At 47.4% G+C, this 103,057-nt stretch overlaps 1 protein-coding gene across 1 annotated transcript; it reads right to left on the reverse strand.

The window, feature by feature from the left end:
• Positions 1–32,814: 32,814 nt before the first annotated feature.
• LOC141155150 (complement factor B-like) lies at positions 32,815–100,574 on the reverse strand. Its single transcript, XM_073641835.1, has 18 exons — positions 100,420–100,574; positions 78,736–78,939; positions 78,176–78,361; positions 71,109–71,282; positions 69,837–69,932; positions 61,243–61,376; positions 58,834–58,972; positions 55,716–55,847; positions 54,416–54,511; positions 53,601–53,738; positions 52,948–53,051; positions 50,609–50,726; positions 47,588–47,732; positions 46,747–46,826; positions 46,407–46,510; positions 37,998–38,130; positions 37,266–37,315; positions 32,815–33,425 (listed from the first exon to the last, which is right to left on the reverse strand). The coding sequence occupies exons 1-18, from the start codon at positions 100,451–100,453 to the stop codon at positions 33,267–33,269; spliced, it is 2,226 nt and encodes a 741-aa protein (XP_073497936.1). The 5' UTR covers positions 100,454–100,574; the 3' UTR covers positions 32,815–33,266.
• Positions 100,575–103,057: the final 2,483 nt, after the last annotated feature.

A 103,057-nucleotide genomic window follows, 5' to 3' on the forward strand; every position in this document is an offset into this window, starting at 1 on the left:
ACTTCTGCACTACATCCTCACCAATCACACATTAACAGTTCCCATCGAACACCATATCACAAATATAGCCAGCAGCTTTTGTTTTGACCAAAGGATTTTTTAAAGCCGCCACCACCACGACAAGGTAGACTCTTTTGGCTGAGTCCTACTCTACTCTAACCTATTAAACATTTCTTAAAATATCCAATACTCTGTTTAGGTATATTTTTCTTTATTTTCCTTTAAGGGAATGAGTCACATATATTTTTTAAAACGACCAATAATATCACATACAAGGGACAAATTCCGTCACACCATGACCAGACAACATATTACCATCACATAGTGACCGAATAATAGCACATATGTGACACCCCAGGGGTCTGGTTGCCACAGTGATAGAGATATTATGTCTGAGAGCAGGTGGGAGGTCCTTTGGTCAGGGATCCTGTGCATGCCACACCTCCTGCCCAGTCTTGGGAGGGGAAGAACTTCCCCTATATAAACCCGGGGCTGAAGCAGGGTTAGTAGTCAAGGAGAGTAGAGACAAGAAACAGTCACAGGAAGAAACAGCAGAAGCTCAGTGGGAGCAATACTACTACAAGTCAGGGGCTGGCAGCTGCAGAGCTCGCCCTGACTGAGAAGCTTTCTTACCGGACCCGGCGTCCGAGGCTGTGGGGACTAACTCTTACCCAGCAGCAGAAGCCGACCGGCAGGGGATTTCAGGTCCTCAGGCCCAGAAACCCGAAGGCACGGTCACACGCGTGGGACCAGCACCGCCATCGTGGAGCGGAAGCCATTAGAAGGCCCCGAGTCACCGGCCATACGGGTGAGCACCACACGGTACACTCAGGGACGTGGGCTACTTATGTAGCACCCTGAGGATTCGGCTGCTACAGGGGTATTGCACCTCAACCCAGAGGTGTGATATTCCACTCCCGGGTAAGGATGGAGTGTGGAACTGAGCTCAGAAAGCTGCATGCACTACACACATCCCATTTCCGAGGAGCAGACCAACGGTACTCCCACTTAGAAATGTGCAGGTACGACCGAGTCTGTTCCTGGCTGGAGTGGGAGGGGGGTGGTACATCCCAGTAGTGTAGGGGCAGATAGGGGGAGCAGCCTGGGTAAAGTTAGGAGCTCATTGGGTGCTGGTCACCTGAGCTCACACATAGAGGGAGTATTTAAGGTGGGCACCATCTAAGATCAGGGTCAGTCTGTGAGAGGTCAGTCAGTCAGCCAGTCTTTGCAGAGAAGTCAGAGGAAGAGGAGCAGAGCAGCCCCAGAGAGAGTGAGAGTGGAGCAAGAAAGACCCAGAGGGGGAGAAAGAAGGAACTCTGAGAACCCAAGTACAACCCTAGGGTGAAGAGTTGGCAATAGGGTACCGGATGCCAAACTGGTGGGGGCTAAAGCATACCTCAGCCAGAGACCGGAGGCCGTGGGCAGGATCTGCCACGGCCACCCACCACATCCACCCTGAAGGCAAACCACGTGTAGGGTCAGGGAACCCAAGGCCAAGGGTCTCCTAACAGAAGGCCCGAGGGAGCTGGACCTAGGTGGATCCCTGGTGGGGACGGCCAGAAGAAAGGACAAGAAGGAGGGCTCAGGGACACGCTCCGGACTTGCTTGGGGGTTGGCTGAATCCAGGACCTGGTGGACGCAGCACGGCTCGGGTGGTCACTCAAGGCCGGAGTGACCGGAATATCTGCAGTAAGTAAACACCCTGAACTGCACAACCCGACTCTGTCTTTAATTATCATCTACGCTGCACCACCACAACCCCCATCCTCTGCACCTGACCCCCTGAGGCCATACCCCTCCCGTTGGGGGTTATACTATCTAAAGCTGCACCAACACCATCAGCCTCAGCGGACCCTGCTGCAGCGGCGGCCGTAGTGACCGCAATCCAACGGGTGGCGTAGTCGACATAAAGAACTTTGTAACATCTGTAGGACTGCCACATACTCTGAGCTTGACACCCTGGGCACGGACCGGGTCACAGCCACTCGGAGACTACAACCCCCATCTGATCCGGCTCCGGGTATTCCCCTAAAGAATATGGCCCAGGGGGTGCGTCAACTTTGGCGTAGTCGGCAGGATAACGTGCCCGCAACACCCGGGTACTGCGTGCCTGAAGAAAAGAACGAGTTTACCTCAAAAAGAAGTCTCCTGCCGGTTCCGGAGGGTCCCCGCCATCGGACTCCATCACAGGTCGATTCCCGCCGGTTGTCCGCCATTAACAGCTTTTTCCCGCCATCTGCAGAGTTTCCCGCCACTGGGAGACGATTCCCGCCATTTCCGAAGATTTCCCGCCTTGGAAGAGCGGACGCCATTATGGGCGTGCCAGAGGGTGGCAAGAGGCCACCTCCCATCGTGGGCCAGGACCGAAAATGGCGCCAAAAGTGGAAACCGCCCCCACCAACAGAGACTGTGATGCTAGAGGTGTCTGTCAGCGTGAAAGAACTGCCCCTGGAGCTGACAATCACCAAGTGGCCCCGGGACCGCCCTCGAAGTGGGAGGACTGAGAAGAAGAGAACAAAGATGGGTGTCGCCTGGAGCAGTCTGGAGAGAGCGCACCCGGAGACAAGAAGCCTGGAGCAGAGTCCAGAAAGAGCTTACCCGGAGATGGAAGAAGAGCAGAGCAGCACCGGCCCGCTGGCCAGGAGCCTGCTGGAGACAACGGAAGGAGAGCAGAGCAGCACCGACCCGTTGGTCAGGAGCCTGCTAGAAGCAACGACCCCACTAGGCTTAGTGGAGGTCCTGGCACAGCTCCCCCGAGATCGGGAGTGTGCACAGACTGCGCTGGAGGGCCTCGCACGGAGGATGGCCCGGGTGCAGCGAGAGACGTTGGCGGAGTGGAGCCGTGAGATGGCCCAGCAGACAAGAACCCGACAGCGGAGCACGCCACCCGAGACGAGGAGACAGACCGCCTCTGAGGATGACGCAGGAGGACTGAAGGCCGGAGACGGCGCCGAGAAGGGAGCCGAACGAAAGGAGGCAGGTAAAGGGGACGTCTCTACCCCAAACCGGGAAACCGCGTACCTGCCCCAGCTCCCCGTCGCAGAGCCTGAAGTACCCCCTGCCGTGCCCGTAACCGCAACGTCACCGCCGCCGACTAGGCCTCAAATGGGAGCCGCGACCCCTGTGACGTCACACGCCTCGACCCCGAGCGTGACCAAGCAGGAAGTACCACCAGCCTGGTCGCAAGGCCTAGTACCCCCGGGCGCCGCAATACCAACAGCGCCCCCTACCTCCGCGGAGCCACCGGCCTGGTCGCAGGGCCAAGTAGCCCAGGGCGCCGCCGTCCTTACGGTGCCCTTCACTTTCCAGGTGCCCCAGGCCTGGCCGCAAGGCCTGGGCAACCCGGGCGCCACCACCACCGCGCCCATAAAACCAAGAGTGCCGCATCTGGGAGAAGATCTGTTCGCCCAACATACGTGCCCGGATGGGCAGCCCTTTATATGGCCACCGGAGTTTCACCATCCCCGACTCCGGAAGGAGAGACCCCTAGACGAACCCCTGATCCCGGCTCCAAAGCCCGTAAAGAGGACCTCGCCCCCGCTAGCAGAAGCGCAGTTTGAGTGGGACCCCACCGGAGAAGATCTCATGGGGTTCACTCAGGAGACCCGGGCAGCTGCAGCGGAGCGTGCAGAGTGCTGCCGGCAACAGCTCGAGGTCTTTGAGAGGGAGCGGAGAGAGAGGCGGGTCCGGGAACAACGAGCCCAAATAAAGAGCGCGGAGCAGAAGAGCCGGGCCAGGAGGAGTCCCCGTGCAGCTCATGGTCCCCCTTCCACCGGGACTGTGATCAAGTTTAATATGCAGCACGGGTGGGGCCTCATCCGAGATCACCGCACCCCAGGCGACGTCTTCGTGACAAGAAGAGACGTTGAGTCCCACCTACCGGAGGGACACAGAGGACGTGACCTGTATATAGGGGACGAGGTCACCTTCACCCGGCACAAGTGTGCCAAAGGACCCTACGCCCTCCATGTGCATCGCCTGACGGAGGAGGAGCTGCGGTGTGAGGAGGAGCAAGAGGACCCGGACGGGTCTGAAGCTAAAGTTAATCACAAAGAAAGAGCAGGAGGACGTCGTCGTTGAGTACAGCAGAGTAGAAGCTGTATATAGTTGCCCGTCGGGGCACAGTGAACTGTTGCTATTATAGTCCCCGTTGGGACCAGAGAACTGAACTGTTACCCGTATTTCCCTTTCCTAAATACCTGGCCGAGGACTGAGAGCGGCCATATCCCTTGTATATAGTTGCGCTTCCTAAAGCGCCCCCTACCGGTTTTATAGGAAAACCATTTTTCTAGAGAAACTGTTGCACTTTTCCCGGGCACACGTTGCACAGTGTCCGGAGGAGGAGCTAGAAGCAAGAAACGACTACGAGAAAGTTTTATATGAAAAGTTTTATGATGTTTTATATATGTTTTATATGTTTTTATTAGGTTGTTTATGCAAAAATTGTATGTTTTGGTGTTGTTTTATATCTTACAGCCCGAGGACGTGCTGTGATTTACCAGGGGGGAATGTAGCACCCTGAGGATTCGGCTGCTACAGGGGTATTGCACCTCAACCCAGAGGTGTGATATTCCACTCCCGGGTAAGGATGGAGTGTGGAACTGAGCTCAGAAAGCTGCATGCACTACACACATCCCATTTCCGAGGAGCAGACCAACGGTACTCCCACTTAGAAATGTGCAGGTACGACCGAGTCTGTTCCTGGCTGGAGTGGGAGGGGGGTGGTACATCCCAGTAGTGTAGGGGCAGATAGGGGGAGCAGCCTGGGTAAAGTTAGGAGCTCATTGGGTGCTGGTCACCTGAGCTCACACATAGAGGGAGTATTTAAGGTGGGCACCATCTAAGATCAGGGTCAGTCTGTGAGAGGTCAGTCAGTCAGCCAGTCTTTGCAGAGAAGTCAGAGGAAGAGGAGCAGAGCAGCCCCAGAGAGAGTGAGAGTGGAGCAAGAAAGACCCAGAGGGGGAGAAAGAAGGAACTCTGAGAACCCAAGTACAACCCTAGGGTGAAGAGTTGGCAATAGGGTACCGGATCCCAAACTGGTGGGGGCTAAAGCATACCTCAGCCAGAGACCGGAGGCCGTGGGCAGGATCTGCCACGGCCACCCACCACATCCACCCTGAAGGCAAACCACGTGTAGGGTCAGGGAACCCAAGGCCAAGGGTCTCCTAACAGAAGGCCCGAGGGAGCTGGACCTAGGTGGATCCCTGGTGGGGACGGCCAGAAGAAAGGACAAGAAGGAGGGCTCAGGGACACGCTCCGGACTTGCTTGGGGGTTGGCTGAATCCAGGACCTGGTGGACGCAGCACGGCTCGGGTGGTCACTCAAGGCCGGAGTGACCGGAATATCTGCAGTAAGTAAACACCCTGAACTGCACAACCCGACTCTGTCTTTAATTATCATCTACGCTGCACCACCACAACCCCCATCCTCTGCACCTGACCCCCTGAGGCCATACCCCTCCCGTTGGGGGTTATACTATCTAAAGCTGCACCAACACCATCAGCCTCAGCGGACCCTGCTGCAGCGGCGGCCGTAGTGACCGCAATCCAACGGGTGGCGTAGTCGACATAAAGAACTTTGTAACATCTGTAGGACTGCCACATACTCTGAGCTTGACACCCTGGGCACGGACCGGGTCACAGCCACTCGGAGACTACAACCCCCATCTGATCCGGCTCCGGGTATTCCCCTAAAGAATATGGCCCAGGGGGTGCGTCAACTTTGGCGTAGTCGGCAGGATAACGTGCCCGCAACACCCGGGTACTGCGTGCCTGAAGAAAAGAACGAGTTTACCTCAAAAAGAAGTCTCCTGCCGGTTCCGGAGGGTCCCCGCCATCGGACTCCATCACAGGTCGATTCCCGCCGGTTGTCCGCCATTAACAGCTTTTTCCCGCCATCTGCAGAGTTTCCCGCCACTGGGAGACGATTCCCGCCATTTCCGAAGATTTCCCGCCTTGGAAGAGCGGACGCCATTATGGGCGTGCCAGAGGGTGGCAAGAGGCCACCTCCCATCGTGGGCCAGGACCGAAAATGGCGCCAAAAGTGGAAACCGCCCCCACCAACAGAGACTGTGATGCTAGAGGTGTCTGTCAGCGTGAAAGAACTGCCCCTGGAGCTGACAATCACCAAGTGGCCCCGGGACCGCCCTCGAAGTGGGAGGACTGAGAAGAAGAGAACAAAGATGGGTGTCGCCTGGAGCAGTCTGGAGAGAGCGCACCCGGAGACAAGAAGCCTGGAGCAGAGTCCAGAAAGAGCTTACCCGGAGATGGAAGAAGAGCAGAGCAGCACCGGCCCGCTGGCCAGGAGCCTGCTGGAGACAACGGAAGGAGAGCAGAGCAGCACCGACCCGTTGGTCAGGAGCCTGCTAGAAGCAACGACCCCACTAGGCTTAGTGGAGGTCCTGGCACAGCTCCCCCGAGATCGGGAGTGTGCACAGACTGCGCTGGAGGGCCTCGCACGGAGGATGGCCCGGGTGCAGCGAGAGACGTTGGCGGAGTGGAGCCGTGAGATGGCCCAGCAGACAAGAACCCGACAGCGGAGCACGCCACCCGAGACGAGGAGACAGACCGCCTCTGAGGATGACGCAGGAGGACTGAAGGCCGGAGACGGCGCCGAGAAGGGAGCCGAACGAAAGGAGGCAGGTAAAGGGGACGTCTCTACCCCAAACCGGGAAACCGCGTACCTGCCCCAGCTCCCCGTCGCAGAGCCTGAAGTACCCCCTGCCGTGCCCGTAACCGCAACGTCACCGCCGCCGACTAGGCCTCAAATGGGAGCCGCGACCCCTGTGACGTCACACGCCTCGACCCCGAGCGTGACCAAGCAGGAAGTACCACCAGCCTGGTCGCAAGGCCTAGTACCCCCGGGCGCCGCAATACCAACAGCGCCCCCTACCTCCGCGGAGCCACCGGCCTGGTCGCAGGGCCAAGTAGCCCAGGGCGCCGCCGTCCTTACGGTGCCCTTCACTTTCCAGGTGCCCCAGGCCTGGCCGCAAGGCCTGGGCAACCCGGGCGCCACCACCACCGCGCCCATAAAACCAAGAGTGCCGCATCTGGGAGAAGATCTGTTCGCCCAACATACGTGCCCGGATGGGCAGCCCTTTATATGGCCACCGGAGTTTCACCATCCCCGACTCCAGAAGGAGAGACCCCTAGACGAACCCCTGATCCCGGCTCCAAAGCCCGTAAAGAGGACCTCGCCCCCGCTAGCAGAAGCGCAGTTTGAGTGGGACCCCACCGGAGAAGATCTCATGGGGTTCACTCAGGAGACCCGGGCAGCTGCAGCGGAGCGTGCAGAGTGCTGCCGGCAACAGCTCGAGGTCTTTGAGAGGGAGCGGAGAGAGAGGCGGGTCCGGGAACAACGAGCCCAAATAAAGAGCGCGGAGCAGAAGAGCCGGGCCAGGAGGAGTCCCCGTGCAGCTCATGGTCCCCCTTCCACCGGGACTGTGATCAAGTTTAATATGCAGCACGGGTGGGGCCTCATCCGAGATCACCGCACCCCAGGCGACGTCTTCGTGACAAGAAGAGACGTTGAGTCCCACCTACCGGAGGGACACAGAGGACGTGACCTGTATATAGGGGACGAGGTCACCTTCACCCGGCACAAGTGTGCCAAAAGACCCTACGCCCTCCATGTGCATCGCCTGACGGAGGAGGAGCTGCGGTGTGAGGAGGAGCAAGAGGACCCGGACGGGTCTGAAGCTAAAGTTAATCACAAAGAAAGAGCAGGAGGACGTCGTCGTTGAGTACAGCAGAGTAGAAGCTGTATATAGTTGCCCGTCGGGGCACAGTGAACTGTTGCTATTATAGTCCCCGTTGGGACCAGAGAACTGAACTGTTACCCGTATTTCCCTTTCCTAAATACCTGGCCGAGGACTGAGAGCGGCCATATCCCTTGTATATAGTTGCGCTTCCTAAAGCGCCCCCTACCGGTTTTATAGGAAAACCATTTTTCTAGAGAAACTGTTGCACTTTTCCCGGGCACACGTTGCACAGTGTCCGGAGGAGGAGCTAGAAGCAAGAAACGACTACGAGAAAGTTTTATATGAAAAGTTTTATGATGTTTTATATATGTTTTATATGTTTTTATTAGGTTGTTTATGCAAAAATTGTATGTTTTGGTGTTGTTTTATATCTTACAGCCCGAGGACGTGCTGTGATTTACCAGGGGGGAATGTAGCACCCTGAGGATTCGGCTGCTACAGGGGTATTGCACCTCAACCCAGAGGTGTGATATTCCACTCCCGGGTAAGGATGGAGTGTGGAACTGAGCTCAGAAAGCTGCATGCACTACACACATCCCATTTCCGAGGAGCAGACCAACGGTACTCCCACTTAGAAATGTGCAGGTACGACCGAGTCTGTTCCTGGCTGGAGTGGGAGGGGGGTGGTACATCCCAGTAGTGTAGGGGCAGATAGGGGGAGCAGCCTGGGTAAAGTTAGGAGCTCATTGGGTGCTGGTCACCTGAGCTCACACATAGAGGGAGTATTTAAGGTGGGCACCATCTAAGATCAGGGTCAGTCTGTGAGAGGTCAGTCAGTCAGCCAGTCTTTGCAGAGAAGTCAGAGGAAGAGGAGCAGAGCAGCCCCAGAGAGAGTGAGAGTGGAGCAAGAAAGACCCAGAGGGGGAGAAAGAAGGAACTCTGAGAACCCAAGTACAACCCTAGGGTGAAGAGTTGGCAATAGGGTACCGGATCCCAAACTGGTGGGGGCTAAAGCATACCTCAGCCAGAGACCGGAGGCCGTGGGCAGGATCTGCCACGGCCACCCACCACATCCACCCTGAAGGCAAACCACGTGTAGGGTCAGGGAACCCAAGGCCAAGGGTCTCCTAACAGAAGGCCCGAGGGAGCTGGACCTAGGTGGATCCCTGGTGGGGACGGCCAGAAGAAAGGACAAGAAGGAGGGCTCAGGGACACGCTCCGGACTTGCTTGGGGGTTGGCTGAATCCAGGACCTGGTGGACGCAGCACGGCTCGGGTGGTCACTCAAGGCCGGAGTGACCGGAATATCTGCAGTAAGTAAACACCCTGAACTGCACAACCCGACTCTGTCTTTAATTATCATCTACGCTGCACCACCACAACCCCCATCCTCTGCACCTGACCCCCTGAGGCCATACCCCTCCCGTTGGGGGTTATACTATCTAAAGCTGCACCAACACCATCAGCCTCAGCGGACCCTGCTGCAGCGGCGGCCGTAGTGACCGCAATCCAACGGGTGGCGTAGTCGACATAAAGAACTTTGTAACATCTGTAGGACTGCCACATACTCTGAGCTTGACACCCTGGGCACGGACCGGGTCACAGCCACTCGGAGACTACAACCCCCATCTGATCCGGCTCCGGGTATTCCCCTAAAGAATATGGCCCAGGGGGTGCGTCACTTATACCCGCTTCTAGCAAGGTAGCCAGAAGAGTACAGTCAGTTTGGGAGGCCTACAACTCCGCCTGGCCAGGGGAGATCCCATCTGCTCAAGGACTGACCAGGCCCCGTTCACTAGCAAGTACTCCGGGAGGGTCTATCGTTGTTACCAGTAAAGACCCTGAATTACACCGCACCGTCTCTGAGTGGTTCCTGCTACCCCCATCATCCACACCTGCTGCCCTGAGGCCATACCCCTCCCGTTGGGGGTTATACCATCTACGCTGCACCATCCATCCACCGGCCTCAGCGGACTGTCCTGCAGCGGCAGCTCCATAGCTGCATTCAACGGGTGGCGTAGTCGTCCTACATCTACCGCTGTTACATCGCCGCTCAGTTTGACTCCCTGGGCACGGACCGGGTCACCGCCACGAGACTACAACCCTCAAGAGATCCGGCTCCGGGTAAGCTCCCGCGTGCGCAACGCAGCGCGACACAGGCCCAGGGGCGCGTCAACTTTGGCGTAGTCGGCAGGATTTCGTGCCCGCAACCACCGGGTACTGCGTGCCTGAAAAAGAGACTTTTAAAACTTACCATCCGTGAAGTTTTCCCGCCATCTGTGAAGATTCCCGCCATCCGGCGCCATCTTCAGCCTTCTTCCCGCCATCCGTGGAGTTTTCCCGCCGTTGGACGCCATCTTGAGGACGCCGCGCGGGAAGAAGAGGGGCGTGGACTCCGAAAGCGCGCGAGAACTGAAGCCCCGCCTCACGTCCGGACGTTGCGTAAGGTCCTGGAAGGAGCCCAGCAGACGCCGACGTCACAGGAGCGCGACGGAAGGTCCTCATCCCTGACGATCCACTGCGGAGCCGCGGCCTACGGAACAGGATCATCGCAAGGTAGGCCACGGTCCACTAGGGGGGAGGAAGATGTCGGATACGGAGGAGAGCTTCACTGCCTCAACCACCGCCAGCGCTACCGCTGCTGCAGTTATGCCCTTCACCATGCCCTATATCCCGGGAGCAGCTTGGCTACCCCAGTACTCAGGGGAGTCACATACCCTGCATGACTTTAGAGAAAAGCTGGATAGCCTCTTCCAGGTGTACCCCCTCACAGAAGAGCAAAAAGTGAGCATCCTGGTGGCCCAACTAACCGGGGCAGCCAAAAGGGAAGTAAAATCCTGGCCACCTGGGAGGAAGACTGTCGCAGGGATACTAACCCGGCTGAAGGACACCTTTGATACCCGCACCTCAGCCGAGATTAAGCTTAGATTCTACGGGTGCAAGCAGCGAGCGCATGAGAGTATAAGGGACTATGCACTAAACCTACAAGAGGCCCTGAGGGCCATTAAGCAGACCAACCCTGATGGAGTGGGAAACGAGGACAGGCTCTTGACCGAACAATTTATAGAGGGACTATATTGTAATGCCCACCGAACCCAGTTGCGGGCGATGGCCTTACAGGATCCCCATCTGGGCTTTGCACAGTTCAAGGACAGAGCCATCCGGGTGCTCCGAGAACCGGCACCGGGTGGCATTGTGACCCACAGGCGCCCAGCTATCACTTACCACCAGGAGGCGGCGCCCTTGTCGGCAGGGCCTGTGGGAGCTGATGCGCAGGCTTTGGACAATGACCCGGCTCCAGACCTACACCATCAGGTCCAAGAGCTAGCTAAGAGCGTTGCTGCGCTAACCCGAACTGTGCAGTCTTTACAGGTTTCCACCCCAGGGAAGATCCAGCTGGCATCCGGACCGGAGGACATCCCGTGGCGTCGACCAAGGAGGACCCCACCGGCCAGAGGAAGACCCAGTGACCGATACAGCGAAGACGGACGACCCATCTGCCGCCGCTGCAATCAACCCGGACATATGGCAAGGTACTGTTCTTTAAACGGGCACAACCTGGGGTAGAGGGCCAACCCCCAGGAAAAAGATCACCAGGCCCATCGAACTGGCGCGACAGATATGTGGGAGGACGTCCAGTCTTGCCTGTGGTACTGGATGGCATTCCCATGAGTGCCCTACTGGACACCGGGTCACAGGTCACCACCATCCCGTACGTGCTCTTTAAGCAGTACTGGAATGACTCGGATATTACCCGCTACCCTGACGACGACTTGAGTATCATCGCCAGCAATGGCCAGCCCGTGCCACAGATCGGATTTAAAGAGGTGACCATCAAAATCGGTAGAGTCGAACTGGCAGCACAGGGACTGATCATTGTAGATATTGACAAACATGAGAGTCACCCAAAAATAACTCTAGGAACTAATGTAATTGAAAATTGTCTTGCAGAGGTGATTTTCCTTTTACAGCAGGTTGCCAAGAACGCCAGCTCCGGCGAGCAGCGGGTGCTCCAGAAAGAGATCCGGGCACTGATGCGACGGCAACAGGTGGAACTCTCCGGCGGTGAGATTGGTAGCGTAAGAATGTGTGACCCTTTTCCTATTGCCATGCCCCCAAAAAGTGAAATGATGATTTGGTGCCGGGCAGCTATTGGTCTGAGAGGTAGAGATTACCAGGCAATGGTAGAACCAGTTTACTCAGACAGTAGGCCCACCATCTTGACAGCACGGGGGGTGGTTAATGTACGCCATGGGAGGGTGCCCGTTCGCATAATCAATATCGGGAAGAGGGAAGTGTACCTGCCCCGGTATGCCACGCTAGCCAAATTATATACCATTAACCAAAATGCTATACAATCTGTGGAACCCTTGCCTCCATCTCACCCGGAGGAAGGTAATGGCTCTAAGAAAACAAAGGAGGACTGGTGTCAGCAACTACATTTGGGTACTGACTCCACTCCCTCACATCAGAAACAGGGAGTCTATCGGGTGGTTCAAGAGTACGAGAGAGTGTTTAGTAAACACCCGTTAGACTTCGGGCGAGTCAAGGGGGTAGAACACCACATCCCCACGGGAGACCATCCTCCCATAAAAGAGAGGTATCGACCCGTACCCCCTGCACACTACCAACATGCCAAGGGGATGCTTAGAGACATGAAGGAGGCTGGGGTGATCAGGGATAGCTGTAGCCCCTGGGCAGCTCCACTAGTCTTAGTCAGAAAAAAAGACAACACCATGAGGATGTGTGTAGATTACCGGAAAATCAACCGTATCACACACAAGGATGCGTACCCCTTACCAAGGATAGAGGAGTCATTGGCTGCTTTAAGATCTGCTAACTTCTTCTCTACCTTGGATCTCACTAGCGGGTACTGGCAGGTTCCTGTAGCAGAGGCGGACCGGGAGAAGACCGCATTCACCACCCCGATGGGACTTAGCGAGTTCACCTGCATGCCGTTCGGACTCTGCAACGCACCAGGAACCTTCCAACGACTAATGGAGTGTTGTCTGGGCCACAGAAACTTCGAGACGGTCCTGTTGTACCTGGACGATGTCATCGTATATTCCAAGACGTATGAGGACCACCTGAAACACCTGGCGGAAGTGTTCGAAGCTCTGGCGAGTTACGGCCTAAAGGTGAAACCCTCCAAGTGTCACCTCCTGAAGCCAAAGGTGCAGTACCTGGGACACGTGGTGAGCGCTGACGGAGTGGCTCCCGACCCTGATAAGATCACCGCAATTAAGGAATGGCCAAGCCCCTCCAGCGTAAAAGAAGTGCGGCAGTTCTTCGGCTTGGTAGGCTACTACCGAAGGTTTATTCCCGGTTTCACCAAAAAGGCAGCACCTATGCAGGACCTCCTGATAGGCCAGTCCCGGAAGGCCAAGAACCAGAAGCCGCCCTTCAAATGGGAGGAGCTGGAAGAAGAGTCCTTCCGCCAGCTGAAGATGGCCCTCACGGGGGACGAAATCCTGGCGTACCCGGATTATAGCCAGCCCTTTATCCTCTACACCGACGCCAGTAACATCGGGCTAGGAGCCGTACTGTCCCAGATCCAGCAGGGGAAGGAACGAGTAATCGCCTACGCCAGCCGAAAGCTGCGACCCACCGAAAGGAATCCCGAGAATTACAGCTCATTTAAGCTAGAGTTCCTGGCCGTAGTATGGGCAGTCACCGAGCGCTTTAAGCATTACCTCGCTTCTTCCCGGTTCACCGTGTACACGGATAACAACCTGTTGACACACCTGGACACGGCAAGACTCGGTGCCCTGGAGCAGAGGTGGATGGCCCGTCTGTCCAACTACGAGTTCACAATCAAATACCGGGCCGGACGCTCCAATACCAACGCGGACGCCCTGTCCAGGATGCCCAACCTGCCGGACGAAGGAGAAGATCCGGAGGGACTGGAAGAAGTTGAACTCCCTGCGTTCCACCGTCATGGGACTATCCAGTACTCCCACCGGGTAAGGAGTAAGCAGGCTGCTACGTTGAACCCCTTACCTCACTACAACTGGGCGGAAACGCAAGACAGCGACCCTGCCGTCCGACTGGTGAAGGAGATGCTGACTCGCCCGGAGGCTTGCCTTGAACCAGACGCTCCGGAGGAAGCCAAACAACTATGGGCGGAGAGGAGTCGACTGTTCCTTTACAAGGGGAAGTTGTGCCGCAGAATGGTTAACTCCCGGACGCATGAACTACTCTGGCAAGTAGTGGTGCCACGAAGAGACGCAGCCATGGTGATGGAGGCATACCACGACGGAGCTGGACACTTCGGGTGGAAGAAGCTGGAGTTCCTGCTGCGCGAGCGATTCCACTGGGTAGGCATGAGGGGAACCATTGAGAAGTGGTGCAGAGACTGTGGCCCGTGCAACCTAAGAAGGAAGGATCGTGCCAGCCAGAAGACTCCCCTGCAGTCCATCGTCACCCGGCAGCCGTTGGAACTGGTAGCCTTGGATCATGTAAAACTGACCCCAAGCAGAAGTGGCTACGTCTACGCACTAACCATCGTGGATCACTACTCCCGGTTCTTGGTTGTCGTCCCCGTCAAGGACTTAACAGCTCGAACAGCAGCGAGAGCCTTCCAGCAGCATTTCTGCCGTCCACACGGGTACCCGGACCAAGTGTTGACAGACCAGGGACCTGCCTTTGAAGCGGAGGTCTTCCAAGAATTCTGCACTCTGTATGGCTGCCGGAAGATAAGGACGACACCCTATCATCCGCAAACTAATGGACTTTGTGAGAAAATGAACCAGGTGGTAATTGATCTTCTGAAAACGTTGCCCCTGGAAGAACGCAGTCTGTGGCCTGAGAAGCTGCCCGATCTGGTGGACCTATACAACCACATCCCGGTAGGTTCCACCAACTGTACCCCGGCTTACCTAATGAGGGCAAGACCTGGTAAGTTACCTGTTGACCTGGAAATGCGAGTCCTGACACCCGAGGACACTTCACCAGAAGCAGACTGGGACACAGAGAGGCAGCAGCAGTACCGGAGAGTACAGGAGAGCGTGGAGCGAAGTCTCTGTCAGGCTAGGGAAAGACAAGAGAAAACTTACAACCAGTATGCTCCCGCTGTTCCCCTGGTACCCGGAGAGCAGGTCTTGAAGAGGAAGAGACGGCTCCACAAGTTGGACGACCAGTGGGAGAAGGACCCGTACACCGTACTGCCCTCAAGCCACGAGAACCCGAAGGTTTGTACCATCAGTAAAGACGGAGGGGAAACTACAGCCATTGTATCCCGGGACCACCTGAAGAAGTGTCCCGAACAACTGAGGAACCCTGAAGAGGAACAAGAAGACCATCGACCCGTAGAGGAAAGGGAAGATATGGTTAGTACTGTGCTCGGGGACTTCCCTCGGTCTTGGACTCAAGTCAATGGTGCAGTTGTGGTACCCGTACTCACCTTCCTCCAACCAGCATCCCAAGCACCTACGGAGCAACAGGTAGAGCTGGAAGAACAGCCGGTCCAGGAGGCAGAAGACTCCACACAAGCAGAACAGGAGAATCAACCCTCTGCTTATAGTGAGCCTGCCGTACCCCTAGTGAGACAAAGAGCCGGTAGACAGCTGCCCAGTTTACCCTTGACAGCTCCTACACCCTGTAGTTCAGGGCCAGACAGTCAGCTCCGTAGGTCCACTAGGGCCACTAGGGGCCAGTTACCCGCACGCTGGAGGATTTGAAGTGTATAAATTGTTTTATTTATGTTTATCTGTGTATTGTTGCTTGTGTATAATTTTGTGTTTCCAGTTATTTTTAGGAATCCTTGGTGGATTTACCGGGAATCCTTGTACATAGTTGGAGCGTAACCCAGGATGGACTAGAGACTGTTAAGGACTCAGGGTAGGACAAACCCCTACCTGGATACGTCTCCCTGTTTTGGTGAAATGGACACCTTGCTTTCTTCAAAGACTGCACCCGGTTACGGACATGCCGTGACCACCTTTATGTGTTTCTTTATTGTATTGTTATTGTTATATCTTGTTATGTTTTTCTAAAATATGTTTAGTCCCGGAGTACTAAATTTCACTAGGGGGGAATGTGACACCCCAGGGGTCTGGTTGCCACAGTGATAGAGATATTATGTCTGAGAGCAGGTGGGAGGTCCTTTGGTCAGGGATCCTGTGCATGCCACACCTCCTGCCCAGTCTTGGGAGGGGAAGAACTTCCCCTATATAAACCCGGGGCTGAAGCAGGGTGAGCAGTCAAGGAGAGTAGAGACAAGAAACAGCAGAAGCAATACTACTACGAGTCAGGGGCTGGCAGCTGCAGAGCTCGCCCTGACTGAGAAGCTTTCTTACCAGACCCGGCGTCCGAGGCTGTGGGGACTAACTCTTACCCAGCAGCAGAAGCCGACCGGCAGGGGATTTCAGGTCCTCAGGCCCAGAAACCCGAAGGCACAGTCACACGCGTGGGACCAGCACCGCCATCGTGGAGCGGAAGCCATTAGAAGGCCCCGAGTCACCGGCCATACGGGTGAGCACCACACGGTACACTCAGGGACGTGGGCTACTTATACCCGCTTCTAGCAAGGTAGCCAGAAGAGTACAGTCAGTTTGGGAGGCCTACAACTCCGCCTGGCCAGGGGAGATCCCATCTGCTCAAGGACTGACCAGGCCCCGTTCACTAGCAAGTACTCCGGGAGGGTCTATCGTTGTTACCAGTAAAGACCCTGAATTACACCGCACCGTCTCTGAGTGGTTCCTGCTACCCCCATCATCCACACCTGCTGCCCTGAGGCCATACCCCTCCCGTTGGGGGTTATACCATCTACGCTGCACCATCCATCCACCGGCCTCAGCGGACTGTCCTGCAGCGGCAGCTCCATAGCTGCATTCAACGGGTGGCGTAGTCGTCCTACATCTACCGCTGTTACATCGCCGCTCAGTTTGACTCCCTGGGCACGGACCGGGTCACCGCCACGAGACTACAACCCTCAAGAGATCCGGCTCCGGGTAAGCTCCCGCGTGCGCAACGCAGCGCGACACAGGCCCAGGGGCGCGTCACATACAAGCAACAAATACCACCACACCATGACCAGACCACATATTACCATCACATAGTGACCGAATAATACCACATACAAGGGAGAAATACTGCCACACCATCACCAAACCACATATTACCAACACATAGTAACTGAATATTACAATACTGATCACGAATTAAACAAAACACAATACTAAGTGCCATTATATACAGGAGCTCTGTATATAGTGTCAGTGCACAGGTAATGTCGCCGGTGATAGAATAAACTTCCTTTGTTCAGGTCTGGTGTACTAGCAGTCAGCTAGATTTGTCTTGGCGTTCCTTTGAGGATCGTAGTTGTGATCTTTCTGATGTCTTCGTACAGCTAAGTGTTTCCCCTTGCATATTTCCCTTGTTTTGTCTTTAGTTGCAGTGGGGCTGACTAGTGCTCACTAGTGATGAGTGAGCACTAAAATGCTCGAGTGCTCGTTGCTCGGGTCGAGCAAGTTGGAATGCTTGAGTGCTCGACCCAAGCAACAAGCTCAGTGTAAGTCTATGGGAAACTCGAGCATTTTTCCAGCGCCCCCCATCCCCCGGAGGTCTGCAGGGGGCCTAAAAATTGCAGAAATCGATGGGAACAGTGCTAAAATGACATGGGAACAGCATGGGGAATACCCCTGGAAGCATCTCTGACTCCCAGGTCACTGCTGTGAACAATGTTGTCAGAGTATTACGACACTTTTACGGGCTCACAATAAAACATACAAAACTAAACCAAAATGGATTTTCCTGGGAAAAATGTTAAGGAACATCCTTTTACAGGGTAATGACTTGTACAGTATATAAGGCAAAATAACAAAAAACAAAAATGATCCTCCATACCTTGGCCTATGTTCACACATAGCGTTTTTGATGCGTTTTATCACTTTTGCATTGCTTTTAACGGTGAAAAAAACATTTACCAGTAAATGGTCAGGAGAAAATGAAAGGAGAAAATGAAGGTCAGTCAGACCTAAGAGGTCGATACGCTATGCCACAAGCTACATCAAAGGTGAGCAAATTAGCTTCTGAAAAATAGCTGAACCTAATAATCTGCACTTAGATCTGCGCCTGTGTTTTCTGTTTTTTCCCCTCTCCTAGACCCTATAGCCTTGGGGTCATATACCTCTGATTTACCAGTAAATGTCATTTTAACATTTTACTGCCTTATATGGCCATGTGGTGTTTGAGACATAATCAGACACATCCTGTTTCATTTATGAAGGAGGGACTCTGAAAGTAACAAAGCCTACTTTTATATGGCCATCAAGAGGCCCTTACTATTCTTAAAGGGCCAGCAGTCGGCCCTCACTATTGTTAGAGGGCCATCAGCAGGCTATGCTTTGTTGTTCCCATTATTAAGGAGCGGGTCTGCTATACTGTTATAGTGTATGCAGTGACTGCAATGGCTGACTTAATTTAGGAATAACACCAATACCAATTTAAAGACACATAGAGGAGGGTGTCCGTGACAACATGTTCCCATATAAAGGAGCGGTTCAGCTATACTGTTATTTCGTATGCAGTGACTGCAAAGGCTGCCTAAATTTAGGAATAACCTCATTACCAATTTAAAGTCACATACAGGAGGGCCTCTGTAGCAAAATATTCCCATTATAAAGGAGCTGTTATGCTATATAGTTATTGCGTATGCAGTGACTGCAACGGCTGCCTAAATTTACGAAAAACCTCAATACCAATTTGAAAAGGAGGTGCAGGAGCTGTAGAATGTGGAGACATCCCTGATTGAACCAAGGCCCGCAATCCTCGGCGTCAGTAGGGCGTATTCCGTCCCAAGGTCCGACTAGGTCCCAGCTTCCAATATATTAACTCAGTGTGCTGTCAGCGAGATGTACTGTCCCTGCCCACAAGCAGTTGTCCACGTGTCCGTGGTTAGGTGGACCTTCCCAGTAACTGCGTTGTTGAGGGCATGGCTAATGTTCTGGGACACGTGCTTGTGTAATGCGGGACAACACACTGGGAGAAATAGTGGCGGCTGGGGACCAAGTACCGAGGGACGGCCGTCGCCATCAGGTTGCGGAAAGCTTCAATCTCCACGAGCCTAAAAGGCAAGATTTCAAGCGCAAGCATTCACAAAATGTGTGAGTTTAGCAGTGTGGCCTGTGGGGCGTTGGCTGCGTATTTGCGCTTGCGTTCCAAGGACTGGGGTAGGAACAACTGAAAGCTGCGCTGGGACAAGGACGTAGACGTGGTTGCTGATGGTGGTAGTTGCGAGTGCGCAACGACAGGTGCAGGACGGGAGGCATCTTCACATGCGCCATGGACAGGGGATTGGCGTCAAGACCGGCGTCAGCACCTGGTGCACCCGGGCAAGTGCCGATGGCCTTGGACCATCAGAGGGACCCACTCGCCGTCAGGGCCCAGGTAGCTCCCCAAGCAACTGTGCAGGGTCGCTGGCGCTGTGTGATTGCCATCACTTTACCAGACATGGCAGCCCGCAGTACGCTGTGTGTCTGTGTCTGCTAGTAATGAAGTGGCTGGGTCGGCACTGCGCCTTTAATTTTGCTTGTGTGTCGGCCCGGCTGCGCCATTACAAACAGACACAGCCGCACAGCGCACTGCACGCGACCATGTCAGGTGAGTGAGGTTTGTTGCCAGCTTCCCCAATCCCCATATATAAATATTTCTAATGTGTGTGTGTCTGTCTGTGTGTGCATGTATGATGTGAATGTCTGTGTATGTCAGTGTGTATGACTGTGTGTATATATATATATATATATATATATATATATATATATATATATATATATATATATATATATACAGTACAGACCAAAAGTTTGGACACACCTTCTCATTTAAAGGTTTTTCTATATTTTTATGACAATGAAAATTGTACATTCACATTGAAGGCATCAAAACTATGAATTAACACATGTGGAATTATATACTTAACAAAAAAGTGTGAAACTGTTATGATCTGCTACAAGCACTAAGGAAAGACAGGAGATCTGTCCCTACAATAGAACTAAACTGGATCCCTACGATGTAACGGGGAACCTGATCCTGCGATCAGACCCGCTAAAGTCCTCGGCTAGTCTGTACGAAGACCTATAGATGCAAGGGAGGGATCCCTACAAGAACTAGGGACTGGGATAAAGTTGGACACCTCCTAGCAGAAATTGTAGCAGTCAAAGACAAACACACAACAAAGAACATAGAGGTCCGAAGACCTAGCAAAACTAACAGAGAACGGTAACAGAGCACCAAGCTAGCTCAAGAGTAGTAAATACAATGAAGTCCAGCAAGGCCAGGAGGGCGGAGCTGGATTAAATAGGCAAAAATGATCATGTGACCAGCAAACTAGAAAAAACCTAACAGGAGAGTTCTAACAAAGGCAGCTCGATCGTGTAGCTCCCCACAGGTGGAGCTAGGCCTCAGGGCAGCGTACGGAAAGGGGAAATGCAGGACAGGCGAGATCCAGCTGGGTCAGAGCAAGAACAGGGACAGTCACGATAGTCACTTCAGTACCTTTTACTGATGGAAATTCAGGCACGTTCCGGAGCACTGTAGGGTGAAGGGTGCATATCAGGATCCTCCCCAATGAGCGGGTGTAGGGCCTCCTGTTTCTTGCTTCTGCGTAGTAAGTTTCTGACCTGCCTGGAGCTAGGCCTAACTTTGTCTCTGTCCTGCGCTGGCTGACCTTGTGGTAGGGCCTTTTCTTGGAGTACACGCTCCTCAGCTTGCGGGGCCTATATGTCTCCCGACTCTGTTACGTATCAGCACTTTAGCGATCCTGGGACTTGTAGTTCTCCAGGGATTCCGGTTATGCCTTACTGGGTCATAGAGATCCCGGTAAGCTTCGGACCCTGTGTCCGGTAGATTCTTCGGGGTGAGCTAGTTAAGCTCCTTTGCCCCCTATATACTAATTCTCCACTCGCCTTCGGCCTACTCGGGCCCTCACTAGGCTATACACACTAACGGCAGCTTGCCGCGCTTCACCGATCTTATGGCGCCGGCACACCTAAAGCTCACTATTCTGAGCTACAACTCAACTGAGCTCAACTCTGCATTCAGACCTGTACTTGCTGAACTCTCCAGAGGAACAGCTGAATCACTGAGCTCCACTGCAGACTGACCTCTCTTTGGCTCATCTTTTGCAGGAACTGAACTGCCTGGCTCCACCTTCCCTATTTATCTCCCTAACGGGCACCCTCTGATGGTCTGAGGTGGAAGGTGGAGATGTGTGAATATTTATGGGGGCCTCTTGTGGAGGAATCCATCAATGCACACTTCTAGGATCTGTGATACCAAGCGCAGCTGGGTGTCACATTCCCCCCTAGCAAAGCTCAGCACTCCCGGGCTGAAGTACATTTTATAAAACAACAATGATAACTTGAACAATCTTCCCTTTATGGGAGGCACCAAGCTTAAACGTTGCATAACAATATAAACAAATACAAAGTGTCCTCAGAATTCAAGTCTCTTATGGTGAGGTTCCCAGACAGGATGTCCATCTCACAGGGTAGAGTACTTGGTGGTTTGAGGGACCTGTCCCAAACCCTCAATGTAGGCCCTGGGGTGGCTGCAGGGCATGAAGATCCCGAGTTGGACCTCCAAGAGAGCCACTCCAGACAGGTTCTCCTTCCGAGGTCACCTAAAAGGGGCACTCAGGGAATGCAATTATATACAAAAAGCAGTTTTTTGGCTGCACACAGTCCTCAGCCACAGAGTTCTTAGGTAAACCATAAAGGAATTAATAAGGTAATGTGTCCATGTCACTTGAACTGTTCAATATTAAAGCAAAGCACAAATTAATAAAGACATACATATAAGAAAGTACACAATTAATACAGTACATTATATTTTAATATACAATACTCCAGGGGTAACTATCTACATTCCAGAATTTTGACAATTTTACTGCTTGTACCTGACAGGGGTTTTACCTCTTGTGCTACGTGTTGATCTGCGTAGTACCGGGATGCGTGATGTACTAGTTGGTGCACTACCTCCCAATGTGTCAGGACTAGGTGTGGAGGGGCTACATAACTGTATTGACCTCTCTACTGGAGTAGCAAGCATACCATTGGCTGGACCTTCTTGCTCTGTTCCAACCGGGGATCCTTCGTCCGGGGATTCTTCTTGAGCAGGCTCTTCTGCAGCACTTATAGGTTCTTCTTGCTGTGGTTAGAAGGTAATTACAGGGATGACTACTGCTCCTCCTATTTGAGGCCAATCTGCTGGGAAATCTCCTAAGTCAGTGTGGATCACTGCTTCTTTAGGCTCCTCCGGTACAGTGAGAGGCACTTCTTCTTGAGGTTTCAGTAAGTCTGGACACAACGTTAGGTGGTCCCTGGACACTGTTGTAGATGTCCTTCCTCCATCTCGACTGATTAAGCAAGTCTTATTGTCAAACCTTGAATTCAATACAGTGTAGGGTTCTTTTTCCCAATGGTCATCAAGTTTGTGGTTGCGTCTTTTCCTTTTCAATACTGTTTCACTAGGTGTGAAGGGTTCTGCGGGCGCGTTTTTGTTGTAGTGCGCCTCCTGCTTTTCTCTCACCCGAGTGAGACTGTCCTCGACACAGGCCTGTACTCTCCGGTACTGCTCTTGTCTGGTTGAGTCTCAGTCCTCAGTGCTCATATCAGCTTCAGGCTCAACAACACCAAGCTCCAGGTCCATGGGCAGCTTTCCTGGCCTTGCCCGCATAAGATATGCCGGAGTGCAATTGGTGGAACTTACTGGTATATGACTGTACAGATCTACTAGATCAGGCAGTAGGTCTGGCCACTGGTTTCTCTCCTCAAGTGGTATGGTCTTTAGCAGGTCGATGATGATGTTATTCATCTTCTCATAGAGACCATTGGTTTGTGGGTGGTACGGTGTAGTTCTTATCTTCTTACACCCGTAGAGATGGAGAACTCCTTGAACAGCTCAGCCTCAAAGGCCGGGCCTTGGTCCGTCAGCGCCTGGTCAGGATAGCCATGGGGTCTACAGAAATACGCTTGGAACGTCTTTGCTGCTGTCTCAGCCGTCAGGTCTTTGACGGGGGCGACCACCAGGAAACGTGAGTAGTGATCCACCTTGGTCAGAGCATAAGAGTACCCTGACCTGCTGGGTGACAATTTGACATGGTCCAGGGCCACGATCTCCAGCGGCCGAGTCATCTTGATGGGTTGCAGGGGTGCCTTCTGGCTGCTGTAGTCTTTTCTTCTGAGGCTACAGGGTCCACAGTCTCGGCACCACCTCTCAATGGAGCTGCGCATTCCTACCCAGTAGAATCGACACTTCAGCAGGGTCTCTAGCTTTTTCTAGCCAAAGTGCCCCGCCTGATCGTGGTAAGCTTCTAATACCATCTGGATGTCTGTCTTCGGGACCTCTATCTGCCATACCATCTCATGGGTTTTTGGATTAACGTACCTCCGGCACAGCTTCTCACGGTAAATAAACAGCCGGCTTCTCTCGTTCCACAGCTGATTTGCTTGGAGAGACGCTTCCTTTTTCAGGGAGGCACCTTCTTGGGTTATCAGCTCCTTGATGCGGCTGACAACCGGGTCACTGTCCTGGGTCTCTTTCCAGCTGTGGTGAGGCAGGGGGTTTAGCGTCTTTTCACGCTGCCTCCTGGAGGCTCGTTGCTCGTGGATCATCCCATTCTGATGAAAGGCAGGTAGCTCTATCTCTTCCAGGTCATCCACTTCTTCTTCTGTGTCTAACTGCGTGCGTATGCAATCACTTTCTCTTGGCCATTCTGCTTCTGACTTAGAACAGCGTCCAGCCCTTCATTGCTAGCATCTGTATACAGCAGGAACGGTTGGCTGTAGTCAGGGTAGGCTAGGATCTCATCGCCCGTCAGGATCTCCTTCATCTCCTGAAATGACTCGGCTTGCTCCTTACCCCAGTGGAATGGGGGATTTCTGCCTTTGGGGGACTGCCCTACCAGGAGGTCTTGCAGAGGAGCTGCTTTCTTGGTGTAATCTTTTACAAACCTCCGGTAGTATCCTACTAGTCCCAAGAACTGACGCACCTCCTTGAGGTTCTTCGGCTCCGGCCACTTCTGGATGGCAGTGACCTTCTCCGGTTCTGGTGCTACCCCTTCCGGACTGACAATGTGCCCCAAGTATTGTACCTTTCTCTTGAGCAGGTGGCACTTTGAGGGTTTCCATTTCATCCCGTACCGGGACAGTGACTCAAATACCTCTGCCAGGTGTTTCAAGTGGTCCTCGTACGTTCTGGAGTACACTATTACATCGTCCAGGTAAAGTAACACAGTCTCGAAGTTTCGGTGTCCCAGGCAGCACTCCATCAATCTCTGGAACGTCCCAGGGGCATTGCAGAGTCCAAACGGCATACTGTTGAACTCGCAGAGTCCCATCGGGGTGGTGAAGGCCGTCTTCTCCCAATCCTCCTCAGCCACAGCTACTTGCCAGTACCCACTAGTGAGGTCAAGGGTGGAAAAGTAATTTGCAGACTTTAAGGCAGCTAGGGACTCCTCTATGCGTGGTAAAGGGTATGCATTTTTATTTGTAATGCGATTTACTTGTCGGTAATCTACACACATTCTCATGCTCCCGTCCTTTTTCCTAACTAGCACTAGGGGAGCTGCCCAGGGACTACAACTATCCCTTATTACCCCCGCCTTTCTCATGTCGTGAAGCATTTCCTTAGCCTTCTGGTAGTGTGCTGGTGGTATAGGCCTGTAACGTTCTTTGATTGGGGGATGGTCGCCTGTGGGGATATGATGTTGAACCCCCTTAATTCTCCCGAAGTCAAGTGGATGTTTACTGAACACCTGTGAGTATTCTTGAACCACCCGGTGTACACCCTGTTTTTGATGGGCAGGAGTGGTGTCTGTCCCACCATGGAGCTGTTGACACCAATCCTCCACCTGAGTTGCAGGGTCATTATCCTCCACTTCGTCTGGTGAGGTTAAGGACTCCGCCTTGTGAATGCAGCTGTTATTTACAGCATGTAATTTGGCAACAGTGGCATAACGTGGCAATCTGACCTCGTCTTCCCCACAATTGAGAAGACGGACGGACACCCTCCCATTGCGTACATCTACCACTCCTCTGGCGGTTAAGAGCGTGGGTCTGTGCTCGGAGCAAAGGGGTTCTACTACCGCCTGGTAGCTCTGTCCTCTAAGACCTATAGTAGCTCTACACCAGATGAGCATTTCACTCATTGGGGGGATGACAATGGGTATGGGGTCCGTCACCCGCACATTACCGATTTCACCGTCTGTTAACCTTACTTGCTGTTGGTACATCAGGACTCGGATCTCCTTCTGCAGCGCCCTCCTCTGTCTTGGTCTGGCAGTGTCAGCTATCTGTTGGAGAAAGAACACAACTTCTCCCAAACAGTTACCAACAATGTTAGTGCCTAGCACCATATACGGATTGGTATCATCAGGATTAGTCTCTACTACAATTAGTCCCTGGTCCTTCAGCTCCACTCTCCCCACCTTTACAGTCACATTCTTAACCCTGATTAGGTTAAGGGGGAGTCCGTTTGAGGCATAAACAGAAAGATTTGGAGCTGGCGGACGTAGGTCGTCCATGGACCAGAACCTCTTGTAGAGGACGTCAGGCATGATGGTTACCTGAGATCCTGTGTCCAGCAGAGCGTGCGTCGGGATCCCGTCCAACACAATGGACAGGAAAGGTCTTCCTCCGACGAACCTGTTGTACCAGTCTGATGGGCCTGGGGAGTTTACTCCTGGGTGTCGGCCCTCGGCCCCAGGGTTTTCTCGTTTAAAGGACAATTCTGGGCAGTGTGTCCGGTCTTACGGCAGCGGTAGCAGGTAGGGTCCTTCTGTGGACAGCGTTGGTCACTGATCCTCGTAGAGGGTGGTGTTGGCCTCCTCCTCCTTCGCATCCAGGGGACATCCTCAGGGCTATCGGTTAACAGGATTTTCCCTCCTTCCTCGGGCTCCGTCCGCAGCTGCAGAGCACTCAGCACAGTGGTCAGGGTTTTGCTCAACTGGCACACTTCAGAGCGCAGACTGTCCAGCTCTCTAGGGGACGTTGCTGGAACCTTAGCTTCAGCAGCCACTGGGGAAAACGTGGGTGTAGCAGGCACTGGGGTAGCCTCACCCTGGTAACATTGGATGGCATTTGTTTTCAGGGGCTGCAGTCCTTTTATAGCCATGTCCTTAAGATTGTCAAAGGTGGCATCTGGATGATCCAAGGACCACCAACGTACAGTCCTGCTCTCCTCTGGAGACCTCAGTCCCCGGACAAACTGTTCCTTCAGCATTTTGCTTTCATTTTCGATGCTGGGCGGACTAACCTGTTTCAGAGCCCGCAGGGCCCCCTATAGACGCCAGGAGTAGTCCCGAACATTGTCCTCCGGCTGTTGAGAACAGTTGTAAAACCTCATCCGGAGGTCCGCCTCAGTAAGATCCTCAAAGACAGTCTGTAGCTTTTGAAAGATTGCAGACACTGATTCCAGGTCTGCAGCCGACCATGTTTCACTTCCCGTTCCGCAGCACCACTCAGTTGTCCTAATACAACAGCGGCTCTTTGCTTGCCTGTCATAGAGTACATGTCAAAGATACCGCATATCTTCCGTTTGAATCCAGACAGGGTATCTGGTTTGCCGTTGTACTGGGGGAGCCACTTTGCTCCAGGAATGTACGGTAGAGTTATGGGAATGACAGGGGTTACAGGCGCTGCTGGTGGAGCGGCCGCCTTGGCCTTCCCGGCGTCGGGCGCGGGTTGAACATCAGGGCCGTTGACCGGTATTCCGGCGTTGTGCTGTTCGTCGAACATTCTGGCGCCCCCCTAGCTAACCGTGGCCTAAGTTCGTAGTTTTTCTTACGGTAGGCCGCAGCTCCGCAGGTGACGGTTGTCTTAGGACCTTGCGTCGCTTGCGTCCTACGTCAGGGCGTTCAGCGACGCTCCTTACAGGACCCGGCGCTTCTCGATTTGACGTCGAGGCATGGGGCGTGTCCGGGGTTTGGCGCTCTTTTGCAGGTACGCCCCTTAGTTTCCCGTGGTTATGCCCTTCTTCTCGCTCGGCGGCCCAGCAATGGCGGCTATCTTCATCACAGTCAAATATACAGTTCACTTCAATAAAGGCGCACAGTACCCGGTGGCAACGGGCACAGCACTGCGTCGCTGCAGTGGGCACGCGTATCCTGTTCGTGATGCCAGGAGGAGATGACCAGCCCAGGGGATGGGGATGACTCGGTACCCGGGCCTTTGCCTGGCCTTGGGGATGTCGCGGTGGTCGGCCCCCGGGCCTGTACCCTGGAGTCACTCTTTGAAAGGTGCTAATAGGTTTCTTAGTTTTATGAAAGCTCGTGACGCCACCTGTGGCTTCTGGTGAGAATCACCAGCGCTGCGCAGTCCACTGAGGCCGATGATAAGGCAGCTCGATGATATAGCTCCCCACATGTGGAGCTAGGCCTCAGGGCAGCGTACGGAAAGGGGAAATGCAGTACAGGAGAGACCCAGCCGGGTCAGAGCAAGAACAGGGACAGACACGATAGTCACTTCAGTATCTTTTACTGATGGAAATTCAGGCACGTTCCGGAGCACTGTAGGGTGAAGGGTGCATATCAGGATCCTCCCCAATGAGCGGGTGTAGGGCCTCCTGTTTCTTGCTTCTGCGTAGTAAGTTTCTGACCTGCCTGGAGCTAGGCCTAACTTTGTCTCTGTCCTGCGCAGGCTGACCTTGTGGTAGGGATTTTTCTTGGAGTACACGCTCCTCAGCTATGTGTCTCCCGGCTCTGTTACGTACCAGCACTTTAGCGATCCTGGGACTTGTAGTTCTCCAGGGATTCCGGTTATGCCTTACTGGGTCATAGAGATCCCGGTAAGCTTCGGACCCGGTGTCCCTTAGATTCTTTGGGGTGAGCTAGTTAAGCTCCTCTGCCCCCTATATACTAATTCTCCACTCGCCTTCGGCCTACTCGGGCCCTCACTAGGCTATAAACACTAACGGCAGCTTGCGCGCTTCACCGATCTTATGGCGCCGGCACACCTAAAGCTCACTATTCTGAGCTACAACTCAACTGAGCTCAACTCTGCATTCAGACCTGTACTTGCTGAACTCTCCAGAGGAACAGCTGAATCACTGAGCTCCACTGCAGACTGACCTCTCTTTGGCTCATCTTTTGCAGGAACTGAACTGCCTGGCTCCACCTTCCCTATTTATCTCCCCAACGGGCACCCTCTGATGGTCTGAGGTGGAAGGTGGAGATGTGTGAATATTTATGGGGGCCTCTTGTGGAGGAATCCATCAATGCACACTTCTAGGATCTGTGATACCAAGCGCAGCATGGCGTCACAATCACCCCTCCCTCCCCCAGCTAATTATGTCTTAGTGGAGATATTTTCTCAGGTGGAACCCATCCCCTGGGTTTGCATGTGAGACCACCTGTGGTGATGGAGAGAACAATGGCCCAAGGTCTCGGAGATATGGACACTGAATGGAATAGATACCTGAGGTTGAACTGATGAGCAAATTTGGCGCCCCTGAGGGTTCAGTCACCACAGAGGTACTGCACCTCACCCAGTGGCATCTCCTTCTCTCAGGTAAGGATGGAGTACTGCCCGGGACCCTAACACCCGCACTCAACACTATACTACTCCAGACCGGCTGGAAGGGCAATATGCACTGCTTTCTGCTGCCCCGTCCCTGGCTGGAGTGGGGGGAACCAAAGTGAGGGGGAACCATGTAGTGGGTGTGGGTGGAGGACGCAGAACAGGGGAGCACTTGAAGAAGATACATATATATATAGGGAAACCATCTTCGAAACAGTGTTGAGTCGTACGGAGAGAGAGACAGAGAGAGAGTGAGGATGAAGGGAGCAGAGGCTCTTCAGGAGCTCTGCTCGGGAGGCAGGCTCGGCCTTTCATGCCCAAGACTGAGAGAGGAGTGGGAACAAGGGAGGAAGGCTCCAGCAACTGAAGGGATCCCAGGGGGTACGGTGAATGCAGGACGGCACCCGTACGCCCGAATCTGCCAGGCGTTAGAGGGATCAGGCCGCAGGAAGGGAACCGGTCCCTGGACTAGCCGAGTTACTTTAGGTCTCAGCTAGAAAACTGGAGGCTTCTGCACTTCCAAGGTGCAGTTGCCACAAACCGCACCTAAGCCGCTGAAAAGGGCACCAAGCAAGGTCCGGGAACTCCAAGTTGCCCAGAGGGATCTCAAGGTACCTGATCGGGACTTTGTGTAGCGGGGCGCAGGGCAGGAGGGAGAGACCCAGCGCGGGAAGTCGGTTAAGGAAGGAACATAAAGAGAGGGGTCCCGTTAACTGCTCTTGAGATACTTGAGGGAGTGCTGAACCCCTGCCTGGTAGATGCAGCGTGAAGTGGGAGACTGTCACCTGTATGGTGCCACCTAAAGAACCTAAATAACTGTGAGTAAACTCGGATGACTGCACCCCACTGTTTCTGTCAGTTATTTCTACCACATTATAGCTCCTGCACTACAACGCCCAGCATCACCATCTGCACCTACACTGCCCTGGGGCTGTGCTCTGCCTGTGGAGAGCCGCACCAACCCAGCTGCCCTAACATCTGCTCCAGAGGTCTGCAGCAGCGCCGGTACCCATTACCGGGAACCACAGGTGGCGTCACGAGACAAAACTGTTATTCATCCCTTCAAGTAACAAGCCCCTTTTAAAGAGTGACCCCAGAGTACGGGCCCGGGAGCCGACTGCCGTGACCTCCCAAGAAGGTAAAGGCCCGGGTACCGAGTCCCACATATCCCCCTGGGCGAGTCACAAACAAATCACTAACAAAACACAGCAAGCAAATTTCTAACAAAACACAAAATTAAGATTGACGAAAAGGGGTGCTCAGTGCTGGAAAAGTATTTAGAAAGTGGCCAGGTCCTCACAGTATGGAATAATAATAAAAAAAAAAGCAAAAGACATCAGAAAAGATGCTTCAGGGACTTTTGCCAATAATTGAGAACTGTATATTGGCCTATTTAAACAGGTTGTCAATCACCCGATGTGCGAGCAAATTATTCATCCATTGGGTGAAATTATTTTTAAGCTTGCTTAAATATTATTGTTCATGGCAGTAGATCGTCCTGGGTACACATGTGCTGCCAAGAACAATGTTATTCTATGTGCACAGAACAGTCTGTATAAACAGGCTGTTAAATGATTCCCGATCTGCTTCACATATCCAGTTGGCGGTCATTTAAAGGCTGTGATTCTCCAATGTAAGTACACCCTTAGATTCAGGTACTCTACAAGTGACGTCTTCTCTAAGTGGAGTTGAGCCCATCCCTTTCTTCTTCATCTGGTCTGGATGCCACAATGACTTTTCGCAGCCAGACCTCATCTTTGTAGACTTTTCTCTTCTCTTGTCTTCTCAAGCACATCCGGACAAGGTGCCCTAAAATAGCAGTGTCATTATGATGCTCCTTAATAAAATATGTCTGCCATACGCTGTGCCCTAAATAAGCACACTACCCCTCTCATGGCCTCCACACTATCCTCTCCTGTAAAATATTTCCACCACACCATCCCCCGTTATATAGTATGACCACCACCCCTCCTCCATCTCCCTTTCTCCATACTGAGTCCCCCCATGCTGCCACTTCTGCATACTGAGCCTCCTACACTGTACCTTCTACATACTGAGCCCCATATGCTGCCCCTTCTGTATAGTAAGCCCCCACACTGTCCCTTCTCCATACTGAGCCGCCCACACTGTCCTTTCACCATGGCGAGCCACCCATATTGCCATATTGTCCTTTCTCCATACTGAACACCCAACAATGTCCCTTCTCCATACTGAGCCCCCCATGCTGCTCCTTCTGCATGCTGAACCCCCCCACACTATCCTCTTCCCTACTGTCCATCGCACTATTCCTCATTCTGTAAGCCACTAAACCCCAGCCTACAGTAAAAGTTGTCCTGTATCTTCAGTTCTATGAGTGCTTACCTGCTCCTGGCTCTGTCTTCTTCACCTCTGTTGTGTTCTGTAACAACATCTGCAGCATGATGAGGTGACCTTATCGTGCCATAGTAATATCAGCAGTGTGAGCTTGTTGCTGCACGCTGATTGGAGCTCCTCTGGCCCCAGAAGTGCCGGCGCACTTGGAAGTTTATTTGTATTTGTATCCTAAAGACGTAACTACAAATTAATACACTACCCTCCGCAAAGACAGATAGAAAACATTTTTTATATTTTTTATCCTGGTGCTGCTCCCTGCAATCCACCACCCTAGGCACTGGTCCTCCTCTGGCTCATAGCAAATATGGGTCTGGTTGCAGAAAGCTCCATGTGAGTTAAGAGAAGCTCTACTGTAACATTGGTTGTTCGGAGACCTGTAGTTTGCCCCCTGGTTGGTTCAGTCCTAAACATTGATGATCTAATATTGATGCCATGTCCTAAGGGCAAGCCTTCTATTTTGAAAAGCTGGAAATCACCTTTAAACTGTCCCTAAATTACAGTACATGTGAGGGCATTCAAGCATTACTTAGAATGAACTGCACCCAATATCCAAGAGTACCCTATCAGAGAGACTGTAACCACTAAAAGGTATTATGCCACTTGGCGTGAAAAAAAAAGAAGTAAAATAATCCATTCAACTATTACTGTAGTTTTTTAATTTAAGTCCTATACTCTAATTCCCCATGACTTTCAGGCACTTCACATAAAATAGATTATGGGTTTTGTCAGATTATTGAGTGCCTCACAATGAAGGAAATACTGGTATTTCTATATTTTATGACAGTATGTTAGTATATTTACAATATATTAGTAGGTGAATTCCTTTAAGGACGTCCTTCAGGAATAACAGTTTACTTTGCTCTGTCATCTTTGCATTCCAAATGTCCTAATATTTTTATTTTTCTGTTGTCGCAGTCGTATGAAGGATTGTTTTCTTTTTTTGCAGGATGAGGTGGTATTTAGATCCGTTTTGGAGTAAATTTAACTTTTTAACTTTTATTAATTTGGGGAGAATAGGAAAAATCAGCAAAAAGTTCTTTTTTTCATAAATATAAACTCTGAGCCATACATAATGTGGCTTAAATACTGTATTATCTTTATTTTGCAGATCAGTTTGATTATGACAATTCCAAATTTTATATATAAATATATTTACATATATTTTATTTTTTACTGCCAATAAAACTACACGTGACCTCTTCTTCTCTAGAATTCTGGTGCTGAGGAGGTAAAGACTTCTTTCGCATGGGTTGTAGCTCTCCATTCTAACGAGTATAAAAATGTCTCGTCAGGGACAAAAATTCCACATTCTGCCTATCGGTGCAGGTCCTAGCGGTCCTACCCCCTCAATAAAGGAGTTGACCACCCCTTCTCATTCCCCATGTTTGGCCCTGTTAAAATAAAAAAGCCTATACTCACCTTTTGTGCCGGTGCTGTTCCAGTGGTGTCGGCACCCGCTCTCCAAGGGCTCACGTGATGTTGTTACGTCATATGAGCCTTGCGCCAAATCAGCGATGGCGTCACTGTCCTTGCCTTCAGACGTATAAGTAATTAACAGGAAGTGAGAGGCCAGCCACAACTCTTACTTCCTGTTAATTATTTATACGTCCGAAGGCGGGGACAGTGATGCCAGTGCTGATTTGGTGCAGGGTTCACATGACGTATCAACATCACATGAGTCCCAGAAGAGCAAGTACCAACACCACGGGAATGGCGTCGGCACAGGAGGTGAATATAAGACTTTTTATTTTAATGGGGCCAAATGGGAATGAGAATGGGTTGTCCTAGTAGTGGACAACTCTGTAAGTTATCATTAGAGATGGGTGGATCGATTCACAGGACTCTGATCCATCGACCAGGTCAAGTAGTCTCTGGCCGCTGGACGGGAAGCTTGCGGCTTTCTTATCTTCTGGAATCCCCAACTCTCCATTCGATTAGCCAAGGCTGGCCAATGAAAAGCTACGTTAGGGATCTCAGAAGGTAAGAGTTTGGCAAGCCTTCCGTCCAGTGGCCAAAAACTGTTGACCTGGTTGATGGAATGGAATTCCGCAAATTGATCTTCCCATTTCTAGTTATCAACTTGTTTTCACTGGACAACCCCTTTAAAAGGAGATTTTCCTCAAGTCAGTTAAATATGTAAAAATTTGGGATAGAGGGTTCCTCTGGCCAAAATGAAACTTTTTAAATTATTTTTTTTTGTGTCAAGAATAATCTTTTCACAATGTAAGAAAAAGGAATAACATGCATTATATTGAGTAAAACAGATTAAACAGGATTCCATGCATTAATATTAGTTCAGACAATAAGCGGGGGTGTAACTCACAAAAGCCAATCAGATTACAGTCTTTATGTATCTAATTAAAACTACCAGAAGCAGATAACATTGTCACCTACTCTCTGCACTACTGATCTTACACAAGGCTAAAATATACAATATTCTTCATATTCAGGAAGTCAAGCGGTCAGTGGCGTTAATTCTAGAAGTAATGTTTATATAATTCCAGAAATTAGATTTATTGCATTTGCGCAGTGGATCCTATGCCGCTTTGTAAAATATAATGCCGGCGGTGCTCTGTATTACCATCACTTCTGAATACTTTTCTTGAAACGCGTTCAACCATAGCTTGTGTCATTAACGTGGCCCAATCGTTACGCCTATAGCTCCACCGCCTGGAAGCTTTAGTTCAGGAATGTCAAATCCTCCTTCAACTTGTCCTTTAGCCAAGGCAACATCTTAAAGACATCAGCATGGAAGTCACGAGACAGCGCCGGCACCGGCCCAGGATTTCTTTTAGGTCCTTTACAGCTGATGACTGTCCCCCAGCTAATAATGCCCACCTAAACGGCCAAAGACAAGTGAAATCAGTACAAAACTTATAAAAACAAAACATTGAAATCTTACAAAAAATCTGCAAAAGTTGCAAAGATTTCGGTGTAAACCCCTTTAGACTAGAGCATGTAAAATTTTCATTTTTGAGTTTTCATTTTATGTTCCCCTTTTTCCAAGATCCATAACTTTTTTTGTGAGATGAGTTGTAGTTTATTATATAATGTATTGAAAACCAATGATATAGAAGGGTTAATATTTTTCTAAGTTGCACAACACCAGGAAAAAAAATTAAGTGAGTTGAAATGGTGAAAAAAAAGCTAAATAAAAAAAAAAAAAAACCCATTATTTTTATGGGTTTAATTTTGATGCCATTAATAGCGCAATAAAAATGACCTGGCAAAACAATTTCCAGGTTAGGATGATTATAGCGATACAAAATATTAATAATTAATATTTTTTTTACTGTTTTAGTGGCTTAAAGAAATTCAGAATTTGTTAAAAAAAAAAATGAAAATTTGGCTTGTGTTTCCATTTTCTAACACGGATACCTGTTTTATTTTTCCATTAGGCTGCGTGCCCACTATGCGTTTTTCAAGCGTTTTTGCCGCGGAATTTCCGCAGCGAAAACGCTTAAAAAGCGCTTTTTTAATACGTGCCCATGGTCCCCAATGATAATCCGCATGTGCAGTGCACATGCTGCGGAAATTTCCGCTGCGGATTATCATTGCGGAAAAATCCGCAGCATGTCCATTAATTTTGCGGACACGCAGCGTAATCGCCGCCATTTACTTGCATTGGACCGTGTGACATTCGCATCACTGCATCTGCACAAGCGGATATCACACAGTTCAATGTGTGGATGGTACCCAGGCCTGGAGGAGAGGAGACTCTCATCCAGACACAGGTACCATAGAACCTGTAAAAAAAGAATTTAAAATAAAAAATAAAGATTATACTCACCTTCTGATGGCCCCCGGTGTTTTCTCCCCTCCGTCTGGTCTGCTGTATGGGTCGCGGAGTTGTGAAGGACCTGCCATGACGTAATTGAGTCATGTGACCTGTCACATGACTCAATGACATCACCGCAGGTCCTTCACACCACCGCGAACAGTGCAAGAGACCAGACGGAGGGGAGAAAACACCGGGGGCCATCAGAAGGTGAGTATAATCTTTATTTTTTATTTTTTACCATTCTAATTCTTTTGTTTTAACTATTACTTGGTCACTCAATATAAATCCATGCCGGTTGCATGGATTCAAGAGGTAGTCACCGGAAATGGTCTTCCAACAATCTTGAAGGAGTTCCCAGAGATGCTTAGCACTTGTTGACCCTTTTGCCTTCACTCTGCAGTCCAGCTCACACCAAACCATCTCGATTGGGTTCAGGTCTGGTGACTGTGGAGGCCAGGTGATCTGGCGTAGCACCCCATGCTGGTTCAGTATGCCTTCAATTTTGAATAAATCCCCAACAGTGTCACCAGCAAAGCACCCCCACACCATCACACCTCCTCCGCCATGCTTCACGGTGGGAACCAGGCATGTAGAGTACATCCGTTCACCTTTTCTGCGTCGCACAAAGACACGGTGGTTGGAACCAAAGATTTCAAATTTGGACTCATCAGACCAAAGCACAGATTTTGACTGGTCTAATGTTCATTCTTTGTGTTATTTAGCCCAAACAAGTCTCTTCTGCTTGTTGCCTGTCCTTAGCAGTGGTTTCCTAGCAGCTATTTTACCATGAATGCCTGCTGCACAAAGTCTCCTCTTAACAGTTGTTGTAGAGATGTGTCTGCTGCTAGAACTCTGTGTGGCATTGACCTGGTCTCTAATCTGAGCTGCTGTTAACCTGCGATTTCTGAGGCTGGTGACTCGGATAAACTTATCCTCAGAAGCAGAGGTGACTCTTGGTCTTCCTTTCCTGGGGCGGTCCTCATGTGAGCCAGTTTCTTTGTAGCGCTTGATGGTTTTTGCAACTGCACTTGGGGACACTTTCAAAGTTTTCCCAATTTTTCAGACTGACTCGCCTTCATTTCTTAAAGTAATAATGGCCACTCGTTTTTCTTTACTTAGCTGCTTTTTTCTTGCCATAATACAAATTCTAACAGTCTATTCAGTAGGATTATCAGCTGTGTATCCACCAGACTTCTGAACAACACAACTGATGGTCTCAATCCCATTTATAAGGTAAGAAATCCCACTTATTAAACCTGACAGGGCACACCTGTGAAGTGAAAACCATTTCCGGTGACTACCTCTTGAAGCTCATCAAGAGAATGCCAAGAGTGTGCAAAGCAGTCATCAAAGCAAAAGATGTCTACTTTGAAGAACCTAGAATATAAGACATATTTTCAGTTGTTTCACACTTTTTTGTTAAGTATATAATTCCACATGTGTTAATTCATAGTTTTGATGCCTTCAGTGTGAATGTACAATTTTCAAAGTCATGAAAATACAGAAAAATCTTTAAATGAGAAGGTGTGTCCAAATTTTTGGTCTGTACTGTGTGTATATATATATATATATATATATATATATATATATATATATATATATATATATATATACACACACATATATATATGTATATATATTTTTTTTTATATTATTTTAAAGCTTTTTCTACTTTACTCTGTATTGCTTAATCCCAATAAGGGACTTGAACCTGCAGTTCAGGACCAATCGGTTCCTAAACATTGGACTGGGCAGGACTTTTAAGGCACTACATGCATCAATCAAAGTTAGCTCCGGTTGCTGCAGTTAGAGACATGTACTCTCTGCATAACACCACCGGCCCTGTGTGGAGCTCCACACTCCCTTGTCTATTTCATGACATAAACATCTGTCATTGCATTGAATGTGAAGGGTTTAATAACCTTTTAGTGTACAGTACTGTGCTAAAGTGTCAGGCAGGTGTGGAAAATGCTGCAAAGTAAGAAGCTTTCAAAAATAGAAATGTTCAGTGTCATTTCTTCTAGATACGCTTGCACAAAATCAGGGATTTTGTAGAATTATAGTCAGGTGTATGAGTAACCAATTATACCAAACAGTTGATAATGGTTATAATTTTCATATGTACACAGTTATTAACTTGAAACAGAAACAGCTGCGTAGGAGGTTTAAAACTGGGTGAGGAACAGACAAACTCTAAGGTTGTGGAAAACAGTATCATATCAGAGGTCATACATTATGGCAAAACTGAGCACAGCAACAAGACTCAAGGTAGTTATACTGCATAAGCAAGGTGAACAAGGTTGTTATACTGCATCAGCAAGGTGGACAAGGTAGTTATACTGCATCAGCAAGGTGAACAAGGTTATTATACTGCATCGTGAACAGCTGATCGTCGGAGTACCATGGTGTCGCACCCCCACCAATCAGAAGAAGAGGTCATCAGTGTTAAAGTACACCAAAGCCAACCAATGACTGAATGTTATCTCTCTTTTTTTGTGTGGCAACGATGACTTTCATTTTTATATTGGGGAAAATGCGGGAAAATGCACTTTTTAAAAAAAATAATATATGTACTTTTTCCATTTTTAATTTTAACATTATTTGGAATAGACAAATATAGGTCACAGGATACTGGATAGATGCTCGACCTACATCACCCATCATCTTCCTTAAAACAAATGTCACCATGATGTGTCCTCTCAGCATCTCTCTGTACGGCTATCACTTTACGGCTGATCTGCTCACAGAGGATTGCTGGAGGGACGCTCCCTCCTCTCTATATGATGCACAATTACAGATATTTCCATTAGGGCACCACTGCGTATTACTGGAGCAAAGTATCACAATATGAAGCAGAAAGAGAATATGCAGTGATCTTCTATGTGGCGGTCACTTACCTGGATGAAGCGTTGTTTGTAGGGCACAATAACAGGACCACCAGAGTCACCTGGAATCAGAAGAACAGGAGACGTAGATGTATTTCACAGCTGGTCATATAGTTCTACTAGGGACTTGAATCTATCCATTCACAGCTAAAATCTAGAAACCTTATGGGAGAGGCCGATGGAGTTTTTTACTAAGTGGTCAAAAAGAATGAGTTTTCTATTGGAAATATTCTTTGGGAAATTTATTTTGGTTTTCTGAAGAGGTTTTGAAGAGTTTTTGAAGCATTTTGTACAAAACATTTTTCAAAACCTGAAGCTCAAAATACTGAACATACGAACAGCAAAGTGCTTTTACAATAGAAATGAATTGAAACGTTTCAGGCAGTTTTTGAAGCAGATGCACTCCGAATAACTCCTATAGGAAATATATCCAAAGTATAAAAATTATTTCTATGGAAAGGGGAACACAATTTAAAATGTGTTTTTTTTTAGTAGTTCTTTGTGATAGTAAAATTTTTTTTTTGAAATATAGACATGTATTTCATATTTTGATACAAAAGTGACCCAAAAATGGAGCTCCATGTATCGAGGAAAAAAATATACAAGAATTACTTGAACATCCTTTTTTTTTAGAGTTGTTAAAAAGCTCATGTTCGATAAAATGTATTGTAAGTAGTGACAACGATGAAGATATAAAAAAATAGTGACACTTCTAGCACTTTATGACACCTGCACTTGATTTACCTTTGCAGGTTTGTGGATCCACCTGAGGATCTATTCCCCCTGTACATAAGAAATTGTCAGACACTGCATCTTTAATGTCTGGAACATCCTTGAATTTGTCGATCTTTTTGGTATCCTCTAGACAGGCGAGCCTCTGTGGAGGAGAAGGGGGGTTGTCATTACAAAAGTAAAACGGAACTCTTGGTTGTAGTAAATTGCCACCTGAAAGTGGATCTTCGACCTTTACCATCATGTGATTTTCAAGTCAAAAGTTCTGTTCTGATTAATTTTATCATATATCTTTATTCCAGTCGTCTAGATCAGTTTCTGTGATAGAGAGCTTCAAATCCCCTAGAGAGATATAGACTTAGGCGATAAAACTCTGCCACTACTCTCCGAAGTCGGAGGGTTATGACTGTGTCAGTTTACGACTATGAAGGTGAATTGGAGCGTTATATTGGAAAAGCTGAGCTCTGACTAATATACAGCATCAGACTGGCCACATCTATAATATAACGGGGGATGCGTGTCTCTGTCTGAAGCCTTTATAGACTGCGCATGCGTGACGTGCAGTCTGGCTCCAGACAGAACACCGCATCCAGCCGTTACAGGTAAGAGGAGTGTATGGCTCCGGAGACTGCGGTATGCGTAGGCACTGAACGCATACCGCGATCTCCGGCGCCATACTTACATACTTACCTGACCAGGAGGAGCGCTGCCGCAGTGCCTCTCTTCGCCGGAGACCGGGGCAGGAGTGAGGCGTCAGATCGGTGTATAGCGCTATCCGGAGCCATTTTACTGAAGACACATTTGCAGTGTGTCTTCAGCAAAATGGCGCTGGATAGCGCGGTGCTCCGGCGCCGCACTCCTCCCCCGGCCTCCGGCAGAACAGGACGCAGCAGCGGTGGAGGACAGGGAAGAAAGGTGAGTATAAGTGTTTACTTTTTTGTATGTGTGTACAGCGTGAAAGGGATGAGGGGGCCACACATACCAGGAATGGGGGGATGAGGGGTACCACACATACCAGGATTGGGGGTGAGGGGTGCAATGCATACCAGGATTGGGGATGAGGGATGCCATGCATACCAGGATTGAGGATAAGGGGTGCCATGCATACAAGGATTAGGGGTGAGGGGTGTAATGCATACCGGGATTGGGGGTGAGGGGTACCAGGCATACCAGGATTGGGGATAAGGGAGCCATGCATACCAGGATTGGGGGTGAAGGGTGCCATGTATACCAGGATTGGGGGTGAGGGGCCCATGCATAACAGGATTGGGGATGAGGGGTGCCATGCATACCAGGATTGGGGGTGAGGGGTACCATGCATAGTAGGATTGGGGGTGAGGGGCCCATGCATACCAGGATTGGGGATGAGGGGTGCCATGCATACCAGGATTGGGGGTGAGGGGTACCATGCATACCAGGATTGGGGGTGAGGGGCTCATGCATACCAGGATTGGGGGTGAGGGGTGCCATGCATACCAGGATAAGATGATGGGGACAGGAGGGCAGCAGCACATACCAGCATGGGAGACCATATACCAATAAAAATGCTCGCCACCCGGGTGTAGAACGGGTTCAATAGCTAGTATTGTATATAGGGGAGTTATGGGAGGCCCATCCTGGAAGACCGGAGATTCCTCCAATGGGCCCTGGCCTCCCCTTCAAGGGCGTCCATAGGGCAGGCAGCCAGTATGGGCCCCCTGAGTCAGGGAGAACCCAGTGCCACATCTCTCAGCCCCCTACTGTCTGGATTTCAACGTTATCTGCATCCTAAGGATAAAGATACTGTTGAATACAATATACAAAGGTGGAGGAGAGAACCAATGTCTCCCTCCTCCGACATTCAGCCTGTGCGTCTGAGATAGCTCTAAATCATGCCTCAAATCACATGATGCAGCATCAAGCAGAGGGAACGTGTCTAGGTGAGTATTTTTGCATTATTATTTAATCAGTTATTTCTTGTGGAGGTCCCACACTCTATTAAGAAGAGCTATGGGGGCCCTGTATTGTATATAGGGAGCTGTGGGGGCCATCATACTGTACATCAGAGAGCTATTGAACCATCATACTGTATATAGGGAGCTGCGGGGTCCCCATACCATTTTTATGGAGCTGTGGGGCCATCATACTGCATAAATGGGGCTATGGAGATATCATACTGTATATAGGGAGCTGTGGGGACATTACACTGTACATAGGGAAGCTGTGGGGGCCATCATACTGTATATGGGGAGCTGTGGGGACATAATACTGTATAAAGGCAGCTGTGGAAGACACTATTATGTGTATAGGGAGCTGTTGTGGGACATCATACTGTATATACGGGGCTGTGGGGCCACATTATTCTATATAGGGAGCATTATACTGTATATAGGGAGCTTTGTGTCATCAAACTGTATATAGGGAGATTTGGTTCATCATATTGTGTGTGGGGCGTTGTCGGGGCCATCATATTGCATATAGGGTGGTGTGGGGACATCATAAAGTATATAGAGGAGCTGTGGGGACATCATGCTGTATATAGAGAGCTGTGAGGACATCATACTGTTTATAGGGGCTGTGAGGACATCATACTTTATATAATGGGCTCTAGGGCCATCATATTGTATATAGGGAGGCTGTATAGGCCATCATACTGTATATAGAGAACTGTGGACCATCATACTGTATATTAGGAGCTGTGGGGCCATTATACTGCATATTGGGGAGTTGTGGGGACCATCATACTATAAAATAAGGGAACAGTGGGAGCTATCATACAGTATTTAGGGAACTATGGGTACATCATACTGTGTATAGTGAGTAGTAGGTGCTCTTATACTGTGTATAGGGGGCTGTCGGGACATGATAATATGTTATTTCAGCATTAAACTTTCTTGACGTCCCTCTGGGATCATCACCCTGTACTTGTATGAGGGAAATCACTGTGTAGGGGAACTCATACTCAAAGACAGTAATGAAAGGGGTACTGTAGCAGATGAAAACACTAAGGGGCTTCCCTGAGCTGATGACATTGATGATCTAACCCTCAGATATATGGGGGCCCGACGTCCAGCATCCCCGCCGATCAGCTGTACTAGCTTCCGTAGTGGCCAGATGGAAACATTTATGGAGCTACACTGCACAACTGTCTGCCATGGGTCATTTTGCAGTACCATTAAAGAGTTTTTTTCCAGGCCAGGGCTAATTTTCTTCAGACATTGTATCATGCCGAATTCTCACAGTGTGTAATATACTTTCTGTTAGGACTTGGCTGATTGCCCTTTTGATCGGTTATCACCTGATATGCGATTAGCATTCTTGTGGTCATGTGCCGACTCTAACTTCTCTGGTCCGATAAACCCCTTTAATGATAATGCATTGGTTTTATATAGATGAAAGGTGGGCCTTCAGAATAAAGTCCTCTGGTGGACCCAATGTTCTCCAGTCTAACACTGCTAATATAACAATATATTTTTAAATAAATGAAGGCAGAATTTGAATAAATTAGATTAAGTTTTTTTTTCCAATAATAGGAAGGAACAGAAAGGCAAAAAAGGGAGAATGGAGAAGGGAAGGCGAAGAAAGGGAAAGAAAATGTCACTAGGAATACATTTCTAAATACCTGTAATTATCAAATCACAATTGTATTATCTAGGGAGCTAATCGGTATTGTACAATGGCCGCTGTCCTGTTACACTGACAGAAACCTGTCCTAGAATGTTAATAGGAGAAATGACTGTGAGTATGTGCAGTAGGAAGCTCCCCTGATGTGACCTGGAGAGAACCTATACCATGTACTGTCAAGATATGTCTGAGTCACAGAAGTAGCTCAACAAGCAATGTGAGCAGCCTCTTCTTACCTCAGCACCTCTGGTATCTCCAGTATTAGATTAGACAGACAGGGTGGACAGCAGTGTGAGCAGCCTCTTCTTACCACAGCACCCCTGGTATCTCCAGTATTAAATCAGATAGACGGGGTGGACAGCAGTGTGAGAAGCCTCTTCTTACCTCAGTGCTCCTGGTATCTCCAGTATTAAATCAGATAGACGGGGTGGACAGCAGTGTGAGCAGCCTCTTCTTACCTCAGCACTCCTGGTATCTCCAGTATTAGATCAGATAGACAGGGTGGACAGCAATGTGAGCAGCCTCTTCTTACCTCAGCACTCCTAGTATCTCCACTATTAGATCAGATAGACAGGGTGGACAGCAGTGTGAGCAGCCTCTTCTGACCTCAGCACTCCTGGTATCTCCAGTATTATATCAAATAGACAGGGTGGACCGCGGTTTTAGCAGCCTTTTCTTACCTCATCACCCTTTGTAACTCCAGCATTATATCAGATAGACAGGGTGAACAGCAGTGTGAAAAGCCTCTTCTTACCTCAGCACTCCTGGTATTTCCAGTATTACAACAGATAGGGTGGACAGCAGTGTGAGCAGCTTCTTCTTACCTCATCAGCCGGGTATCTCCAGAATTAGATCAGATAGGCAGGGTGGACAGCAGTGTGAGCAGCCTCTTTTTACCTTGCCACCTCTAGTATATCCAGTATTAAATTAGATAGACAGGGTGGACAGCAGTGTGAGCAGCCTCTTCTTACCTCAGCACTCCTGGTATCTCCAGTATTAGATCAGATAGACAGGGTGGACAGCAATGTGAGCAGCCTCTTCTTACCTCAGCACTCCTAGTATCTCCACTATTAGATCAGATAGACAGGGTGGACAGCAGTGTGAGCAGCCTCTTCTGACCTCAGCACTCCTGGTATCTCCAGTATTATATCAAATAGACAGGGTGGACCGCGGTTTTAGCAGCCTTTTCTTACCTCATCACCCTTTGTAACTCCAGCATTATATCAGATAGACAGGGTGAACAGCAGTGTGAAAAGCCTCTTCTTACCTCAGCACTCCTGGTATTTCCAGTATTACAACAGATAGGGTGGACAGCAGTGTGAGCAGCTTCTTCTTACCTCATCAGCCGGGTATCTCCAGAATTAGATCAGATAGGCAGGGTGGACAGCAGTGTGAGCAGCCTCTTTTTACCTTGCCACCTCTAGTATATCCAGTATTAAATTAGATAGACAGGGTGGACAGCAGTGTGAAAAGCCTCTTCTTACCTCAGCACTCCTGGTATTTCCAGTATTACAACAGATAGGGTGGACAGCAGTGTGAGCAGCCTCTTCTTACCTCAACAGCTTTTGTATTACTAGTATAAGATTAGATAGACAGGGTGGACAGCAGTGTGAGCGGCCTCTTTTTACCTCAGCGCTCATGGTATCTCCAGTATTAGATCAGATAGTGTCACGAGTGTGTCAGAGGTGACAGACAGTCGTCCTGCAGTTGGTTGCAGGAGATCTCTACGTTTGGCATTACAGACATCTTCTTAGAGGCTGCTGTCTCTAGGACCCAGCGGCTACCTCCCTCTGGCTAATTTGCTCCCTGGCCTGAGTGTATAAATACCTGGTGTGTCTAAGAGGGAGGTGCTGGCGATATTCATTACTACTTGTGAGGCTTTAGCAAGAACAGTACTTCATCCTCTCTGGAGCTTGAGGCCATGTGCGCATTTGTCTGGAGTCGTCTAAAGCTAAGCAATCCCCCTTGTTTGTCCCCCCTTGTTGTCTATGGAGTTTAGTGGAGATCGACTAGTGCTCATCTCCTCCCTTCCCTAGCCTTAGCCATACGCCAGGGAAAGTCAGGGCGAGGCACGCGTGCGGCGATTGAAGAGCTAATATAGGGACGGTAGTTGAGGCAGGGTGACACTAGACCAGACTATGAGGTCTCCACTCCCCCCTTTCCCTAGTGTCTGGGCTCCCTTACCCTCTTCTCTCTGTGTTGTGCTAAGTCTTTCCCACACCCTGCGACATTATCATAGACCGAGCATGTTTTGAAAAGGAAAAAAAAAACTGCCATTTTTTTTTTCTCTTTGTGTGTTTTTGGGGGTGGACCTTTTTTTTCCCTTTCTCCCTTGCTATGGGTTAAGTTGCAGAGCTCGCAGAGCAGTTCCACCGTCTGTCTCTGGAGGTGAATGACCTCCGCTGTGAGGTTCAGCAGCAGCATCAGCTGTTACAGGTCACCAATGTGGGGGTCTCTGTAGGTAGGTCTGTCCAGCCTGGACCCAAGGTTGCCCTCCCGGACAGGTTTTCAGGAGGTAGGGACAAGTTTTTGTATTTAAGGAGGCATGCAAATTGTATTTCAAACTTCGTCCTTACTCCTCCGGTAATGAGGAGCAACAGGTTGGTATTGTGATCTCTCTATTGCAGGGAGATCCTCAGTCATGGGCATTTTCGTTAACGCAAGGCTCAGTTTGTCTCCAGTCTGTGGAGGGGTTTTTTGGGGCCCTGGTCCTCATCTATGATAACCCTGACTGAGTCGCCTTGGCTGAGTCTAGGCTACGTCGCCTTCAGCAGGGAATTGGTCAGTGGAAAAGTACAGTTCGGAATTCCGTAGATGGGCAATGGATTCCAAATGGAATGACTCAGGCCCTTAAAGTCCACAATGTGTTCCATAGGCCCTTACTTAAAAAATATGTGGAACCTCTTGAGCCCTCACCTCTACCACTGCACACAGTAATGGTTGATGGTAATCTGGAGTTTCAGATTTCGAGGATTGTAGATTTTCATCTCCAACCTCATTCTCTACAGTACTCGCACTGGAAAGGCTATGGTCCAGAGGAGAGGATGTAGGTTTCAGCATCAGAGGTGAATGCTCCCAGATTGGTTCGCTCATTCCACACCGCTTTTCCTGAGAAACCCGGTCCTGAGTGTTCGGAGGCCACTCGTAGAGGGGGGGGTGGTACTGTCACGGGTGTGTCAGAGGTGACAGACAGTCGCCCTGCAGTTGGTTGCAGGAGATCTCTACGTTTGGCATTACAGACATCTTCTTAGAGGCTGGCTGTCTCTAGGACCCAGCGGCTACCTCCCTCTGGCTAATTAGCTCCCTGGCCTGAATGTATAAATACCTAGTGTGTCTGAGAGGGAGGTGCCGGAGATATTCATTACTACTTGTGAGGCTTTAGCAAGAGCAGTACTTCATCTTCTCTGGAGCTTGAGGCCGTGTGTGCATTTGTTTCGAGTCGTCTAAAGCTAAGCAATCCCCCCTGTTTGTCTACCCTTGTTGTCTATAGAGTTTAGTGGAGATCGACTAGTGCTCATCTCCTCCCTTCCCTAGCCTTAGCCATATGCCAGGGAAAGTCAGGGCGAGGCACGCGTGCGGCGATTGGTGAAGAGTCAATATAGGGACCCTAGATCCCTATATTGACAGGGTGGACAGCAGTGTAAGTGGCCTCTTCTTACCTCAGCACCCCTGGTATCTCTAGTATTAGATCGGATAGATGGGGTGGAAAGCAGTGGGAGCAGCCGCTTCTTACCTCAGCACCCCTGGTATCTCCAGTATTAGATCAGATAGACAGGGGGGACAGCAGTGTTAGCAGCCTCTTCTTACATCAGCACCCCTGATATTTCCAGTATTAGATCAAATAGACTGGGGGGGGACAGCAGTGTGAGCAGCTTCTTCTTACCTCAGCACCCCTGGTATCTCCAGTATTAGATCAGATAGACAGGGGGGACAGCAGTGTTAGCAGCCTCTTCTTACATCAGCACCCCTGATATTTCCAGTATTAGATCAAATAGACTGGGGAGGGACAGCAGTGTGAGCAGCTTCTTCTTACCTCAGCACCACTGGTATCTCCAGTATTAGATCAGATAGACAGGGAGGACAGCAGTGTGAGCAGCCTTTTCTTACATCAGCACCCCTGATATTTCCAGTATTAGATCAAATAGACTGGGGTGAGGGGGACAGCAGTGTGAGCAGCCTCTTCTTACCTGAGCACCCCTGGTATCTCTAGTATTAGATCAGATAGACGGGGTGGACAGCAGTGTGAGTGGCCTCTTCTTACCTCAGCACCCTGGTATCTCTAGTATTAGATCAGATAGACAGGGTGGACAGCAGTGTGAGCAGCTTCTTCTTACCTCAGCACCCCTGGTATCTCCAGTATTAGATCAGATAGATATAGTGGACAGGAGTGTTAGCAACCTCTTCTTACCTCAGCACCCCTGGTATTCCCAGTATTAGATCAGAATAATATTCATATTGCACAAGCCCGCAGGTATCTGTCTAACTTTTCTAAGATTCTAGGACAGGTTTCTGTTAGTGTAAGAGAATGGCGGGCCATTTTCATGTACTAATGTGATTACCTTTTTAGACAAAAAAAATGTCATTTGCTAATAAAAGGTATTTAAGAATTTATATATAATGACTTTTTTATTTTTACATTTCCAGAAAACTGTTAGACAAAAACATAAAAGCGCCACTATATAAAGCATTCACTATAAGGCCAGTCTCACATGGCGACAGAAGCACACATACACATGTCAGTTCTACTGAGCCAAACAATGTGGCAGAACGACGGTGTTACAGCCATTTAATCTGCCTGATAAATCGTTCTCTCATTACCTTACTCCCTCGCTTTATGATCACATCTTTCCGCTCAAGTGCTTTATCAGTTTCCTCTGCCACAAACATGGCCTTCACCAATTCTGACGAGAGCAGTGTCTTCTCTGGGAAATATAAAATGGTATTGGTTAACATTTAGTTTTACATTTTTAGACTGTACAGCTGGATTATACAGCAGAGGATTTTGAGCTTTGTATCACAAAGAATAATCTCAGATCCCTATGAAGCCATATTCTAACATGAGTTAGAAAAGAATAGCATGATAAAAAACAAAGCAAAATTAAGTTTATAGTTGGAAGTCCATAAACTCATCACATCAAAACCTTCCCCCGACACTCACCATGGTCGCTGCACGTTACAGATTTCCCTCTCTGCTTTAAAGCCCAGGTCGCTCCAGTTGTACATGGAAGACAGATAGGTCTGCGGGAAGAGCGAGCGAGGTTATTCCTGCTGTCTAAATAAAAACGTTCTGTTTCACTCTCTCCAAATAAACTCCAGCTCCAACAAGAAAAATCTAAATTCTTAGGTTTTGTGCAGAAGAATAGACCTAAAGGAAGTCTTGTAACTTCAGAGTTGTCAAGAATGTGGTAGGACAACCTACTATTTCATTCATTATTAGGTCATAGATGCAACAAAATTTAATGGTTTAGGCTGATCCAGTCTACACTGACTTTACAACAAGAAGATATGGCTTTTTGGCAGCTTATTGACACTGTTTACCAGCATCTTTCCGGCTTTCCAGCATCTTATTAAGTTGTGCAACCATACAGAGCCACCAAAGAATTTGTCTCACACCACAGCCAATAACACATCCAGTAGTATATTTGAGCAAAAAGATTTGCAGGACCTTGGTCCACCAGCCACTTTAGTAGCCCATGATGTCCGGATACCTAGCGCCTCTTCTGATTAGGTGGCCCAGCACAACGTCATGCCACAACTATAATTTTGTTTCACACAGGACTTGTGAACATTTTTGCTCATCTCTAACCCACTAGCCATGATACCAGGACAACGTAGGTCATGATGTCCCCATAACAGATATGACCACAGTGCCACCATAGTAATTCCACTTCCAGTGAGTGTGACCCATAACAAAGTTAGTCATGGTGCCTCAAGATGTAGTGATCGTGCCACCATCGCTTAGCATGTTCATGTTCAAAATAAATCTTCACTTATTCTACCTGATTTTACTGGAAAACTCAAGTTGCTTATCCAGTTCAATGAGAGCCATATCGTAATCATAGGATTTCTCCACACCCTTGTCCTTTTTGCTAGTTGGGTCATAGTCACTATGACGGTGGATGTCCTTCACTTTGTATACCTTACCTACAATAGATGAAAGCAAAAACATACGTAGTCCTCACATTTGTAGAATCTGCTCCGAGGTGCTCATGTCTCTGCTAGAGAGCACGTTGGAGGTTGTATATCAAGGGAGGGAAACCTTTTTTCTGCCAAAGGATATTTATACCATCAAAATTATCAACTTAAAAATGATTCTGCCATATTTGGTCAAATATCTAATTAGCTGTTCCCTAATGTGATGGCTGGAGCTGCTTCTCTTTGGTGAGATGTATGATGTTAGGTGGTATGGGGGATGCTGTTACTCAGAACTGCTTTTCCAGGTTTGTAGCGGTCTGGAGCGCAGGTGACTATTTGCGATGATAAGTTTTGTAAAGAACTCGCAGCAGTAAGTTGTTCTGAACACACATGTATGTTATACTATAGGTCTCCACGCAGAGAGGAATTCATCACTGCTCATGTAATATTTATAGAACAGCAGTGGGAGGTCTGCAGTATAGTGTCTACATCACACAGGAGACACAGAGACTGCTGTATACATCACATAGGAGACACCAAGACTGCTGTATACACATCACATAGGAGACATCCTTCCTTTATCCATGTTTACACTACTTGTGCCTACATCCAAACTGTAGCCGACACTGAACATCATATCTCATTATATTGACTTCTTACATCATAAGACACAGTGTATATGAGAAGCATATATTTGTACATACCGTATATGTATATAATCTGTTTGACTCTGTACATAATGTTATATAGATAATGTTGCTTCACAATGTTTATTTGAACCATACTTGGGACATTTAATATATACACAGTACAGACCAAAAGTTTGGACGCACCTTCTCATTTAAAGATTTTTCTGTATTTTCATGACTTTGAACATTGTACATTCACACTGAAGGCATCAAAACTATGAATTAAAACATGTGGAATTATATACTTAACAAAAAAGTGTGAAACAACTGAAAATATGTCTTATATTCTAGGTTCTCCAAAGTAGCCACCTTTTGCTTTGATGACTGCTTTGCACACTCTTGGCATTCTCTTGATGAGCTTCAAGAGGTAGTCACCGGAAATGGTCTTCCAACAATCTTGAAGGAGTTCCCAGAGATGCTTAGCACTTGTTGGCCCTTTTGCCTTCACTCTGCGGTCCAGCTCACCCCAAACTATCTCGATAGGGTTCAGGTCTGGTGACTGTGGAGGCCAGGTCATCTGGCGTAGCACCCCATCACTCTGCTTCTTGGTCAAATAGCCCTTACACAGCCTGGAGGTGTGTTTGGGGTCATTGTCCTGTTGAAAAATAAATGATGGCCCAACTAAACGCAAACCAGATGGAATAGCATGCTGCTGCAAGATGCTGTGGTAGCCATGCTGGTTCAGTATGCCTTCAATTTTGAATAAATCACCAACATTGTCACCAGCAAAACACCCACACACCATCACACCTCCTACATGCTTCACGGTGGGAACCAGGCATGTAGAGTCCATCCGTTCACCTTTTCTGCGTCACACAAAGACAAGGTGGTTGGAACCAAAGATCTCAAATTTTGACTTATCAGACCAAAGCACAGATTTCCACTGGTCTAATGTCCATTCCGTGTGTTCTTTAGCCCAAACAAGTCTCTTCTGCTTGTTGCCTTTCCTTAGCAGTGGTTTCCTAGCAGCTATTTTACCATGAAGGCCTGTTGCACAAAGTCTCCTCTTAACAGTTGTTGTAGAGATGTGTCTGGTGCTAGAACTCTGTGTGGAATTGACCTGGTCTCTAATCTGAGCTCATGTTAACCTGCGATTTCTGAGGCTGGTGATTCGGATAAACTTATCCTCAGAAGCAGAGGTGACTCTTGGTCTTCCTTTCCTGGGGCGGTCCTCATGTGAGCCAGTTTCTTTGTAGCGCTTGATGGTTTTTGCAACTGCACTTGGGGACACTTTCAAAGTTTTCCCAATTTTTCGGACTGACTGACCTTCATTTCTTAAAGTAATGATGGCCACTCGTTTTTCTTTACTTAGCTGCTTTTTTCTTGTCAAATTCTAACAGTCTATTCAGTAGGACTATCAGCTGTGTATCCACCAGACTTCTGCACAACACAACTGATGGTCCCAACCCCATTTATAAGGCAAGAAATCCCACTTATTAAACCTGACAGGGCACATCTGTGAAGTGAAAACCATTTCCGGTGACTACCTCTTGAAGCTCATCAAGAGAATGCCAAGAGTGTGCAAAGCAGTCATCAAAGCAAAAGGTGGCTACTTTGAAGAACCTAGAATATAAGACATATTTTCAGTTGTTTCACACTTTTTTGTTAAGTATATAATTCCACATATGGTAATTCATAGTCTTGATGCCTTCAGTGTGAATGTACAATTTTCATAGTCATGAAAATACAGAAAAATCTTTAAATGAGAAGGTGTGTCCAAACTTTTGGTCTGTACTGTATATATATATATATATATATATATATATATATAACTATCACTGTAAATACCCTGTGAACACTTCTGATGTTTTGCCTCTTTTCTTGCAGTGACATTATGACTAAGATCCAGGTTAGGTCGAAATGTTAAATTCTAATTTGTCACATGTCTCCCAGCACCTGCGTGTTAAATTTGCCTTCACGGTTATAATAAACCTTTTTGAATCAACAAAAACCCAGAGTGTGCGATGAATTCTCTTATCGTGGACTACGGGTTACATACCCAGTTCCACCTGCACCTCTCTAGAAGACAGAGTGCACGCTAATCAACCTAATTACCTAGGCAAAACAGGGCTGGCGGCTCGAGCACTGTGGTCCCTAGGAATCTACCAGGACGCTAAAGAAAATGTTATTGTAGGCCCACCCCTGTTGTAGTAGGACGGCAGCTAAAGCTCCAGTAAAACTGATGAAGGAACTTACCTCCAACTCTGACACTGACAGTATGGGGTAATTCATCTAGGTGGAAGCAGTGAGCAGCCGTCAAGACAAAAGATTTGCTCACAATGGATCCTTTACATGACTCTTGAGAACCTGGACGCTTAAAGTAACAAAAAAGAGAAAGTGTCACAAAGTCTAGTGGCAAATGGACAGAAACGTCAGAAAGTAGAACAAATTTTAATCCTAATTTACGCCTGCTCATAGTTGAAGTAGATCTCATTTTTTTACCTAACCGCCCAAGATGCCCAAAAGTTATCAAAGTCATGCACCTGTTAATAGATTGGATTTATTCTACTCCAATGTACTTCAGAATAAGACTGGCAATTCTTAATAAATCTCCCCCAAAATGCCTTCTTAAAAGGGTTTTCCCACAAACAGGATACATTTTAATTAATACATTTTGGAATAGTAATTTGTTCCACAATTCGATGTGTTAAAAAAATGTTCCTGTGCTGAGATAATCTTAGAAATGTGCCCCTGCTATGTCCTGTGTAATGGCTATGTCCTACCATGCAGAGCTGCACCAGTTCATAGTCTGCACATACCACAGCTCTGAGCCAGAAGAAGAAACATAAGTCACTTTTCAGAACTGAATATTAAGATGAAACAGCAGGAGCTTGCAGCTGCTACTTACTGAGGTAACACATTACCCTTTCTGCTTTATCACAGGAGTGAGGGTTTCTGCTGCATCATCAGTCCTGTGAGCTCATGATAAATGAAGTCGGTGACATATGACCTCAGCAGCCACTGGAACTCCTAGCTCACTGACTTGATTTGTGATGATCTCAGGAGACGGGAGATAAAACACTCGCTCCTGTGATGACACAGGAAGGGAAAAATGTTACATCAGAAAGCAGCAGCTGAGAGCCCCTGAAGTGGCGTGTTTGTATACTCAATTTCTTCCCCTAGCCAGGAGCTGTGGTATGTGCTGACAATGAACTGGAGCAGCTCTGCATGGTCAGGTACAGAAAATAAGACAGTACACAGCAGGGGCACATTTGTGAGATTATCTCAGCACAGACATTTTTTTTTAATACATCCAATTGTGGAACTTATGATTATTTCAAGCCACCTTTCTGACACAGTGTAACGCTGGAGGGTGTGGACCCACTGCGCAATGGGCCGGGCTTAACCTGGAGGGGCATGACTAAGTATCTACCGGGTCTTCACTAGGGCCTCTTATGGTGAGGATAGGCTGGGCTGCCGAGAGACACCAGGTACCACTCTAGGGCAGTCCCTGGGCTTTGCTGCTGCTGACCGGTGAATCAGAGGCGCGGGTACAATGTACAGGAAGGTGAGACAGAAGTGTAGTCAGACGGTCAGAGGACGGGGCAGGCAGCACAGATTCACAGTACAAAGCCGGAATCAGGGATGTAGAAGTCAAACAGAGTGGGTAAACAGGCCAGGTCAATAACGGGAGACAGAAAATGGAGACATACATAAACAAGGTGCTAGTAAGCTAGGGACCAACACTCAGACAAAGAGTGGTGGGAGGAGCTGCTTAATATAGACCCTGCTGGCACAGGGATAGGCCATGAAACCTAATCTCTGCAGGACACAGCAGGGTTAAATTCCTGCAAAGACAGACCACACCCCTCTAAAGTCAAATGGAAACCACATGCTGATGCAGCAGTGCTGAGGAGTGCTGCAAAAGGCAAACTCAGCGAGACGGCCTGACAAAAGGAGAAGCCGCGCGGTAACCATGGTGAGTAGGATAGCACTGAGGGGGCATGCGGGCATGCAAGTTACCGTCATGATATACAGTTTATCTAGAAGACTATTAATACATCAGTATTTATTTACAGCTTTTTTAGTAGAGCAGCAAAATCTATAACTGGCCCAACATGTAATATTTTGGGCAGCTGTACAGTGTAGACATGCACCTCTGCCAAAACAGGAAGTTAGGGCTGCCAGAGAAACTGGTGACAAATAGTAGTCAGTATAAAGACGAACTGTCTGCATGCAATAGTGTTGTTTTGCAGAGGACAACTCTCATCAGATGTTTGTCCACCAAAACCTACTTTGGCAACTACTGAAACGTCTTTGGAAGATTCAGGGGTCTTAAATGGGCAGCAATCTCATTTGAGGACCACTTTACTAGGTGATCATGGCTTTGTGGTAGCTTACTTGCACCAGCTAGAGGTTTTCTTTTATCAATTTTAAATGCAGTTCAAATGTAACCTTGGATTTATGTGATATAGTCAGAATATATTTATGTTATCCTCACCTATGACTTTCTGACACTACATCTCCTCTTGTTGCATATCTAGGGATTTCTTACTCTAGGTATAGTGTAACGAATGAAGCAGATATGGACTTACTGTGATGGTAATTTTAGCAATCCAGGGAAACACTTCTTCTAGGCCCTGATCATCTTCAAGTCGTTCTTTGGAAAGTCCACACATCTGAAGAACTTCTGTATCATCTAAAAAAAAGGTGAAAGAAGAAGCAGAATTGATAAAAAACAGAACTCGTGCAGACAGGGTCAGTTGGTGGCAAAAAAATAAGGTGGTGACATCATCCCACCTACGTATGAGATTTGGACCACACCTGATCCCACCACAAGCACATGGCAGAAATGTGTGTCAGAGCTGGAGAGGATTCTTCTCTTACCTCTATCCTCCACTCTCCATCTTTTTTCTTCATGAATGTCCCTTCATCTTCTCTGACATCTCTACTTCCTAATTTATCAAGGTACAGTTAATAAACTACCTAAAAATTTGTCCACTGCATCTTCCTTTCTCCATCATCCACATGCAGCTGGTCAGGCAAGCGAAGAGAGGATAGCGAGTAACCTATCTACCACTGCCTGTACAGAGCTCTGTGGTCACATCCTTCAGACACAACTGACCTACATACATAGGTGGCAGAATACTATTCCTGCCCTTTGTCAAGGCTTTCTGCGGCTCCATACAGGCATGAACAATGACATCATTGCAGACAATAAGGAAGAAAGAAATTTAAATGTTCTCACCTAACATTTTGTCAAAGGCCTTCTTCATATCATCTACATTTTCCATCTTGAAAACATGCTTCTCGGGAGCTTTCTTGGATGCAATGTCATTGATTTCATCTTCGCTTATGTCTTTACCCAGGCCGAAGACATAAACGTCTATAAATGAGAGAAAATTAATTAAAGCGGGGATGATTTAAAATATTGAGGAATAATGAGACTATAAATTATATTAATATAATGTAAATTAGCAACATATTTTCCATGAACAAGGGGGAAATGTATGGGAGGCATCTACCAAAACTGCATCTTGCTGGCGTCCATCATCACAGACCACTGTACGCATTGGTTTCGCGAGATTCTGTTTAATACACCTTAACCATTCCTAATAACAGCTCTGCTACTTATTGTTTCACCAGTTTGGTGCCAAGACCAAAGTGGACCAACCATTTGTAAACCCCCTTATGAATATCATGGATATAGCCTTTTTAGTACAAAGTCCTAAAGATGTTGTGGCCATAAAGCATTAGTCGTTTGGATATAATGTGAATAGTCCCTGGTGTTTAAGGTCTTTGTCTCCGAAGGACCTCAAAGACACACAGATGATCAGGATTTCACTTGATCACCAGGTACAAAAGATACAGTCACAATGACACTGCCAGCGCAAATTAATGTGGGTAATGTAATAGAGAAGACGGAAGTGACAATGAACCGTATCTGTCATCTCCTGGGGCTTTTGTATCTGACAACTGATTACCCAACATTGCAGCTGATAGTGGTTATAATCACAGTCTACTGAAAAGAGGCACAAGTACCATAACATATATATTCCATACCCAGAAAATCTTCTCGGTTATTGCCCTTCCTGATGTCCAGAATTTCTCTGATCCTCCTTATCTCCACAGTAGGGTCTCCTCCCATATTGTGCTTTCCTAAGGGGTGAAACACAGTTGTCGTGAAGAGGAGACAATGACTTTGAATGTGTTTGTGGCGACGTAAAACTTTGGCTATGGGGTGAGGATAAAGCACAGACTGAAAACTTCAAAAGGCTGAGCATCAGATCTAAGTTCTTTGGACCTAACAGATGAAATGATTTGAGGAGCCATCCTCCATCTATGCAGAACATGTGCATTGCTAAAAAAATTGCATTATGATCAAATTTTAAATTTTACAAATAAAAGTTCTGTTTCTAAATGATAGGGAAGGAATTAAAAATGTAATATTGGACCTCTCATCCCTCACCTTTGTCTTCCAGCTCCACGCCTGATCATTTTGTCCTCTTTTAGGTGCCTTAAACACTAGACCTGGCGACATCATGACGTTGTGAGGAAACACACTACATGATGTCAAGTGAGGCCTAGTCATTAACTAGGCTCTACTCACTGTCATGACGATGCAAGGTCTAATCAGCATTGGAGGCCGACCAATGAGAAGACGGAAGAGAATCGAAGGCAGTTATAAGAAGACTGGACGACCAGGCTGGGACCACCATGAAAGGACAGGCGAGGGCCAAGAAGAAGTGAGTATAATCTTTTTTCCTTTTAAACCTTACGTTTGTTATGCTCTAGGGTCTGAAGAGACCATGGCCACTGCCCGTTTTGCTGAACTGTAAAGGATTAGGAAGAGGACAAAAAATAATACAATATTTAGTGCTTCCTGCCACTCACCTGTACCCCTGCGTAACTCCCACCTAGTCATCTGGTCCTCTTCTAGGTGTCTCTGGTCCTCTTCCAACTTCACAATGGTCTTCGACACCTCCAACACTGATTAGACCTTGATGATAACTCGGGCCAAAGCAGTGCTGGAGACCAGTGTCAAGATGGAAGAGGACTGTAAGCTTCTAAAAGAGAATTGGAGAAGGCAGAGAGTTGCACAGAGTGACAGGTGAGGGATGGAGAAAGGGGACCTATAAGAAAATGTGAGTGATTGGCTCCAAAGCTACTACCAAAAAGGGTTGTCTTCTGCTGGACATTTAGGACCTATTATACAGTCGAGCCAAGCCCGCCCGGGGATCCTTTGGCTAAAAAGTTTAGGAGGAAGATAGAGCACTGACTAGAAGTTGAAGTAGATAAGGATTAAGAACTGATTAATACTTTCATTAGTGACCTGAAGGACTAACTGTGACCCAATACTTACCATCTGTCATCAGCAGGATTACATTTCTTGTTTCCAGGAACCTTTTGGGATTTCTCGTATTTTCCAGAGACAACATGTTGTGAGTTTCATTCAGGGCTGCCCGAGTATTCGTTCCCAGTTTATCTTGATGTGCTTTTTAAAAATAAAAAAAAAAATACAGATTTATTCATGTCAGCTTTGCATCAAGCTAATTATGGAAAGCTTAAGAGTTTCATAGCTTCAGGAGTGGAAGGGTGATTAAAAGAGTTATTGAGAAGATATTGTACTATATCTACTTGTTAGGAGGATCTCTTAGACAATGCTGGGATCTTCAGTGATCACCGCTTATTTTTGGCAGGAAGTGGTTCGTTTTCCTGCAGTAACACCACAGGGCAAAATAAGTATTACGCTGTGTCCATTCAGATGAATGGATCGTCTGTGTAACGCAGGACAGGACTGGTCCTCCAGAACGAGAGACACCCTATCCATCCCATCTCCACCCACCTTTAGGCTGGAGTCACACTAGCGTATAAAAAGAATCTGTCCAATGTTGATCCAGAAAAGTAGGACATGCGAGAGTCATGCGAGTACAATGCGATTTTTCTCACCTTGCATCCGAATGCATTTGCATATGCGTTTTTAATATAATCTTTTACATACTGTAATTCTCTATGCAATTTAAAGCTAGTTTACAAACTAATAAAGCAATCTTATATACAGATATAAATAGATAGAATAGATTAATGGATAGATAGATAGATAGATAGATAGATAGATAGATAGATAGATAGATAGATAGATAGATAGATAGATAGAATATATAGATATCCTGTAGACATATAATTTTACAAACCCCCTACATATAATACACTTACACCCTTTAGTGCCTTTCATGTAGCACTAAAGGGTGTTTAGCCTTATTTAATCTATTAAATAAATAAATTAATTAAAAAAAAACATGAGGTCCCTTCTATTTTTGATAATCAGCCAAGGTAAAGCAGACAGCTGTGAGCTTATATTATCAGACTGGGAAGGTCCATGGTTATTGGGCCCTTCCCAGCCTAAAAATACCAGCCCGCTGCCACCCCAGAATTGGCGTATCACATGAGATGCGCCAATTGTGATGCTTTGCCAGGCTCTTCCAGATTGCCCTGGTGGCAATCGGGCTAATGGTAGTTGGGGTTGATGACAGCTGTGATTTGTCAAAAATCAAAGCTGCCATCAACCCCGGGGTTAGTAATGGAGAGGTGTCTATCAGATACCCCCATTACTATCCCAGTATTTAAAAATAAAAAGACACACACAGAGAAAAAAAAAGTTTATCTGAATAAACACTCCCCCACACATTCCCTGCCTCATCAATTAATTAAAAAAAAAATAAAGAAAAAAAAAGCCATGCAGGTACACCTTAGTCCAGGGAATTTGCCATAGTTCACTGAATCTGCTATAGTCCACAACCAGATACATGAAATACATAAAAAGCGAGAAAAATAAACAATACACTCTCCCTCGTTCACCAATTTATTCCCAAAAAATGTTGCCATGCATAACCGACGTAGCCTAAGGTTCCTTGAATCCGGTGCCAGCTACTGTGAATAGCAGGAAGGATACTGCTATTTACAGACTCTGGGTACTGACGTCACCGCTAATTAGAGCGGCCGTCACCCACGAGACCAGCGGCTCTGAACAGCTGTGACGTCAGTAACTATACCGCTCATCAGAGTAACCGAGTCACGCTGCCCTCTTTGAGACTCTGAGAATCTGATGAGTTGTGTAGTTACTGACGTCACCGCTGTTGAGAGCCGCCGGGTCTTGTGGGAGCTGACCACTCTGATTAGCAGTACCCGGAGCCTGCGAATAGCAGTATCCTTCCTGCTATTCACAGTTGCCGGCACCGGATTCAGGGAACTCTAGACTACGTTGGATCTGCGTGGCAACGTTTTTTGGGAATAAATGGGTGAACAAAGGAGAGTGTATTGTTTATTTTTCTCGCTTTTCATGTCTTTCAGGTATCCGGTTGTGGACTACGGCGGATTTGGTGGACTTCGGAGGATTCCCTAGACTACAGCGTACCTGCATGGCTTTTTTTTTAACTAAGCTGGTGAACCAGGGAATGTGTGGGAGATTTGTTTTTCACATTAACTTTTTTCTCTGTGTATGTCTTTTTATTTTTAAATACCGGGTTAGTAATGGGGGGGTCTAATAGACACCTCTCCATTACTAAACCCTGGGATTGATGGCAGCTGTGATTTTTGACAAATCACAGCTGTCATCAACCTCAACTACCATTACTCCGATTCCCACCGCGCCAGGGCAATCGGGAAGAGCCGGACCAAGCGCCATAATTGGTGCTTCTCATGTGATGCGCCAGTTCTGGGGTGGCTGCGGGCTTGTATTTTTAAGCTTGGAAGGGTCCAATAACCAGGGACCTTCCCAGCTTAATAATATAAACCCACAGCTGTCTACTTTACCTTGGCTAGTTATCAAAACTAGAGGGGACCTCATGTCATTTTTTTTTAATTATTTATTTGATAGGTTAAATAAGGCTAAACACCTTTTAGTGCCACAAGAAAGGCACTAAAGGGTGCTAGTTTATTACATGTAGGGGGCTTGTGACATTAAATATCTACAGGACATCTATCCTATCTATTCTATCTATCATTCGATCTATGTATTCGATCTATCTATCGGTCCGGGCTGTGGATTTATTGTATGTGGACTTGGCTGATGAAATGTCGGGTTTCCTATGAGATGTCTGTGTAAAAATCGGGCAGCACACACATGATCCGTGTGCCATCCGATTTTTTTAATGCACCCATTGACTTACATTAGCAAGTGCAATCCGATTCTTGCATCCACTCACAGCGTGCTGAATTTTTTTTTTCTCAGTCCAATTAGAACTGAGGAAACTCATTTACTAACATTGGTCAGAGTACAATACAATGTTTTCTCATATTGCACTCGTCCGATTTATACGCTTGTCTGAGTGAGCCCTTATGTAATGGCTTGAATGGACATGGGATCTCTAAACTATAATACCCTTTCAATTATTGTTCTATAGTGTTCTAGCAGTTGTGATTTTTCATGTGATCTTATATCATGAGTAAAGTTATTCTCAAAGCGTCGTGAGCTCCATTACCTGTGTACTTAAACTCTTTAATCCTCTCAATGACCGCGTCAGCGTCCACACTGTCATCATCAGACAGCAGCATAATGGGTTTTGCAAATGACGCATACGAGATGACAGCATAGCGAGGCGTGAAATCAAAGCTGGATATCTGTAAGAGACAATGATATATCAATCAATATAAAAAGTCTACACACCCCTGTTAAAATGCCAGGTCGCATAAAAAAAGAATCATACCGAGAAGAATCATTTCAGAACATTTTCCACCTTTAATACCACTCATAAATTTATGTTACATAGTAGTTAGTAAACAGAAAAAACTGACCGGCACTTCCAAAACAAGAAATAGGTGTGTACAGGTGCTTACTAGGAGCAGCTACCTCCATATATAACTAGCAAACAAAGTAGCACTCTGCAACACTAAGTATGCGAACGTGAAATATATGAAATATGAATAGCATTACTGCTCTAGAAAATAGAAATAAATGAGAAATCTTAGGGCATAAATTGGCCAATTCATGTGCACCTGGTAGCCACGATAAGGTGTTTCCCTTCATACCAGGACCCTGCCAATGTGAACTCCTCTCTAAGGGACAAAAGTCTGCTTGTGTGTGGGAATGCAAGTTCCTGCTGCAATTAAAACTGCCTGTGGCCTAGAGGCAGAGTGCTCAGTCAAAGGCGGTTTTAATTGCAGCAGGAACTTGCATTCCCACACACAAGCAGACTTTTGTCCCTTAGAGAGGAGTTCACATTGACAGGGTCCTGGTATGACGAGAAACACCTTATCATGACTATCAGGAACATATGAATTGGCCAATTTATGCGCTAAGATTTCTCATTTATATTTTCTAGAGCAGCAATACTATTCAAATTTCATAAATTTCATATATTTCATGTTCGCATACTTAGCGTTGCAGAGTGCTACTTTGTTTGTTAGACATAGTAGTCAGTACACAGCCACCATCATTTACAAGGATTATGATTAACCTCATATAAACTAAACAGCTGACAACACAGGAAAGGGATCTCACTGTTGTAAATTATTATTCAGGAAAAGGGTACAAAATTGAAAACTGTCATCAAGAAGTGGCTTAAATTTGGCACAACAGTGACTTTACCTAGAACTAGACGCCCCTCAAAAGTTGATGAAAATACAAGAAGAAAATTGGTCCAGTAAGCTGCCAGGAGGGTTACAGCAACATTAAAGAAGCTGCATGAATTTCTGGCAAGTCTTGGTTGTGTACGTCACATGATAATAATCTCCCGTATTCTTCATTTGTCTGACCCGTGGGGTAGGATTGAAAGATGGAAGCCTTTTCTTACAAATAAAAACATCTAACAGATGCTGTAAGGGAGCAAGCGATATGCTAGCACCTAAGGCTTGCAACAACCAAAAATCAATTTTAAATTATGTAGTCGGGGGTTGCACCAAATAGATATTATCCCCTATTGAGAGCGCAGGACTCATGCAATGCCATAGAGAATGAATGGAGCGGAGGTGATCATGCTTACTCTCTGCTCCATTCAGTCAAGGCTCGGGAAAGCCTTATTTTTGTGATTGTATGGCACTATATTGTCCATTTACATTCAGCGTCAGACTGGATTGGCAAAGGCCCACCAGTAACATTGACTCTTGGGGCCCACTGTTCAGCTACATGCAAAAATAAATAACCTGACCCTAGTACACAAATTTATTTTTGCTTTAATATAATATTAATTTGGCTAGCTTGTTTACTGAATGATTAGATATCCTTTTCTGCAAATTGTGAATCAAGTGAAATAGCACTACTTATTAACAGTCCTTCACAGGGGCCCACCGGAGAATTCACCTGTTCTCCCGTAGGCCAGTCCAAGCCTGGTTACATTGCAGGACAGCAGAAGGTACGCCATTATCACACAGGTTCTGTATAAATACTACTAAAAGAACAGCCTTAAGTTGTGGAGAGGATCCCCTCCTATCTAAGCATAACCAATCAGGAGCAAAAGGAGGGAGCAATAGATCAATATATTTTATATATCATAAGTTTATTTTATCAAAATTTTTTTTTTTTAGGTAGCTATTGAGCCAGAGAATTTACCATCTAGGACTACACCTAATGTCTACAGGTAACCTACCCTTCTAAATCTTATATTTGAGACACCTATAGTACATACTATATATACATCTTTATTACCTCTTATTTCAATGAGATTCACTACATTGACTATAAGGTAGCCTCTTATATTTATTCTACTGTCTATTAACCTATACCCTAGACTTATGGGTTAAACAACATTGTAGTCCTGCTCACTGGTCTCCTACTCTATTGTATTAGGTTATGTCCTACTCCTATGTATATGTATAACTTTTTCTATCAAGGTTCTGTATAAAGCAGCCTAAGAGGGTAGTGACCATCACTTGTCTACATATATTCTCCATACCTTTTCTATGAACACTTCACTGATTTCCTTTGCGGTTTCAAAGTTTTGTGGTCCGACGCTTTTAGAGGCATCGATGATAATGAAGATGTTCATAAGACCTCCTTCTTTCACTCCTATTTTACGAACAGCCTCCCCTATGTGAAAAATAAAAGAAGCATCAGGATCTGTATACCTGCCCTAACGTGAGCGTTGGCCGTCGGGGGCCCCTTTTAATCTGCTGATAGTAACATGCTTACTGTAGAGCGCCTCCTCCATGGCTCGTCGTTCTAGTGTGCCAATAGAAACCAGTATGATCCAAATTTATCCCCTTAAAGGGGACCTGTCACCAGGTCAAAAGGTGTCTACTTTTTGCTCTTGTCTTATTCCCGCTGCCCCTTTGAATATTCTCTTTTATTTATTTGCATTGTGTTAAATCCCCTCTACGGTTTCAGCTATATGGGTCTTTTTCTTTAATTCTAATTCTTATGGTTTTTACAAAGGGGAGGGGGCTGGCTCACAAGATAATAATGCAACACAAATGAGAAATTATTTGTGACGTGTAAAGGAAATTATACATGGTTTTCTAAATATTTAAAAAATATAAATCTGAAAATTGTGACATTTGTGCATTTGTATTCAGTCCCACTGAGTCAATACTTTGTAGGACCATCTTTCGCTGTACTTATTTCCACAAGTATGTTGGGGTCTGTCTCTACCAGCTTTGCACATCTAGAGGTGACATTTTGCCCCTTCTTCTTTGCTCACCCACTTTCGCTCAGTGACATAGGATGGAGACGTCTGTGAACAGCAATTATCAAGTCTTGTCACAGATTCTCAATGGGATTTAAGTCTGGACTTTGGGCCATTCACACACATGAATATGCTTTGATCTAAACCATCCATAGTAGCTCTGGCAGGATGTTTAGGGTCGTTGTCCTGCAGGAAGGAGAACCTACGCCCCAGTCTCAAGTCTTTTGCAGCCTCTAACAGGTTTTCCTCCAGAATTGTCCTGTATTTAGCTCCATCCATCTTCCCATCAACATTGACCAGCTTTTCTGTCCCTTATGAAGAAAAGCCTCCCCACAGCAGGATGCTGCCACCACTATGTGTGACGGCGGGGATGGTGTTTTCAGGGTGATGTGCAGTTTTAGTTTTCCGCAACACATACCATTTTGCATTTAGACTAAAATGTTCTACTTTGGTCTTATCTGATCAGAGCACCTTCTTTAACCCCTTTACAACCCAAGGTGGTTTGCACGTTAATGAACAGGCCAATTTTTACAATTCTGACCACTGTCACTTTATGAGGTAATTACTCTAGAACGCTTCAACGGATCCCGCTGATTCTGAGACTGTTTTTTCGTGACATATTGTACTTCATGATTGTGGTAAAATTTCTTCGATATCACTTGCATTTATTTTTGAAAAAAACTGAAATTTGGCGAAAATTTTGAAAATTTAGCAATTTTCAAAATTTGAATTTTTATGCCCTTAAATCAGAGAGATATGTCACACAAAATAGTTAATAAATAACATTTCCCACATGTCTACTTTACATCAGAACAATTTTGGAACCAAAATTTTTTTTTATTAGGGAGCTATAAGGGTTAAAAGTTGACCAGCGATTTCTCATTTTTCCAACAAAATTTACAAAACCATTTTTTAGGGACCACATCACATTTGAAGTCACTTTGAGGGGTCTTTATAACAGAAAAAGTGACACCATTCTAAAAACTGGTGCTCAAAACCACATTCAAGAACTTTATTAACCCTTCAGGTGCTTCACAGGAATTTTTGGAATGTGGAAGGAAAAAATTAACATTTAACTTTTTTCACAAAAATGTTATTTTAGACCCAATTTTTTTTTAGTTTTGCAGGGGTAACAGGAAAAAATGGACCCCAAAATTTGTTGTGCAATTTCCCCTGAGAACGCAGATACCCCATATGTGGGGGAAAACCACTGTTTGGGCGCACGGCAGGGTTCGGAAGGGAAGGAGCGCCATTTGACTTTTTGAATGTAAAATTTGCTTGAATAATTAGGGGATGTGCCCCTGATGTGCCTAAACAGTGGAAACCCCCCACAAGTGAACAATTTTGGAAACTAGACCCCTCAGGGAACTTATCTAGATGTGTGGTGAGCACCCTGAACCTCCAAGTCCTTTACAGAAGTTTATAACATGGAGCCGTGAAAATAAAAAAATCAAACTTTTTCCACAAAAATGATGTTTTAGCCCCAATTTTTTTTATTTTCACAAGGGTAAGAGAAGAAAATGGACCCCAAAAACGTTTGTGCAATTTCTCCTGAGTACGCCAATACCCCATATGTGGGGAAAATACAGTGTTTAGGCGCATGGCAGAGTTCAGAAGGAAAGGAGCACTGTGTGACTTTTTGAACGCAAAATGGGCTGGAATCGAGAGCGGATACCATGTCGCGTTTGGAGAGCCCCTGATGTGCCTAAATAGTGGAAAGTGACCCCATTTTGGAAACTACACCCCTCAAGGATTTTATCAAGGGGTATAGTGAACATTTTGAACCCAGAGGTACGACACAGAATTTGATAACATTAGGTCATCTTATTGAATACGTTGTCATTAGTCTTGAGTGCAAGTGCTCGCTACTTGAGTTTGCATCGGGTACTCAGGTATGCACCATGTATCACGGGTGCTCGAGTGACCTGTTCGAGTCCCCGCCCGCATGTTTCACGGTTATTACACACCCAAAAAAAAACATGCGGGGATCGCTCGTGCATGGCAGGCAATCCCCACAAGGTTTTCTTGGCCGTGAAGCATATGGGGCGGAGACTCGAGCATGTCACTCGAGCACCCGCGATACTCAGTGCATACCCGAGCACCCGATGCAAACTCAAGTAGTGAGAACCTGCACTCAACACTAGTCGCCATATCGTCATCTTTTTTTTTTTTACTTTTGAAAAAATCCCAACCCTAACCCTAGCCCAACCCTAACCCCAACCCTAGCCCAACCCCAACCCTAACCCTAGTACAACCCTAGCCCAACCCTAACCCTAGCCCAACCCTAACCCCACCCCAACCCTAACCCCAACCCTAACCCCAACCCTAACACAACCCTAGCCCCAACCCTAACCCCAACCCTAGCACAACCCTAGCCAAACCCTAACCCTAACCCTAGCCCAACCCTAACCCCAACCCTAACCCTAGCACAACCCTAACCCTTCGGGTCGGTGCGATTACAGTGATACCAGAATCATATCGGGTTTTTATGATTGACAGCTGTCACACACTAAAAGACGCATTTTTTTGTAAAATCTAGTGTTTGCATCATCATATTTTGAGAGCTATAATTTTTCCATATTTTGGCCAACAGAGTCATGTGACGGCTTGTTTTTGCGGGATGAGTTGACGTTTTTATTGGTGCCATTTTCAGGCACGTGACATTTTTTGATCGCTTTCTATTCCGATTTTTGGGAGGACGAATAAACAAAAACCAACAATTCAGGAATTGTTATTTTTTTTAATTTTTATGCTGTTCCGCGTGTGGTAAAATTGATAAGGTAGCTTTATTCTTCGGGTCAGTACGTTTACAGCAGTACCACATTTATATCGTTTTTCTATGTTTTGGAGCTTTTACACAATAAAAGCTATTTTATAGAAAAAAAAATTTTTTGCATCGCTTTATTCTGAAAGCTATAACTTTTTTATTTTTCGGCTGATGGAGCTGTATGGCAGCTTGTTTTTTGCGGGACGAGATGACGTTTTCAGCGGTACTATTTTTATTTATATTCATCTTTTTGATCGCGTGTTATTCCATTTTTTGTTTGGCGGTATGATGATAAAGCATTGTTTTTTGCTTTGTTTTTGATTTATTTTTTTACCGTGTTCACTGAAGGGGCTAACTAGTGGGACAATTTTATAGGTCAGGTCGTTCCGGACTCGGCGATACCAAATATGTGTACTTTTATTGTTTTTTTTTTGTTTTTTTTCATAATAATATTTATTGATGGGTACATTATATTTTTATTTTTGGTGGATTCTTTTTTTTAAATATTTTTACAATTTTTTTTTAACTTTTTTTTTCACTTTGTGACACTTTTTTTTACTTTTATACTTTGTCCCACTATGTGACTTTCATTTTTTTAATTCTGATTGCCTGTATAGCATAGGGATGGAGCACAATCCCTGTGCTATACAGGCTGTCAGCGCTGCAGATGCAGAAGATACTTTGCTCATGCACTGCGCATGACCAAAATATCTTCCTGCTGTCTGGTGACCCGGATGTTGTCATGACGACATCGGGTCATCATGGCAACATCCGGGAAGCCGCTGGGGGCTGGCAGGAGAGGTGAGTATCGCGATCACTTCCCTTGGCCCCGCAATGCTGCGATCGACTTCGATCGCAGCATTGCGGGGGTTAATGTGCCAGGAGCAGTGCACATAGCACCGGGTGTCAGCTGTGACAATCAGGCTCTTAAAGCCCAGGGCGCAGATACGTATTAGTACATCTTGGGCTTTAAAGGGGTTAATATGCTCGCTGTGTCCCCTACATGGCATTATAGAAACTTCTTATGGCTTACTTTCAAAAATGAATTTTTTTCTTGCCACTCTTCCATAAAGGCCATATTTGTGGAGTACACGACCAATAGTCATCCTGTGACACCTGAGCTGTGGATCTCTGCAGCTCCTCTAGAGTGACCATGGGCCTCTTGGCTGCTCCTCTAGTTAGTGCTCTTCTAAGGCTATGTGCCCACGTTGCAGAAATGAAGCAGAAAATTTCTCCTTCATTTCTGCATATCCTTTCCCTGAAAAACGCATGCGGAATTCCGCAAGCGTTTATCGCGCGTTTTTGACATGCGGAATTGCCTTGCGTTTTTTATTGCATTGGAAAGGCAATTCCGCATGCGGAAACGCAAAATTAATTGACATGCTGTGGATTTTTGTGCGCATCAAAAACGCTGCGGAAAAATCCGCAGCATGGGCATAGAACTTGCGGATTCTCATTGGTGACCATGGGGTGCGGATTACCAAGCGTTTTACAAACGTTTCCGCTGCAGAAATTCTGCATCAGATACGCTTGTAAAACGCTACGTGGGCACATACCCTAAGGCTATGTGCCCACGTAGCAGATTTGATGCAGAGCGTTTTTGCCTCTCTCTGGCAGAAAAAAACGCATGCAGATTTACATGCCAGAGAGAAGCGTTTTTTCAGCGTTTTTACATGCGTTTTTTCAAGCAGTTTTCCAAGCGATTTTGAGCATCACTTGGAAAAGTGCTTGACAAGTTGGTCACACAATATAAATCCATGCAACCGGCATGGATTTATAATGTGTGAACAACTGAGGCTTTAAATGCAGCATCTATAGTGAAAAAAAGAATCAAAACGTTAATAAATAAAAAAAAACAACTGTATATTCACCTCTCCGGCGGCCCCCGGTCTGCTCTCCGGTCTGCTCCCGGCCACGTCCTCTCTGCTTGGCGTCCCGCAGTGTACTGTCAGGACCTGCGGTGACGTCATTTAGTCAACTGATGGTCACGCGACCATCACCTGACCGTCAACGTCAACGGTCGCGTGACCATCAGGTGACCAAATGACGTCACCGCAGGTCCTCACAGTACACCGCGGGACGCCAAGGAGAGAGGACGTGGCCGGGAGCAGACCGGGGGCCGCCGGAGAGGTGAATATACAGGTTTTGTTTATTTTTAACTTTTTTATTTCTTTTTTTCACCGCGTGGTAGCCGGGATGAAGAGGAGTTGTAGTCTCCTCTTCATCCCGGGTACCACACGCACCGCTATTGCGCTGCAAATTTGCGGCCATTGAATTTAATTGAAACACAGCAAATCCACATATAGCTGCGGGTTTGCTGCTTTTCAATGTTCCTCAATGGCCGCGAATTTGCAGTGTAATCGCGGTAGAAATGGTCATGCTGCGTTTTGCAACGCAATGCGAACTCGGCGCGGAAATTAGCGCATCATGTGCACAGCACATAGAATTCACATTGCTTTGCATGGCAGACTGTTTTACAAGCGTTTTCGTGGCGTTTTCGCAGCCGTAAAAATGCCGCAAAAACGTTACAAAAACGCTACGTGGGCACTTAACCTTACTTGGGATGTCAGTCGGCCATGTCTTGGTAGGTTTGCAGTTGTGCCATACTTCTTCCATTTTTGGATGATGGATTGAAAGTGCTCCATGGGATGTTCAGATCTTGGACTATTTTTTTATAACCTAACCCTGCTTTAGCTTTCTCAACTTTATCCCTGACCTGTCTGGTGTGTTTTTTGCTTTTTATTATGCTGTTTGATGCCTATGTGACGTCCTCAATTCTCGAAAGAGCCCTTTTAGTTTTGAGTTTAGTTTACCCTGGGTGTTGGGGGATTCGGTGTCGGGCCCTGTGATGGAGAGGTGGGATGCAGCCGTGGCCCGGGCCCGACCCGTGCTCACGGCCGTCACATGAAAAGGAAGATGTTGTGGGCTCGTCCGGGTTGAGTGGCTTATTTTAACGACTACGCCACCTGTGGTGCCTGGTGAAAGGGGCCACCAGCGCCGCTACAGTCCGCCGAGGCCTGGTGTCATGGCGGCCTAAGTTCTCACTGCTCCCCACAGGCGGAGCGCGGCCTCAGGGCAGGCAAACGGGATGGAGGGGGGGAGTAGTAGTGCGGGGAGTACGGGCACCGCGTCGCATGGTATGGCGCATAAAGAACAGTCCGGAGGCCATAGGGGTGAACTTCCAAGGCTTTACTCACTTAGATATGACAGCGGGAAGGCGACTCCCTGCTCCCCGCGGAGTCCTGCGGCCACCAGGGACGGGGGTCCGACTACCTCCGAGAAAGTCCAGTGTTCGGTAGCGACCCTACACCAGAGTGTTCCTGCACTACAGACTTCACCCTTTCCCGTCTGTGCGTGTGTAGATAGGCCGAGTCTCCCTCTGAGCTCCTCTCAGGACTAGGGCACGGGTGGCAATTCCTCTCCATCCGATGCCCCGTGGGATCCTCAGGGCCTAACCGGGTTTTCCCGTCCAGGACATGGAGTGCAAGGTCGGGTGTCGAGGGCCGGTACCCCTCTTGCAGCCGGAATCCCTCTGAATAGATCAGGTAGGCGAGGACAGGTGGCGTACTCCGCTCCGTCGGCATCCTCCCCGGGACCCATTTGCTGTGGAGCTACACTCTAAAGCTCCCAGGCCTTCTTGATCCTGGTCCTCGGCCAGGTTGAGACATTCCTTGTCTGCAACCTACCTCTCGTCCCAAGGCCAGGGTACGAGGGATGTGTCCCTTACCGGTGCAGGCCCACACAGGATCTGCGCTCCCGGAGGGAGGTCACATTACACACAGTAGTTGACAGCACAGTACGACAACCAGAACCGACAGAGACCAAGATCAAAGATGGCTTACTATTAAATATGAAATATAAAGTGTAACTAACTTGTAAGTCCTCCTCCCTCACCCACTAACTGGTTCCCCTAACTCTTGGTTCCCCAGTCTCCCTGTAACCAGGGGAGCAGCACCTAGTGCATACTAGCTCCCTCTGGTGGAGAAGTGTGGTGTTGAATGCAAAAGGATAGGTCACAACTATCACACTGGCCTTACCTCGGAGGAAGAACACCACACTCCATTAAAGAAGTGCAGCATTGGGAATTTTTTAAAATTACATTTTAGCATTTTTTTTTGTTGTTTTATTTTCTCTTGTGGGATGGAGGGAATGGGTAGGCAGAGTCATGATGTATTTAATAAAAATCTTTTAACAAAATGCTCCTGAGTCTCAATGATGGTGTTACACACTCATTATGGTGATCTTATAAATTGCTCTCAGACCGTCCTCTTCGGGTGTCTGGTGACAGTGGTCACGCATGCTCAGTGAGCTCAGTCCCATCAACTGGACCCTCCAACATAGGAAGTGTAATAATTTTCGCTATTCTACAGATTGCAAATAAGAATCAGTACCTTCTTCTTACTTGTACTAGTCATGCAGGAAAAAAGTACTACATCTCCCTGAAAATAAGTCTTAAAAGTAGGACTATACACCTTAAAGGAGTCACCCAAAAATAACATTTTATTATCACCTATCGATAGGACTTTATATACTATATGTCCCAACTGTCCTATGAACATGGGTCTCAAGGTCCTTGATTGATGGAGCATTACTGGACCACCGTTCCATTCTCTTCTATGGGTTTATAAAAATTTGAGTACGCATGCGTGGCCGCAACACCATGAACGATCCAAAGGGCAAGCATGCGCACTACTGATCCATTCACACTGTGGATGCTGAACCTCTTTTCTCATGATCGATGGTGGTCACAGCAGCCAGACCCCACTAATCATTCTTCTCTCACCTATCCTCACAGATGGTGTTGGTAGGACAACCCCTTTAATACATAACCTTTAATCTATGCTTCTCCTCCGGATCTTCTTAGCAAATGTCATCTACTCCTTTCATAATCTCAAGTACTGAAAGAAAATATTCCTGTGCAAACTAAACATTATCTCTCTTTTCTCTGGAAGCCCAAGTCCAAAATAATGCTGGACCCGGCCCTGTTTGCACTACTTATTTCACGGCCATATCTAATATTTGAGCGTTTCTTGTCCACCTCCCGCTATAACATAGGCATCCTCCATTATAGAGTTCATGTCACGTACTGTTCTCCTACCTTCTTCTTTATCTTTGTCTGATGATTCAATAGTTTCAGAAAGGGAGGAAGAGAAAGTCTCTGCCACCTCCTCGGGGGTATCAAACGTATACCAGTCTGTGGAGGAAAGAGACACATCAGTCGCCTTACACATAGAGCAGGGATCTCTTACTTAAAGGGGTTTTATATTACAAAAACTATCCTTTTTCTTTTCCGTAGACAGAATTACCCATTTGTATACACTATGGGAAAAGAAAGAAAAGCTGTCTGTGTTGTCCAATCACAGCGCAGCTTTCATTCTTCCAGCGCAGTTTTCAAAATGAAAGCTGCACTGTTATTGGTTGCTATGGGTTACAAAGACAGACATTTTTGTTAGATTGTTTTGATAAATGAGGCCCTATGTCTGGTATTGTAGCTATGCCCACTTCAGGTAAGAGGTGCATTAGCTGAGGGGGGACATATCATTGGAGCAACCTGTGCGGCCGCACAGGGGCCCAAGAGATTAAAGGGCCCATTTCTACTTCCAAAGCAGGCGTAATTTTGCTTTTTTAGGAGCTTTTGGGCTGCAAAGGAACCATATATTGTTCTTGTACGGGGGCCCTTTTCTGTCTATGCCCCCAAGGGCATCAGCTGCAGTACCAGAAATAGCCTTTAGACAAGAGTGTCGCTGTTTCTGGGGAAAAAAAAGACTCTGTTTTTTTTTATAGGGATACTAACCTAATAATGTTCATCGTAGCGGAAACTATAGTTTCTCATAGATTTACTTTGTTCCTCTTCGTTTTTTGTGTTTGCCTCAACTGCTGATTTCTATTTTGAAAGTTTTTGGAGGGTATGGACACTTTTGCAACCAATTTTTATTGCTCCAAATTCAGCAAAACAAAATGATGAAGTCTATAATTATGTGTATGCAGCTCCTATGTAGACCTTATGTGTCACCATGGTTACAGACTACAAACAAACTCTCTGTTGTCTGATCCTGAAATCATATCTAACTCCACTTTATCTGCCCTCTATAGGAAGTAAAAGAAAAGGCAGAAAGTGGAAATTAATACACGACTGCAGGATCTGACTACACAGGGTTTGTTTGTAGTCTGTAACCATGGAGACACTTTTATTTTTTTAATTTTGGCGGCAGTTTTCTTAACATAATCTCAAGCAAGTATATCACATTAGCCCAAAAATTCCAAAAGGGTAGTTGTAGGATCGAACAAATGGATTAGGAAAAAGTAAAAGATGAATAATGGAAAACTACACAAGACCAACAGCTTATTCCATAAAGACTAATGATCTTACATCTGCAGGACGGTTCTGCTCCGGACCAACGCTTGTTCTCCATGCACACCCTCTCTTTAGAGCCGAACATACGAAGCCCCTGCTGGCATTCATACGTCACTTTGTGCTCAATTTTGTAGGAAGTACCTACTTTCGTAGCCCCGATGGGAATTCCTGGATTTGGACAGTCAGACTCTGTATGTGGGTAAAGGTGTGGAAAACAAAAGGGGGGTCAAATAGGGATGGAACTTGTAAGCGAAATCCAAAGAGAGAAATCGCCAGCGTCAGAGGCTAATTTAGTATAGTAGTATAGTTTTATGCTTTTCTTGCTTTCATTAGTGTTTTTTTTTTACAGCCACCACTAGAGGGAGCCCAGTACATACAGATATTCATACTTCCCTTGGAATTCAATACTTGCTGTTAGCTCCCCCTAATGGTGGCTGCAAGCTGCTAGAATTTTATTACTTGACCCTTTGTGATGCACCCAATCTAAATTTTGCTATGGAAACTTATTATTTTTGAGGAAAAATATCAAAATAGGTATAGAAAATCAATCTGAATCCCATCCTTCCTTGCAAATAGTGCTCACTGTCTGTCAATCAGCCCCCCCCCTGACAATACAGAAGCTTTCAGATGGATTATATGACACTCCTGCTGGGGGTCTACCAGGCCTGGACCCGTATGCCAACTCCATGGGCAAGAAATAATTTACAGCTGAGCTGCCATAACTCTCACATCTGGGTTGTCTAGGTTTTTAAGAAAATGGCTTCAAAGTAGGAGCACTATAATATCAAATAATGAATTATTACTCACCTACTAAGTCCCCTGCAATTACTATTATTTTATTATTATACTTGTTTTATTATATTATTTATTATACTATTTTACTGTATAATTACACAGGTCCACAAGGGTAAAATTGTTTGAAAAGTAATAGGTGATTTTTATATACTTTCGATCGCTGAACTCAGGAAAAATATTGAAATAAATCCATCATGTACAGTTTTTTTCGCAAAAAAGGCCTTTTCTTGCACCATACTTTGACCCCTTTGCGTGACCTTTGGTGGATGATTTTGGTGTCATTAGATTGGTTAGAAATTAATGGACGCTGTGCTGCGATTGGCTGTTGTGGGCAGAGAAGATTTTTTTTTTTAATCCAGCTTCCAAACAGTGTGGTGGTGTCCATAGTATCCAATCGTAGCATATCTTTCATTCTATCTCAGCAGTGTAAGAAATGAAAGCTGCTGTGTGATTGGTTGTTATGGGCAGTAAAGACAGATTTTTATTTTAGTCACAGTTCATAACAGTGTGGTGGTGTCCATAGCAACCAATCAGAGCACAGCTTTCATTTTACCTCAGTAGTATAAGAACTGAGAGCTGCACTGTGATTGGTTTCTATGGGGAGCAAAGGCAGATTTGCTACTTTTGTACGTGCAACATGGAGGGATTCAACCTTAAAAATAAGAAGGAAATTATATACCCGGACCTCCGGTCAGCGATTCGCCCTGTGCCTCACGGTCACCTATCCTTTCACCTCCGGAGAAACTTGAAGATACACCTGATTCAGAACATTAAGAGCAGAATTCTGATGAAGACTTTCATGCTAGTCTCAACGAGCCACAGCTTTTTTCAAAGCTCAAATTAAATGATTTAGTCAGGGACTTGGACCTTCCTAAACATTCTGAGGAACTTTTTGGCTCCAGACTAAAGTAAAAGAACCTGCTAGCTCCTGGTAGCTGTTTTACATGGTACAGAAGCAGAGTAAATCAATTCCTTCCATACTTTTCTTAAGATGGTGCTCTAGTGTATGTAGGAGTGGTGGAGGTGACTTATTGCTCCCTGACACTTTGAGAGGTTAAATGTATTTTATATTGGTATATGTTTCTAAAGTAAAACTGCTGCAGTTTAGCCTACACAGCGTTAACTGTAACAGCTGGCCCAGATTGGGGAAGGGGGAACTGAGAGTTAGTGCAAAATTCAGGAAGTGTCAGTTAGTTAGTGAAAGTGTGGAGAAGTAGCAACAGTGCTCATAAGCAAGAGGCGGCTAGGGACAACGTGAGCTGGTTACTCAGAGCAGTGGATTGCCATAGAACCCTTCCGTGAGAGTCCGTCTGTCTCAGAGGCGAAAGATAATGGAATCTGGGTGCACTGTCTGTGGTGGAGAAGAATTCCTATGGCTAGATCAGTTAGCAAGAGGGATGCTCTACCCATGCCAACAACTGGGGCTGAAGTTATGTCCGGTACCTGTGGGAAAGACTGTAACCAGTTGGGCCATATCCTATATGCTTTATTGTGACTGTGGCACCCCTGAGGGTTCAGTCGCCACAGGGGTACTGCACCTCACCCAGAGGTGTGGTGTCTCCTTCTCTCAGGTAAGGAGGGAGTGCTGACCGGAACCCCAACACCTGCATTCAACACTACACTACTCCAGGCCGGCTGGAAGGGCAAGATGCACTGTGTTTCCTGCTGAGCCCTGTCCCTGGCTTGAGTGGGGGGAATCCAAAGGTAGGGGGAACCAGTAGTGGGTGTGGGTGGAGGAAGCAGTTTAGGAGAGCACCATAGTAGTAGGTATATAAAGGGAGACCATCTTAGGGTGGCAGAACAGTTGAGTAGAGAAGTCAGTCTGAGAACAGAGTCTCCTTAGGAGCTCTGCCCCACAAGTTGGGGCCTAGTGCTAGAGGCCCAGGAGGGGAGCAGAGGAGTAGGGATCCCAGGGGGTACGGCGAGTGTAGGACGGCACCCGTACTCCCCGAATCTGTCAGAAAAGAGAGGGATCGTAGGCTGCAAGAAGGGGACCGGCCCCTGGACCAGCCGTGTTACTCCAGGTCTTGGCTGGAAAAACCGGAGGCTTCTGGCTTTTATAGTCCAGTTGCCAAAGCCTCATTCTAATCTCCGTGAGGGTCAAGCAGGTCCGGGAACTCCAGTTAGACAGGAGGGACTTCAGAGCACCCGAGCGGGACTGAGAGTGGGGAAGCGCAGGGTAGGAGGGAGAAGACCCAGCGTGAAGACGGTCTAGAGAGGAACACAAGAAAGCGGGGTTCCGTCAGGTGCTCCTAACCTACCTGAGGAAGAACTGAACCCTGTTCTGGTGAACGCAATGCGACGTGGGAGGCTGACATCTGTACAGTGCACCTGTGGAACTTACATAAGTACTGTAAGTAAAGACTCGGATGACTGCACCGCACTGCCTCCGTCCATTATTTCAGCTGTGCCATCTCCGCTCCCCCCCCCTGCACTACAACGCCCAGCACAACCAACAACACCTACACTGCCCTGGAGCAAGCTCTACCTGTGGAGAGCCACATCATCCCTGCTGCAGTAACATCAGCTTCAGAGGACTGCTCCGCAGCGGCAGCTCCCTTTAGCCGCATTCCACAGGTGGCGTCATGAACTTTCTATAAATAGAAAACACCCCTTTTTATTGACCGCCCTGGGTCACGGACCGGGCCAGCCACCGTGATATCCCCCACCAGCATCCATAGGCCCGGCTGCCGAGTACCCCCATTGCCCCGGGGGCACGTCATGACCACTGTAAGCTGCCAAGTAAATGTTTGATTGTTTTTATGAATTCCGTGTCCCCTGGATTGTTTGTTGCAAAGGCTTCGGAAGATGAAAGCCTGGAGCCAGTGGAGGCCTGTGGGCCACAAGTAAGTGTGATGCACCCCACACACAGCAGCACACCAGGACTGGGATACGTTTTGTCTGTAGGGTGCCAGAGCGTGCTGAAGCATCAGCTAACCCACGACTACCACACTCGGGCATCTTACATGTATTGCAGTGATGTTCCTGGGCTAATGGAATAATGTAGCATTGAATACAACGTGAGCAAGTGGAGATTGATTCATCCAAAAAAAAGTCTAAAAACTGTGCTACTGCACAAAGGTAGCAAGTATGCTTCAGTGCCTGTATGGCATTCTGTGCACTTGAAGGAAAGCTATAATAATTTAAACGTTATACTCAAGAAACTTAACTACGAGGATCAAGGATGGTCAATATGTGGTCAACTGAAAGTTCTCTCTTTGCTCCTTGGGCAGCAAGGAGGATACATGAAGTACCCATGCTTTTTGTGTGAATGGGACAGTCAGGAGAGGGCTTATCACTGGAGTCAAAAAAGTTGACCAACGAGAACATCTTTGCAACCTGGACTCAAGAACATAGTTGCGGAAAGTTTAGTTAATCCCACTAAAGTTCTGCTGCCATCACTCCACATTAAGCTTGGACTGATGAAGCAGTTTATTGTAAGCTCTACCGAAAGAAGGAGAGACTTTTAAGTACCTGTGTACCAAGTTTCAGGGACTCTCAGAAGCAAAACTGAAGAAAGGCATTTTTGTGGTTCTGGATATTCAGAAACTCATGAAGGACGACGTGTTCGAAATAAAAATGAAAGCTGTTGAGTAAAGGACTTGGGGTTCTTTCAAAGAAGTCGTAAAAAATTTTTTAGGCAACAACAAACAATCAACATTTAAGTCCATCCTGGAGAACATGCTGAATTGTTTCAAAGCCTTGGGTTGTTTGATGAATGTGAAATTAAATTTTTTTTACATTCCTCTTTTGACTACTTTCCTGAAAACCTTGGTGCTGTTAGCGAAGAGCAAGGAGAAAGATTTCATGAAGATATCAAAGAGATGGAATGACGATACCAAGGTAGATGGAACGTGAACATGATGGGGGACAAAAGGTATCAAGAGAAGCTTTGAAGAGAAAAGGAAAAGGCGCAACAACTAATTTCCAATAAAGTTGCAGAATGAATGTTCAATACATTTTTGTATATCAGGATATAAGAATCAGTCATTGAATTTGAAAAATGTTTCATGAACCCAAATTTTGCATACCTGTGTTGATAATATGTTATTTTACGTATTGTTTTATTGTATTATTTTAATTAGAATATTTTACTTGTTGTTTTTACTACTTTATTATTATACTTTTTATTATATTGTTATTAACTACACACTGCTCAAAAAAATAAAGGGAACACTTAAACAACAGAATATAACTCCAAGTAAATCAAACTGGAATAGACAATAGATGGAAATTATTGGCAATTATCAAGACACCCTCAATAAAGGAGTGGTTCTGCAGGTGGGGACCACAGACCACATCTCAGTACCAATGCTTTCTGGCTGATGTTTTGGTCACTTTTGAATGTTGGTTGTGCTTTCACACTCGTGGTAGCATGAGACGGACTCTACAACCCACAGAAGTTGCTCAGGTAGTGCAGCTCATCCAAGATGGTACATCAATGCGAGCTGTGGCAAGAAGGTTTGCTGTGTCTGTCAGTGTAGTGTCCAGAGGCTGGAGGCGCTACCAAGAAACAGGCCAGTACACCAGGAGACGTGGAGGGGGCGGTAGGAGGGCAACAACCCAGCAGCAGGACTGCTACCTTCGCCTTTGTGCAAGGAGGAACAGGAGGAGCACTGCCAGAGCCCTGCAAAATGACTTCCAGCAGGCCTCAAAAGTGCATGTGTTTGCACAAACGGTTAGAAACCGACTCCATGAGGGTGGTATGAGGGCCCGACGTCCACAGATGGGGGTTGTGCTCACAGCCCAACACCGTGCAGGACGCTTGGCATTTGCCACGGAACACCAGGATTGGCAAAGTCACCACTGGCGCCCTGTGCTCTTCACAGATGAAAGCAGGTTCACACTGAGCACATGTGACAGAAGTGACAGAGTCTGGAGACGCCGTGGAGAGCGATCTGCTGCCTGCAACATCCTTCAGCATGACCGGTTTGGCAGTGGGTCAGTAATGGTGTGGGGTGGCATTTCTTTGGAGGGCACAGCCCTCCATGTGCTCGCCAGAGGTAGCCTGACTGCCATTAGGTACCGAGATGAGATCCTCAGACCCCTTGTGAGACCATATGCTGGTGCGGTTGGCCCTGGGTTCCTAATGCAGGACAATGCCAGACCTAATGTGGCTGGAGTGTGTCAGCATTTCCAGGAAGATGAAGGCATTGAAACTATGGACTAGCCCGTCCGTTCCCCAGACCTGAATCCGGTTGAGCACTTCTGGGACATCATGTCTCACTCCATCCACCAACGTCACGTTGCATCACAGACTGTCCAGGAGTTGGCGGATGCTTTAGTCCAGGTCTGGGAGGAGATCCCACAGGAGACCATCTGCAACCTCATCAGAAGCATGCCCAGGCATTGTAGGGAGGTCATACAGGCACGTGGAGGACACACACAATACTGAGCCTCATCAGGAGCATGCCCAGACGTTGTAGGGAGGTCATACAGGCACGTGGAGGCCACACACAATACTGAGCCTCATCAGGAGCATGCCCAGGTGTTGTAGGGAGGTCATACAGGCACGTGGAGGCCACACACAATACTGAGCCTCATTTTGACTTGTTTTAGGGGCATTACATCAAAGTTGGATCAGCCTGTAGTGTGTTTTTCCACTTTAATTTTGGGGGTGACTCTAAATCCAGGCCTCCATTAGTTAATAAATGTGATTTCCATTGATGATTTTTGTGTGATTTTGTTGTCAGCACATTCAACTTTGTACAGAATAAAGTATTCAATGAGAATATTTCATTCATTCAGATCTAGGATGTGTTATTTGGGTGTTCCCTTTATTTTTTTGAGCAGTGTATTTTAGTTGATGTATTTACTACATTGTTTATTATATTTTACTTGTTGTTTTTACTGTTTTATTATTATACTTGTTTTTATGATATTAGTTATTTTTATTAATTTACTTGTTGTTTTTACTATATTCTTTATTATTTTGCTTGTTTTATTATATTACTCAATATAATATTTTACTCTTTCTTTTTAATATATTATTCGTTATATTATTTTACTTATTGCTATTACTAAATGATTTATTTTTGTACTCTTTTATTAAATTCTTTATTATATATGATTTGATTACATTATTATATTTATTATAATAATTAACTTGTTTTTATTATGTTATTTATTTGAATTGTTGTTTTTATTATTTCAAATGATATATTCTATTTTATTAATTGTTTATATTATTTAGTGTTTTACATACTATTACATACATTTATATTTATATATTTAACCTTTTTTCACATTTTTTTAATGCATGATTTCATTTTAACTCATTATTGTACCTTGATCGTCGCATTTCGTTTCTTCTCCGCTCCATTTTCCATTTGCCTGACAGGTGCGGTTTTCAGGTCCGAAAGTTTTAAATCCTCCCCAGCACTCGAAGTATAGGACGTCTCCCACAAAGTATCTCGCTTTCCGAGGATGGAACTCTCCATTGTCAAACATTTCTGGTCTGGGGCACTGCACAACTGTGGGGTTAAAGGAACCGAACATCACATAGAAATAATCTACAGAACTGGAACCAGTGGATCCTTTATTTGACGCAAGATGAAAAGCAGTAAAGATACAGTAGACGACAACTTTATGTGAAGCTTCCTAGAGGTCCGAGGTTCCCCAATCCAACACTGCCACACGGTTCATTCATATTCCATGCAAAATGTGTATCAGGCCCCCAGCTACCATGTGCCATTTATATTACTGGTGTCATCTTCAATGGCAGAGAAGTCTTTGGGTCTACTCAGGAACCCAGGTGACTGCTGCCTCTGCTCCCCCTATAGCTCGGCCCTTGGTTATTGCCTATTAGTCTCACCGGTTCTCAGTAAGCAGATGAGCAGTCAGTTACCTCTACATTGCGCCTTCACTTTCTCATCCGTCCACCGACCAGTGTAGAGGCAATCCCGTGAGAAGGACGGGTGCGGGTACATTCCTTGAGGGCAGCTGTACTCCACCGTACTGCCAACATTTCCTCCATTAGTCACAGTGTAAGTCCCACCAGCAATGGTTATTTTTGTAAGATCACATTCAGGTGTAGGGGCCGCAATACACACTAAATAGAAAAAGAAATAGAGTGAATGTACAAATGGCCTGCAAGGAAAAGCTCAACAATCAGTCTGGGCAGAGATCTGTATTATTATAGGGCAGGCACTGTTATCCCAATATGCGATGGTCCCCTGTGCAAAATTAGGACCTGAGCCCCCACCTGCGTTGGTCAGATCTATGGGCCCTTGTAGAATTCTAAATCCTATAAAGACATACGTGTGACCCCCTTAATGTAATAATGTCACCATCCCCATCCCGTACTAATTTTCCCCATCCTGAGCCCCTTGCAGTAATAATGTCCAACATCCTTTGTCCCTACTATTAAGAATGATCCCCATTCTGGGCCCTTTCAGAAATAATGTCCAACATCTTGGGCCCCTTCCTGGTAAAATGTCATTATCCTTAGCACCTTCCTGAAGTAATATCCCCCATCCTGAGACCCTTCCAGTACAAATGTCCACATTGTGGTGTAATCCTAAATTACGTCCTGCATTATACTCCAGAGCTGCACTCACTATTCTGCTGGTGCAGTCACTGTGTACATACATTACATTACTGATCCTGAGTTACAACCTGTATTATACTCCAGAGCTGCACTCACTATTCTGCTGGTGCAGTCACTGTTTACATACATTACATTACTGATCCTGAGTTACATCATGTATTATACTCCAGAGCTGCACTCACTAATCTGCTTGTGCAGTCACTGTGTATATACATTACATTACTGATCCTGTACTGATCCTGAGTTACATCCTGTATTATACTCCAGAGCTTCGCTCGCTATTCTGCTGGTGCAGTCAGTGTGTACATGTGGCGCCCCTGAGGGTTCAGTCGCCACAGAGGTACTGCACCTCACCCAGAGGCGTGGCATCTCCTTCTCTCAGGTAAGGATGGAGTATTGCCCGGGACCCCAACACCTGCACTCAACACTACACTACTCCAGGCCGGCTGGAAGGGCATTATGCACTTCTTCTGCTGCCCCGTCCCTGGCTGGAGTGGGGGGAACCAAAAGTAAGGGGGAACCCTGTAGTGGGTGTGGGTGGAGGACGCAGAACAGCAGAGCACTGTCAGGATTAGTATATAAAGGGAAGCCATCATGTGTAGGGTGGATTCAGAGAGAGAAGAGGAGAGGAGCAGTCTGAGGAGCAGAGTCTCTTCAGGAGCTCTGCTCCAGAGTGGGGCCTAGTAAGAGAGGCCCAAGAGTGAGAGGGAAGAGGAGGAGAAAGGCTCCAGTAACAGAAGGGATCCCAGGGGGTACGGTGAGTGCAGGACGGCACCCGTACGCCCGAATCTGCCAGGTGTCAGAGGGATCAGGCCGCAAGAAGGGAACCGGTCCATGGACTAGCTGAGTTACTTTACGTCTCAGCTGGAAAACCGGAAGCTTCTGCACTTTCAGGGTGCAGTTGCCACATCCGCACCTAAGCCGCCGAGAAGGGCACCAAGCCAGGTCTGGGTACTTCAAGCTGCCCAGAGGGATCTCAAGGTACCCGTTCAGGACATTTTGTGGTGAGGAGCAGGGCAGGAGGGAGAGACCCAGCGTGGGAAGTCGGCTAAGGAAGGAACATAAAGAGAGGGGTCCCGTTAAGTGCTCTTGAAATACTTGAGGGAGTGCTGAACCCCTGCCTGGTAAACACAGCGCGACGTGGGAGGCTGACACCTGTACAGTGCCACCTGAAGAACCTAAATAACTGTGAGTAAACTCAGATGACTGCACCCCACTGTTTTTGTCAGTTATTTCTGCTACGTTATCCCTCCTGCACTACAATGCCCAGCATCACCATCTGCACTTACACTGCCCCGGAGCTGTGCTCTGTCTGTGGAGAGGCGCACCAACTCAGCTGCCCTAACATCTGCTCCAGAGGTCTGCAGCAGCGCCGGTACCCATTACCGGGAACCACAGGTGGCGTCACGAGACAAAACTGTTATTCATCCTTTCGAGTAGCAGATCCCCTTTTAAAGAGTGACCCCAGGGTATGGGAACGGGAGCCGACTGCCGTGACATCCCAAGAAGGTAAAGGCCCGAGTACCGAGTCCCCCATATCCCCCTGGGCAAGTCATACTCTTCCTGGCGTGACGAACAGGATTTCGTGCCCATTATCACCGGGTATTGTGCGCCTAGAGACTGATTTTCTACACTGAATTTGGCGCCCGCCCCAGAAGAACGGGCGCCATTATGTGCGTACTCAAAGACAACAAGGAATCACCTCCCATCGTGGGCCGAGTCCCAGAATGGCGCCAAAAGAGAGGCCCGCCCCAAGCAACAGTGACCATGTACGTAGATGTGTCTATCAAAGTGGGGGCCGCTCCTAGGAGTGATCGACAACAGGCTGCCATGGAACTGTGTGACGCTGGAAGCCCTACCCTGGGAGATGGGGGACTCGGAGCCAGGTCCTATGTTGTCGATGGGGTGCAGCCGTGGCCCGGACCCGCTCCGTGCCCAGGGCCGTCACATTAAAAAGGATGGTACGGGCTTATCCGGGTTGAGTGGCTGATCTCGACTACGCCACCTGTGGCACCTGGTGAAGGCCACCAGCGCTGCTGCAGTCCGCTGAGGCAGGATGTTACGGCAGCCGTCGTTGTTACTACTCCCCACAGGCGGAGCAGGGCCTCAGGGCAGAGAGACAGGATGGAGGGGGTTGTAGTATAGGAGGTCTGGTGCTGCGTAGTGCGGTGTAATGCAGAATAAAGAGTCCGGAGGCCATAGGGGTTAACTTCCAGGGCTTTAACTCACGGTGGAGATTGCAGTTGAAAGGCTTCTCCCTGCTCCTCGTGGAGTTCTGCGGTCACCAGAGACGGGGGGGGGGGGGTCCGACAACCTCCGAGTAAGTCCAGTGTTCAATCAGGACCCCGCACCAGAATGTTCCTAGACTTCAGACCGGGTCCTTTCCTGTCTCTGTGTGTGTAGATAGGCCAGGTCTCCCTCTGAACTTCACTCAGAAAAAGGGTACGGGTGGCAGCTCCGCTCCTTACGTTACCCGGTGGGATCATCAGGGCCTACCGGGCTTCCCTGACCAGGACATAGAGTGGCAAGGTCAGGTGTCGGGGGCCGGTACCCCTCTTGCAGCCGGTATCCCTCTGAATAGATCAGATTAGCAAGGACAGGTGGCGTATACCGCTCCGTCTGCATCCCCCTCGGGATCCATTTGCGGTGGAGCTACACTCCTAAGCTCTGGGCCTTCTTGGTCATGGTCCTTGACCGGGCTAAGACATACGTTATCTGCAACCTGCCCCTCGACCCAAGGCGAGGGTACGAGGGCCGTGTCTCCATCCTCTGCAGGCCCACACAGGATCCACGCTCAGGGAGGGAGATCACGATCAAGGAACCAAGAACCAAAATGGCTGTGTATTAAATATCAAATTTAAAGTGTCACTAAAATGTGAATCCTCCACCCTCACCCACTAGTTGGTTCCCCCTATCTCTTGGTTCCCCAGTCTCCCAATTCCCAGTAGGGGCAGCACCTAGTGCCTATTAGCCCCCTCTGGTGGGAGAAGTGTGGTGTTGGATGTGGAGGTAGGGTCCTGACCATCGCACTGTTCTTACCTCAGAGGAGGAACACTACACTCCACTAGAGAAGTGCAGCATCCCTGTGGCGGTCGAACCCTCAGGGTCGCCACAGAACCGCCCCCGAAAGGGGAGAGGAGGAGGAGGAAAGCAGTGGAGACAGGGTGTAGTCTTAACCAGTCTAGACAGACCGCACCCGGCAACCAGCATGGACGGAAGCCAGGACCAAGCCTCCGCCTCTGGCCTGCAGCAACTAGAGACCCCCCTCAGCCTGGAGGGAGCGATATCTAAGCTGTCCCCGGAGGATGCCTAATTCCTCCAGGCTGAAGTGCAGGAGCTGAGCCAGCAAGTAGAGACGGCCCAGCAAGCGGCGGTCACAAGATGGAAGGAGGAGCTCCTGGCGAAGATCGCAGCCTGGCGGCAGCCAGCGCGGCGTGCCACCAGCGGCACCCCAGCCCCGGCGGAGCCTGATGAGCATCAGGAGGCCACGTGCAGCACAGAAGCAGGTAGGAGAAGTTCCCCTGTCCCGGGCACTGAAAGCGCCAACCTGATCCTGTGCCTCCTACAGAACCCTCCGTCCCCGGCCGCATACGCCCTGGAGCAACTCCTGAGCCCGGAACCTCCAACCCCGGGCGTCAACTCCGCGGACCTGCTGCTCGGCTCCCTCCCAGAACCGCCAGCCCCGGCACCCGAATGGGTGTATGGAGCGCCCTCTTTTGACTGGTCTGCAAAGTATGAGGACCAGCAACAACTCCCTCTAGTCCCCGCACCAGCACCCCCGGCTGCCCGCCAAGAAGGAGAAGAATTTAGGTGGGACAACCGGGGGGAGGACCTTATGGGGTTCCCGCAGGAGACCCAGGCCCAAGCTCTGCAGAGGGAAGAGTTCTGCAGACAGGAGCTCCTGCAGCTGGCCAAGGAACGGCGCACCCGGCGGGTGCGCTGGGAACAAATGGAGGCCAGGAACAAGGCCGCCAAAGCTCTCATTCACCAAACAGAGTCCGTCCGGCCTAGTCCCCGTGCGGAGGGACTAATAGTGAAGTTCAATCTGGAAGCCGGATGGGGCTTTATCAGTGATCCGCAATTCGATAGAGATAAAATTTAATTGTTCATGAGAACTGAAAATAATGTGTGCATTTAGTAACCCGTAAGGGTATAAAGACTTGTAGGCTGAGGACTGTGAGCAGCCAAAAACTGTACATTGTAAATAGTTGCACTTATTAAAGTGCCCCCTATTGGTTTTACATTAAAAGACCACTGAACAAAAACCCATTTGGCATGGCCGAAGACGTGGTCCAACACCTGGATCACTTATGCCCTGTAGCCACGCCCAGGGCCTACGTTGAGGGTTTTCGGACGGTTCCCTCATGCTGCTCATGTCGCACCTTCACCAGTGAGATGGACACCTGGTTATGGGGCTCACTGTAACTTTAAGAAGAATGTCTTATATGAAAAATGTTTTATATATCTGAAGAAAGTTTTATAATGTTTTGATAAAAAGTAACCAGTAACGTTTAAGAAAAAGTGCCTCCCATAAAGGGAAGAAAACGTTTGTTTATAATCTTATATGTGAATGCATTCTAAAAATTGCATGTCTGTAATATACCGTGTTTTACTCTGTTCCAGCCCGCGGACGTGCTGTGTTTTGCCGGGGGGGAATGTGGCGCCCCTGAGGGTTCAGTCGCCACAAAGGTACTGCACCTCACCCAGAGGTGTGGCATCTCCTTCTCTTAGGTAAGGATGGAGTACTGCCCAGGACCCCAACACCTGCACTCAACACTACACTACTCCAGGCCGGCTGGTAGGGCATTATGCACTTCTTCTGCTGCCCCGTCCCTGGATGGAGTGGGGGGAACCAAAAGTGAGGGGGAACCCTGTAGTGGGTGTGGGTGGAGGATGCAGAACAGCGGAGCACTGTCAGGAGTAGTATATAAAGGGATCTCAAGGTACCCTTTCGGGACTTTGTGTGGCGAGGCGCAGGGCAGGAGGGAGAGACCCAGCGTGGGAAGTCGGCTAAGGAAGGAACATAAAGAGAGGGGTCCCATTAAGTGCTCTTGAAATACTTGAGGGAGTGCTGAACCCCTGTCTGGTAAACGCAGCGCGACGTGGGAGGCTGACACCTGTACAGTGCCACCTGAAGAGCCTAAATAACTGTGAGTAAACTCGGATGACTGCACCCCACTGTTTCTGTTAGTTATTTCTACCACGTTATCCCTCCTGCATTACAACGCCCAGCATCACCATCTGCACCTACACTGCCCCGGAGCTGTGCTCTGCCTGTGGAGCTGCTCTAACATCTGCTCCAGAGGTCTGCAGCAGCGCCGGTACCCATTACCGGGAACCACAGGTGGCATCACGAGACAAAACTGTTATTCATCCTTTCGAGTAGCAGATCACCTTTTAAAGAGTGACCCAGGGTCCAGGCCCGGGAGTCGACTGCCGTGACATCCCATAGAAGGTAACGGCCTGGGTACCGAGTTTTTCCCATATCCTTCAGGGCGAGTCATACATTACATTATTTATCCTGTACTGATCCTGAGTTACATCCTGTATTATACTCCAGAGCTGCACTCACTATTCTGCTGGTGCAGTCACTGTGTACATACATTAGATTACTTATCCTGTACTGATCCTGAGTTACATCCCGTATTATACTCCAGAGCTGCACTCACTATTCTGCTGGTGCAATCACTGTGTACATACATTACATTACTGATCCTGTACTGATCCTGAGTTACATCCTGTATTATACTCCAGAGCTGTACTCACTATTCTGCTGGTGCAATCACTGTGTACATACATTACAATACTGATCCTGTACTGATCCTGAGTTACATCCTGTATTATACTCCAGAGCTGCACTCACTGTTCTGCTGGTGCAGTCACTGTGTACATACATTACATTACTGATCCTGTACTGATCCTGAGTTACATCCTGTATTATACTCCAGAGCTGCGCTCACTATTCTGCTGGTGCAGTCACTGTGTACATACATTACATTACTGACCTTGCACTGATCCTCAGTAGAGATGAGCGTTGTTCGACTCGAACTGTTCGCCAATCTCAAATTCGAGCTGTTTTGGGCGGTGTTCGAGCCGTTCGGCGAACACGAACGATTTGAGAAAAATTCGGCTGTTCGAGGTTATGTTCGATAACTGTTCGTGCACCAAAATCATAACTGGATTTTTTCTCAGTAATGATGAAAATTAATGTTAATACGCAGTTTGAGTGTACAGCGGGGTGGGGGGAGGGGCAGGGGATGGATCTCTGCAGGAATAATGAAGATCTTCATTTTTTTTTCTCTTTCCCGCATTTACAGTGGGGAGGTGCAGTCTGTCAGCCTATCAGCAGCGCACACACGGAGCGAAGTGCTTTTTTTCACATAAGCAAGGGCATGTGTCATTGGCAGTGTATGTCACATGTCCTTGCCCTATAAGACCCAGCCATTTTCCACGTAGCCACCATTTTCTCACTGCTGCAGCTGCGTGTTAGACGGCACCGCTGTTGCTGTGTGCACTATACCTTGTTAATTTCAAGCCAATTTTCGCACAAATCTACAGATAGCTTGGGAGTAGGGAATAGTTGTGATTGCAGTCCTTTTAAGGACTAGGTTACAGCATTTCCTACGACTTTTATCAGGCAGGTCTGTGCTCTTAAATAGATAGATTGTGGGAGTAAAGACTAATTGTAATTGCAGTCCTTTTCAGGACTAGGTTACATCAGTTCCTATCAATTTTTGCCAGGCAGGTCTGTGCCAGTGCTGTGCAAGTTTTTTTCACAGCATTTGGCTAAATCTAGCAAAGCTAATCCTTTTTGGCCTATTGCAGAGTGTGTTAGTCAGTGGAGTAGCCTATCTGTGTTGCAAGATATACCACCTGTGTATAGAATACCAATTTTTTTACTGCACCTAGTGAAGTAAAATCTTTTGGGCATAGCATCATTCTATTAGTCCATCTATACTGACCTCCATCAGGTTGCAAATTGAATATCATTTTTTTCTGCATCTAGCTCTGAAAAAATATTTGGGCTTCTAGCAGTGTGTGGGACTTTCTCTATTAGTCCATCTATACTGACCTCCATCAGGTTGCAAATTAAAAATAATTTATATCTGCATTTAGCTCTGAAAAAATATTTGGCCTTCTAGCAGTGTGTGGGACTTTCTCTATTAGTCCATCTATACTGACCTCCATCAGGTTGCAAATTAAAAATAATTTTTTGTCTGCATCTAGCTCTGAAAAAATATTTGGCCTTCTAGCAGTGTGTGGGACTTTCTCTATTAGTCCATCTATACTGACCTCCATCAGGTTGCAAACTGAATATAATTTTTTTCTGCATCTACCTCTGAAAAAATATTTGGGCTTCTAGCTGTGTGTGGGACTTGTTCTATTAATCCATCTATACAGACCTCCATCAGGTTGCAAACTGAATATAATTTTTTTCTGCATCTACCTCTGAAAAAATATTTGGGCTTCTAGCAGTGTGTGGGACTTGTTCTATTAATCCATCTATACTGACCTCCATCAGGTTGCAAACTGAATATAATTTTTTTCTGCATCTAGCTCTGAAAAAATATTTGGCCTTCTAGCAGTGTGTGGGACTTTCTCTATTAGTCCATCTATACTGACCTCCATCAGGTTGCAAACTGAATATATTTTTTTTCTGCATCTACCTCTGAAAAAATATTTGGGCTTCTAGCTGTGTGTAGGACTTGTTCTATTAGTCCATCTATACTGACCTCCATCAGGTTGCAAACTGAATACAATTTTTTTCTGCATCTACCTCTGAAAAAATATTTGGGCTTCTAGCTGTGTGTGGGACTTGTTCTATTAATCCATCTATACAGACCTCCATCAGGTTGCAAACTGAATATAATTTTTTTCTGCATCTACCTCTGAAAAAATATTTGGGCTTCTAGCTGTGTGTGGGACTTGTTCTATTAATCCATCTATACTGACCTCCATCAGGTTGCAAACTGAATATAATTTTTTCTGCATCTACCTCTGAAAAAATATTTGGCCTTCTAGCAGTGTGTGGGACTTTCTCTATTAGTCCATCTATACTGACCTCCATCAGGTTGCAAACTGAATATATATTTTTTCTGCATCTACCTCTGAAAAAATATTTGGGCTTCTAGCTGTGTGTAGGACTTGTTATATTAGTCCATCTATACTGACCTCCATCAGGTTGCAAACTGAATACAATTTTTTTCTGCATCTACCTCTGAAAAAATATTTGGGCTTCTAGCTGTGTGTGGGACTTGTTTTATTAGTCCATCTATACTGACCTCCATCAGGTTGCAAATTGAATATAATTTTTTTCTGCATCTAACCCAGCCAATACTTTTGGCCTGATACCACAGTTTGGCCACTCAGCTCTGCTCGGTTCCCATCCATTGTTTTTTTGTGCAAACAACTCCAGAGTTGTGAATTAGTTAACCATCAAAATGAGTGGAAAAAGGCCTGCTGCTGGTGGAAAGGGGAATAGGCGTGTTGGGAAGGGGAAAAAAGGTTGTGTCCGTGGGGTAGGTGTTAAAGTAACAGTAACATCTGCAGAAGAAAGACCATCTTCCAGCCAAACTAAAATGTCTACTTCTTTTAGCGGACAATGTGATAAGATCCCTTTCTTACGGCCACGCCAATCGCTACAAATTCCAGATGAGGCACAAAAACAGCAGGTGCTTCAACGGATATCAAGTGCTCCTTTAAGTGGGCTCTCCTCCACATCAACTTCAACATCACAAATACTCCAGTCCTCAAATGTGTCACCCCAATCGCACTTGCTTCCTCACAGCTCCCAAATCTCCAGCTGCCCGTCTGAGTATGAGGTAGAACAGATGGTTGAGTCTGCAGAGCTGTTTACTCATACTATAGCCTGGGAATCAGAGGTCGACTCCAGCGCTTCTGTGAATCCAGACGAGGAAATGATCTGCACTGATGCCCAGAATCTTTATGAGTCGGATCCAGGACCAGACGCAGAAGGTTCTGACCATAATGTAAACCCTCATTCCCAAACTGTAACTCCTGTTGGTGGAGACAATGAGGAAGATGATGATGAGACTCAAATACCTGATTGGAGCGACAACTTTAGTTTTTTGTCAGGGCAGGAACAGGTTGGCTCTGAGGACGACGAGTGTGATAACGCACAGGGTGATGATGATGAGGTTGGAGATTCCACTTACTGTCAACCCACAGTCAGCCAAGAGATGAGGTCAGCAGAGGAGGTGGAGGAAGATGCTAGTGACGACGAGGTCAGGTTGCGCCTTCCTGGACAGAGACGTAGTACTGGAAGCACGTCAACAACTGCATCCTCAAACACAACTCTGCCTCTCACCACAAGTCGTGGTGGCTCTTCAGGTCGCATGGGTGCTAAGCCTTGCATAGCCTGGGCATTTTTTCAGATCGATAAAGATGACCCAACTCGTGTTATCTGTAACATTTGTCAGCAAAAGCTAAGTAGAGGCCAAAAAATACATAGTTTGAGTACTTCATGCATGAACCGGCACATGGACATGAAGCATAAGTTGCAGTGGGAAGCTCAGTGTGCTACAATGCGGCCTAGCCGGCCGGGCCAACCACCGTCTGCCATATCTTGTGCATCCGCGGCCTCTTCATCCTCTGTGACTGGGGGGACAGCAGTCACACCTGTTTTGGGGCGCAGACCTGCCACCTCTTTACCCGCAACAGCCAGCGTGATTGGCAGGTCATCATTTTCTTTGGAGGTGGTAACACCAGCTGGTGTTGAGCGCTGTCCGACATCGATAGCACCACCTTTGGATCAAGGCAACCTAACATGTCCGCCTGCATCTTCCTCACAGACCGGCAGTTTGCCGGGGACACCCTTATCAACCCCGTCTAAGCACAATAGCCAGCCCTCGGTCCCTCAGATGTGGACAAGTAAAAGACCATTTCCTCCTAGCCATGAGAAAGCTAAGAGGTTGAATTTCACCATCTGCAAGCTCTTGGCTACAGAAATGCTGCCTTTCCGCCTGGTGGACACAGAGGATTTTCGAGACCTTATGTCCGTCGCAGTGCCCCAGTACCAGATGCTCAGTCGGCACTACTTCTCAAAGAAAGGTGTGCCTGCGCTCCACCAGCATGTCGCACACAACATCACCGCTTCTTTGAGAAACTCTGTGTGTGACAGGGTGCATTTCACCACAGACACTTGGACGAGTAGGCATGGACAGGGGCGTTACATGTCGCTGACTGGGCACTGGGTAACTATGGTGACAGCAGGACAAGGGGCTGCTGTCCAAGTCTTGCCGTCCCCACGAGTTGTGCGTCAATCCTCTTTATGTCAAAGTTCCTCCACTGCTTCTGCCTCCTCAACCTCCTCTCGGTCTTCCACCTGCACCCAAAGCCTGTCTGGTCATGCCACAAGCTTTCTAACTGCGCAGAAGGGATCCTGCACACCTCCTTACTATGCTGGCAGTAGGGCTCAACGTCATCAGGCGGTTTTTACATTGAAATGTCTGGGAAATGTGAGTCACACAGCTGAGGAGTTGTGGTCAGCTCTGGAGAACCAATTTCATGAATGGTTGTCTCCACTGGACCTGAAACCAGGGAAGGCCGTGTGCGACAATGCTGCAAACCTGGGTGCGGCCCTTCGCCGGGACAATGTCACACACGTGCCTTGTATGGCTCACATGTTGAACCTGGTTGTCCAGCAATTTTTAGCCCACTATCCCAGACTAGATGGCCTTCTGCAGAGGGCACGGTCGCTGTGTGCTCACTTCCGCCGTTCGCATCCCGCAGCTCAGCGACTTACATCTCTACAGAAGTCGTTGGGCCTGCCACTTCACCGGCTAAAATGCGATGTGCCTACCCGGTGGAATTCAACTCTGCACATGTTGCAGTGACTGTGGCAGCACCGACAAGCCCTGGTGCAATACGTTCTGACGTATAGCCTGGGCCAACGAGATCCAGAGGTGGGGAAAATCACGCTGGAGGAGTGGTCTCAGATCAGGGACCTATGCACCCTTCTGCACAGTTTTGAAATGGCGACGAAGATGTTTAGTGCTGACGATGCCATTATCAGCATGACTATTCCGGTGATTTACATGCTGGAGCACATGTTAAACAGAATTCGGAGTCAGGTGGTGGCACAAGAGGAGGTGGAGGAAGTAGAGGTGGAGGAGTTGTATGCGGAAGGGCTAACATCTGCAAGGTCCAGACGGTCGGCAGCACCAAGGCGGCAGGCATGTGAGTGTAATAGTGGGGAAGGGCGTAGCCTTCCCTTGAGACTGAGAGAGTAAAAGGAAGAGTTCCTGAAGACAGACCTCCCCAACTGTGGTAGGCCAAGCTAAGGGGGTTAGCTTTAGTGGTCCGGTTGGTAGAGCAGAGGGGGAACTTAGTGCCCTTATCAAGCCTAGAGAGATATAGAGCTTGTTCCTGGTATAGTTCCTTCTGGGCTGTAGTACCTGAAAACAGCCACAAGATGCCACTGTTCGGGGTGCAGATGTCAGGATGAGTCTGCTAGCCGAGCTATAGACAGTGATGGGTTAAGGTTCTGTGATGACAGCTCACTGAGGGTGGGCATATTAGGAAAGTCTCTGTTTTAATTTCCTGAATCAGGAAGTGATAGAGTAGTACAAGAAGGGATTGCGACCTGATGAGACAGCCTTACTATAGTGGCTGCTAGGGTAGACGGGAGCGCCGAACCCTCAGACAGTGAGATCCCAGTGCGCAGTTCTCCCCACGCAAGAGCACGAGTCCTGTTTGCTCGCCGTAGAAACTCACCAAAGCGTAGTGAGGACACGGGGCACTTCTGGTCTGCAGGCAGCAGAGGAAGCTAAACAGTACTCCAAGCAAAGACGTGGGGGGAGAGATATCGGATCCGTTCACTGTTAATACAGAGGAGTCTCTAGGGCCAGGAATTATAGCCACAGGGATGCTCCGCTTAAAGAAGGAACCAGGGCTGAAGCAGTTAACGGCGCCTGTGAGGGAGATGATTACCTGTCGGGCCTTATCCATTATATCTGACTGTAAATACTGTAAATATTCCTCTTCCCCAAGTAAAGTCCAAGTTCTGGTTAAGAACCTCGTGTCCTCTGAAATTATTGCTGCCCTGGTCCCAGAAGAAAATTGCCTGGAGACAGCCGCGATCGGATGGCGTGAAGTAAGTGAAGAGCACTACATACACAGCCACACTTCAGAGAGAGGACACGTATTGTCTGTAGGGTGCCATAGCGAGAGGGGGCTACAGCTCGCCCACGACTACCTCGCTGGGGCACCTTACATGAGGGTGGGGGAGATGGTTTTACCAGGGCGCATGGTAGCAGCCAAACTAGTGAGGAAGGTGCAGGAGCCCAGGAAGAAGTGGAGGACGAACTGATGGAAGACTCATCAGATGAAGGAGACCTTGATCACATTTCTGTTGTGCGAGGTTGGGGGGAGAGGACAGAGGAAGGAAGCATGATTGTTACCTCGCCACCAACACAACAGGGACTTGGTGCTCCTGGATGCGCAACACACATGAGTGCCTTCTTGCTGCACTACCTGCAACATGACCCTCGAATTGTGAGAATTAGAAATAATCCTGACTACTGGGTTGCCACACTGTTAGATCCCTGGTACAAAAGTAAATTTGCAGAAATTATTCCTGCCATAGAAAGGGATGCACGCATGCAGGAGTATCAGCAGAGACTGTTGCAGAATCTTACATGTGCTTTTCCACAAAACACCAGTGGTGCACGTAGTGAATCTCACAGTTCCAACTTGCCAACCGTGGGACCGTCAAGTGTTTAGCACTCAAACCGTAACAGAACCACAGTATCTGCTGGTAACATCAATTTTGCGGAATCATTTCACCACTTTTTTAGCCCATCCTTTGCAAGGCCACAGAAGACAAGAAGTCTGACACATAGTCAACGCCTAGAGACGATGGTACAGGAGTATCTCCAAGTAAACATTGAAGCCATGACTGTGTCACTGGACCCTTGCTCTTTTTGGGCTTCCAATCTGGATAAATGGCCGGAGCTAGCCACTTACGCCTTGGAGATCTTGTCATGCCCCGCAGCCAGCGTTCTGTCTGAACGTGTGTTCAGCGCTGCTGGTGGTGTGCTGACAGATAAGCGCACGCGGCTCTCCACTGATAATGTAGACAGACTCACGTTCATAAAGATGAACAAATCATGGATCCGAAACGACTTTTCTACCCCTGTGTCATCCTGGGGAGAGTAAAAGCTTGATGATTGGTTAAAATCACCCTACCAACCGTTTTAAGCTTTCAAATTACTAATCATGTTTATCTGTATCTTGGCTGGAAAATAATTTGGGCTTTGTAGCAGTGTGCAGCACTGATTCTATTAGGCCATCTATAATAAGCTCCACCAGATTTAAAATTACTAATCATGTTTATCTGTATCTTGACTGGAAAATAATTTGGGCTTTGTAGCAGTGTGCAGCACTGATCCTATTAGGCCATCTATACTAAGCTCCACCAGATTTAAAATTAATAATAATTTTTAGCTGCATCTAGCCCGGAAAATAATTTTGGGGCTCCGAGATGCGCAAGACACATAAGTGCCTTCTTGCTGCACTACCTGCAACATGACCCTCATATTGTCAGAATTCGAAGTAATCATGACTACTGGGTTGCCACACTCTTAGATCCCCCAAACTTTTCGATCAACCTTTTCATTTTAATAAAGACCAAAAAAATGGTCATTTTTGAAATTATAAGCATTAGCAGGTTATTAGAAACTGAAATCAAACAGTTTTCAACTCAAAACTTTATTCTAGGTGATGTTACATTTTCACATAGGACCCCTTGTTCGAAAGGAGCTTCTGAACTCTCTCGTCCATTGAATTTGTCAGGTTTTGGATGGTTTCTGCTTCAATTGTTTTGCATGAGGACAGAATACCCTCCCAGAGCTGTTGCTTAGATGTGAACTGCCTCCCGCCATCATAGACACTCCATTTGATGATGCTCCAGAGGTTCTGAATGGGGTAGAGGTCAGGGGAGCATGGGGGTCACACCATAAGTTTGTCCCCTTTTATACCCATATCAGCCAGAGATGCAGATGTTTTATGTGCAGCATGAGATGGTGCATTATCATGCAAAAAAATGATCTTGCTGTGAAATACACGGTTCTTCTTCTTGAACCATGGCAGGAAGTGCTGTTTGAGAAAATCCGCATACATTATGGAGTTCATCTTTAGCGCCTTCAGGGATCCTAAAGGGGCCGACAATCTCTCTCCCCATGATTCCAGCCCAAAACATTACTCCACCTCCTCCTTGTTGGCGCAGTTGCCGTGTTTGCGTGGGGTGTCCATCAACCAGCCATCCTCCACTCCATCCATCTGGACCATCGAGCGCTGCACGGCACTCATCCGTGAACAAAACAGTTTTGAAATCAGTCTTCATGTAATGTTTGGCCCACTGGAGCCGTTTCTGCTTGTGTGAAGTGGATAGAGGAGGTCGACAGGATGGCGTATGCACAGCTGCAAACCTCTGAAGGACCCTGCATCTTGTTGTTCGGGGGACGTTGGAGGCACCAGCAGCTTCAAAAACTGACGTAATTGCCTGTAGGAAAGAGTCCTCAATTTGCCCTTATCAGCACGCACACGTGTGTACTGTGAATCAGCTACATACTTCTTGATTGCCAAGACACTTCATCCTGATCATCGCACAATGTTGATTGTAGTCATGCCTTGACCTAAACACTCCACAATTTGTTGCTTCTCAGCAGCCGACACATCCTTTTTCTTTCCCATTTTGGCAGAAAATGTAGGCTGCTTAATAATGTGAGACAGCCTTCTTAAGTAGTCTTGCCGTTCATTGGACACACCTGCCAAACTAATTAGCACAGGTGTCTGCAATTGCTTACAGTGATATAAAGAGCCCTGACAAACATCACCATCAATGAGTTTAACTGACAAACAAACAAATTCTTCCCTTATCACTCCTAAACACTTTTTGCATAATAATTTGGAACGCGGTGTACATGTGCTTTTCCACAAAACACCAGTGGTTCACGTAGTGAATCTTACAGTTCTAACTTGCCAACCGTGGTCTGTATGGAGTTGTTCAATAAAGGGCCCAAAATTAAGATAACATAGATGGGAGAGGTCTCTATGAATAGGAATTCCTAAGTATTTGATACCCTGTGAGGGCCAGGCAAAGGGAAAGTTGGACTGGATGGAATCCTATATGGATTTGGGGAGGGAGACATCGAGGGCCTCAGACTTCGCTGCATTGATTTTAAAATTTTACCATGTAACAAAGTGATCTATTTCAGCCATAACAGCATGGATGGATATATGTGATTGAGTGATATATACTAGGACATCATCAGCAAATAGAGAGCACTTGTACTCGGTGCCTCCCACCTCAATCCACCTAATATTGGGTATATGGCGAATTGATGAGAGCAGGTGCTCCGTCACTAGGATGTATAAGAGAGGGGACAGAGGACATCCCTGCCTTGTCCCATTGGTGATTGTGAAAGGTGATGAAAATGTTCTGATGCACCCCCTGGGCCTTGGGACACCCGGAGCCGGACCCTTTTTGGTGGATGCTGGTGGTTGAAGTCTTCGTGGCGGCGACACGGTTCCGTGGCTCAGGGTGGTCAAACCAGTGGCGGAACTATTTATGTGGTTTTGATGTTTAAATGTCCGACTATGCCACCCGTGGATTGCGGTCAGAGTGAACCGCCGCTACAGGGCAGACCGCTGAGGCTGGTGTTGTGGGTGCAGCAGAGCGTAGCATAACTCCCCACGGGAGGAGTATAGCCTCAGGGCAGTGTATGCGGAGGATGGGGGTGATGGTGCAGGGCAGCAGCAGTAACGACACGGAGTCAGTGATGCAGTTGTAGCACCCTGAGGATTCGGCTGCTACAGGGGTATTACACCTCAAGCCAGAGGTGTGGTATTCCACTCCCGGGTAAGGATGGAGTGTGGAACTGAGCTCAGTAGGCTGCATGCACTACACACATCCCATTTCCGGGGGACAGACCAATGGTACTCCCACTAGAGAAATGTGCAGGTACGACAGTGTCTGTCCCTGGCTGGAGTGGGAGGGGGGTGGAACATCCCAGTAGTGTAGGGGCAGATAGGGGGAGCAGTCTGGGTAATGCTAGGAGCTCATTGGGTGCTGGTCACCTGAGCTCACACATAGAGGGAGTATATAAGGTGGGAACCATCTTAGATCAGGGTCAGTCAGTCTGTCAGTCTTTTGTAGAGTGAGTCAGAGGAAGAGAGCAGAGGAGAAGAGCAGCTCCAAGGCCCAGAGAGAGAGAGAGAGGAGAAAGAAGGACCCAGACGGGGAGAAGAGAGAACTCCAAGAACCCAAGATTAGATCAGAGGGTGAAGAGTTGGCACAAGGGTACCGGATCCCAAGCTGGTGGAGGGCCCTAATCCTTAGCCAGAGACCGGAGGTCGTGGGCAGGATCTGCCACGACCACCCACTAAATCCACCCGGAAGGCAAACCAAGAATAGGGTCAGGGAACCCAGAGACAAGGGTTTACCAACAAGAGGCCCGAGGGAGCCGGACTTAGGTGGATCCCTGGTGGGGAAGGCCAGAGAGAAGGAACGTCAGAAAGGGAGCTCAGGATCACGCTCCAGAATTACTTGGGAGTTGGCCGAGTCCAGGACCTGGTGGACGCAGCACGGCTCGGGCGGTCACTCAAGGCCGGAGTGACCAGCATAACAGCAGTAAGTAAAGACCCTGAACTGCACAGCCCGACTCTGAGTCTCATTACCATCCTCACTGCACCTCCACAACCACCATCCTCTACACCTGACCCCCTGAGGCTATACCCCTCCCGTTGGGGGTTATACTACCTGAGCTGCACACACATCACCAGCCTCAGCGGACCCTGCTGCAGCGGCGGCCGTATTGACCGCAATTCAACGGGTGGCGTAGTCGACATAAAAGAACATCTAGTAACATCTATAAGGACTGCCACACACTGAGCTAGACACCCTGGGCACGGACCGGGTCACCGCCACTCGGAGACTACAACCCCCCCCCATCTGATCCGGCTCCGGGTAATCCCCCAAACAACACGGGCCCAGGGGGCGCGTCACAGTCCAGGGCCTTTACTCACAGTTCTTATTATCCAGACCACGTCTGCAGGTAACGGCTGCCCACATCGTACTGTGCTCACCAGGTGAGGGGCTCAGACAACTCCCAGATAACTTTGGAGCGCTTCACAGGATCCCCTTTGTGTGTCCTTTGTCTGGCCTTTCTTACCAACCCTTCTGTCCGGCTGCCTCAGGCCTCCTCTTGGTAAACTTGGCGCCAGTTTCCCTGACCCTATGTGGTGCCTTCCTAGCGGGTGTAGCGAGGGGCTGCGCCACATAAAATGTCACAGCCTCCGGTTTCTAGCTGAGGGTCGTTTCCTGCCTCCACTAGTTTCGGGGACCGGTCTCCCCCTTTGGCCTGACCCCTCCACGCAGGTGGATTCGGGCGTGCGGTGGCGACTCGCCCGTCCGCACCCCTGGGATCCCTTCATTCCTCATTCCTGGAGCCTTCTCCGCTCCTCTTCCTTCCTTCTCCCTCTTCCAGGCCTGGGCCTCTGTTACTAGGCCCGCCTCCGGAGCAGAGCTCATGCAGAGCCCCTGCTCCCTGCCACTTCTGCTCAGACTTCTCTGCACTGAACTAAGATGGTGCCCACCTTTTATACTCCCTTCTCAATGCACCCAGGAACTGCTTCCTCCCTGCACTACAGGGTTCCCCTTCCTCAGTGTTCCCTCCCCCCACTCCAGCCAGGGACAGGGACTGTCGTGCCCATCTCAGGGGCATATTGGTCACCCTGCCCCACGGCAATGTGGTGTAATGCATGCAGGTGTCGGGTCCTGATCCACACTCCATCCTTACCTGAGAGTGAGATATCACACCTCTGGGTGAGGTGCAATACCTCTGTAGCAACCGAGCCCTCAGGGTGCTACAGTTCCATTTATCTTCAGCCTAGGTGACGTATTGTGATACAGGGCCGTGATTTTGGCTATAAAAGGGTCCCCTAGACCCCTACCCCACGCTTTTTAAGAGAATCATATATGGCGTGCCAGGAGACTCTATGGAATGCTTTCTCAGCATCCAATGAGAGTATCTAATTACAAATTTTAACTGCATCTAGCCCAGGAAATACTTTGTGCCTAGTAGCAGTGTCTGCTAGTCAGCGGATTATCCCGGCTGTTAAGCAAGCTACACCACCTGTAGTTTGGACACTTAATTTTTTCAAAGGAAATGCTTCGGGACCACGGGATACTCAGTGAAGAGCATCAGGAGGCACCCCAAGGCATAGGGGCTGGGACTGGCAGTAGGACGCCTTGCGGTGGACAGCCGAGCTCGATCCTTATAAAAGCTTTTTAACTGCAGCAGCTTTAGTGGACGCTACTGGAGCTGGAATTACGCGGCTGCTGGCATGAGACTTGCCCTCCAATAGATCCTTGTAAATGGATTTAAAGTGTATTCATTCAAATTAGAGGGACAATTTAAATTAAAAAGCTTAGAGCTGCCTCCACCACAGGGGGGCTCGCTCGACCCACCAGCGGACAGGCACCAGTATTGGGAGAGGGGGGCTAGCCGTCAGGGTTCACCGCGGCTCTGGCACAAACCCGGCGACACGGAGGTGGCACGGGTGAGAACGGACTGAACGTGTCGGCTTCTCACTTTTTGGATTTTAGAAGGGCATGACATGCCTATATCTGTGTCTCCCCCTCCTTTTACTCCTCCACCTCTTTTCTTTTCGCATGACTATATGTACTTGTCACTTTTCCATGTATTAGTTGTGTCTTCTGAGCAGTTTGTCAGCTTTTGGACACCTTTGAAGGTGTTTTCTATGTGTTTCTATGTGTTTTTGTTTGCCTGCCATTGGTTTTAACGGTGTTCGAAGGTGTTCGACGAACAGTTCGACGAACAGTTCGGCGAACACACGGGTGTTCGACGAACCGAATCGAACTCGAACACTACGGGGGTGGCTCAACACTAATCCTCAGTTACATCCTATATTATACTCCAGAGCTGCACTCACTATTCTGCTGGTGCGGTCACTGTGTACATACATTACATTACTGATCCTGTACTGATCCTGAGTTACATCCTGTATTATACCCCAGAGCTGCACTCACTATTCTGCTGGTGCAGTCACTGTGTACATAGATTACATTACTGATTGTGCACTGGTCCTGAGTTACATAAGTTTGTATAACTTTTAGTTCAACTGATGCTGCCACATAGTATATAAGTAATTTTACCATGATTATAAATCTAGGTGTCCATCAAGCAATAAAAACAATGGCACTTCTCAATACAATATACAGACCTTTCCCAGGGTAGTGGAAACCCCAGAGAAAATTAAGAGTTCCATGAACTGTATATACAAAAAGAGTATTCAATTTTTATTCAAAACATATATGCAGACAAATGATCAAATATATGATCACAGTAAAAAAAAAAAAACAGAAAATGCCTCTAGAGGACACTGTGACTACATAGAATATAATAGTGATAATCTCAATATATAAAATAAATATGTCTATAGGGTATCAAAGTGATATATGCCCAGTGGCCCAATAACCCTATATACAGACAAAAGATATTTCCCTAAAGTAACAGGACAGAGGAATTAATATTACCTGGTAAAGTACAAAGATTATCAAAGACAATTCTCTTAATGAATCATACCATCATATGTAACACAATAGTAGTAGTATAAGAAGTGTCCTGATAATATTGCACATAGCCCCTTATTCGTATGTCCTAAGTTACTTATAGTACGTGTCCTTAGTGAAACTATAGTTAATGATGTACTGAAAAAATTACTCTGTCTCAGTGAGTAAAGAGATTACCTGTAAGTGTGTAAACCGTGAAAATGATCGCAGTGCCCTCTCACCCCAACGCGCGTTTTGCTTCATTCTTCCGCGGGCGTGTCGGGGAAGAAGCGAGGTGAAACGCGCATCAGTGTATTTCTTTTATATATTGAGATTATCACTATTACATTCTATGTAGTCACAATGCCCTCTAGAGGCACTTTCTGTTTTTTACTGTGATCATATATTTGATCACTTGTCTGTATATATGTTTTGAATAAAGATTGAATACTCTTTTTAAATATACGGTTTATGGAACTCTTTATTTTCTCTGGAGTTTCCACTACCCTGGGAAAGGTCTATAAATAATTTTACCAATAGAGTCCACATAGCACTGCGGTATATTTCCCACGTATGAATGCACAAAAAAAACAAATATAAGCGTCCTAATGAAAGCATCTATATAATACACCATACAATGACTATATAATACCGATATATAATATACAAAAAATACTATTAAATAGTGTCCACATAACTGTGATAAATTGGCCATAGAACACAGCCGCTCATTGCTCAAATTATCCAAAAAATGAGAGTAATACCACTATACAATTCCAAAATAATACCACCTAACTAATACCACAAATAATACTACTAAATAATGTGCACATAACAATGATTTATACTTCCAACACATTAGAGCACATCAACGCCAAAATATGTGTTCTAATCAAAAGTGCCGAAATAATACCTCAATACACCACAGTATACAATGTATACGCAATACAATATATATAATACTGCCATATACTGTACAAATAATATTATTATATAGTGTCCACATAACACAGTCATATATTTCCCATATAATACTGGTGCACATTACCCACACAATGGTACCCAAAAAAGTGTCCAAATAATGCCGCCATAGAATGCCTGAACTGTGAAGATGTCAGTGGTAAAATCCTAAATCTAAAAATTAATTGTAAAATAATTTACTTTTTTTGCAACTTTATAATATAGTCTGGCCCCAAGAAATCTTCTTAAGGTTATATGTACAGCTCCTGGTCATATGACGGGTTTTCTTTTAATTATTTCAGAGTGTGTAAATTAATTTTCTGTATGGTAGAAACATGTAAAATGGATACAACTCTGCAAGTCTTAAGATTCCTTATGCCCAAGTGCATTTCCTATGTGTCGTCAAGAATGATCCAGTTACTTACGCGCTATTTGGCTGAGGAGCAGTAGAGGTAACATCTTGTGCCCGTCGTCTTTCTGCGCCCCTCTCCTCCTGGGATCTGAGCCTCGCTGAAGGTTTGGTGCTGTGTATATAGTAAGGGTTGAGGACAAGTGAATTCCTGTAAATGATAAAATAAACAGTTCGATTTCACAACAGGTGTTTGCAGAGAGGAGGAGCGGACTGATATTACCCAATTCACCAGACACATGAAAATAGGGAAATTCCTCCTTTTTTATTGTGTAAAAATTAGAGGCTCGCAGGACATAACTGTGGGGCAATTAGGCAAAGCTGAGACAAGGTACCGAGGAGCAAGAAGTGTGTAACGTAACGTAGGGAAGTGCAATTTATGACGAAATAGTCTTTAAACTGTTAAGGCACTTATTATTTTTTCTTATTTATTTTGCTTGTTTATGTGTATGACACTCGAGGTCTCCTATCTCTCTCCTTATCCATTAAATCTGCATTATTTTCTTTTCTTTTCCTCTATCACTAATCTTCTTGCTGTCGTACACACTATCTGGTCAGTTTCTTCAGTGTTTTATCGCTTTTTCCCCCTTATTTCTTTTGCTAAGGTGCGTGCTGTGACGTCCTCTCATTATCTAGATTCACGATAAAATGGCTGCAGCATTTCCTGCTTTTGCTTTTATACAGGCTACGATAGTCCCTCCTGATTGGCTGTGCTATAACATTTTGTGTGATAGTGACGGGCCCCCTGGGCCATGGGGTACTCGGTAGCCGGGCCGGTCGATGCTGGGGGTTGTCACAGTGGCGGTGACCCGGTCCATGACCCAGGGCGGTCAATAAAAGGGGTTTTAAAGAAAAGGGAATAGAGTTTCTATATATAATGTTCGTGACGTCACCTGTGGTATGCGGCTATATGGAGCTGCCGCTGCGGTGCAGATCCTCTGGAGCTGATGATGACGCAGCAGAGTTGGTTCAGCTCTCCACAGGCAGAGCTTAGCTCCAGGGCAGGAAGTGGTGATGTTATAGATGTTGCTGTGCAGTGTAGTGCAGGGGATGGCGCAGTTAATAATCAGTCCACAACTTAATGGCGGTTTCCTCTTATCTTTACTTGCGGTTGTTAGGCAGACTGGGGCACGGGTACTAGCTGGTAGTAGATGTCTGGGCGGCCTGGAAGCAAGTTGGGAATCCACCTCGCCAGGTGAAGTTGGAGGCCTTCCCTTTGCGCTAATCTCTTTGGCCCTGCTGTTTATAGCTGTGCTGTGGCCCTCGTCCCTGAGTAAAACGTCTTTGTGCTCACCCGTATGGCAGGCAGCTCGGGTCTTCCTGGGGTGTCACTCCCGCGTGGCGGTGCTGGGCCCTATGTGCTACTGAGCCTCCGGGCGTCTGATGGGGCCAGGAAACCTGCAGTCTTCTGCCCTCTGGTTTCTGCTGCTGGGCCTTCAGTGCCCCACAACCTCGGACTCTGGTGTCCGGTTCTTCTACGCTCCTCTCTGGGGTGAGCTGCCGTGCAGCTCCACTCCCCAGGTCTTTCCTCTTCAACTCCTCTCACTAACTCTTACTAACCCCGCCTCCAGATTCCAGTTGCTAAGGGGAGGAGCTCCTCTTGCTGGTCTGGAGCCAGGAACGTGTTGCATGCTAGTATACCTGACTAGGGGACCCCTGCTTGCTTCCAGGCATGGCATCACCCCTTGTGAGGGAGGCAATGCCACTGTGGCAACCGGACCCTTGGGGTGCCACAATAGCTGTAAGGCTTTATAGGGAAGCCACACCCAAGCCCCCTGAACAATTGGATCAGGTGATTGCTGGTGAGTACCAAGTACATTGCAGAAGGTAGTTCAATAAGTTCAATAAAGTTTGATATCCAATGCATTGTATTGGAGCTTTAGAAGGGATGGGCTTCCCCTTACAGGCGTCAGTGCATACCTCTAAATTGTCCTGCCATATAGCCTGATGTTAGCTCCACACCACACTGGCGGGAAGGTGGGATGTGACTGCTCTCTCTCCTTCTCATCTGGATTACCTGCTCCTCCCAGTGTCACACTGGCGGATTGCGACTCCCCTCACTCTTCCTTAGGATCATCTGCTCCTTCCTGCACTACACTGTCTGAATGTGACTCCTCTCTGTGGTCCCCCTCTGGTTCACCTTCTCCTTGTGCCGCACTGACGAGAGGTGACGCCTCTCCCTCTGGATCACCTGTTCCTCTCTGTCCTCCTCCTTTTTGGATCACCTGATCCTCCCTATGCCCCATTGGTGGCATGTGACTTCTTTCCATACTCCCACCCCCCCCCCCCCGTGAATCACCTGCTTCTCCTTGCACCACACTGGTGGAATGTGACTCTTCTCCCTCTTTCTCTTCCTCTGGATCACCTGATCCTCCCTGTGCCCCATTGGTGGCATGTGACTTCTTTCCATACTCCCCCCCCCCCCCGTGGATCACCTGCTTCTCCTTGCACCACACTGGTGGGATGTGACTCTTCTCCCTCTTTCTCTTCCTCTGGATCACCTGATCCTCCCTGTGCCCCACTGGTGGCATGTGACTCCTTTCCATCCCCCTCCTGTGGATCACCTGCTTCTCCATGCACCACACTGGCGGGATGTGACTCTTCTCCCTCCATTGGCTTTTCTGGATCACCTGCTCCTCCCTACACCACAATGA

This window comes from Phyllobates terribilis, unplaced genomic scaffold, assembly GCF_046119375.1.
Source record: "Phyllobates terribilis strain yellow unplaced genomic scaffold, ASM4611937v1 Scaffold_7__3_contigs__length_470593459, whole genome shotgun sequence".
NCBI classification, from domain to species: domain Eukaryota; kingdom Metazoa; phylum Chordata; class Amphibia; order Anura; family Dendrobatidae; genus Phyllobates; species Phyllobates terribilis.

Excerpts from the sequence above, each read along its gene's own strand:
- LOC141155150 (XM_073641835.1), bottom strand. The coding sequence starts at position 100,453 with ATGTTACCTCTACTGCTCCTCAGCCAAATAGCGC. Across the intron at positions 58,973-61,242 it reads GTGAAGTGTTCATAGAAAAG|ATATCCAGCTTTGATTTCAC; the intron begins GTATGGAGAATA and ends TGTCTCTTACAG. Across the intron at positions 55,848-58,833 it reads TAAAGAGTTTAAGTACACAG|CACATCAAGATAAACTGGGA; the intron begins GTAATGGAGCTC and ends ATTTTTAAAAAG.